The 124,854-nt window shown below is 40.7% G+C and overlaps 15 protein-coding genes, 7 long non-coding RNA genes, 4 other non-coding genes and 1 pseudogene across 46 annotated transcripts; 11 read left to right on the plus strand and 16 right to left on the minus strand.

The window, feature by feature from the left end:
- Positions 1 to 3,426: 3,426 nt before the first annotated feature.
- On the minus strand, positions 3,427 to 5,088 carry LOC135611363 (dof zinc finger protein DOF1.4-like). Its single transcript, XM_065107098.1, has one exon. The coding sequence runs from the start codon at positions 4,954 to 4,956 to the stop codon at positions 3,946 to 3,948; it is 1,011 nt and encodes a 336-aa protein (XP_064963170.1). The 5' UTR covers positions 4,957 to 5,088; the 3' UTR covers positions 3,427 to 3,945.
- A 7,015-nt stretch (positions 5,089 to 12,103) lies between these two features.
- LOC135611364 (uncharacterized) lies at positions 12,104 to 13,354 on the minus strand. The gene has a single exon (XM_065107099.1). The coding sequence runs from the start codon at positions 13,179 to 13,181 to the stop codon at positions 12,297 to 12,299; it is 885 nt and encodes a 294-aa protein (XP_064963171.1). The 5' UTR covers positions 13,182 to 13,354; the 3' UTR covers positions 12,104 to 12,296.
- A 1,713-nt stretch (positions 13,355 to 15,067) lies between these two features.
- Positions 15,068 to 17,417, minus strand: LOC135611367 (uncharacterized). Of its 7 annotated transcripts, none has more exons than XR_010486547.1 (5): positions 17,310 to 17,417; positions 17,148 to 17,207; positions 16,868 to 17,046; positions 15,635 to 16,198; positions 15,068 to 15,527 (listed from the first exon to the last, which is right to left on the minus strand). It is a non-coding gene; the product is annotated as an uncharacterized LOC135611367 (long non-coding RNA). The 7 variants fall into 7 exon arrangements; XR_010486549.1 differs by lacking the exon at positions 17,310 to 17,417 and adding an exon at positions 17,280 to 17,298; XR_010486548.1 differs by lacking the exon at positions 17,310 to 17,417 and having other exon boundaries at positions 15,635 to 15,922; positions 17,148 to 17,287.
- Positions 17,418 to 18,302: 885 nt separating this feature from the next.
- On the plus strand, positions 18,303 to 22,189 carry LOC103982099 (glucan endo-1,3-beta-glucosidase 1-like). 4 transcript variants are annotated; one of them, XR_010486542.1, is made up of 5 exons: positions 18,461 to 18,692; positions 18,803 to 21,104; positions 21,204 to 21,300; positions 21,484 to 21,511; positions 21,842 to 21,929. XR_010486542.1 is itself a non-coding variant. In XM_065107100.1 (4 exons), exons 1-4 carry the CDS (start codon positions 18,433 to 18,435, stop codon positions 21,999 to 22,001), a joined length of 1,497 nt encoding a protein of 498 aa, XP_064963172.1. In that variant the 5' UTR covers positions 18,303 to 18,432; the 3' UTR covers positions 22,002 to 22,189. The 4 variants fall into 4 exon arrangements, 2 of the variants coding, with proteins under 2 accessions (XP_064963172.1, XP_009397186.3); XM_065107100.1 differs by lacking the exons at positions 18,461 to 18,692; positions 21,204 to 21,300 and adding an exon at positions 18,303 to 18,442 and having other exon boundaries at positions 18,803 to 20,101; positions 21,842 to 22,189; XM_009398911.3 differs by lacking the exon at positions 21,204 to 21,300 and having other exon boundaries at positions 18,460 to 18,692; positions 18,803 to 20,101; positions 21,842 to 22,189.
- Positions 22,190 to 22,500: 311 nt separating this feature from the next.
- On the minus strand, positions 22,501 to 26,879 carry LOC135611366 (uncharacterized). The gene is made up of 4 exons (XM_065107101.1): positions 26,244 to 26,879; positions 24,414 to 24,559; positions 24,228 to 24,338; positions 22,501 to 23,427 (listed from the first exon to the last, which is right to left on the minus strand). Exons 1-4 carry the CDS (start codon positions 26,740 to 26,742, stop codon positions 22,843 to 22,845), a joined length of 1,341 nt encoding a protein of 446 aa, XP_064963173.1. The 5' UTR covers positions 26,743 to 26,879; the 3' UTR covers positions 22,501 to 22,842.
- Positions 26,880 to 28,473: 1,594 nt separating this feature from the next.
- LOC135611368 (uncharacterized) lies at positions 28,474 to 38,186 on the plus strand. The gene is made up of 13 exons (XM_065107103.1): positions 28,474 to 28,788; positions 28,900 to 28,988; positions 30,299 to 30,402; positions 31,212 to 31,378; positions 31,498 to 31,676; positions 32,945 to 33,268; positions 33,366 to 33,430; positions 35,403 to 35,455; positions 35,576 to 35,725; positions 36,450 to 36,534; positions 36,613 to 36,682; positions 37,334 to 37,474; positions 37,618 to 38,186. Exons 1-13 carry the CDS (start codon positions 28,656 to 28,658, stop codon positions 37,933 to 37,935), a joined length of 1,878 nt encoding a protein of 625 aa, XP_064963175.1. The 5' UTR covers positions 28,474 to 28,655; the 3' UTR covers positions 37,936 to 38,186.
- Positions 38,187 to 38,770: 584 nt separating this feature from the next.
- LOC108952702 (uncharacterized) lies at positions 38,771 to 40,450 on the plus strand. Of its 3 annotated transcripts, none has more exons than XR_010486552.1 (4): positions 38,771 to 38,819; positions 38,923 to 39,000; positions 39,344 to 39,536; positions 39,644 to 39,835. It is a non-coding gene; the product is annotated as an uncharacterized LOC108952702 (long non-coding RNA). The 3 variants fall into 3 exon arrangements; XR_010486551.1 differs by lacking the exon at positions 38,771 to 38,819 and adding an exon at positions 40,063 to 40,450 and having other exon boundaries at positions 38,826 to 39,000; positions 39,644 to 39,764; XR_010486550.1 differs by lacking the exon at positions 38,771 to 38,819 and having other exon boundaries at positions 38,826 to 39,000.
- A 78-nt stretch (positions 40,451 to 40,528) lies between these two features.
- LOC135611369 (uncharacterized) lies at positions 40,529 to 41,888 on the minus strand. Its single transcript, XR_010486553.1, has 2 exons — positions 41,491 to 41,888; positions 40,529 to 40,945 (listed from the first exon to the last, which is right to left on the minus strand). It is a non-coding gene; the product is annotated as an uncharacterized LOC135611369 (long non-coding RNA).
- Positions 41,889 to 45,829: 3,941 nt separating this feature from the next.
- Positions 45,830 to 46,983, minus strand: LOC108952704 (uncharacterized). The gene is made up of 2 exons (XR_001977807.2): positions 46,833 to 46,983; positions 45,830 to 46,517 (listed from the first exon to the last, which is right to left on the minus strand). It is a non-coding gene; the product is annotated as an uncharacterized LOC108952704 (long non-coding RNA).
- An 866-nt stretch (positions 46,984 to 47,849) lies between these two features.
- LOC135611370 (probable beta-1,3-galactosyltransferase 2) lies at positions 47,850 to 53,815 on the plus strand. 3 transcript variants are annotated; one of them, XM_065107104.1, is made up of 12 exons: positions 47,850 to 47,986; positions 48,276 to 48,458; positions 49,340 to 49,492; positions 49,675 to 49,739; positions 49,874 to 50,085; positions 50,181 to 50,244; positions 51,047 to 51,119; positions 51,297 to 51,417; positions 52,672 to 52,759; positions 52,855 to 52,980; positions 53,155 to 53,264; positions 53,526 to 53,815. In XM_065107104.1, exons 2-12 carry the CDS (start codon positions 48,402 to 48,404, stop codon positions 53,672 to 53,674), a joined length of 1,218 nt encoding a protein of 405 aa, XP_064963176.1. In that variant the 5' UTR covers positions 47,850 to 47,986; positions 48,276 to 48,401; the 3' UTR covers positions 53,675 to 53,815. The 3 variants fall into 3 exon arrangements, with proteins under 3 accessions (XP_064963176.1, XP_064963178.1, XP_064963177.1); XM_065107106.1 differs by having other exon boundaries at positions 49,399 to 49,492; XM_065107105.1 differs by lacking the exon at positions 47,850 to 47,986 and having other exon boundaries at positions 48,200 to 48,458; positions 49,399 to 49,492.
- A 2,452-nt stretch (positions 53,816 to 56,267) lies between these two features.
- LOC135611372 (CASP-like protein 2D1) lies at positions 56,268 to 57,399 on the plus strand. The gene is made up of 3 exons (XM_065107107.1): positions 56,268 to 56,673; positions 56,734 to 56,842; positions 56,913 to 57,399. Exons 1-3 carry the CDS (start codon positions 56,489 to 56,491, stop codon positions 57,171 to 57,173), a joined length of 555 nt encoding a protein of 184 aa, XP_064963179.1. The 5' UTR covers positions 56,268 to 56,488; the 3' UTR covers positions 57,174 to 57,399.
- A 234-nt stretch (positions 57,400 to 57,633) lies between these two features.
- Positions 57,634 to 58,791, minus strand: LOC103982094 (uncharacterized). Its single transcript, XR_010486554.1, has 4 exons — positions 58,683 to 58,791; positions 58,504 to 58,559; positions 57,908 to 58,041; positions 57,634 to 57,825 (listed from the first exon to the last, which is right to left on the minus strand). It is a non-coding gene; the product is annotated as an uncharacterized LOC103982094 (long non-coding RNA).
- Positions 58,792 to 59,898: 1,107 nt separating this feature from the next.
- LOC103982093 (protein S40-5-like) lies at positions 59,899 to 61,947 on the plus strand. The gene has a single exon (XM_009398904.3). The coding sequence runs from the start codon at positions 60,839 to 60,841 to the stop codon at positions 61,340 to 61,342; it is 504 nt and encodes a 167-aa protein (XP_009397179.2). The 5' UTR covers positions 59,899 to 60,838; the 3' UTR covers positions 61,343 to 61,947.
- A 9-nt stretch (positions 61,948 to 61,956) lies between these two features.
- On the minus strand, positions 61,957 to 65,643 carry LOC135611373 (uncharacterized). Its single transcript, XR_010486555.1, has 6 exons — positions 65,417 to 65,643; positions 63,287 to 65,317; positions 63,069 to 63,183; positions 62,770 to 62,972; positions 62,283 to 62,641; positions 61,957 to 62,135 (listed from the first exon to the last, which is right to left on the minus strand). It is a non-coding gene; the product is annotated as an uncharacterized LOC135611373 (long non-coding RNA).
- Positions 65,644 to 66,062: 419 nt separating this feature from the next.
- LOC103982091 (uncharacterized) lies at positions 66,063 to 69,844 on the plus strand. Of its 4 annotated transcripts, none has more exons than XM_065107109.1 (8): positions 66,063 to 66,347; positions 66,460 to 66,537; positions 67,184 to 67,363; positions 67,449 to 67,634; positions 68,062 to 68,235; positions 68,317 to 68,471; positions 69,006 to 69,132; positions 69,367 to 69,844. In XM_065107109.1, the coding sequence occupies exons 1-8, from the start codon at positions 66,090 to 66,092 to the stop codon at positions 69,376 to 69,378; spliced, it is 1,170 nt and encodes a 389-aa protein (XP_064963181.1). In that variant the 5' UTR covers positions 66,063 to 66,089; the 3' UTR covers positions 69,379 to 69,844. The 4 variants fall into 4 exon arrangements, with proteins under 4 accessions (XP_064963181.1, XP_064963182.1, XP_009397176.2 ...); XM_065107110.1 differs by having other exon boundaries at positions 66,460 to 66,534; XM_009398901.3 differs by having other exon boundaries at positions 66,144 to 66,347; positions 66,447 to 66,537.
- A 469-nt stretch (positions 69,845 to 70,313) lies between these two features.
- Positions 70,314 to 71,387, minus strand: LOC103974165 (protein S40-6-like). Its single transcript, XM_009388926.3, has one exon. It carries the CDS (start codon positions 71,214 to 71,216, stop codon positions 70,668 to 70,670), a length of 549 nt encoding a protein of 182 aa, XP_009387201.2. The 5' UTR covers positions 71,217 to 71,387; the 3' UTR covers positions 70,314 to 70,667.
- A 3,939-nt stretch (positions 71,388 to 75,326) lies between these two features.
- On the plus strand, positions 75,327 to 79,063 carry LOC135611374 (uncharacterized). 2 transcript variants are annotated; one of them, XM_065107111.1, is made up of 8 exons: positions 75,327 to 75,529; positions 75,629 to 75,719; positions 76,366 to 76,545; positions 76,631 to 76,816; positions 77,244 to 77,417; positions 77,499 to 77,653; positions 78,188 to 78,314; positions 78,549 to 79,063. In XM_065107111.1, exons 1-8 carry the CDS (start codon positions 75,468 to 75,470, stop codon positions 78,558 to 78,560), a joined length of 987 nt encoding a protein of 328 aa, XP_064963183.1. In that variant the 5' UTR covers positions 75,327 to 75,467; the 3' UTR covers positions 78,561 to 79,063. The 2 variants fall into 2 exon arrangements, with proteins under 2 accessions (XP_064963183.1, XP_064963184.1); XM_065107112.1 differs by having other exon boundaries at positions 75,629 to 75,716; positions 78,549 to 78,792.
- Positions 79,064 to 84,284: 5,221 nt separating this feature from the next.
- Positions 84,285 to 92,721, plus strand: LOC135611375 (uncharacterized GPI-anchored protein At1g61900-like). 4 transcript variants are annotated; one of them, XM_065107115.1, is made up of 8 exons: positions 84,285 to 84,479; positions 85,494 to 85,688; positions 85,783 to 86,391; positions 88,430 to 88,675; positions 88,884 to 88,898; positions 90,677 to 90,820; positions 91,238 to 91,282; positions 92,372 to 92,721. In XM_065107115.1, exons 1-8 carry the CDS (start codon positions 84,416 to 84,418, stop codon positions 92,440 to 92,442), a joined length of 1,389 nt encoding a protein of 462 aa, XP_064963187.1. In that variant the 5' UTR covers positions 84,285 to 84,415; the 3' UTR covers positions 92,443 to 92,721. The 4 variants fall into 4 exon arrangements, with proteins under 4 accessions (XP_064963187.1, XP_064963188.1, XP_064963185.1 ...); XM_065107116.1 differs by having other exon boundaries at positions 88,887 to 88,898; XM_065107113.1 differs by lacking the exon at positions 92,372 to 92,721 and having other exon boundaries at positions 91,238 to 91,519.
- Positions 92,722 to 96,505: 3,784 nt separating this feature from the next.
- TRNAP-UGG (transfer RNA proline (anticodon UGG)) lies at positions 96,506 to 96,577 on the minus strand. The gene has a single exon. It is a non-coding gene; the product is annotated as a tRNA-Pro (tRNA).
- A 219-nt stretch (positions 96,578 to 96,796) lies between these two features.
- Positions 96,797 to 96,868, minus strand: TRNAP-UGG (transfer RNA proline (anticodon UGG)). The gene has a single exon. It is a non-coding gene; the product is annotated as a tRNA-Pro (tRNA).
- A 72-nt stretch (positions 96,869 to 96,940) lies between these two features.
- On the minus strand, positions 96,941 to 97,012 carry TRNAP-UGG (transfer RNA proline (anticodon UGG)). Its single transcript has one exon. It is a non-coding gene; the product is annotated as a tRNA-Pro (tRNA).
- A 72-nt stretch (positions 97,013 to 97,084) lies between these two features.
- On the minus strand, positions 97,085 to 97,156 carry TRNAP-UGG (transfer RNA proline (anticodon UGG)). The gene has a single exon. It is a non-coding gene; the product is annotated as a tRNA-Pro (tRNA).
- A 160-nt stretch (positions 97,157 to 97,316) lies between these two features.
- LOC103982087 (uncharacterized) lies at positions 97,317 to 100,372 on the plus strand. The gene is made up of 2 exons (XM_009398894.3): positions 97,317 to 97,810; positions 99,952 to 100,372. Exons 1-2 carry the CDS (start codon positions 97,487 to 97,489, stop codon positions 100,129 to 100,131), a joined length of 504 nt encoding a protein of 167 aa, XP_009397169.2. The 5' UTR covers positions 97,317 to 97,486; the 3' UTR covers positions 100,132 to 100,372.
- Positions 100,373 to 107,738: 7,366 nt separating this feature from the next.
- On the minus strand, positions 107,739 to 110,761 carry LOC135581566 (glucose-6-phosphate/phosphate translocator 2, chloroplastic-like). Its single transcript, XM_065107119.1, has 5 exons — positions 109,991 to 110,761; positions 109,660 to 109,885; positions 109,273 to 109,495; positions 108,730 to 108,943; positions 107,739 to 108,150 (listed from the first exon to the last, which is right to left on the minus strand). The coding sequence occupies exons 1-5, from the start codon at positions 110,495 to 110,497 to the stop codon at positions 108,139 to 108,141; spliced, it is 1,182 nt and encodes a 393-aa protein (XP_064963191.1). The 5' UTR covers positions 110,498 to 110,761; the 3' UTR covers positions 107,739 to 108,138.
- A 2,512-nt stretch (positions 110,762 to 113,273) lies between these two features.
- On the plus strand, positions 113,274 to 113,989 carry LOC108952645 (uncharacterized). Its single transcript, XR_010486556.1, has 3 exons — positions 113,274 to 113,557; positions 113,643 to 113,708; positions 113,814 to 113,989. It is a non-coding gene; the product is annotated as an uncharacterized LOC108952645 (long non-coding RNA).
- Positions 113,990 to 114,669: 680 nt separating this feature from the next.
- Positions 114,670 to 117,232, minus strand: LOC135611377 (COBRA-like protein 10). The gene is made up of 2 exons (XM_065107117.1): positions 116,500 to 117,232; positions 114,670 to 116,321 (listed from the first exon to the last, which is right to left on the minus strand). The coding sequence occupies exons 1-2, from the start codon at positions 117,071 to 117,073 to the stop codon at positions 114,898 to 114,900; spliced, it is 1,998 nt and encodes a 665-aa protein (XP_064963189.1). The 5' UTR covers positions 117,074 to 117,232; the 3' UTR covers positions 114,670 to 114,897.
- A 925-nt stretch (positions 117,233 to 118,157) lies between these two features.
- LOC135611378 (pectinesterase-like) lies at positions 118,158 to 120,632 on the minus strand (annotated as a pseudogene).
- Between the last annotated feature and the right edge of the window lie 4,222 nt (positions 120,633 to 124,854).

The following is a 124,854-nucleotide window of genomic DNA, read 5'->3' on the forward strand; positions in this document are numbered from 1 at the left end:
CACTGCTTCTCGTTTGCTTCGTGTCGTCGAAACTAAGGTTTTTATTTTTGGGGAGGGGTAATAAAAAAGTAAAATTTACTATTAAAATATTTATCAGCTAACTAACTTAGCTGACGTATTCGATTTCAGCTTCTTTTATGTAATGAAAACTAAATGATGTCATGTACAGCATATGGCTGAAAACATTAAGAGATGATTATTATGTTTTAGTGGCCAACCTTATAAGTTGCACACGTAATGCCTTTTTACAGCTCAGTTGCAGAAGATAGAGTTCCATTTCTCAGCGATCCCTTCAATTCTCAAATGCTTATATCTTTATGAAACACACGTATGCTATATATTATAGCTACAACATTTTATTTGGCAAAAGAAAAATTCCATTTTTGGGCACCGTCGATCTTCGTGGATGATTTTAGATCAAGTATAGAACTGATGTGACCATTGTTTGTGATCAATCGGGACCCAAACAGGTGAAGTCCAATCAAGAACTATTGGACATGCCGCACCAACTTCTTTCGATGACAAAGGGCCTACATGATGATAAGGTTGCCTTCTTGCGTTTGGCGATGCGGGTTCAACCTGATCCAACTGCATGATCAAATGTACGGACAATCACACTACGCTTCATGGTTCATGTACGGACATGATTGTTCGTAACACGATCCTTTCGAAACTCAAGTTAATTTTAAGTGACAACTCGATAAATAAATAAAAAATATATCTAATTTTTTTTGGATAAATTAATAGTATTTTCAAGATAGTAATAGTATCTCTATTTTCAAGGTAGTAATAGTATCTCTATTTGCTACAACATCGAGTTAGTTGCAATGTATCCGTCCATTGCATCTTTTCAAGATTATCACGACATCTCTGTTCGCTGCAACATCTTAGCCTGCCATAATTTCAACTTGTGATGACGTCTCCATTCATCGTCTCTTTGATGTGGTCATGACATTTCAAGTCCATATACAACCATGATATTTTGAGTCCGCTACCTCTTTGAGAAGGCCGCGGTATTCCAAATCCATCACATGTCCAAGATAGCTACAATATTTCAACTCTGCTCTGCCTTTGCAATGACTATAGCATTTCTTCATGTCACTTCATTACAATCGCAACACTTTCTTCTTAGCATCACATATGCCCTCGTTTGTCTCCTACATCCGACATTTCTTATATAGGTAGTTTGAGTCGACAAACCCCAAAGTTCTTATATGTCTCCTACGTCCCGTGCTCCTTACATGGGTATTCAAGCCGACATGCTCCAACTCTCTTGCACATCTCATACGTACTGTGCCCCTTACGTGGGTAGTTCAATTTGATGCACTCTAACGCTCTTGTGCATCTCCTACATTCGTCATTTCTAGTATAAGTAGTTCTAGTTATCATACCTCATTCGTACATCTCCATTTAACACTCTCTTTGCGTGTAGTTTAGAACAACACACTCTCCTACGTTCGACACTCCCTTCGCAGACAATTCAAATTGGCACGCTCGACACCCTCACACATCTCCTACATTCAATACTCGGATGATTCAAGGTGGCATGCTCTAGTTCTCTTGTGACTCTCCTTGTGCAATCAACTCAAATCAACATGCTCGACGTTTTTGAACATTTTCACACCCCACATCGACGCCGTTGGTATAGGATGTTACTTCAACTAATTTTAGTATAGGTAATGATTGTCGTGTTAGACATTATGATATGACACAAACGCTAAATTGTAGATGAAACTAAATTTAAATTGTCACAGTAAATTAAAATAAAAAGAAAAAATTGGCGGAAGATTCATGTTTTTAGCCCGAACCTACCAAGGTAGGTTATTCAGTCCATTTCACAGCTTACTCCTTAATAAGAGTATTTGCCAAGTTATTTACCTGATAGGTCTTAATTCTGTACACGTTGATCTCCTGCCACGAAGCCTCCTAATTTCCTTCTCATCCTCCCCAGCCAGACCTCGTCAACATGCATGTAGATAGAGGACTATCAATCACTACGATTCAGAATACATGCATGTCAATGCCTAAAAACTTGGAATCTACTCATATTCGGTTCATGTCTACCTCAATTGTGCAATCACTGAATGCAAGGCAAGCATTTGAAGCTTTCAGTTCATGTCATAATTTCCTATCGAAGAATCTTTTTCCCTTCTAAAAAGTCTCAACTCCACCGGTATAAAAGGATCCGATCTACATTTGCGGTCATCGCAACAAACATCTCATCCCAGCAAGTAGCTCGTCACAATGGAGGTGAAGAAGTCCGTCTCATGCTCTCTGCTACTAATGATCATGCTTCTTTTGGCTTCAGGTGACCAATCCAATCTTGCATAAAAAACACACAAAACTCTCTGTGCCAACAAGTTTTTTCCTTCATTGGCTCGTGCAATTTCATGACCTTTTTTTTCCATCGGAAACTACAAACTAGATTCTTTCATGCATGTTTGAATATTCGACCACTTTTCTCGCCAAACAAAAAACAAGTAGTTGATGGCTCATACGATCGATCGTATGAAGTGATGTCTGAATTTTCTTTACTCTTTCATGATATTAAAAACAAAGAAAGAAAGAAAGAAAGAAATCGGTGTTTTTTTGTTTCTGCAGAAGTGGATCAAGTGGTTTCGAGGGCTTCTCTCGATCGAACGTGCGTCAGCCGGAATAAGAAATTTCATGGCGCTTGCTTCAGCGACCACAAGTGCCACGAATCATGCTCAGCTCAGGGTTACGACGATGGATATTGCTACATCTTATTTCTTTTCTGCGTCTGCTCCGGACCATGCTAACAGCCCACGGTGTTCTGCATCTTATTGTCGAGTCTTTCCAAGTCAGTCCGATCGAAGTCTCTCGGACATAGTTTGTCTAAACCTCCAACATGGTAGTGGTGTTGGGATTTGAAACGTTGACGACGTAATAGTTGAATTTATATTAGTGAACATGGTTATGAATCTCTTTCTTGGAGTTGATTGCTTGATATCCATTCGTGTGTGGATTTGGATGGTAAATTACCTGTGTTGTTATAATTTAATGATCCCACTTAACCTTTGTCGTACATTGTCTTGTAGAGGGAGAAGCTCTAAGAGAGAGAGAGAGAGAGAGAGAGAGAGAGAGAGAGAGAGAGAGAGAGAGAGAGTCTCTTTTTATTTTACGTCCTCCAAACACATCTTTTTTTATTTTTTAATAAATAAATAAATAAATAATCCATCCCATCAGATAGAATGTAAATATTATGCATATCAAGTAATTTGCATAGATAAATAACCCACAGCTGACATCAAAGGAAGGAAGGAAGGAAAGAAGGAGAAGAAGAAGAAGAAGAAGAAGAAGAAGAAGAAGTACAGGTGCAAAGCAAGTTCAAGAGTTAATTAATCCTCGTGATTGAAATGAGATCTCACCCTCAACAATAGTAACTCCTCTTGAAACCAATCAAAGGAAATCAAATGCAGGCTTGTGCACTATTAATTAAGCTCAGAACAACATATCAAGAACAAATCCCTCTGTGCCTATCACCACTAACTAGAAACCCTATACATGCATACACGCATCAAAATCCAACTTAATTACTCCTCCAACTCCGCTGTTCTTCCCTTTCTCTTCTCAGTTCAGATCAGACCAGACCAGACATGTTGTTCTAAGTGTTCCGGGAGCCGGAGCTAGCCGAATGGATCCGAGGTTCCTCTCGGAGCAAATGCTCTTCGTGATGCCATATTCAGTGAGAAAACGAACCGCTTCAGAAGCTTAATGCAAACCGACATGATCACTCCGATCCACTCCTCCGGCAACAGCGACGCCACCTCGATGAGATGAATACGTCTAGTTCACTATATATATCCTCACCATCACTACCACTACCACTAGTGCACATCAGTAAGATATATGCTCCAATAGATTTAAGATACCTAGCTAGCTAGCAAGACGAAAGCGAAGAAAGGAATGGTACTGGATTTCGGGCTAAATCAGATGTGCAGCTGACGACCAGCCGCTGACGGCGTCCGCCCAACCAGTGGCTTCTCTCGAGTACAGAAACGAGGTATCGGTTGGTGAGACCTTGGTGGCAGCCGAGCCAAAAGCTCCCAAAGAATTCCCTGTGGAGAATTGCCAACCTATGTGGCTGTTGTTGATCCTACCATTCGTCTCACCTTGTTGGTTGTTCGCTTCCTTGATCGTTCCAAAGTTGCCGAATTCTCGCAGGTCCTCCTGGGCCAACAAGGCTTGACTGCCTTCATTTCTCCCCGGCTGCTGAAGGCTGGAAACCAGAAGCGATGCCGCGGAGGCCGACGACAACGACGATCCAAACAGTGGGTACTCATTCGTAAGCGGCAGTTGCTCAAACAATTGGCGGAGATGGTACTCGTCGTCGTCGCCTCGGTTAGGGGGAAGTCCGGCTCCAAGTGCACTGACCTGGGGCTGGGGATCGAAGGCAGCGGTGCAAGCAGGGATATGGATGGTGTTTGGTAAAGTTGGCGATGAACGGAATATGGATGTATCGATGTGTTTGGAAGTACAACGGGGCGGCGACAGCGACTCGAGAGTGTTAGGCAGCACAATCGGGCGAGGCAGAGGCGGACAGTGAGGCGATACTTTGGCGGTCATCGTCGTCGGCTTCTTGACGCGCTTGTTCTTCCGGCATCCACCACCTACGGGCACGTTCCTGAGGGTGCCGCCTCGCGTCCAGTAGCGTTTGCAGGCCCTGCAGAAATGCCGAGGCTGCGACATACTGTAGTTGTTGAAGTAGCAGAACTTGGTGTTGGTGGAATCACAACGCGGGCACTGGAGGGCCGCTTGATGTTCTTGTGAAGATGGTCGGTCCGCGATCCGAGCAGCAGCGAGGGCAGTGGTTGTGCTGGTCATGTTGCTTCTGCCGGAGTCTATACGATCAGCGGTAATGCCGTACTTTCTGTAGTTGATGCGGCGGGTAGCCCTGGTGCTACTGTGTCCAGAAATAAGGAACCTATCTCTCATCCTCTGCAAGAAAGAGATGGAGCGAACAAGAAATGGTTGAGATATGAGAGGAATGGACCAGAGCTGCCGAATGATAGACTTGAGAGGAAGGTTCCCCGACAAGAGCTAACCAACAAAACAGAGCTTAATGCAGTCTTATTGACTGAAGGTGATAGAGATAAAGATAGGTACGACATGAGAACTTGCGCAAGGCACCTGTGGCCATTATTGCCTCAGGGTATGATGCCTAGCTGAGCTGCTCTTCGTATCCGTTACAGAGGATCCCTTCCCCTTCCCAAATGGTACAATGTGGAAGAGGAGACTTTGATGGGGTCCGCAGAAGACCGACTTCTGGAGGCCAGGAATTAAGCGTAGTGGAGTCGCGGCGGATGGTGGTGTAGGGGGAGGAGGAGGAGGTCAATCGGATGGGGGTGATCTTAATTGCGAAGAGGGTAGAGGGGAATCCCAAGAGACTGTGCGAGCAAAACGAGGCAATCCTTTCTTCCCACTGGAGAGGCATTATCTCCGATAATTCGGTCGCGTCGCACTGTGGTTTTGAGACGTAGGAAGGAAGGAAATTGGCGTGGGAAGGCGACAAGAGATGGCGTGTATGGGAACGAAAACAGGTTAATGTCGTCCGTGCGACGGTGGGAATGCGTGCCACTGCTTTCAAGAGGGCAGAAGACCGGCTCACGGAGTGTGGGCAGCCCGTGCAGTGCCTGAGTCTGCGTATTTCCTGCACGTCAAAGAAGGGAAAATAATATACACGCAGTTACTCCAGAATCCGACCGAGGACAGATGAGAAAAGACTAGAAAACCCTTGAGTATTTATTTAATCGAATAAATACTCCATGGATCCCTGTTTCATCCGTGGTGGTGGGTGATCCAATTTGGTACTTGAATTGTTATCTCCCTCTCCTTCTCCATCTTAATCGATGAAACTACCATTTCCTCTGCCCTCTCCTCCCTCTTCGAGAATTAAGTGTCATCGTCTCTGTCCTGTTGGTGACTGCATTCAATATAGTGTGTGCAGCACAAGGCGTAGACAAGTGAAATTGAGGATCCCGTGAGAACAGGGATGGATCTGCAGGAGACACGAGGTCATGGTGGGGGGGGGGGGGGGGGGGGGGGATATTCCGCGAAGATAAGAAGCGTCCATCCTCGTCCACCAAACGTTGACTGGCAAAGTCAACGGCACAAACAAGCCAAGAGTATCTCAGTCTCAATGTTCCCTTCCCCAAACACGATTCCACACCGTCTCCTGCAAAGTAAGCAGTAGGACAAACACTACATTCCCACGGAGGACGCGCAAACGATGCATTACATCGGGTGTGACATGAGAAACAAGTCTTTGTGGGGTGGGTTGACCTCCACATGTGGCTGTTTCTTGGCGAGTGAAAATACAAGATATACATCGTGATAGGGTCTCGTCACCATAGAGGGAGATTTGACGGTGTCAAACTTTGACTGGGTAACTGGGCATTTCACACATTAGCAGAGGAGCGGACTTTGTTCTGCGATTTCTTTTTGTTGTTGGATGTCAGAAATAAAAGAAATGAAAATGGTGATCAACAAGCATGGCATCAAATAAGAGTGTTTTGACGAAAGACGAGTGTCGTTTTTCACGATTTCCGAAAGATGTTTTAGCAAAGGAATTCTGTGTAACTTTAAACAAAAAAAGAATAAGAAGGGGAGTGAGTGCCATGCCGGAGTCGTTTGCTTCCGGCCAATGGGGACGATCGAAGCTGCAGCAAATTGATGAGAGTCCCCTCTCCGAACGTAGACCGGAGGAAATTAAGAATAGCCTCTGTGCAAAACTCGCAAGGATCCAAACTAGCTGTTGCCGAACACACTTTCTTGTTCACACTTCCATCCGGTTCAGAATCCCGAAAGGCACTCGGCTGGGGAAATTTCTAGTTTATTTTCCTTGTTTTCTTCTTCAGCTATCAATGGATGAGGCCTTTAATCGAGAACAGGAGCAGGAGTTAATCGGTGGTTCCTCATCGATCACCAACGAATCGAACAAGCCATCGTCTTTAAGATAATGTTGGCACCGTCCTAAGACTACATCATTCATCAGGTGTTTTGCATCATCCTCTTCGGAAATCTCAAACATTTTTCCAAATAAAAAAGGAACAGTGTTGCCATTTACAAATAGATGCAGCGATCATGATTAGATTAAATTCTAAAGATTGGAAGATTCATCAAGTGGAAGTGTTTTCGTATGTGACGTTGCGGGGGTATCTTGTCCTTCCTTGTACCGAAGCAAAACACGTATCTATCTTAAACCTCGGTATCGGTTTCCTCTGGATAAAGACTTCGCAGCAGGGCACAACATACTTAAAATGATCCATCACGTAGAATCGCATCGCATGCATGTGTCCTCATAATAATGGAGTTGCACCTCGGGACAGCTTGTCATGGTCCAGTTCGAATAAACGTCTCCAACTTGTGGGACTTCATAATATGGTGAAGTTAGACCATTATTTTCAATCATTCTCTTCCTCTCCACCATTGATCATGTCGTTGACCACAAAATCTACTCACGACATGCCACCGCATGCTCATCACAGCCCTCTCGATCAATCATGTAAATCCATGGCCATATAATGTGCCTTGAGTACTTGCAATCTGTTGCGTGCTTGCTATCTTATAGCTAGCCATTGCATCAATCAACTACCTACCCCACTAGTCTTGGTCTGCTGGTCACTTTCCATCTACTAATGCCCGGCAGCTTGCTCGGTGGAATCCAAGACACAAGTATTGTTGCCTTCTGAGGCCAGCCAGTCCTCTCCCTTGCCGCATTCCAGACTCTTAGACTGGTCCACGTTCCATGCACTGTCTCGTATATGATCGGGAGGGATATGCTATGCTGATTGATTTGGGAAGTTAGCCAGCAAAAATACCATCTTCCGAACACCCTACTAATATACTTTATGCCTACCTATAATATTTCCATTCGATATGCTTCTTCTTGTGTTAAACTTTGTTGTTTTGTTTCAGTGCCAGAAAAGAAAATGTATATATCTCTCTCTATCTTTCTGTATTTCAGCTGACCTTTTCATCATATATAGCTTCTTTTTTTCTTTTGAGGGTTGAAACTCGAGAAAAGTTGCTGATTTGGATCTCATATGAGAACAGAGATTCCCTAAAAAGTTAATAGGCAAAGAGACGAATGAGTCATTCCATCATTTGATGGTGTGAGAACCATGCACAGAGCATCAAGTTTTTCATCGGGTGCCTCTCGACCGCTCACATAGCTCGATAACAGTAATACACACGGAGCACTTGTATCAGTTCCCAGAGTGTACAGAATGTGAGTAGGTGCAGTATGTGATTGTTCATGTTCAGTAAATTACTTTTGGATAATGGTAGTCCGATGTCAAGTCATTCTTCATGAAGAACAAGTATCACCGCTAATGGTGGGTGGACTCGTGGTATGCAATCTAAGGTGCTGCTTCATCCCTGTGGTTTGATGTGGATGGTCAAACGTTTACCATGAGAACATTCCTAATCTATCTCAATTGTTCTACCAGGAAGCTGCAAGGAAGCAGAGCTACAGTGGTTCAACCACAATCACACATGTTCCTAGCAGATTTTTCTCCACACAACTGATTGAAACGAGTCTCTCCTCGTGGCCGAGGTTCCACCCGGGTATACGTGCTATCAGCAGATTTGACTCTCCTTGTGGTCAATCCATCTGGTCATATATACCCTCATAATCACCATCCCACCCAGTGATTCATCTTCGATGTTGTTGATCATGAGTTAAACATGCTGAATTGTGAAAAGAATGGCCCAAGTCAGAGCATTCTTCCCTGTCTTAACTCGGATCCAATTCAGCATCCACAAACCAGACTTTCATCCTCCACATGAACACCCTCCCCTCCTGTGTCTTGGATGAAAGAAACAAGCACACAGTCTTCCGGTCTTCATCATTTTTGTCAGCTTGCTTTATAGTAGACAACAATCTAATCCACAATTTCATATCATCCATTGTCGATAAATCTACCCCCCAACACATTGCAGCTACTATTGTGCCTCGAATATGAACTCTGATAAAAACTCAGGTGGGACCGGTTCAGCCATCTCGAATGCCAACCAAGAATTGAGTTGCAGGTGCTTCCACAAAAAGGCTTCGGGAAAACATAATTTTTCTAGTGTTGCAAGTAACTCTGGGATGAAAATTCTATGGGGACCTAAGAGCACCTTACGAGAGAGACTGGTTATCTGCCCTGTTCTTAAAAGCAGGGATGCCACAATCTTTTAACAGCCTACGTGATGATGCGAAGAGGAAGTCAATGAGCATCATCTTCTTATCTCTCTGCTCTAAAACCATAGGGGAATACTCGTCGGTACTCTCTTTTTCCCTTGCCACTAGATTTTTTTTTTTTTTTTCTCTGTCAGGAGCTCCTTGTGAAATTTTAATCCAACACAATAATGGCTTCAAACATTTGCAAGTTCCTCAGACAGATAGTAAACATCCTGATACCATATGGCTATCCTCCAGCCTTTCTGAAAGAGAAGGTTACCAAACCACCATTTCACCATTTAAGTAAGAAAGGAAGAAATAAAAACACACAAAAATTAATCTATAATTATTTTTTAATAACATAAAATATAGTATATAAATGGCTCTTGCCAATGTAGGCTAATAGATCAATTACTCAACCTTTACCTATGGTCATTACCCTATAAAATTCTTCTTCTTCTGGCAATATTTAACTTGTATCCAATATTTTCCTTCTGCTGGCAATCTCTCCCAGCTAATTCACTCAACAATTCTACAACGATGTTGCCAGAAGCCAAAATATGAATCTTGGACATTAGCAGGTAAGGAATACTTGTGTATACCGGACAGGTTTAGGCTTTTATATATCCAACCAGAAATGAGACTGACAATATTTAACTTCTTTCGGATAACAAAACACCAAGGTTAACCATACTCTTGCATCCATCAGGAGGTGAGATTATAAATATTACAAGGACAACAAAATAATCTTCTAAGAGCCTTCTGGAATTCCTCGGACAAGAAGTTGTTGGACTCCAATATCTGATGGAAAAAGAGTTGGGCTGAGACGGAATGGATTTGTTAGACTTTCTATCCAATTCTCAAATTATGAGATAGATGGTGAGGATCTGAGTAAAATTCAGAAAACTAACTAGCTATTCATGGAAAAAGAGGTTCATCAGCACTTGCTATAATAACACTCCAGAAGAAATCTAGTACGAAGACAAAAGAATCAGATTATGCAAACGATGCTCCAGCCAACCATATATCTTAAGATAGTCAAAAGTAATATGAGGCCTAGTATCACTAATATCATGTTGTTCCTCTATACACTGTGGTACATAGCTCCCATTGATGTTTGCCATATCATACAGAGAAAGTACAGCATCAGTTAATTTTAATTCGGAGGGAAAAATGGAAGGATGAGTAATGATTCCAATGATTATTACTTTCCAGAAAAGGCAGCAAATTTTGGATTTACAGACAGGATTTACAAATACAAGGATATTTTCAAGAAATGCTAAGTGTGCTTCTCTCCATATGTTATTTACTGAATAATTTCTTGATATTTACATACTCAAGCAGCTTTTGCATAAATACCTAGTTCACAGGGTTGCCAGTTTCAGAGCTCTGGGTTCCTCTAATGCGTCTTTAGTTTGTTGCCACTCATTCATCTCACTCTTTGCTCAAACCACTTATTTGTTACTGGAACATCTATGTTACGGAAAACCCAACAATTCAGTAAGACTCCTAGTTCTTTGGTCTCCCATTTTTCATTCTCTTGTCCGTTGTTCACTTCAAGCTTTTGCTTTCTGTATGGAGCACCTAAGATATATTGCTCGTAATGCATCCAGGTCCGGTGTCCATTTTCTAATGACAGTGTTGGTCGGTTTCATTAGAATGGCATGCTCCCAATTCTGAGTATTATAGATCTAGCCAATCTGGTTGATATCCAAACAGAAAATATGGATATCCTTCGAGCTAACACAAGAATGATATTAGAAAATTAACTCAAGGAGCTGAATAGCTTGGACTACTTCGTAGTGCATCCTTATTGTCTTCACAGATAGAAATTAGAGAAGTGCTTGTGTGAAATTTGATATAAAAAAAAAAGGAATTTAAAGGAACATCAGATCCTAGTTCTTTTGCCCTGAATCTTTTGTTACAAAAGCACGAAAAGTTTACTATTGCTGCACCTGAAATGTTCTAATTTCCTTCTAAAGCTTGTCACATAATAAATGAGTAGTCTATCACTTGCAGTGAGAGCTCTTTCAGTCTTTTGTTTGTTTTAAAGCAATTATCGTTCCTAGAGTAATTTGTGTTGTTGCAATTTGCATCATCAAACATATTATGGAGTATGACTGATTGATGATGTGCAAATTAAAAATCATGCCATGGCATTTATTGGCAAATCTCTTTATTTCACTTCAAGAATCAGAAAATGTGAAAATGTAATCCACCTGATAACTAAGGTTTTGAATTAGGTGGTACTCCACATATAGATATGAGCCATTTTACTAGCAAATAAATTAGGTTCAGTGCCCACCTCAGCTATGTCAGATTTCCTCCCTGAAAATAGTACGCCGAGGTCCAACCACAAGTATCAGAACTATACTTCTTATTAGCAGGCCGGCAGGCTTCAACACTACAAAGTGCTGCAGTGAGAATAACGAAGGATGCCTGCCATAACACAGATGAAGTGGACGAACCTCATTCTTTATCGGCTGACTAACGAAACTCCTAGGGAGCATGAGAAGTTGAGAATTTGGAATATGAGGCAATCAATGGTGGAAGAGATCCCCCAAGAATTTGCACAAAATCCATTCTACGTTATCTGACTGACAAAACTTCTAAGGTCCATGAGTTAAGCTGAGAATTTGTGGTATGAAGTGTTCCAGTTGGTTCTAACCATAAAAATGTATGTAGGAGTACCTATGACGGAATGAGAACCTTAAGATACTCAGTGTTTGAGTTCAGGCAACACAATTACTAGTTAGCTCGTCCATCAATCGAAAGAGCACTTTAGAAATCATAATTATACACCATAATCTTCGTGGGATAGAAACAAAGATAAGAAGTGCACAAAAGATGACCAAGAACCCTAGTATGCACAGATTGTTGGAGTCCAGGCAACACATTTTCTAGTTAGAACATTGATAAACAAAAAAAAAAGAAGAGTACTTTAGAACTCATCGTTATTACAAATCTATACAAAAGACGGAAGTAAAGGGCGCAAGGATAAAGGAAAACGAGGACAAGGAAAGAAAGAGCGAAAGAAACATATCTTGCGTACAACCTGTTTGTCTATTTGTCTCTCCGAGTCTTCCACCGCAGAATGTATACATGCTTGTTAGGAAGAGTTGGACGGTGAGAAGGCGTCCTTGACGGCAGAGGCCGCGGTGAGGTAGTTGAGGGTGTTCCGGAGCGTGTCGCGTTCCCTGCGGAGCCTGGCGCTTGTGTCCTCCAGCTCCAGCAGCGCCTGCTGTTCCCTGGGCGCCCCTTCGAAGGTGCTCCCGACAAAGAAAGAGAAGGGGGTCGGGAAGAGGTTGCGGCGTAGGTCCATGACGCCCTCCTTCTCGGGCTTGCCGTTGAGCCGGTTGGAGATGCGGATGACGTCGCGCATATAGTTTTCGACCTCGGCGGCGAGGGCCTCAAGGTCGTCGCCCTCTGCCGGACGCGGCGGAGGGCGGTCCTCGAGCCAGGAGACCTCAGCGACGAGGTAGGGTTTGGAGCGGAGGACGCGGGAGACGCGGAACCGCTCCTGGCCCTTGCAAATGAGAAAGAAGCGGTCGTCGACGAGGCGCTCGTGCTTGACGACCTCGCCGACGCAGCCGACGTCGGCGACGGAGCCTCCGTCAGAGAAGACGACGCCGAACCGAAGGTCGGTCTGCAGCAGGGTGTGCATCATGATGCGGTAGCGGAACTCGAAGATCTGGAGCGGGAGGACGGCGCCCGGGAAGAGGACGAGCGGCAGCGGAAAGAGGGGCAGCTCGACGAGGTCATTGGCGACGGGTCGCTCGGGCGGCGGAGATGAGGGGGAGGAAGAGGAGCAGCGAGCGGCGAAAGATTGGGTTTTGGGGCGGTAAAAGTGCTTGGAGGAGGTGGAGGAAGGTTTGGAAAGGGTAAAATAGGGGTTTTTGATGAGCTGGGAATTGAGATGGGAAGAAGGAGACTGGGGATGGTGGTGGTGAACGGTGGTGGGTGAGTGAAGGAAGTGATGAGGGAGGAGAGCCATGGAGGGGGAGGGGGAGAGAGGGAGAGAGAAGGGGCTGGGCACTGACAAGTATCTGCTAGTTTTGATTGGGTGGGGAACGGGAACTAATAAGAGAGAGACCCTTATTATTCGCGTTGGGTGTTTTCTGCGCTTCAGTAGTGTGATTCTTTCTGTGGTTTTGTGGTTGAGGCGGCGGCGGCCGTGGTGGTGGAGAGGAGAGAGAGAGAGAGAGAGAGAGCGAGGTGGGGGAACGGAGATGGCGTGGAAGCAGGCGAGTGGAGGGAGGAAGTGGGTCCCGCGAAAACGTTGTAATGGTCCTTGGCATGCCACCCGGTGCGGCTTATCTTCATCACAAGCAAAAGAGGATTTTTTTTTTCTTTTTTCTTTTCTCTGTTTTTTTTTTTAATTTACTTTGAAGAAGTATTTTTGTATTTATCTCTATAATAACGCAGAAGTGAAATCCCTATATTTCAGTATTAGAAGAATTTAATAGAGAATATTTCAATACCAATCATATTTCGTCAGTTGACAACCATAGAGAAATTGACGTAGAAGATAATAGGACATCTACTTAACCTAACGCGAGAGATGATAAGATCGATCGGTGATACCCCTTCAATCGTCTTCTACTAACGTCACACCGTGAGGGGTCATATGGCTCGACGCCACACCATAAGAGATCGTATAAGTCGACCCGCGTCGTAAGGGAGCTATACGAGTTGATTATCTACATGAATGCATCACAGAATGACGTATGAGATAGTTCCTATCGATCGTGATCCCTTCCCACCGGCTTCGTAAGTATAAAATCCGATCCTTGATACCCGAACAGGAACATGACTCTAAACCTCAAAAGAAAAATAATCTTTACTTAAATTAATCTGAGTGTTAGAAGGATCAAAAATCCTCTCCCTTCCTTCGGACACCAACCTATTCTGCAAGGTCCCTGAGGGGATCGAGCTCATTCCAACCTTACCTTAGGACTATCCCAAAAGCTCGGAGGCCACATCAGAGCCACCCTCACAAGCTCCTATTCAACTTCAGCCTTCTCGTCCCTCCTTCATGAGGATATTCTTGGACGATCTCATGTCTTCGAGATAAAATCAAGTTGTATCGACTCTTAGATCCATGACATCAAAGTGTTAACATGATTCATGCCCACTATACGTAGGAGTTTGAATAAGTAATAACGAAGTTAACGAAGGGGATTGGGTGTGCCAACGACGAATGCCTTTGCTTTAGTATACAACCTATCCACAGTGCCCCTAATTAATTAATTTATCGTTGAAGAAATTTGTGGTAGAATCATGAATGAAATTGGAGCGAAGGAAGCGTATGTGTCAAAGTTCATGTGGCGTAAAATTCTCTGATAGGATTAAAGAAGATGTGACAGATTCTTGTGCTTTTGGAAGATACAACGTGTGCGTACCATCCTCGATCATTATCTTTTACTTCTCCACACGTACTAGTAGTATCTTAACGGAGGGAGGGAGGGAGGGAGGACTTCCCACCGCAAAAGGTTAAACACGAACTGACCCAACTCCCATCCGAGAACTGATTGAAACAACTCATCATGTCCGGCCTGATCGAAACAAGGCAAAGACAAAATCCCAGCAGTAAATTGCAACATTTCCTGATGAGCTCTGACGCACGCGCTTCGATTGACAACGGAAGCACATCATCGACTGGTGCAAGAGGATCCGTTCAATTGTTGAAGAACAGCTCTAGTAATTGCAGCAGAGCCTGGGGAATGATTTAACAACGTCGTCGTCGTCGTCGTCTTCGTTTCTTATTCGATTCGTTCCTTGCTCCGATCCAACTAAACTTCACCACAAGTCGGCATTGTGATCCATATGAATCGAGGGCAGTGGTCTCTTGCCAAGGCTCCAACGAGATAGAGAAAATGATTCAGGAAGCCAAAATTAAGATCACTCTTAAAAATATGGTGGTGGGCGATCGCCACAATTTCGATAACAGACATCGGTTTGATTCACTATACAGTAGAATATATGCTTCTCCATGTATGACCTCCAAAAGCCATTCGAAGGAAACCGAGAGAAGTGAAGTAGAAAGGGGGAACTCAGTAGCAGAAGCTAACCAAGCCACAGGGTTTGATGATACGATGTATCATCCGACATCCAGATGATCATGGTCTAACATCATCGAAGAGCATCGACAAATGGCAGTAGGCGAATAGACATCCCACCTTTCAGAGGTGTTGAGATGTGTTCTTGTGGAAGAAGACGAGTTCTTTCTACGCAAATGGCTACCGCAACATGAGCGCAGAGCTTCCCCAACTCGTTGGCCAACCGATTCCCCATATACGAGGCTTCCATCGCCTGTGACGTCTCCAAAAACATAATCAACCTGCACACATAAAATGATGCGTTGAATAAATCGAACCACACACACATATATTGGACTAGGAAACACTCGCTAGTGCTTCTTTAGTTTCACAAATAGGAGATGGATACCTGAATAACAATCGCTGGGAACAAGAGATTGATCCTTCTTCCTCTGTTTGGTGATCCAAGCATGAACAGGTACCTTTCAGCATCCTTCCTGGCTCTGCACGACTCCTGGTGCCCATCTTTGTTGAACGAGGATGGCCTGCACCTCTGCGGCATCCGGGAACATGTGCTCAATGTGGATGCTGTAATGTTTCTCCACCGCATCATGGATTCTGTATGTCTCGGCTGAGCATGCTAAATGGTCGACCCGTTAGCATCTCATACTCTATCACTGCGACATCCTCTGCTCCGCTGTTCCATAAAGCTTCATGTCAGATTACGGTGACTAGAGTTGGAATGTTTCGCTAATAGACAACACATCAAGCTTCATAACATCATTAAAGTGCTGCTCCGCTTCGAGATCTCAGTAAAATTCAGGCCACATTAGGACGATTTGCCAAGTGAAATGTGAAAGACCACAATGTATTTTGCTCCATCGGACTGCCGCAGTCCTCATCAAGCTTCATAACAACATATCATTAATTATGAGCACAGGTCCTCTATTCCAAGATCTCAGTAAATATCAGACTGCAGCAGGATGACATGCCAAGTAAAATGTCAGAAATACTCAAAGACTCCATTTGCTTTCCTAAGGTGAAAGGAACATATGACTCTAGCAAGACCACAAATGGACAAAACTTGTGTACGGGCAATCACAAAACCAAATTCACAACAAAAAATATCAACACGAATTCTCTATTTTAAGATCTCATCAAACTTCACTCCTTTAAAAACGAGGATTTGCCAAGTGCAGTGTTAAATATCAGCTTTATTACCCCATTTGCTTAATCATAGAGAAATTTAGCACATAGCTAATGAAACCAGACTAATAACATGATCGATTATGAACACATAAAGTAGAGGTTCCAAGCTAGTTAAAGATGGGAAAGAAAGAAATAGTCAAACAAACACCTCCAAGACTAGGAACCATATTAGATCGCCACCTACAGGCCAACGAGGTCTCAGGATTATGTGGTACTGCTCGTGCGCAGGAACATCGCATTCCTTGAATCACCAACTTAAAAATTGTTATAAATTAACATCATCGCCGGAGGACTCCAAATCTCGGAACATTCCAAGAAAAATCCAGTTTTTCTAAATCAGCAATCCAAAACCAAACCGAAGATTGAAACGATGACGCAATAATATAAAATTTAATAGAGAGAAAAAAAAAAAAGACTCCTTTTGTTACCCAACTTTTCTCCATAACCCTATCCATGATCTGCGGCGGCGAGGCCTTGCCGCTGTCACCGACGCTTCCTTCTCTCCCACAGCGGCACTGGCTCCCTCCTCCTGGCGGACTGCATAGCGCAGCAGCACGGCGGCACCATCATCCGCCGCTCACCGCGGGCGGCACGATCGGGGGCTCCGCATTCCTGACCGCAGAAAGAATCAAAGTTTCAGAAAAAAAAGAAAGAAAAAAAACCACAATAACATGCGAGCTAACGCAGAGGACACCAAGAACAGAGAGCCAAACCTTCAGAATCCACACAAGTGAGGGAATGGGAGCAGATGGAGCTACGTTGATGAATGAAACCTACACAAAACACAGGAATCTAATTCTCGACCACGATTGCTGCTGCTCTCGACAGAATAAATAATAACTGACGAGGAGGGGGACGGTGTCGGTGCGATGAACCTGGACGCGGTCTCGGGGAGTAGCGGGAGGGACACGCCCACCGCCGAAGCACTTCCACGACATGGCAATATAGGAAGGCCGGGTCATCAAGAACAGGGACCGGTCTGCGTTGGGCTGAGTGCAGGAATTAGGACAAAATTATATATACATATGGGACATGTACGTACACCATCAAATCAATTGAGTTCCCTCATATTTACTCATCAAAATCTAGCATATATATATATATAATTATTGTGGTAAATCCCTATTCAATATTTATTTATGTACTTTGTCCCATATGGATCATACTTTTTTTATTCTCATGTTAACGTTAAAGAGGCTTACGTGGCTGCTTTGCATTCTAAACTTCACTTTAATGGTAAAATAGAATATGACGTCACCTTTTAGAAACTCGATACATATGGCCTCCACGTATCAGGTTTTGATTGGAGAGTAGGCAGAAATATTTGGGTTCTCATGTCGTGGGAACAACAGCCGGCAGACTCTCATCAGTGTCCGAGTTTAATTAATGTTTGATGACTAGGCTTCAAATTAATGTTACCTACTTAGCTCTCTTCTTTTCCTTTTTCTTAACGAGAAATGATTACTTGATAAACCACCAACCACTATATATAAAATAAGAAAAAAAAATATATCTTTTTTGGTCACAAGTGAAAATAGATGAAGCTTTTGACGCACAAAACATGAAGATCGATCGAGATCTAATGGGGTTAGGAAGATCCACCACATCTTCTAGCTGTGGTTGAGCAATAACATCAAGTCTCACTAACTTGTGAACTCCATCCAAACATTCATATGGTTGCTGCATCTCAATCAATTTCCCCAACACTAGACGAAGCCAGAGGAATCTATTGCGCCGCTAAAATCACCAGAATGTCTCACTTCAACTTCAATTCTTCCCAAGAGTGCAAAAGCAGACGGGGAAAAGAGAAGGTAAAATGCAACTCCCGATGAAGAAACATTTGCCCCCGCTCGAAAGCAAACCCCCAGTAGTGTTTGTCCTCACCTTGTCGTCATCTCTCTCTCTCTCTCTCTCTCTCTCTCTCTCTCTGTGTCTCTACCATCCTCCAGCATCCTCTTCTTCCGGTCTATTTCTGCTTCTGCTCACAGGCCAAACAGGATGGACAAAGGTAGCGAGTAAAAGAAAATAAGAAAAAAACATAGCTTCGACATGTAAAAAAAAGAACAATTCGACACCAACTCCTACCAACAAGAACAACCAACTTCTTCCAAGAAAAATAATGCAGCCAACATGTCTTCCGAACACCAACAATTCCAAGCCCAATCCAACCTCCAAACTCAAGAAAAATCCCATGGGAGCAAATCCCTTCACTTTCCTCGCTCTCCTCCACCTCCTACTCTTCCATTCTGTCATTGCTGGTATTTGATTGAGCTGATCAGTATCACCTTCATGCAACACTTCAATTCTTTAGCTGGAATTCTCATCGTGTTCTGATTCAGGTTGCCTTTTGCGTGATGCGCTTTTGTAGTCATACCAGCGGCGGCGGCGGCGGCGAATATTGGAACGGCGGAGCCGTTCATCGGCGTTAACATCGGCACCGACCTGACGGACCTGCTCCCGCCGGCGGACCTCGCGACCTTCCTCAAGGCGCAGCAGATCAAGCACGTCCGCCTCTACGACGCCGACCCGGGCATCCTCTCCGCCCTCGCTGGCGCTGGCGTCTCCGTGGCCGTCGGCGTGCCCAACAACCAGCTCCTCGCCCTGGGCTCGTCCCCGGCCACCGCCGACGCCTGGGTCGCCCGCCACGTCCTCCCCTTCCACCCGGCCACCCCCATCTCGGCGGTGGCCGTGGGCGACGAGGTCCCTGCGGCGCTGCCGTCCGCCCTCCCGCTCCTCCTCCCGGCCCTCCGCTCGCTCTCCGCCGCCCTCGCTGCCGCCAACCTCTCCTCCATCCCTGTCTCCACCCCGCTGCCCTTCTCAGTCGTCCTCGACCCGTTTCCACCCTCGCAGGCTTACTTCAACCAGACCCTGGCCAACTCCTTCTTCCTCCCCCTCCTCCGGTTCCTCGCCGACACGGCCTCTCCTCTCATGCTCAACCTCTACCCTTACTACGCCTTCGTGCAGAGCCGCGGCGCCGTGCCCCTGGACAACGCCCTGTTCAAGCCGCTTTCCCCGTCCCTCGAGGAGATCGATCCCAACACGCTCCTCCACTACACCAACGTGCTCGACGCCATGGTCGACGCTGCGTACGTCTCCATGCGCAACCTCAACTTCACCGGCGTACCCGTGCTCATCACCGAGACCGGGTGGCCCCATAACGGCTCCCGCCGCGACGAGCCCTACGCCACCGCCAATTACGCCAGCACCTACACCTCCAACTTCATCCGCCACATGCTCGACCGCCGCGGCACGCCGCTGCGCCCGGAGGCCACCCCCAGCGTCTACATCTACGAGCTGTTCGACGAGGACCTGCGCCCGGGACCGTTGTCGGAGGCCCACTGGGGACTCTTCTACGGGAACGGGACGCCGGCGTACCTGCTCAACGTGGCCGGGGCGGGGGGATTCCTGGCCAACGACACCACGAACCGGACGTACTGCGTGGCGGCGGAGGAAGCGGACCGACGGTCGCTGCAGGCGGCGCTGGACTGGGCATGCGGACCGGGTCGGGCCAACTGCTCGGAGATACAGCCCGGGGAGAGCTGCTACCAGCCAAACGACGTGAGGAGCCACGCCTCGTACGCCTTCGACAGCTATTACCAGATGCAGGGCAAGGCCGCCGGTTCCTGCTTCTTCCAGGGCGTCGCCATGATCACCACCACCGACCCAAGTGAGCCAGTCAATTAGCTCCTCTTTGTCATTTTCCTTCCCGAAACCTTCATCATTACAGTCTTTCTATGCTTTTTACCTTACCAGTAGCTTGTGATTAGCATGAACCAATTAGCATTAATGCCGTATCCAAGTACAGCAGTCAAAAGTTCAGCGGGGTGCCGAAGGGAGAATGAGGCGAGCATGAGAGAGAGTGGGCGGGTCATGGGACAGTGAAGTCAGAGCAGAGTAGTCTGCTGTAAATTTTGTCTGTTACCCCTTGCATCGGAAGGCAAATCCGAAGAAGGAATCATTTAGACTGCAGAATGAAGGAAGCTGCTCAGATCGGACTAGTTCTGAAGGCATCGCAAACTTTCCAGTGTCACCATTCCATTATTCTAGACATGGTTTAGTATGGTTCACGTGAATCCTAGTGGCTTCTCGTCCATAGACTTCTTCTTCGTGGAATTGACTTCATATTAGATTACACTGCTGCCGGTGAAGGTAGCGCGTCAGAAGAGTTCGCTTGCAGAGGCATCTTCCACCTGACTCGGTGTGGTCCACGATCGATCCTTCAACAGCCTAAATTAGATTTCAGGAGAGACAATTGCTTCTCGGTAAGGGGTTGTCCTGGTCCTACCATTGCTTAATATATTGATTGCAACCTACCTGGAGAAGTTTCTTCTGGAAGCTCTGTTCCTATGACTCGGTCCGAGAGTCCCACCCAGGTGGTGTTGCCGTGCCACTGCACAGCGGCACCATTGATGCATTTTTATGGTTAAGCGGCGAAACACGGAAGCGAGCACCGAATGATTTGGTGCCGCAGAAGCTCATCATTTAGCAACGCGTTTCCTCGTAACAGGATGTTACTGTTTCACCGTATATAGGAGGAGGCGATGGTTGAGAAGACTCATCATCATGTATGTCTGGAGGAGAGGAGAGGAGATAGAGGCAGCGATGTTGTGACCTTTTTACTATCATTTGCAAACAACGATCTAATCCCCATCCCTTGTCACAGTTGTGAGGTGAAGAACCATCGTATTTGACCATATGATATATCGAACAAACTATTCTGAGATAGAATCCATCTTTTTTGCCTTTTTTTTTTTTTCTTTCTGATTTAGGGTTCTGATGAGATCTTTTTCTCCGATAACTGAGACATGCGGGCGATACCGCTCCGTGGTAGTCCTATGCATCTCGTGTTACCGGATGTCTCGAATGGTAAATGATTGCGACTCCTTCTCATGCATGCTTTTTAGATGTAGTCTGTAGTTGCTTTTGCTTTGTCACCACATGGCTTCCTTCTTATTGCTACAAAGAAATTAGTTTATCGATCTGTCTTTTTTGCTATAAAGATTGTGTTGCCCTGTGGATCGCTGAGAACGCAAGCATGTTGTTTTGCAGGCCATGGGAAATGCATCTTTCCTGGAAGGTGAGGAACCTTAGCGACCTTTTTTTTTTATCTTTAGCCAACGATTTAGTAGTGGCTTCAACGATTCCTTTCTCTTGGCATTTCTTCCTGCAACTTCATGTCGAAGCATGTAAGAGACCATGCAGTCACACACACCAACATGGTTTGAAAAAGAAGAAAAATCTTGAAAGTCCGTCCCCAAGGAAGAACAAGAGACAGAGAGAAGCGAAAAACGACTCTAAATAAATTTCTCAACACAAAAAAATCTTATGGCTGACTTGTTAGATGGCCAAATTCTAATGTTCTATGGTCATTGAATATGGACTTTTGTTGTTGTTGTGTGCTGTGCAGCAAACAGAGGAGTGCCACAGGAGCAGGAACGAACAAGGCCGAATCCAGTAAGGCTGTGGTGGTGTCCCCGACATCGAGACTAGGAAAAGGAAGATTGTATGAACACATTGTTCCTATGATCTTAAACTCGATACTGGTAGTAGTTTGTGTCTCGATATGAAATTTTCGGACTTGATGACCGTCAAGAAAGAAGAGAATCTTCGACAAACTTGCAAGCGAGTTCTTGTGCGGCGATAACAACCCATCTCTCTCTGGCGATTTTGTAAAGCCCTTCAAATCGATTTTCCTCGCACCTTCTGTAATATTTGTTCTTTCGGTAATAAGACGTCGTCAGTCTTCTCTTTTCGAGTCGTTTAGTTTGGAAAAATAACTCTTCCAAAGTGCATTCCAAGCCAGCAAAGAAAGCGGCAGTCTAAAACTACGCCGAAGGTGCCAATTAGATCTGAATCAAGCAAAATATGGCACAATCCAGCTGGCCGTAAATCGTATGATATTGGCACTTGGAGTTACTAGTGTCATGATTGAAGCAATCTATGGTACCCATCACGAAGAAAACAAAGCTGCATATTTGTTTTTTCAGATTCCAGGAATCATAACTCTCAAGAGTAGTACTATCAACTGGTAGCAGTGATTGTGGAAACAAACAATACAAGGTACCATTGATGAACAGAGCATCAACCTGGTTTTCCACATTTCATGATCAAACAATCTAGATTTACACCATGATCTTTTGGGCAAAAAATCTCTAAATGCATCCGATTTCCATTTTCTAATCCTCTTTGCGAGAGCATAGATTTGATTATGTGACCAGACTCCGTAGAAGGATGCAGTATACATCAAGCTATGGAGCAATGCACATATCCAAAATTGGATGACTAACCATTCGTCCATGTTACTTTATCAAAGCACCAAAAAGAGGAGGAGATGGGAGAGAATCCTACAAAATGCTGCATCTTATGAGCAGGCTTGTTCCTCTAGTTCTGAGTTTGCATTCTATAAGATCACAGGCTAGAGATGGTTAAGAGCAACCCATAATGATCACTAGGCAATACCGGAAGGACCAGCTTCTTGAACACCTTTCTCACTTTCTTCTCCTTGCAGTAGGATAGACCTGGTATAGCCTCCACCCCTATCATTTCGATGCCATCAACCTTGAAATCATGCAAGTTACACATGAATCTATCCAGCCTCTTCTGCAAAGTCCGGTTGCCTGACAACATCTGGTTGGCCTTGGTATCATAAGTCCAACCATTTTCCCCAGGTCTTAGCTCCGGCCAAGCATCAATCCACCCATCAGGTAGAGGAAATGCACCATCCAACTTGTCATCCCAGTTCATGTCGCCCGCAAATATTGCATTTGGTGAATCTTTGAGAAGGTTGATGGCCTCCTTTGCTTGAGCTACACGTTCTTTACTGTACATTTGGTCCCATCGTGGAGGTGCAGGACAGGGGCTTTCAAGGTGACTAGTGGCAACGATGAGCTTTTTGCTCCCTCCAACATCAATATCAGCTAAGCATAGCTCTCTTCCCATCACTGAATTGGTGAATGGAATGCAGCTAAATCCCTTCATGGGCAGCTTACTCATCTGTGACAAATACAACAAGGTTAAAACTTCTGTAAAATTTAAGCACATCCAAGTTTGACAACAAGAGAAAAGCAAAGAACACAAGGCATAGAACACGCCATCAGAAAGAAAGAAACAGAACAAGGCATTAGCAATGATACTTATATGGAAATCTATTTATAACAATACATGAACTAGCACTGTAGCTGAATCACCAAATAAATAGGAACAAAAGAAACTGCAAACACATAATGAAAATGTCATAACAGGTAATGCATGTGTTGAGATAAAAATGCATTCATGAAAGTGAATATTAGCTGATTATGATAATGAACACATGAAGATAATTATCTACAGTGAAAAAACAGTCATGAGCTATGATTATTAAATTTAGACAAATTTTCTGATCAAACAAATGAAGTCAGAGGTGGTAAAGTTAACATTTCAAATATTATCAGTTCATAAATTGAATCCGATATATTTATGTGTGCATGGGCATCAAACTGTTAACCTGTAACTTCAAATTTGAACTCTAGATATCACTGCAAGTCTTGCAATATAAAGAAACTGCATAACTTATTTTCAGAAAAGAAAACAATTAACAGTAATTTCCATCAAATCTGCGTATTAATAGCTACTATAATCAGAAAAGCTAAAAACATATAAATGAATTAATAGTTTATCACTTCATTGCTCGTAGTCAGAGTATTAGACCTAGTTGCTCCAGAAATATAAGACAACTTGAAGACAAAAACAAAAAGGTGGCCTAAAATTTACTTAACAGCACAAAAGAATATATGGTGCAAACCATGAAATCAAACCTGCATGCAGAAATATGGTCTCTCAGCAGCCAGGTGCTGTGGCACTGAACATTTGTAATGTTTCAACCAGTTTGATTCTCGGAAGATCTCATAAATACTTGGTGTGACCTCCTGCATGGTAAAAGTCATAACTAGCATTGCTGCTAAAGATCAGAGTTGTTAATGATCTAAGAGAAGTAATCAGACCTGCAGACATATGAAATCTGGTGAGTTTTGCTCAATAAGATCACCAAGAGCTTGCATTCGCCTACATAGTTCCAGGTCCTCACGGAACCAGACATTATAGCTCAAAATTTTTATGATGCACCTCTTTGGATTCTCGCCTACATTTCCTGTGAAAAACAGCATTAAAAGCGTCAGCTTCTGATAGCCTCAACAGAAAGAAAAATAGAATCTCCAATTTTTTTATAGTCGAGAAATAATTGAGTGACTTGTTTGGCAATTTATATGCCGGAGAAATTTCATAATCTCAGAGTACATCTTCAACCATCCATCAGAACATTTCTTGACGACAGAACATTGCACAGCCTAACATGAAATATGTATTGCTTACCGGTTATACATCATGAAAAAAAAATGCTAAGGATAGATTTGATCAGGATTGTACATGATGATATTTCTTTAACCCTGTAAGAAATATAACTGTAAAACCTTTCCAGAGAAACCTATGCATACAGGACGTGGTTGGCTAGCACAATTGTCAGGTATTATGTATTTGCCAAAAAAGGAAATCTCAATGACTAACTTGCAACTCATCTTCTTGCTCCAACTATATATCCACCACAGCCGCTCAGAATCTAACCACTCATATTATTAGATTTTAGTTTAGCTTTGATAGTGGAAGGACAAAAATATTCTCCATAATAACTTCTAGTTAAAATAATCATTCACGATATGTCTTTATAGGCACAGACCAAGTCAAGAAGCATTAGCACCTCATTACAACATTAACCATCCAGTAATCTGGACATGCAGACCATGGCCATGTATCACACTTGGGCTTCCATGATAGTACTTCTGTTTCGTATTTATCGATTAAAATACTTGACTAAAGTTTAAGCTCTGCCACTTACAGACATGGATCTCCTCATTGAGAAGAATATCTTGTCCTGCCCAAATGCACTATATAAGTGCCACATACGTATCGTGTGTTAATTATATGAACTTTGCTTACGAACCCTGGAAACAGAATTCCTGGCCATTCAGAATACTCATTTTGACTTCCGGTCTAAATTTAGTTAATATCAACCTTTTCCAGCAACATCTAGAGTAGATTATTCATTTTTGGAAATGTTCAGCAATGATATACACATGTTTTGCATCTCATCTGAGTATGCTTTTGGATGAGGCAAAACTTCTGAATATTAGCACAAAAGAAGCTATTCGAAGCCTGAAAAAGAAAAAGGTTAATGAGTCTCACATTTCTTCTAATCAATTATATGTTTATCAAATGATGAGTTATGCAAGTGTTAATATCATATAAGTAGCATACTAAACCTAACTAAGATGAAATTCGGCAAAAAATATCTTCTTGGATGACACCAGGGTTTAATATACCTTTAGAGAGCTATGCCATGATTGTGAAACCCACATCTACATTAGCTTACCAGACCTGTTTAGATAACCTTATCCAGTGTAAATCACATCCTGCTTTCATTAAATCTTTCTATCACATTACTGGCATCCAACATAAAGAATCGCAACCGAGTCCATCCATCATAAAAAACTCCACTCTTTCCTCAACGCCACCGAGTCCTCAACTTGTCTTTTTAACCCCTCTATTCAGTTCTCCAAGCAGCAGTAGCAGATATAAACAAGTGACCAACAGATTTCTATCTTTTCTCATCCACGTTATATTAAAACATCAAACATAAGCCGCATCGATATGTTTTGGTCACAATCTTACACCTAATATGTGTCCATAGAACCCTAAGGACGAGCAACACAAGGCCGTCAAGCAAAACAAAAGGATGGTAAGAAACAAGAACGATCAACAAAGAAGGAAAGAAAGCCAACCCAAGGCAGGTGAAGGGGCATTCACGGCCACTTGCTGCTTCTGCTGCTCCTCGTGGGCCCTGGGAAGCTTGTGGGACGTGGCGGCGCGACGCAGCTTTGTTTCGGGGCTGGTGCTGGGGGGAGGGCGCTTGCCGCCGCAACGCAGGAGGGGGAGAAAGACGCGGCCAATGTCGGGGTGGGCGAGCTCGTGGGGCTCGGGTTCCAAGTCCGACAGCAGGGAGGCCAAGCGGGAGGCGGAGGAAGGCGAGGGCAAGGCGGCTGTTGTGCCGCAGACCTCGCAAGCGGCAGCGGCGGCCGGGTTGGAGAAGGTACAGGCACGGCACGACCATCGGAAGACTTCACTAGTAACAGAAGACGACGAAGAAGAAGGCAAAGAAGAAGGGATGGGGATGGGGGAGAGGCAGATTTGGCAGGAAGATTTCTGGGAGGGAGGGTTAACGAAGGTGCACCTGTTGCAGGTCCAAGAACAAGAAGAGGAGAAAGAGGAGGAGGAGGCCATTTTATTTTCTACTTGACGAAGAAGAAGAAGAAGAAGATGATGATTAGGGGAAAAATTAGGTTTTTGGAATGCAAAGACGCTTCTTGGAGGAAGCCGGAAAGGAACTCCGAGGAGAGGAAGAGGAAGGCCGACGGATGAGAGGGTCATTTCGGGAGAAGTTGGGGCAGAGCCTGTTAAGAAGCCCACTTATTATTCGTAAAGTCGAAGCTTAGGCCCAATATAGTGAGTGGGGGCCCATTTGAACACGAGCCATCCACTTTAATTCCGTGACGAGTCAACTCACGACCGCAGGACGCCCATAAAAAACGTTTATCGCATACTCCGTTTGGGAGCGGCGGCCGCACCGCACGCCTATTTCCTTTGCGATCGCAACAGTGGCTGTGTTCACGTGGGAGCCCCACCGTGAGACCATTACGAGCCGGCACGTGCGTCGGTGACGATGGACGGGTTGGGATAATAATAATAATAATAATAATAATAATAATAATAATATAGATGAATTTAAAAAAAAAACTCATAACCTACACTCTTTTTTTTTTTTACAGTGTTTCAACTTTGAAAATTATCCGAACGAAATATTTTGACGAGTCATTTTATCATTTATTCTTAGACAGCCAAGTCATTTGATTTTTCGTTCAAAACAATTTGACTTTTTGGATCATCGATTCAGTAAAACTTTGCTAATAAATTTGGGTTGAGATGGTTCACTACTGGTTTAATAAGGAGACCTACAAAAGTGATAAGATGCTGTCATCGTATAAGTCTTGATCTCAATGGGAAAGCAAACAAAATTTTCTTCATGTCCATCTTCTTCTTTTTCTATTTTATTCCATATGAGGATTGCTGGTGTTCTTCTTATTTTTCATCTTTTCTTATATTAATATCTTTGAAAAACTATCTATTTCGTACTGTATTTTATGGAAGAGAATATGTTATAACTCATTTTACTATTATATTAGTTCATTAGATTTCGAAAAATAATTTTTTTAATTCTAGTGAACTCATAGTAAGAAGGATCCTAATCTCGATGTAGTATTTACAGTTTTTTATGATATTGTATATGTCAAACAACATTACAATATATACAATAAATAAAAATTTAAAAAATATCAAATAAATAATAATGAGTAAAAAAATATGTATCATTTGACTTACAAGACACCTATGATTAGTATAATTGAATCTAATTAAAGTCTTTCCTTAAATTTTTAGATCTATTACATCGATCATTCTTTGTGATGTACTAATTTTTTTATTTTAGACAAAAACAATGTATCATATATTAGAAAATATTTTCTCTAACATAAAATTTTATTAGGCATTTTGGACCAATTTAGAAACTCGAATGTCAAAAAAATATTACATGGATCTATGATTTTTTATAATACAATATGAGAATTGATCATTTCTACCGTCTTGAAGATTTTACTTCATTTGACAACTTAAAAGCACGAGCAGTTTGGAATTCTCTTTGGATCTTCCTATTCTCTCTTTTACTATTGAAATTTTCCCAGAAATAAATAAAAATACTGTTTAATATATACTTTTTTGAAAATTCGCAAGTAATAACATAAAGTTTTCTTAAAGAGATTTTAGAAATAATATTTTTTTAGAAATAATAATAATAATAATAATAATAATTATAATTATTATTATTATTATTTTTATTTTTGGCCCAAGGTGTATGTACGACCGATGAAAACATTACCCACCCCATCGTTTCCAATCAAATATTGCTTCGCAGTACTGCCTCCCTCGATCGCCACCGAACGTTACCATTTCTTCTCTCTTATTCCATCCTCTTTTCTTTGATGATGATTCCTCTTGCCTTGCCTCGTCTTGGTTGATGGCTAACTCCTCCTAGTATTTGATCCGTCTTTGACCCTTTTCTTGCTTCGTTTTCGATCGATCCAATGGAACTTCCCCCTCCTCCGCCTCCGTCGTCTCTTTCCCTCGTCTCCAGGGCCAAAACGGCTCTCCACTCCGCGGCGGCCAAGGCCGAGAAGGTTCTCACTGACATCAAAGCCGACCTCAAGATCGATCGAGGTCGTGTCGCCCTTCCCCGCTCTTGTATTCGGAATTTCAATTCGATTCATGCTGATTGATGGTTTTCTTTTTTTTGCTTTTTCCCTTCGAATCTGATTTAACCTGGCGTAGAGAGCGATGGGCAGTCCCAGAAGGGGCCGAAGAAATTTACGGATCAAGAAGTTGATGCAAACGACGCTTCCAACAGATCCCAGCAGGAGGTAAGTCGTGACTGGCGTAAAAATACTCGGTTTCTTGAAGGATCTTCGTATACGATTTCTTCAGATTTTGTTTCTTTGGATGGGTTTATGAGTTTAAAAGTTCGAGGTTATGATCTTGACATGGTCCAGTGAGTCGTCTTGATTGACCTACACAATGGATCCGATGCTAATCTTTAGGATTCATACTGGTAAAATTGATGGAAGATGTCTCTTACATCTGACCTTGCTTGTGGGCTGTTGCTTATACCGTGCACATTGATTCTATTTTTGGAGGTTGTACTTCTTTATCGTTTCTATCGATTTGATGCCTTTGTTACTTGATTGTCCTTATTCAAGAAATATAAGGGGGCTTGTTTTGTAGAAAAATTAGCTTCGGAAATGAGAGTTGTGACGTGCTCGATTGGAGAAGCCATAGCTAAAGCAAGCTGGCCCTTCATCTTATTGTTCATCGGATAACCTTCCTTCTGTGGGCTGTTAAACATTGCATAGTTGTGCTGCATGATGCCTACTATCAGTGGAATAGCGTCCATGCTACTAACTATATGTCTGATTCTGTTTATATGTTCCTACTCTTCTCGATAGCTGTTTATGCATCAAGTTTGTGCACTCTTCTGAAAGGTCACCTCTTCTTCAGTTACCACAAAGTAATTCACGGAAGAGAGTATGCAGTGTTCCAGAATGTAGCATGCTAGTAACATAAATCTTGGAGATTTCTAGCATCCCACAATACAAGGACATTGGGGATATCCAAGTATTCTTTAGGAGCCACTGTTGGTTTCAGAGATAACATTGAAATGTAGTAGTTAATAGCAACAGATTTTGGAAGTGATAGAAATAAACAAAATGAAGTTGTTATTCTGTTGAGGTATCTATGGAATTAGTAGGCATGGTATTCTAAAAAGAATCAAGGACAATATGTAACATGAACTTTACCAGCATGTTTTCAGTTCAAACAATTATATTCAATTACCAATTGAAACACATTAGAAAAGATTCATAAGAATTTTTATGCATGCAGGATTTCCAACATGCATGCAGAACATAGAAAACTAGGAATTGGAATTATTTATTTGAATTTATATTTCTTCCAGACAAAGTTGTCATCCGTTTGGATATAATTTTCTAGTTGCTTGGTCATCCTTGCCAAAATCTGGAAGGGTGTAAACATTGGGAATGACAATCTTGAGCCTACAGTAGTTCTTCCTGCAGTAGTGTAAGCTATCGATGGTATTTATCTCTAATTGCTACCCTTTTGGAATTGACAAATGGTAAGTGACAGCTACTTACAAAGTTGATCCCTGCACTTTTAGGTGATAGAAAGAAGCTCTTCCAAGAATGAAGGCAGCTCAAGTGGTCTGAAGAAGTTGGGAATTCCTCCATCTTCTGTAATAAAACAACTAGCTATGGCTATCGAGTAAGTCATTTTGGAAAAATGTGTTTCGTGCTTAAATTATCATGGATAAGAAGATTATTTATGCCTAAAAGAACATGTTAAATGATCAAATGGAGCTTTTACAGATATGTTAATGAAAATATCCACAAGATTTTGTTGGAGGCATGTGTCGTCATTAGAGGGCACAACTCTCAGCATACACTGATTGAGATGAAATCATTAAATTTAAAGCAATATATTTTTAAGTATGCTAATGATCCATGCAATGTCATGTGATTTACATATTGAAAACAATGTAGATGCTTAATGGGCATAAACACATATAGTAATTGAACATAATAATTATATGACCAATTGATGTGTTCTGACTGAACGGTTTGACTAGTATGCCATAGAAACTAGGGGATTTTGATTTGTATGTCTGAACATCCATATTCAATCTGGGATTCCGTGTAGCATAGTATATTCTGGTTGCAAATTGGTATGCAACAGTATGGCTATCCTTTACTCAAAATGTGAAAACATAAATAAAACAGGTGGCCTAGCTATTAGCATAGCCAGGCGTATGAAGGCTTGAGGAAAGATGGAGGGGAACATTTATTTCTACTTTTTTTAGTAGTTTTTGATCCATCTTTATTAATGAAGGAAACAGTAAAGAATAATACTTATCCAATTGTTTTATCATCTTTTTTTGTAAAAATGGGAATTTATTAATAACTCTCTCTTTAGATATGGATATCGTGCATCTGTTTCTTCTATATTCTCTTTGACGATGTGAAATTTGTTTCACTTCTGCAATTATCATGCCTTAATATACTCCACTTCTATAGGAGTGTGAAGAATCATAAATCCATAAATGATCTTTTGGCGTCTTCTGTGGATCCCTCATCTAACAAGGAAAAGACTGGCTTGAGCTTCTCAGTCATGAAATCTCTAGTACTTCGCGAAAAGGAAGATAAGGAAATCAATTCTTCAATGTGCCTCCTATTTAAATCAGGTAAAGTTATTTAACTTAGGTTCTCTGATAAAAACATTATTTTAATGTCAACTCTGAAACTTGTGAATTTACCTAACGATTTTTTACTTTGATTGTAATTATCAACAAGATACTTCCAGAGGAACAATATTTGCCTTGGAAAAGTGCATCTGGAACAGAAGGCAGTCCTATGATGACATTGCTGAAGGATCTTCATGGTGCACCACCAGAAAGTTTTGTTGTTCAACTCTCTTTGATTATTGGAGACTTTAAATCACTACAGAAGATGGCTTTGCTTTGGCGTAGCATCATTATTGAAGTAATTAATTAGCTTTTACTTGTTATGGAGTAGGATGGTTTTTTATTGTAGTTTTATAATATTTAGGAGTTGAAAAACTTAAGCATGTCTTCTTATGTTTTTATAATTAATCCTTTCAAGTATCCTATTAACTTCGTCTTAAAATACAGTTCATTTTTTTTTATTGACATACATCATTATGGGTTCACATCAGTTTTGAACTATGATTCCCATACATATAAAACAAGCAATTTTGACATCTCATTTTGTAATAACCTTGGTAAAATAAGTTGATAGGCAGTTGCTTATTTTTACTTCAAAAAGCTAGTATGTTTTCACACAGATGCACAATAACAACATAACTAGCTATCTTTTCCGACTATTCAGAATAAGCTACTTGGATCATTTTAGCTTTGGATGCAATGTCACAATATAGTTCAAGAGTCAAAATGCCCTATCTCATTATATATATCGAAGTTTTAATTACTTTTCCTATCAATGAGGAGTGTATGGTCTTCTTTGAACATGATCATAACTGAACCTGAAGGCCTTGTTTCTGCACTTTTTGATATGTCATTTCACAATGTTGTTATGATAATGTACCCAACTTTTTTTTTTTTGACCCACAAAACATAGCTAGAATTATGAATAGTTGTAGATCTTTCTTCTAAAAGGCACTTGGCAATCATACCAGGGTTTCATATGCCCTACATTTCAACCATCCTACATAAGTCTTGCATGTAATGTTGCCATAAAAGAAATTAGTCACCAAAATTCCTATCGTTTTTTTATTCCAACAGCTAAACTTTCACTATTGTATTTTCATATATAAGTTATTAGTCTCCATAGTTCCTTTTGTTTATTCCTGGAGTTTTAAGTTAGACTGTATGCTTGCTCCTCTTATTTCTCAAAACATAACCAAATGATGTGCATTATGGAATTTCCTTACGATGTCTAGCAGTGTCAACCATGAGCGAAAATAAGTAGACTTATCCTACAGTCTTATTATTAATAATAAGTCAGATACTATGTATCTAGACGATCCCATTTTAGCACCATAAAGATCTTTTGAGGTATTTTCATAAACTTTTACACTTTCAGTTCTTTTAAGTTGTGATTTTTCTCACCTACAACTGAGGATATTTCGGTCGAATATTACCATTTTTATTTTTATTAAAAGTTCCTTAGTGGAGGTTTTAAAAACAGATTAAATGTTCAAAATTATAAATGTCTCTTGAATGCTTTATAAATTAATCTTAATTGTTTGTTATTTCTCTTTATTTCTGCAGCTGAGGAAATTATGGTCTGAAGGCCAACCAATACCTCGAATGCCATTAGATGCAGATCCTGACTTGAATTCTTGTCTCCTGCATCAGCAGTTACAAGTTATTAACTGTTCTATTGCCAGGAAACAACGCCGATGTATTGCTGAAGAATCACTGGATTCTATATTGAAAGAGGCTAGTTGTGATAGTAAAGGATCCTCTTCAGATTGTAAAGTTTATGCGAGGACCAGCACTGGAGATTATGTTCTCAGACTTGGAGCTGTACATCCATCTGAAAACTTAACCATGTTAGAAACTGGTGAACCTATATTTTCTCCAAAAACACAGGTATTTATGTATGTTCTAGTGATGCTAAAATAAATCTAATAGCTGTTAGTCTCATATTTGATTGTAATTTGATCTTTTACCTGTGTTTATTATCCAGGAAGGTCCAGTTTTAACAGAAGAACTTATCAAAGAAACAGAGGAGTTTGTGTTGCGAACTGGGAGGTCTGTGGTAGTAATTTAATTGTTTATGAACACTAATCCACAATTTTATGTCAGCAGTTGTTTTATCATATTCCATTTTTTTTCCTTTTTTTGCTTTTTCAAAAATACCCTAAATTTGTCATCTTTAGATTTCTGATATAGTTTTATTTACTGATTTGACTTATTTTTATGCTTCTGAAATGTTTCTGCAAGTTCTGGTCCTTGTGTGATTTGCTCATGTGCATCACTGTGCGATTTTTTTTAGTCCTTTCCATGGCTGATGCTTCATAATTTTGTTTCTTATACTTATCTTTGAAGAAGTTTGAGGAGAGAAAAGATTCTGGATGACATTACAATAGTCTAAACTCCAAAAATCTCTTACCATGCGTATGTGATCAAGGTCAGCAAACATTCTGCAATTATGTAAAACGAAAATCACATGACTTTTGAACTCGCAAGTGTAAATGCTTAGAGAACCCATGGAGCAATCGAGGATAAGTTTAATGATATCCTTAAAGCTGTTGCAAGCCTGGTTTTCGAAGAGAGATATACAAAAAAGAATCCCACGAACCCCCATGGAACGAGATGTGCTATATAGAAATTTATTTATTTATGCAGAACCCAGATATATCTTATCCACCGATCGACTGTATATAGATAAATAAATAAATAAATAAATAAATATAAATATATATATATAGATAATTGGATTGGTCAATCTCCTTTTGTGGGGAATTCTTTCTATTTGATCTGAATTAGAGGAGTAAAGAGATCCTTTGGATCTGAAGTATCAATAAAATCCGCAACTTGATTGAAGTCAAAGTTGTTTCTTTTTCTTTCCCCATGTTTATCTCGATTTTCTCTGCTTCTTTCATTGATCTAGACTTTGTTTTCTATCCACACTAATTTTTTGCTTTAGTTGGTCTTGAGGACCTCGAGCGACTAGGTTATAAAGGGCCTAAAGCCTATGGTTTTCACCATGCTATTTATTCATTTTAGAGAAAAGGGTAAAAATGAACTAAGATGGTTTCATTTTATATTTCTTGAAACACTTATGAGTGAGGCTATCTAACATTCTATCTTGGGACTTTGATTTGTAATACAAAGATACAGGCATCTTTATGTACATGTATATTTAGCACAATTATATATACTTAAACTGTTAAACATGCCTATACGTAATCTAATGAAGTAAAAAATGCATAAAGAGCTCTTAGAACAAAGGAAGTGTTTTGTTTCTAGGATTTGATACTTGTAGAATAGAGACCAGAAGAAATTAGTTGATATGAAAGACAAAATCTAAGTATAGATACCAGATCTACTCTGCCTCATGGATTGATTCCCAAAATTGAAAATTTCATACCTCCGGATGTCTTGCATGCCTCCTACCACCTACACATATTGGGGAGAAACTTTCTTGTAGACATGAAATCTTCTATCAAGATTTGTGATCTAAAACCAAAATCAAATTTTGGTTTTTTCAATTTTTCCCTCATTTGCTTACTTCTTGTTTTCTTCTCGAGTAATTTAGGAAATTAAATTAGATATGTTGAATATGCTGTCAAGTGGCATCTTATGACATTTGTAAAATACCTCCCAAATGAGAAATAAATTATAATATTCCTGCACTATTATTATTTTGAGCCTCAATTACTGATCAAACTTTCTTAAAATCATAGTAAAATAATATGATTTGTCATTTAAATACAAAAAAACATCCTTTCCTAGGTTCACTTTGTGGAATACCTTAGTTTGACTTTTAGTTAATCCCCACTTGATATGAATCATATGATACTGATTCAATGAATGTGCTTATTGGTAGAAGCTTGCTATATCAAAAGTTCTATATTAATTTTTTTTGAAGATGGTGTTCGAAGTTCTTATGAATATATATTATTGTCTATAGCATGAATACTTGCAGGCTTGAGCTTTCATTCTACTTAACTATAATAACATATTTTTATTCATATACTATCTTGCTTTTGGTGCTCAGTGTAGGGCCAGGTTGTTCCCAACTCCTCTCTGACATGCAAGCTTTCAAGGCAAGTTTGAAGTCCCTTTCAGCAGTTTAAATGTTGATCAATATTTTTCCTCTAGCATGAGATATATACCAGTATGCGTTTATAAAGTTGTGTGACATCACCAGAGATACAATTTAGCAGGCAGCAAACCCTGGGTGTATCCTAGAAGACTTTGTAAGATGGCATTCTCCACCAGACTGGATGGACACGGACTCAAACAGTCAGAATGACTTTTCAATTGATGAAGAAGGGTCATCTCGACGAGGTCGACTAAGTCGAAGAATGCAGGAGGAAGGTACTCATCTGTCAAAATCTACATGTTATAACATGCATGTATCAAGCTGTCCTTTATCCGTTGCTTTAGATTAACAAGACTAGAAGAATCACACATTGTTCAATGTTGCAAGCAGGATCTCATTAATAGTAAGAGTCAAGACAAATAAACTTGCGTTCCATGCTAATATTCTGTTAGTACAGGACATCAAATTTTACTGTGTCTGCTCTACATGGATTGGATTAGAAGAATTATTTAGAATGGATAACATGACAAAGCTAACTATTTTAGGAAATTTTTTGTACTCCATATGCTGACCTTTGTTGCTCAATTTTTTGTTATTTTAAATATTCTTTCAATCATTATTTTCAGTGAACTTAGCATCTTCATTCAGAATATTTTTTCCAAAAAGTAGAGGCATGTTTTCATTCTCCCCCTGATTAAATAAACTGAAAAGCAGAGAGTTTTGCAGATCTCCTGCCTGACATCTGAACTTCTAGGTTTTAGGCTTTGGGTCATAGTTCATGTTGCTTTGACTCCATGTCGGCACTAGTGTTTCAAGGGTTGATGTCAATTAGCTATCAAGTATATCACAATTTCCTTTGTCAACCCTCCTCAAGTTAATTTTGCTCTATAGTCCAATTTACTGAGGATAATGCAGACGTAGTCCATGCATTCCTGTTAAGGTAATTATAGATGATCTGCATAATGCATTCTTGGGAAATATATTTTTGGCCATCTCTAGGTAATTTGTGGCATGAATTGTGGGAAGCTGCCAAAGCATTGCCTGCTGTAAAACAAACACCGCTGTTTGATGAGGATTTAGCAGTGTAAGTAGAGAAACTTGTCTGAATGATCTTTGACTTGATACTGTTCATGACAACTGATTAAGGCATTTGATTTTGAAGTGAAGGCATCTTAACTGCCTTGGACGACATTCAACCATCTGAGCTCTTTGAGCAGCTTTTTGTCTCTGTGGTAAGTTCTATATTATAGTATCCTTTCTTTTTAATTTTTCTACCACCACACAGAATACAACTTTTCCAAACTATGATTTTGCAAAATTTCATTTTTTTTTAGTGTAGTTTTTAACATGTGATCAACTTTTTATCAATTGTTTGCATTCAAGTGAAGATTATCTTGATTAGTTGGCAAAATAGAATTCTTACTGGCGACATATGGGCTGCATTAGGCTTCACGATAGTCTTGCAGGATGGATTTTGTGATAGCAGATGGTAGGGCAACCATTCTTTACTGGTGAACATAAAAGAGACAGGTTATGTCTTCCACTAGTAGATTATTGCGTGTGTAGATTTTGTGCTAGTGACCACTAACCTATTAGTTCGCAATAGGTAAATGTTACTGGCAATGCCTAAATTGTATTAGGCTTGGATTGCAACAGTGGAAAATAACCATTGTGATAGCACATGGTAAAGAAATTGTTATCTTATAATTAACATTGTTATATGCCTTTGAACAATCATCTAATAATGTGGTTTTGTTCCTACAAAATGTATTGGCTTAATGTACCTCTGGAACCAAACTTGATTCTAGATCCACTTGTAGTCCAAGTCACGTCTTTCAGTTAAAAGGCAAGCTCTGATGTGCTCTTGTATGGAGATTTTTCAGATTTGTGCTGGCCTTCTGATAGCAGAAGTGGTCCTTCCTGTGGATAGCAACCTGAGCAAATTATACACCGAGTGCAAAGACTATATCGTCTTTACTTGCCAAAATGGCCTTTTGAATGAGAAGTTGGATGATATATGCAAGGTAAGATTTTAGTTAAAATTCGGAAGTATTAGAATCTTCGAGGGGCAAAAAGTCGAACTGATCATCTCTGACACATTGCTGACTGAAGAAATAATCAGTTTCATCTTTCTGAGCCATTGTCACTGATTAAATGCTTCCTATAGGTTTATGGAACCATAGAGGCAATAGTCCTCAAACCGGAAGAGGTTATCAAGGCCATGGAACAACCTGACGAAACATCATCTGGAGAATCAAAGAAGCGCTTCAAGATACCAAGTCTAAATTTCGTTGGCAAAGACAAACAACCATTGTGGAAACGAGCACCCAAGGATGATAAGAAATCAGAGGAGAAAAATGGTCATGCACTCTCCAACTTTTTCGACAAAAGAACGTCTTTATTTTCTAAAAAGCCATCAAAATCAAATGCACAGCAATCTTCTACTGCGTCTACTTTGGATGATGGTGGGTGGATGATAGTGTGAGAAAAAGTTTCATATTTGTTATTATAAAAAAAAGGGGGGTGGGGGGGTTTGTATTTGTTTAATATCGAAAGAAGGTACATTGTTGATTACATGTGCATGGTCTGATTTATTATGTTTGACATCCATCACAAGAAAAGAAAGACGGGTGCCCTCAGATTGGTTCAAAATCTTTTTGGATGTTTTCGCAGTAATATATCAGTGAAAGCTCAGATGTAACTTTTGAAGGCATCTGAGGCGATTCTTGTTCCGAATGCTAGTAGCAACTGTTTCTTTCTTGAGAAGCGAAGCTTTGTTGCGATTACTATGTACTTATGTGCCACAAACAACAAGACACACACACACACCTCTTGTCCGATTGCTACCTATCACAGGCAGGGTAGGGTAAGCTCAAACCTTGCACTGTGATCTTTCCTCGCTTTTGTCAAGACAAAGAAGTTATGCTCAAAATAATATTTTTTTTACTTGGCATCTTGAAACTGGGTCTAATATGTATTAGTAGTGTAAACCTGCCAAGGAGAGGCTCCCTCATACAGTAGTTATAATTTTAAAGAGGAATATGTCTCTCTCCCTCAATTCACATCCCAGTGAGTTGTACTCATGAAAAGGGCCCTGTTTGGAACTGTCTGTCATAAACAAGCTTAATTAACCAAAAAAAAAATCTGTGCCCCTAATTAGAAGGATTTATTAACGACGAGACATTATCTTCCGGTGAACTCGAGGATGTGAAATTTGAAGTCGTGGCTCCCGTCGGGCCGGGCCGGGAGCCGAACGCACACCATACCGAAGGATCCATTTGGGCCGTTGAGTCCGCCCGATAAGGCGATTGAAATCGGCATCACCCAAACCCTCCGTCCGCTTTTGTGCTCCAAATCGTTGCGAAGATGGTGAGTTGTTTGATTTCGAGTTCTCGGTTGCGCGGGTTCTACTTCATCCCTGCCAATCCACTTTTCGGCTGAAGATCTGATATGTTTTTGGGTTTCGTTTCAGATAACCCCTCAATTCCCTTTCCTTTCCTTTCCATCCGATGGTTAATTATCCCCTGAATCATGTTTGCAGCCTTGATCGGTAATTCAGTTGTTTTTTTCTTATGGCGGTCTTGGGAATTCCTGTTTCTTGTTCGTATGTTATCATGACTGGTGTTTAGGGTTGCCCTTTATGTTTTAGACAACTTTGGGTGATGGATCTCTTGCTTGCAAACAAATTCCGTAATGACTTGACTGCCTTTTATTTCGTGTTTTATTTTTTTCCTCTTATTATTGTCAAACTCTCTTACTGAGATATGGGAAGAAGCCGTTAGGATCACGGAATTCCCATTCACAAAATTTTTTATAGACACCAATCCTAGATGCTCTAATATACTGTTATCTATTGTTTTCGCACAAATTTAGACCGAACCTGGTGGTTGCAGGCAGAGAATCTAGATGCTACGATAGATTCTCTATTGAATCTGGAGAAGCAAATCAGGCTTGCTGGTGATGTGGCAAGAACGAAGAAAGCTGTTCTTGACATAGTGGATACGTGCTACAAAGCACGCGCATGGAAGACTCTGAATGATCAAATTGTTCTCCTGTCAAAGAGGAGAGAGAGGACTGCTTAAGTAGGTAAAATTCTCAAGATCGTAACTCTCCGTTGAAGTTTTCACTGTTTCAGTTTGCAGCGGATTCAACTCTAATAAATGCTTCCGATCCGATGATGCTGCTGACAACAGATGGTTTCCTTTGTGAGATAATTCTCTTTTGATTCGTTTGGGAGGAAGATCAGCTGTTGGGGCGTGTATCTGTTACATCGTCGTCAAAGTGTGAAGACTTGTTGTTTCATCTTTTTATGAGGTAATTCTCTTTGATTCTGCCAAAGCTGATGGCTGCTTGAATCGATTCAATCTTGGGAAAATTGGTAGGCATCGATGACTTGCACTCTCTGATTTAGATGTAAATTTTAGGAGCAAGTGGTGGTATTTTTCTTTCTCAACCAAAAATGTTAAATAATTAGTGTATTATAGTGTTTGATAGGAGCCTTTTGGGACCATGGTAGTATGTGGTCCCTTAATTTCTTAAATCCAAGTCAAATGGTATCCAGCTCTTTTAGCCCTAAGAGACTTGCCATAATCCTCCTCCACGACAACAGCAGTGCAGGGAGAGGAGGTGAGGTGAGGGAACCAAATCTCGGCAAGGCACCTCGAACATCGCCGGCATCCTACTACTACTTCCGTCTTTGACGACTAGCTTTTCGTTTATGCAATGCACCACACGAGTAGCTACAGGAATCCATCCATCCATCGCTGCTGCAACAAGTCCAACATGCGTAGGCTACAGGAATCCTCAACCTTCGTCACTACGACAAGTCTCACACCAGCGGTCTCCGATAAGCGGATGACACCATGTTTACTTTCCGACAAGTACTTGAAGAGAGCCAATTGTTGAAGCGGCCGGTCTTTTTGGCAGAAATCAGGCGGTGCACGTACTTTTTTGCATGGAGAAGTGAGATCTCTCTGGTCATGCGATACTGTATGCACCCTACACTGCCACTAAGAATGCGGTGATCTTTTAGACGAGTGAGCATTTTTAATCTCAGAACCAATCAGAGACAGTGAGGAGACATTCGAACGAATACGTACTGTTATTACTATATATATTTGGTTTTCTTATGCCTCTAACATAGAAAGACTAGTAACAACATACTCGTGTCTCACATCCCTCGCAAATGATTCATGATAGGAATCACAAAGCTAACGAGGTTCCTTACCAGTGCTTTAGGACCACCTAAGATCATATCAAACAAACATAATGCTTCCTCAGAGCAAGCCATCCTCACTATTTGCTACCTTCTCGCCATGCCAATCCACCTGGCAGCAAAGTTATCTTACGTCTGACATGGCAGAAGCATCTAGCGCTGTAAAAAGGACCGGCAACTTTGTCTGGGCAAAATGCTTCCAAGCTGCTGAACAACTTTGCCCCAATCATTTAGATGAAAAAGTCTCGCCACCATTTAGCTTGCACACCCTACTCAACACCTGTTTAGGTAACCTACTCAGATAAATATATTATATTTATTTTTGGTTGGCTATTAGAATCAAGTGTCGTAAATGAAGCAGAAATTATATGTATCCTCTCCAAAGAGAGAGAGAGAGAGATGTATTGTGTAGCAGTATTTTTGCAACCAGGAACCAACTAGTACAAGTACTTTAGGTTTGGAAGAGTTGTTCTTCATCACAGGCCATTATGGAAATGCAAAAAGAAGAAAAAGATGTTGTACTCTTTCAACAAACAAGGACTCCCTGGAAATCCCAGCTAGCAGCAAATTATTGGGAATAACCGGGGTGTAGGAATCTGCTTTTGCAGGCTCACATGCCTGAGAACCTAAAGATATGGTATTTTATCAGATAAATATATGTCGAAGAAGCACAGTAATTGGCAATTCCAAGCCTTCTTTTGTTTCTTAGTTTCATCCTATTGCCTTTTACTTGCAGTTTAGAATCCATCCACATCGATCCTCGATAAATGAGAAGTATAGACAGGTTAAAACGGCCGACAAAAGGAAAGAAAAATCCAAGAATACCTGGGAGTCGGATGGCGGATGGAGTGCTTTCAGCCAAGGAGAGATATTGACGCGGCTCAATCCAAGTACATGGCTACTCGAGCATCCGACCATGGCTTCAGATTGAGACACGCCAATACCTCTTACATCCCGAGCACAATCTCTGATACACTCTCAGCCACGTATCTCTGACGGCGAGGATGCTTCCCGATTCAGATGCTAAGGCCACCGGATAGAGAGAAAACACGCTCGCGCGCGTGTGTGGTATCCCGGAGCCAAGAAACAAGGCTTGTGCAAGGAGTGAGAAGGGGAGAGAGAGACCGCGGGAGGTGATGGAATCGAGGAGTGGGTTGCTTATATAGTGGCACGAAACATGGAAGAAGAGTTTACATGAACCTTAATTCTTCGCTTGTATCGAAGTCGACGATCGAGCATCTTCCTTTGTGTTAGCTTGCCGCCTACAGGCAGCCACTTTTGTGGCTGTTCACGCTCTCCGGTTCGATTTTTTTTTTTCCATGGCTCGAGAATGCTGCCTAAAGGGAAACCGCACAAAAAAGGAGAAAAGAGAGAGGAGAAAGGGAAGTGTGATGGGGCCATGGTGACACGTCTCATTACTATCGCCCAATAATCATACCACATATATATATATATATATATATATATATATATATATATATATATGTTTTGTTTTTGTCTATTTTATCTTCATCTTCTGATCTCATTGACTGTCTCTCCTATTTACCGATAATAGACAAAGTCCACAGCTCCACGGCAGGTGTCGATATGCTCATTAATTGTAGCAAGTAGGGAGCTATGTAGACGCGACCATAACGAATGATTGTGGCGAGCGTTCTCGATTTAGAGAACGTGGGATCAATTTACGTTAGATGCCATGCATCGAAGACACTATAACCCCATCGCCTTTCTTTCTGCCTTCAGTTAGTTAGATTCTATTATCGATGACTCGGTCGTCATTTACTTGTGAATTCCTATCATTCCCCTCGAAAAACCCCTCTTTCGCTTCGAGCTGGTGATGCAAATCGCTCCACGAGGATTGAGACTTTTTGTGAGATTTCCAATGTTTGGATATGATTGGAGTAGGATGTCAGTCATATTTATTACTCAACTCACTCACACTGCTACGAGTAGCAACTTGTTCTGCAACTGTTGTACAAAGATGATGAATGGTTGGGATCCGGATTCGATGCCTTGTTGCTCTTTTGTTTATGAACAGAATTTTTCTTCTCATGCTGGATAGCAGCATCAAACTTTGTTCCTTGAAGTGACCAGATACATCCAGGATTTTATACAGTTAACCTACACGGCGCAGAGGAACCCATCGACTGTTTCACCAATCGACACCTGCGATGGCAGGCATTGACCTGCAGGTAACGCGTGGGTTTCTGTGTACGCTTTCGATCGTCCGGAATCTGAAAGGACGCAGTCCCCAGAGGTCTCGGCAGCAGCCGTGGTGGTGGTTGGGTCGCATTGACTTCCCCGGGGCCATCCTTTTCCTCTCGCGCTCACATCACACTGCCCCATATGCTTCCGAGTTTGAGAGCATTCGGTTCTCACAGGCAACTGCTGGTACTGCATCACCGTCATGACCCCAAGCCACCAATTTTTTTTCCAAGGGGTGGGTGGGCTCACTTATGTCAGCTGCACAGCTCCATTAATTATTTTCCAAGGTTTTTTTTTTTTTTTTTTACTTTCACCTCCGTAGAAGCCATGTCCGATGATGATCAGAGGGGGGGGGGGGGGGGGGGGCTCTTAGAGGGAGAGGGAGAGAGAGAGAGAGAGAGTGTGTGTGTGTGTGTGTTCTTGCCAATGTGGCAGCAGCATCGATAGAGAGAGTCGGATCAAAAAAATGCATGCAGGAAAAGAATCGCATGTGTGGTGCATGTGAAGTAGTGGGGAATGACAGAAATATGGCTCATGTCTCACAAGCACGCATGTGTCCCGCATTCCTCACTGGTCCCCGAGACGACCTGGACTGCACTCGCCCATAGGTTCTTCTTCTTGCGTCGTCATGATAGCTCCAAACCAGAGACCATATCCGGTACAAAGATTGATATCGATGGATCTCCCCCATCCATCGATGTGGCATGAACTGGCCGTGATGGATTCTCCCGATCCTCCACAGGACTTGTGGTCGTACACGAGAGAACACGGACTAGATCTCGTTGCAGCTCTGCTCTCATCTGCAGCGCAAACTCAGATTCAAAGCATGGGGGAACCGGAAACAATGCTATCTAGTTGCGGATGGCGAGTCTTATCATCGCCGTGAGGGCTGGAGTTCAAATCACAGTGAGTGATAAACCACACATTGATTTTTTTTTTCTTTCCATAAAGAAGAAAGATGCTACCCTGGTACTTTTGGGATTACCGGGGGTAAGGTAAGCTGACTGAGCTCCCAAGAGAGACAAGGCAGGCCAAAGTTTTGAAGCGTGAGATGGAATCTTGCCCCACTTGTACTTTCGGGACCCTGTGACGGGCGGATACATCCATGCAATGATTGTGGACTGGTACACAAGGGGAGCATTTAATGGCATCACGCGAGGTGTTATCTCCTCCACCCCTGACTCAGCTCTGCTTCGGAGTCTCCGTGCTTCCTTTGGTGGGGTTTACGGTGGTGGTGGTGGTGAGTTGGCTGATTCGGCTGATAGACCTGTTGTCTGCTTCTCTTGTTGCTTTGTCCTCATTTTTGTTGGGAAGATTATGCCTCGGTTGATGCTAATCGGACTGTTGTCAGTGTGATGGAATGACTAATGGGACAATGTTAGATTATGGTGGTGTCATTCTCACAGCCTTCACTCCAAATTTCTCTCTGTCGAGTGGGTTCTTTGCCGAACATGCTACAAACTCAACAAGTTCCATTTGTATAAGACCTCAAGAATCTGTGCGGCGACACTTGGGTTGTTCTTTTCTTATGGGAAAGAAACAACGGTGATGCCTACCGATCCTCGTGTCTCTCTCAAGACAACAAGGCTTAAAAATCTCCTGTGACAGCAGAGTGCACCAGAGATTAGATCCATGAACATCTATCTATCTACATCATGTGAGGCTGATGAGTTGTTGGAACATCATCTACATGCCATGATCGAGGGATTTAATTGCTGATGCAACCTATATTTTGGTTCACAGCCAGAACCTCGAAGAAGTTGACGACTGTAGTCTTTCTTCTGGAGTCTGGAGCCTGGAGCCGGCCTGCCTGCCTGGTAGGTCCACTAGCCCAAGATAAGCAAATCACTGTCACTCAGGCCGATCTCCATGGACAGTGAACGATCAACTTTCAGATTCGTTGATCCATCTTGAAAGTAATCTTCACGGGGACTGAGAGATAACAGTCGAGGTTTTTGTTCTGCCACTCATGTTTCCTGGTTCTTTCCAGCTACAGAATCATAAGATTACTACTCTCTTCCTCTGAGGGAGAGTATACGAACAACAGTAATCCTATAAGAGAATGTGCGACGTGTTGTTTCTCATGTCCAGAAAAGAGTCTAATTCTGCAGACAGCAACTCGTGTTCCTTCCTGCGCATACATCACAAAGCGGAACTCCCGAGGCAGATATCGTGTAGATAACACTTGAGAATCATTTGCAAATTTGAAGGCCAAAACAAAAAAGTAATTGCTGACTTAGGGAATCATCAAACATGAAATACATGCTGAAAGATAGTGAGAGGGAATCTTTTGTATCATATAATTCAGAAAAATCATAACGTTATGGTTTCTTGAACCAGAAACCATCCGATTGATAGAAAACTTGGCCTTATGGTTTTCTGCTTCTGGGGAAGTGCATTCTCAGGACACATTATTATTATTATTATTATTATTATTATTATTATTATTATTATTATTATTATTATTATTATTATTATTATTATTCAGAATCATTATTAATTTCCATCATCTTCTTCACCCAATTTTTTATTTACGGTTTAATCTGGGGATGCTTGTGACGTATGGACGACGACTTTATATATATATATATATATATATATATATATATATATATATATATATATATATATATATATATATATCTTTTCTTTTCTCGGTAGGTGGATTGTACAGTATTTTTAGTGTCGGCACCAAAATTGGTGAACAAGCAAGCATACAAAAAAGTGCCTCTCTCTCTCTCTCTCTCTCTCTCTGGAAAGCTTGTCTTTCTCCGGTAACCTTGAAGTTTCCATGAAAAGTGTTGATCAAAGTGGTGAAAAATGCAGTTCAATATTTATGGTGATGAACACAGATCTAAAATCGGTTGTTTGGTGCACCAATCGAACGACTTTGACCAGAATCATGATAAATAACTTTTGCGAGCTTTTATCTTTTGAGGATGGCATGAAGAACAGACCATAAATTTCTTTCTTTTTGGAAGCTCGCAAGGTCCTTTAAAACTTGTCATAATCCCACATGGGGTTCACGGAGCCCAAGAAGAGACGCCCAAAGTTCACCGAGGACTGCATGCCTCCATTTTACCACGACTAATTTCTCGACCATTTGTCCTAACATTTTATCCAACAGAGATGACCGACCACCAAAAGAAAATACGACTCCCGAGGTGGAAGGATCACCGCAGCCGCCCGATGCTCAAACACCCAAATGTTCTTTGGACTTCACCGGCTTATCGTAGACGAAGCAGCATTTCGTTTTCCCCTGTGCCTCTGCAGAGAACTTTATCACGTGAGAAGAGGGCCCAAGTTTGTACCGCCGGCCGACTTTTATAACGCAGAACGAAGCCTTCCTCTTTTGCTTTGTGAGCCAAGCAAAGAGGCTTTCGTCGTGTTCTTTTTAGTAGTTGGAGTGCTCCGAAGCTAAAACAAGCATTTCCATATTATACGTAGAAAGGCCTTCCTAACACTCGAATCATGAACGCTTCAACTTTAAGATTGGATTTGAGAGTAGATAGACAGGTCCTGCCTTCACTTCTTTTATCAGCTAAAATGGCAACGGATTCTCCAAACGACTTGGATCAACTCCTCATGCCTTCGAAGAAGTCTTCGAGATCAGATCCAATCAGTCTTCAAGTCCGTAGAGGTAGCAGCTAAAGAACAAAGGACATGGAATTAGTCCCAACCATGAACAGGAAGCCTCACCGCACCCACCGGCAAGGCAAGCAGGCAGGCACGCAGGCAGGGCAGGTAGCATCAAACGCATGGCATGTGGTGCCCCTCTTCCCGAGCACGTGGAGTCGCAGGCATTCTGCCTCCTCCTCGGGCCACGCCGAGTGGTTTCCAAGGTAACGCATACGACCAACCTGTGGTATGATACGAGCGTCCTCCCCAGAGCACAAAAGTAAAGAAATCCTCATAGAAAGAGGAGAAGCTCTGCAAGTTCAATATAAGAATGCCCTGCTCACCTCCTTGGGATCCACGTTCTGATAGATACGCTGCATTTTCATCAGATTACATCGATGCCCTTTAGCTCAACCCAACTTTCTGCTCCTTGCGTGGTTGTCACTGCATGACAAGAATGGAAGAAGGCTCGTCTTTCTTATTCTCCTGCCTGCTTTTGAGCTCCGACCACGTGAAGGGGAAGGAAGGAGGTGGTTGGAAGGTTATTATTGAAAGCTTTGTCTGCTCTTCCTGTGAACGACATTATTTGCCCTTCTTCCATCAACGCATTATGGTGAACACCCATTTGGCTAGTCAATAATAATAATAATGTTTGGTACAGTTGCAAGGACGAGTCTGAATTGCACTTTCCTCCTCATTTTGTTAAGTCAATGCGTAAAACCAAGAGCCGCTCTGCGATCTAACTCTTCGAGTTCGAGGACAGATCCGCCACTTCTCTACTCCATGAACATGAAGCGGCGGTGGAGACTTGTTATCTGTGACAATTTACCCGATGGGCTCAGGAAAAGAAATGGTAAAGCCACCCCCACTTGCCTTGCTCATTTATGACTGACTAATCGAGTGTGCTGTATGCGTCGATCATGACACATTAGTGTGTCTCGATCATAGCTGCTGTCGAATAGTAATACCCAGGCCAGGCATCACTGCTGTCATTGTTGACGACGCATCTGGGACTACCGTCAAACAGCTCTTTCGAGTTTACCGCAGATTGGTATTCGATCAGCACTCGGAGATAAATTATTATATAGAGGTTCGATACACTTACTATAATCAATCGAGTAAACTCGGTATAAAAATAAATCTCGTATTTCCTAGATCGCTGCGGCTTATAACCATGTTTACGAAGAACACTGTTAGTATCTGAATCTTCTGCAGATGCTATATAGATAGATAGATAGAACGAAATACTCATGTAAACATCCTACGATTGAGCTTCCTCCATCCGCTCATCCATCCCTATTTCTTTTATCTTTCTATGGCCTTCATTCACCCAAGAACACTCGGGACCCACATGATCTCTTCCTTTCCTCTTGCATCGCCCTGTTGCGTGTCCCACCAATCTGCAAAAGACGTTCCAACTTCGACTCACAGATCAAACACTGTGCACGAGAAAAAAAAGTAAATTTTGTGGAATAGCAACTCTCACGGTCACGTTTGGGTAATCCTTCTTCTTTATAAAGCCTTGTTTTTCTTGCCCTCTTTTAGTTGGTGCGTCTTCGTTCCTTCCTCTACCGTCCACCGCAAAGGTGGAAATAGACTGAGTTGAGAGGGAGAATCCAAAATCTCAAAGTCCTTGCAGCTAAAGATCCCATTTTTATCTCTTGTTTCGATCTTCTTGGTTTCTCTCAAGCAAATTGAATTCCCTCAGTTTGCTGAATTCGACCACTGTTTGACGTGATCCTGCCGGTTTTCTTCTGTTTCATGGATATGTTCTCTTTACTGAGAAGAGATGGCGAATGATGATCCCAAGGGGTTTGTAGCGGTTGAATAAGAGGAGAGGCGAACAAAGGAAGAGAAGCTATGAGCTTCAGGAGAGGAGGAGAGTTGTCGGCAAGGGGATTGGTGTCCAAAAAATGGACTTTTTTGCTCTGCCTTGGAAGCTTTTGTGCTGGTCTACTCTTCACCAACAGGTGCCGATTTCCTCTCTTTAGTTTCTTCACACTTTGAGCCTTCTGCTGCCGCCCTTTTGTTTGCTTGTCGTAAAGAAGGATCTTCTGCTTCTGCTCATGGTTTGTTGAGTTGTATTTTTTGCTAATTTTTTTCTTCTAAATTCTTTATTGGACTAGTTTTTGTCATATCGATCAGTCGATCGCATTTTTTAATTTCGGATTAGTTTTAACTTGTCACTTTTAGCTGCAGATCAGCCGGAATAAACAATTGGCCTGATACAAATAGCAACACTGATTTGTGTGACAATGAAAACTTGGGTTCTGTTTGGAAATTTTAGGAAGCTCAGGTTGTTGGAAGATATGGTGCCACAAATAATTTATTGTTATCATCAGAAACTATACTTTGTTCTCAGTTTGATACAAGGATGAGTTTTGAGAATAGGAAGCCGAGCACTCGTAATTTGGCTTGTTTCTTAAGGCACATGCTAATTGTTACATTTTCACCTTGGTTCATGCCCAAAGCTTGTGCAAAGTTGGTCATATATTTTGGCCAGATAGCTCTGGCTTGGGTCAGGCTGTGTTTTGGTGTACTGGTTTTTCTTTGTTACTTTGCTGATAATGATAACCAGATTGATCTCAAGAGTATATGTCTTTTTATATCAATACAGTAGCTTAGGTATGTGAGTCGTAGCAATTCTGCTTTCTCAGCATCATTCTGTGCTTCAACAAGTTACAATTCTTTTGTTATGCTTTTTAGTTTTCGGTGGGACCGACCGAATTGAAATGCTTATGTAGAAAGATGATCATAGGTGCAAACTTCATTCCTTTGACAAATGATGCTTTAACTGTCTTTAGTTTGAAGCTTCGTTTACTTTTTTATAAAATTCTTTGCTTGAGTGTAGCATCTACTTTTTGGCAAAACTATGACTCATCAGATACTGAGTCTGAACAATGGTGACAGTTGGACGATGCCTGAAGCAAAGGACATTATCAAGACAACAGGAACCGGAGACAATAAGATGAATCTTGTTGCCAACGACTGTAATTTAAGAACAGTGAGTGTGTTAACCTTCATGTCATATTGATGTTTCAATTTAATTACTAATATGAGCATGTGGTTATACATGTTGTGTTGCTGTTGGCTTGTTGCATTCTGTTTCTTCCTTAAGCTACCGATTAACCAGCATCGCCATGTTGATGTCTCATGATCACGCATCGTGTTTTTTATGTATTTCAGAATAATGAAAAACAAGAGCCTAAAGATATACCCAACAAAATTTCAAATGCACAACAAGCGATACAGTAAGTCTTAGTATTCTTTGCGTAATTGTAATTCTTTCAGTATTTAAGTTTTAGTCATAATGGTAGTAGTACATGTGATGACACCTAGGAGATCCAATTAGTTACCATATGCTCAGTAATAGAACTTTGTGCAGGACACTAGATAAAACAATAACGAATTTAGAATTGGAATTAGCCGCTGCCAGAGCTGCACAAGAGTCAATACTCAATGGTGCTCCATTGGCAGAGACTCTAAAGGCTACCGAAACTACTGCTCCAAGGAAATATCTGATGGTTATAGGAATTAATACTGCATTTAGCAGTCGTAGGAGAAGAGACTCAGTTCGTGCTACTTGGATGCCTCAAGGTTCTACTTCTACCTTCATTTTCTTCTTGTTGCATGATAATTTATTGCATCTTATCATCAAATTCTTTCTTTGTTAAAAAAAAAAAATACAATAGGTGAAAAAAGAAAGAAGCTGGAGGAAGAGAAAGGTATTATTATTCGCTTTGTTATTGGTCACAGGTGAGTACCTGAAATTCTACTTTCACCGTGAAACATGTTCTTGTAGATTATTCCTTTCTTTGCTCTGTCCATCTTCATCTCTCTCTCTCTCTCTCTCTCTCTCTCTCTCTCTCTCTCTCTCTCTCTCTCTTTCTCACTCTGCTTAGTTTGCATGTATATATGCAAGTATATGTGTGATATGCAAACAACATGACTTTTGAGACCTACAGAATTTATCAATAAGATTTTAATTTCTTGATTATGTGGCACAGGAAAAAAAATTCTCATACGGGTCAAAATTTTGTCATAAATGTGACAGCATAATCAATGACCCTGGTTAAACCAGCTGAACCCATCAGAATTAGCAGTTTGAGGAGGGATAGAGGGAGACCTAATAGAACTGTTTTAGAAATAATAAAAAAAGCTTTGGCTACTCTTATTTTGGCTAGTTATATAACCCTAAATATATAACAATGGCAGTAAATCCATGTAGCTGACCCCAACTAGCTGGGACATTATGACTTCTTGTTTTATAATGAATGGTCCACAAGTTGCTAATGAGGATGCATATAAACTTGGTTATTTGATGAACTGAAGCCTGCTTTAATTTTTAGGTTATTAGTATTACTACATTTGAACACCATGCCTGTCCATCAACCCTATCCCGGATCGCTACATTTGAACATGTATCTTTAGATCGATTAAAAAACAGAGAGAGAACAACATTGAGAATATTTCTGGCTTTCATTTTACTTGATATGATTTTGTTACTTATGCAGCTCATTTTGATTTTCAATCTCACTGCCTTGAGATACTCTAACAGTGCTACCTCTGGTGGAATTTTGGACAAGGCAATTGAAGCCGAACATAGAAAGCATGGGGACTTCATGAGGCTGGTATGATTTGCTCTTTTTGAGTTTTTCTTAACACAATGCAACTTGTTATTATGACAAATCATACGTTCTCTGGTTAACTCACAATTGTCCAGTCATATTCTTCCATTTGGCAACTAGAAGCGTTTTCGATGTGATCAAGGTATACATTCTTGATCTCATACCATAAAATGTTTGCAGGATCATGTTGAGGGCTACCTTGAGTTATCAGCCAAAACTAAAGTATATTTTGCTACTGCTGTCTCCATGTGGGATGCAGATTTCTACATCAAAGTAGATGATGATGTACATGTAAACATTGGTAGGTAAAACAGAAATTTGCAGTAGTTATGTATATGTTTCTCTCTAGCAACATGAAATTTAGTTTTACAAGCATCTTATATCATCATAGCAAGTAAGTGGATTCGCTACTATAATTTGCTGCCCAATCTGCTTCCCGGTTCTTAATCAGAGCAAGCAACTTTCTCCAATCTAAAGAAAATACCCGGAGCTACATCCTGTTTATATTTAAATACCCTGCTTGCTTCCATTATTTCACTCTAGGTACGCAGGAAGTGCACCTACATAAATTTAAACATTTACATGCACATCCATAGGGAATCATTTGGGACGTGTCAATGATGATCTGCTTTCCCGTTCACCAGAGTCACATGCCTTATATGCTATTCCCCTACCCTTTTTTTTTTCTTCTAACTCTATAACTAGGAAAAGAAATATTATTGATGAAGAATTAGGAAAGGAACTGTCAGAATAACACCCTCCGATTGTGAAAAAAAGATTAGTGCCTAATGGTTCCCAGCTCTTACAATTTTTCTTTCTGTCTGTCTGCATTTTCTGGCCAAAGTCACCCATAGTTTCTCAAAAGAATGTGATAATATGAATTGGATTCTGTTCTCTCTGTGGTGACTGAATGATCCATATGATCGATCTTTCCATTTATTATAGGAGAATCTCGTACGTAAATTTGGAGAATTTTGAAATGGCATGTTACTCCTGTAACACTCGATATTGGCTGTATTCTTCAGAAAAGTATATCTTTCTGTCTAAGTATTAAACCTAGTCTTTTTGATGGATTTAGTAAGTTTTTGAAATTTTGCAAGATGAAGATTGGTGATTTGGACTCTTCAGGGGCACATGCAAAAGCCTTGTAGCATAGAAAATTTGTTTGAAATTCTAGTCTTTGTTGTTGACATTGAAAATTTTGCTTCTAAATTAATCTGATATAGTTCTGGGCTTTGTCTTATGTTAATTATCTTTCTGATACGTTCAATATGTAGGAGTATATGCTATGCAACTATCAACATGGTGTAAGTTTCAAAGTGTCTCATGATGATTTCATAATTTTATCTAGCTTTAGTTGCTAGCATCTCAAAATCAATCTTTATTGTCAACAATAGATTTCAGCTTTCTCTTGAGAAAACTTGATACTCTTGAAAAAGAGCATATGACATTTTAGCCAGTGATTGTGATGGTGCTAATATCATGCTTGTGGTAAATGACTATTGTCTTGTTGTCAAATGTGGTTATGTTGAATCATCAATTTTTTTTATTTTAGCAACTCTTGGAGCAACCCTGGCCAAGCACCGGTCAAAGCCTCGGGTGTATATTGGATGTATGAAATCTGGTCCAGTCCTAGCTCAAAAGTAAGCATGTTTCTTTTTTTTTTTACATGATGATATTTGTGGTTGGCAAGTATGATATAGTATTGGTCTCAACATCAGCTGTTGTTATTCGACAGGGGGGTGAGATATCACGAACCGGAGTACTGGAAGTTTGGAGAGGAGGGAAATAAGTATTTTAGGCATGCCACCGGTCAGCTATATGCCATTTCAAAGGACTTGGCTACTTACATATCCACAAACCAGTAAGTTGCATTTAGCGTGAACTTTTTGCTACATCTTTCCTGTGCTTTGAGTCCATATCTTCTGAGGTGTGCTACTAGTGTGGGAATGCCACATCTATCGTAAGAATTATATTCTGAAATTTGAACTATTTTAAATCAGACCTCTTATGGAACTTGTGATTCTCTTAACATTAGGCATGTGCTTCACAAGTATGCAAACGAGGATGTCTCATTGGGATCATGGTTCATCGGACTGGATGTCGAACATATCGATGACCGGAGACTATGTTGTGGTACTCCACCTGGTAAGTTATCAATACAGGAAGAAGCAACAGCCATGTATTAACCATCTTTTTTGTCCATTCACCAAATGTACTAGTAGACTTTTTTTTTGTTTTGATCCAAGTCCATTATGCTTTCGTTTAACCTTGGATTATAAGTTGTGGCTTTGTGCTACATGCATGTGCCGTTAACGTCGGCTGTGAATGTCGAGAGTTGCATGACTAAAAATTCTGCAGATCAGTGATTGAGCTTGGACTAATGCATTAGTGCTATGCGCTGTGCAGACTGCGAGTGGAAAGCCCAAGCAGGCAACATCTGTGTTGCTTCATTTGATTGGAGCTGCAGCGGCATTTGCAATTCTGCCGAAAGGATTAAGGAGGTTCATCGGCGATGCGGGGAAGGCGAAAAGACTGTCTGGAATGCTGTCTTCTGAAAGAAGTATCCGTTCGTTGTATCTGAACATGTAAGTATCCGACTTGGAAACAGGGTCGCAGTGGATTTCTTCGAGTGAGGGGCTTTTTCATTTTTCTTTTATGAAAGGATTCCCAAAGCAGCAAGAAAGAGAGAGAGAGAGAGAGAGAGAGAGAGAGAGAGAGAGAGTGAGGGAGCAGCAGATCTCCCCCCCTCCCCCACCATCACCATCACCACCACCACCACATTCTTTAGAAATAACTGATGGCCAGTGCATGCTGTATTTTGTAACCCATGTTGAAGTTGTAATAAAGTGCTAATGATCTATTCAATAGATTTTCCTGTTTGTTGCTTAAAGATCACGGAGGTGCTTTCCCTTTTGATTCCTTGGGATGCAGAAGTGACCTGCCTCTTTCTTGGTAGTTGACCTGCAGAAGAAAATACAAGGAACAACAAGTCTCCGATTGATCGTTGTCTATAAACTTTACTTCGAAGGCAACTTGTTTGGACGAGTGCACCGATTCATATAATCAATGTACACTAGGATTGAAAATTGATAAGCTATGCAAGTATAACTAGTGCACATTAGGAGACCATGCCTCAAGAATCCAACTCTCACTCCGTTTAAGATGACCGACCGACCACCTTGGCATTATTAAGTTCTTACTGTTTTATTTTATTTTATTTTATTTTTTACGAAAAGGAAATTATATATATATATATATATATATATATATATATATATATATATATATATAGTACCGGTACGAACTGTGTTGACCTCGTTCATGTATAAAGGCAATGGTACCTTCATAGTTTGGCGTGTTCCTTAGAAAGAAAGAAAGAAAGACCTGCGAAGTCAAAAGTTCCGATGACTACAAAATGATGTCAGAATTTCGACATGGATGATTAAGAATTCCGACATCTCAGTAAAGACGCACGCAAGGCCTCAGTAAAGAAGCACGTACCGGAGTGATCAGGGATGGGTCCTCGACGCACGCAAGGCCTCTCTTGCTTGCCGAAGAAGCATGTACCGAGGTTAATTATATTGTCATCTTTTCTTTTTGGCTGAGGGAGGAACGAGAATAAAAAGAGTTATAATCTATGTTTTTTTTTTATTTTCTCTTGTTTATACAAGTTCATATCAATTTAATATCGTATCCTATTTCTTAAAATAATGAATCTCTACCTAATAATCTCTCATTAGTTCTTATTTGATTTCATGGATAATGTCTAATAATTCAGGAACTTAATAGATATCTAATAAGAGAATGACTCCAATGAATATCTCATATTCAAACATCTATTCCTTATAACGCCTATCATATGTTTGTGATCATTTAGACCCAATATCAAAGTAACCGTGAGTCATATCTGTCAGAATTTCTTCAAATTCAGTAAATTATCATCTCTTATAATAATTCGCTTAACTCATCGACTACGAACATACTAAGCCACTATACCGTAATCGAAATTCATGGCTTCTCGCTACTTCCTGAAGTCTATACTCATAATAGCCTCTTTGTAGGTCTGAGGATCAATATCCTCAACATCCTCTCCTATAATATGTCCCACATATCTTTCAAGAGGATGAGGTACTTTGTTAGACATACGCAAAGTTGTAAGTTGTGTGCTAGGTACATGAATAGACTCAAGTTGTGGAATTGTGCTTGAGTTAGGTTCTTCAATTTCGCTCAACTTTATCAAGCTCCCACTGTCTCCATCAAAAATGTGTTCCTTCTCAAGGAACACTACCTTCTTAGGTACAAAGATCTTTTGGTCCTCGAGGTGATAGAAATAATACCCATAAGTTTTTTTGGGTATCCCACAAACTTATATTGTTTCGTCCTAGATTCTAATTTGTCGGGGTTGTATCTCTTAAAGTAAATAGGATAGCCTCAAATCTTAACAACCTTAAGATTAGATTTTTTCTCTTTCCATATCTCATATGGTGTAGACACGATCGATTTAGTCGGAACTCTATTCAGTAAGCAACGAATATTAGGGTATATCCCTAGAATGAAATGGGTATGTTAACGAAACTCATCATGGATCACACCATATCTAACAGCGTGTGATTTTTCCATTCTAATACACCATTGAGCTGAAGCAATCACACCAGAGGATATGGACCACAACCTAATATGATCAAGCTCAAGCCAACGAGTCCAATCACTCACATCACAATCTATGTGTGTATCATCGTATCTTTATGCATCGTGATCGTCCGTCTCGATCTCGTGGGTCCTATTGTCATCTCTACACTCTTGTTGTGCATCCTCATATAATTACAACAAAATCACAGACACGTAGACATGATAGTAAATGAAAAAAAAATAAAAACTCGTACACTCCAATAATAATAATAATAATAATAATATCTCATATACATACATCACATCACACGATTTATGATCATCCAATCAGATTAAATATTTCACTCTCACAATGATAAAGATATTAATATAAATTTTTAAATTAAAAAAATTAAAATACAAAAAAGATCTGACTAAAAGGACTAATAGGTAATTAGGTCCGAGTGGGCGGTCTTCTTCATGTGGCCCCAGCATCGCGAGTGCCGTCCATAAATTAGCTATTGCAGTCCACTAACAAGGACAAACCAGAATGGAAAAACCTGTCAAAAGATCCAAGATGATCCATGTGAAAGGAAGGCCGCTCGACATGCTATGATTGCTTCCGGTGAACAGGCTCTGTCCACTCAACCACCACGCTTTGGAAGCTGCTTATTGAATGGCCTGCTGCTTTCCTTCCTAGCGCTCTAAGCAGTTACCGGTTTCAGCTCTGCGACTCTGTCCGATCTGCTCGCGCTTGGGAAATGGGTGACCAAGCTGAATCCACTCTCATCTCCTCAAACAATCACCAAGTTTTCAGGGTGGTAGCCCTCTCCCTCAGGCTCGCAGCCATACCCCTGTGTGCTGCCTCCCTATGGGTGATGGCGACCAACAAGCAAGCCAATGAATCGTACGGAAAGGTGGAATTCAGCGACCTTCCCGGACTGAGGTGAGTGCCTAGCGACGATCCCTTCTGTCCCGCTCTCTCGCTTCATGTTTTGCCACACAGGTACATGGTCTGCATCAGCGCCATCTCTCTTGGATACTCCGTCGTTTCGATCCTCTTCGCATGCCTCGGATGCGTCAACAACGACTGGTTCTTCTTCATCTCGGACCAGGTGTTACGATTAACTTGATCGCATCAAACGCCTTCGATGCGTAAGGCTTCTGATTCTTTTCCTTTTGCAGGTTGTGGCCTATTTGATGGTGACATCGGGGTCTGCGGTGGCCGAGGTGCTCTATCTGGCGCGTGAGGGCGACAGGAAGGCGTCATGGAGTGAAGCGTGCAGCTACTACGGGAGGTTCTGCGACAGGACGAAGGTGTCATTGGCGCTGCACTTGGCGGCCCTGCTTTGCTTCATCGCTCTATTTCTGGTGTCATCTTACACGGTGTTCAGCAAGTTCGAAGCCCCTTCGGTTTCGGATTCTTCCAAAGGGGTGGGAGAATAGATTTGGGATGTGGTAGGTACTCCTGTAAACGCTTAGCCGTGTCGTCGAAACAAATCTAGTCCTAACCTAAAGTGCTTGGATATCCCTAGGCTTTCGCTATTATTACTCTGAAACGCTTGGCCTGCTGCTGTTGAGTTGCTTTAGCAGAGAAGGCCAGACGTGGGAGTTAAATTAGTAGCCCAACATGTCGAGATAGATAGATGATGGAAAGAAAATGTTTAGCACATCTTCGCTGCTTGCTTTCTCAAGGTTGAGAACCTCCTGATGAAATCAATTTCCCTGGCTGATGCAGGGCCGGGGAAGGATACATTATGTCGTGTACCCAAAGACTCAAAATTCTCTGTAAACATACGTGATTTAAATGATTTAGAAACAAATTTTGCAAAGCGTAGCACCCACCACCACCACCACCACCACCACCACCACCAAAACAAAGCACAATTTCCCACAGTATATGGTATGGCCATGAACTTCGATAATATTCCCCATGAATTTTATCTACAAGGATGCTAAACTTTCCATGATTTTTATCTACAAGGATGGCTCCTGCATCTTAGGAGGAGCCAAATGTGTTCTCTCGCCGCTGTAGAGGTCATGTAAAGAAAACCATCTTCGTCTTTGTGTTCCTCGTAGATGGCAGACATCAATGCAGCTGCAACAGCGAGTCATACATCAATGCCATGAGCTTATAGCAAAAGGAGAATACAAGCTGAATATGAAGTAGATCATTTCACCTGTAGGTGACAATGTGTTCTTGACAAAAACGAAGATGGCCTTCTCTGTCTGCACCCAGCTTAATCCTCTTCCGAAGGTGTTTGAAAACCACCCCTGCGACCCTATCATCTTCCGAATATATATATCTATCTAACTGCATAACAAAAATGCCCAGCAATTAAATCCAGAAAATCAAACAATGATAAAGAAGAAGGTAGTAAATAAATCATCAGCTACATGTTTGTCCACTTGGAGCAAAACAAACAAGAAAAGAATAATTACCATAATTCTAAACTGATCCCTATCGATGTAGAGAAGGATCATCAATATAAATTTCATGCATTTTTGAAATTCCTGTTGTTTTTTATATTCAATTTCCTCTCCTCCCCAAAAACCAAACAATTGCCATTGAAAAAAATCACAAAAGATTATTCCACAACAGGAGAACCAAACCGAGACCACAGAATCACAAGAAGCAAAAGAGAAAGTAAAACAAAAAAGGAAACCCTAGAAGCAGAGTTGCCACAGAAAACAGAATTCGTTCAGAAACCAAATCCTAATAGGAAAAGGATGACTTGTTGAGAGAGAGGAGAGGAGAGGGATTGGAGGCGCAAACCAAGGGGATGCTCCAACTTGAAAGAATTCTTGGCCATCGTGGGGTTGGAATACCGCCTGCAATTTCCAAAAAAAGCACACGAGCATCGGCACACGAACAGGACAATCCAACTCTGAAATAACCAACCAAAGAAAGCACAAAATAAAACATAACCACGGATCGTTGGAGGAGAGGCGTACCGACTCAGGTGGAATGATCGAGTTTGGACTCCATCGATCCAGGGATCAATCGCAGGGGAGAATTCTTCGTCACGAAATTTTAAGAGAGAGAGAGAGAGGGGGGGGGGGGGGGGGGGGGGGGGGGGGAGAGATAGGACGGTGCGTTGGGCGTGGTTCCGGAAATTGGCTGGGATCGGGAGGCGTGTGCGTGCAAATAATTGATAGGAACAATTTAATGGAATAGCTTTGCTATGATTTGTTATTATATCGTGGTCGATGTCGATGTCGATGTCGATGGACAAACACCTCCTCTCCTTTTTATCTTCCAACGACAGACGGGATTCTTATATCACCACCGCTTACCATCTCATTCGCATTCACTGTTCCTATCAAACTAATCGTCCACCACCGCAGCATGAAAAATTATCGACCGCTCGTCATCGGGCTCGCACGCAATTGTCCATTTTGACACACACACACACACACGTATTCATGATTAATGTATTCATCAATCTTCTGATGGTTATGGAATTGTGCTGAAGTTGTAACAACAGTGCATGTTATCTTTCCTTGGATCAGAGTCCATGATTAAACTGCTGGCCAACTTGAAGATCGTTCGAGTCTTCCTGTATCTGTACCTATACCTGTGTAAGTATGGCTAAGATCATCATTGTCTTGGTTATCTTCCCTGGTATGTACACCTGTACCTGTCTCTTTGGTACGTACTATACGTTTATGTGGTGAATTTGATGATTTTCTTTTTTATAGTAATTCACCAAACCAGCAAGCAACAATATATATATATATATATATATCCAAGTTTGGTTATTTCTCTAATTTGTTCTGCATCATCAGATCGTCTTTCTGCATGATAATTGTTCCCATCAAAGTTTTGAAAAAAGAGACGAGGAGGGACATTAATTATTTCAATGCCACGTATACACCGACAAGTATTAATGCACCCACTTTCTGAAACCACCTACTTACTATATATTCATGAACTTGGCGTAACTCAAGTTGCTTCTTCAGCTCAGCTTGCAAAGTGCACAAGGATCCAGGTTAACTAACTTTTTTATGTTTAAACAAGTCGGAGCAGTATTATTGGAGGTGAATTGTTTAGAAAGAATAATCATTGTGAAGTCCACATCAAAGCAGATGAGATGTTCCATCTCCCAAAAAGGTTCACCTAATTGATCCACCACACCAATGCTTTCCGATGACATTTCAATGCAAAAAGAAAAACCTCATCTTTGTTCCTTGTCAATGCATGGCAGAGATGTGCCCCTAAGCATCATTTGTTGGCACCAAACCTCCTCTTTTGAGGGATTCATTCATGGCCTCGGGGGGACATACTCTCCCATCATTCTGTATAGATTCCAACCCCTTCCTTGCCTGCTCTCACCTTTCAGCAGTGGGAGAGCGCACACAAAGAAAGAGATGGTGATATTTTATGCGGCAATTCCATCTTGGTCATCATGACACACAAAGGGCAAGAGGAACAAAGAAAGCAAAGACTTACAAGAACAAAGCCACTCGGCTGAAAGCTCCCCCCTCTCTCTGCTCCCGTCACCTCAGACGTGAGAGATATAACAAGTAGCTGAAGACTCCACTTGTTGGAGTTCTGAACCAAGTGAACCAATCCCAACTCCCGTCACCTCAATTCCGAGGATAAGGTGACACGCCGACTGTCCAATCCCTCATCTCCTCCCAACTCCAGTGGAATTGCCACCCAAACCAAACAAAAAACTATTTACCATACGAGGAGAAAACAAAAAACAAGCTTTGATACACGTACCCTTTCTGTGGGGTGAAAACGCATATCCATATCCATTCTTCTTCGCTTGCGTCATGTATGCATCAGACTAGATCGATGGTTGCCCCTCGCTCCTCCGGGTCACCCTTGCTTGAGCCTTCCTTCGTTGTCCTCTGGGCATTTGTGTCACTCCGCTACTTCTCCACACTACTTTTTCTTTAATTTATAGGTGATGGTGGGGTGCAATAAAGAAACCCATCCATCTGTTTAGTGCTGCCATCTCAAGAAGCCTATAGACTAGTGATGTCTCCTTTGGTGGACACAAAGCCTGATGAAGCTGGGTAACCAGGAGGGAAGGGGGTGATCGGAAGGAGGTCCTCAACTTCCCCGGCTCGTAATTCTTGTTTAGCTAGCTTTAGTAGATATGGCAGATGGGTGCGAGTATGACGAGGACTTTGAGGAAGAGGAGGTTTGGGCTGTTATGCCGGAGATGAAAGAAGCGAGACCCAAGGATTCATCTTGTGCCTCTTCATCTTCTTCTTCTGCTAGGCGTCTTCTGACTGGTGCAAGAATGATACCCAGGTCCAGTGCTAACTCGGAACCAAGCGGTAGATCCCTCAGACGATCTGCTCCCGTTCGCATCCCTGAGTGGCCCAAGGTTTACAAGCATGGTCAGAGACAAAGCTTTGGAGCTCACGGCTACGAGGATGAGTTCCATCGCCGCGGCGGCAGCCATGAGAATGTTGATGAAGAGGAGGAGGATGATGATGATCGTAGAGCCCCCCCACATGAATGGCTCGCGAAGAAAATGGCTAGGAGCCAGATCTCGTCCTCCTCGGTCTTTGAAGGGGCAGGGAGAACCCTCAAGGGGAGAGATCTCAGCAAGGTGAGGAATGCTGTGCTTATAAAGACTGGTTTCTTAGAGTAGGATGAGATGAAAAATAGGTTGAGTGTGAGGTCATTGTCATGATTTTGCTGTGAAAACGGTACCTCGGTGCTGCAATTGGGCTACCTTTTGTCTTGCTTCCCTTCTCTTTGGCCTGAAAGCCAGCATTGAGATTTTGTTGTGTGTTGCGGGAGGAGGAGATGAGATGTTCTTCTCTTACTCTGTAACACCGGGCATGTATAACCAGTTAACGACCTCCCTCCCTTCGCTGCCATGTACAAGGAATGTTTTTTTTAGTCTTGCACAAACCGGGTTGCTTTCTTCTTCTTCTTCTTCTTCTTCTTCTTTTTCTTCTTTTGTTGCCAGCGACTAGTTTTCCCTACCATGTGCACTCTCTCTCTCTCTCTCTCGTTTTCAGAAGCGGTCGTATTAATCACATAAGCATATAAATATAAATAAATAAATGCATAGTTGCGTGTTCTGCTCGTAATGCTACTGACAATAAAGGACCCACTACTACACTAATCAAGATAATAATGTCCTGAACTGGTTGTACAGTCACCTCCATGCGACAGTTAACCGTATCTTACTGAGAATGGATTGGCTTAGTGGTTGCACAACAGCCAGCCTCTTTTTGCCTCCAATCAGCTGTTTAGTATACATACATGATACAAAAATGTTAGATATGTTTAAACCATTAAATCCCGAACACAGATTGCTGCAGTCATACATGAGTTGCATAGCATGATTTGAAAGCTTGGCTTACATGGCTCGATATCTTAGACAGCAAGTAGGAAGGATAGGAAGGTAGAGACACAAGTAGTCGAGCGTTTCCCTGTATATGAAATAAAGTGAACTGAATCAGCAAGCGGTGATGGAATTCCAGAGACGTTGGACATATTTCTGAGGCTCAAGATGTCGATGCTGTTACTGTTGCACCATTCATTACAAGGTAAGCTTTTCCTATTTGAACTTCAATTACCTTTGGATCTGTCGGTCTACCAAACCGAGTCCATGACATGATATATCATAATAGATAGTCGACGAGCAGTGGCTCCCCTGCTACATACAGTATGTGAAAACTTATCTGCATATGGCCTCATCCATCAAAGTTAAAGAAATAGAACAATACTCGTGCATCACAAAAACATGATCATGAGATACCTAATGACTCAAAAGCCTGCGACCTCCAGTAAGCTACTCACAACAAGTTTGTGACAGCGGTGATGCCTGGTGATGCCGTTGCTACCATACTATTTCTATCATGGCCAGTTTCACAGAGTAGCAGTCGACCATAAATTTATATAAGCCTGACAAATGATGCTCCCCGTCTTACTAATCCTGAGAGGAGAGAACAGACAATGCCAGTCAACTCATGAATATTACCTGACCCTTTATCAATTGATGCACCAGTCTTACTAATCCTGAGAGGAGAGAACAGACAATGCCAGTCAACTCATGAATATTACCTGACCCTTTATCAATTGATGCACCAGCACAGATACGAACTCCCATCTCTCAATCACACCGTCATATTATATGACATGCACAATGGTCGCACTTAGCGAACGATAACTAGTGGAGTCACGCTCGGATGCTCTAACTGTCCAGATAACTGAATGTGAGCGACGAGCTAACCTATAAGGTTGATATGATCTTCATACTCTGTCATCTGGCATGGCCACAAGAAGCAGAAGATGGGGACACAAATCAAATGTATCAGTTCCAACTACATGAAGAAGTATCTGTTGAAACAAAACCAAAATACCTGTGTTCATGAGAAGAATCCCACCTTTCCTTGAAGCTAGCAACTGTAAGACCGATACCTGTGACATCTGATCGATTCCATTGAATGACTGTTCTGTTCGATAGGACAAATTGTTCTGTGACAAGTTGAAACAAACCATCAAAATATAAGTAAGAGCTAGCTCTATTGTTCTAAGAACTTGTATATCCACAAACCCATATAACTTCTCGGGAACCTACTGCAAATGGATAGAGCTCTGCCCCTCCACATCTGCAGACTTCAATGATTAGATCCTCTGATAATGCTGGTCCATTGAATCCCAACTCGCTTAGCATGCCAACCGCGATAGGCTTGTCGTGAAATATCCTCATTTGGTCCACCGTCCACCATAGGAGATGAACTTACAACAAGAAGCCACTTGAGCCACTCTGCTCTATGAAGCACAAATCACATGTATCTAATGCATTAGAGAAGAAATTATATAGAGGACCACTGATGCACCCATTAAAACTTTCAGGAAGTCTGTTATAGTAAGGAGCAAACCAATGAGCGACTCAAAGTAAGATGTAGAAGCCAACAGAAAAATTGCAAAATGCAACTTATTCTTCAAAGAACATGTTCCACTAACGATTGCAAAATCATATTATCAAGATCTTGATATATTATGAATTATCTGGCAATTTTTGTCCTCACAACTTCTTTTGTTGCAGTCTTATGATAGCAAGAAAGATTGCTTAGAAGGCTACAAAACTTAACATGCCTAGTGTAACAAATCAACTGATCAGCGGTTGGTGGTGCCAACAAAGAAAGAATGGCATCAATAATATTTCATTGAAAAGGAACCTATATTCTGAAATCCACAGGTAGGTGAACCATGACAAGGACACAGCCAATTTATCAACCGAAAGAATATGCATAAACACTATCATAATATATAATCCAGCATTATAGTGAATCCACGCACCTCTATTCTTATACGTCAGTCATATCAAATATAATGGTTATTAAGATAATCAGGTAGTTAATTATACACTAGGGACCATCAAATTAACAGTAGTTCCTAGTTTGATTGTTGGTTCATAATTCAATATTTAGTTTGAAGAAAAATCAGTAGAGTAGCAAACGACGGCTAGAGAAAAATATATATATACAATTCTCAGTGGAACCAAAGTGTGTCTTCATGCTGTATCACCCAAGGTTGAGGTTACAGAACTCTAGAAAGATACCATAGAAACCCATTGATAAGCTAGAATTCTCATTAAGGTAAGAACAATATCTACAAAAGTGAATCAAGATCATCGTTGTCAATGGCAGGAACATTAATCATCAAGGTTTACTTCTAATAAACATGATTTTAGGGGTTTGAAGTGATTTGTATTCTTCTTTCTGGGTTTAGGATTGGATCAAGAACCCTATTGTGAATACAGATTGGATTGGAGGAAGTTATTAAGTCATTGGGGATGAATGAATTAGTCAAACTAAGTTTTTTCCTCCATGTGATGTGCGTTGTGGTGGCCGAAGATCTACTTTTTCTCTCTCTATTCTGCTTTTTGTTCTCTCCTGTCTCTCTCATAAGTATGCTGCTGCCGGTTCATGTTTCCCCTTACTCATTAACCTACAACAGACCCTTTTCTTGCCGTTCTTTCTATTCAACAGGTATATATCTGCGATTTGGGATTCAGGAAACCAAATTTCTGCTGATTTGCAATAAAAACCAGAGGAACACCTTTTCAACAATAAATAGACATCAACAATGTCAAATGTTTTGTCTACCGAGACGTCTCCTTCTCGATTAACTTGGCAATGCACGCAGACAGACAGGTAGCGTCGAAAGAAACCACAGAACATCATCAGACCTAGTAGAACTAGTTGATCATCATCCCAATACCCTAATTCCCAGGTAATGGTAACGATCAAGAAGTGGGCGCTCGAGAGTCAAGACAACGAGAGAGAGATGGCGAACGCGACATCGGTCGGGGAGTCGCCCTTACCTGAGCTGGAGATCGTGCTTGGTCGTCTTCGTCTCGACAGTGGCCACCGTCGGGATCTCTCATCCTCGGTGGCCGTCGACAGGAGCGTCGGAAGAGAAGCATCGGGCACTATTTTGTGGGAGTCGGGAAAAACAAAGATCAAGTAAGCACGCGCAGTGTGCGTGCATACATGAATATTACTGTATGCACGCCTTCTATGTGAGGACGTCCAGTTTGCTCCTCACGACATCCAACCCATCCTTCATCTCTTTCAACAAGGCCACGAGCTGAGGAGAGTCCCTAAATCGATTAGGGTCCCAGACCAAATATAAAGAAACCATCAGAAAGGCTAAGAGAGGGGATGAAAACATAGAAGACTGAGTATCCGAGAAGGCACACCTCGTTAGGGGCAGGGCAAGGGATTCCTCGCCGCCGCTTCTCGACTCGTGGTCGCTCATAATCCCACCGAGGGCAAGGCGACGGCCTGTCAGGATGAAGCACCTGGCAGAGGAGGCCGGCGGAGGTAGTCTTTAGACGAGAAGAACGAGGCACCGAAGTACGGCGGCGGGCAGCGACGCGGGCGAGAGTCGAAGGGGTGGGGTTTTGGAGATTTGGGAAGAATCGAAAACCTACTCCACATGAAGCTTCCTTAAAGCAAGGGTCAGCCGGCCCGTTCGTGGCAGTCTGCTCGGCCTGACCCGAACTTGGACCGGACCATAAACAGCCCTGCACGTGTATCTTTATGATGAAATGGCTTGTTAGGCACGCGCAGTGTTGAAACAAGCCATTTCATCGTAAAGATATAATAATATATGTCTGAATGAATATTATAATTAATATTATTATTAAAATTATTTTATTTTTACTATCATATATATATATATATAATAGTTTGATGTATATAATATAATTATCTTAATAATATAAATTATATTGGACTGCATTATCAAGGGTTAATGGCTTGTTTCATAAAGATACACGTGCAGGGCTGCTTATGGTCCGGTCCAAGTTCGGGTCAGGCCGAGCAGACTGCCACGAACGGGCCGGCTGACCCTTGCTTTAAGCAAGCTTCATGTGGAGTAGGTTTTCGATTCTTCCCAAATCTCCAAAACCCCACCCCTTCGACTCTCGCCCGCGTCGCTGCCCGCCGGTGCCTCGTTCTTCTCGTCTAAAGACTCCGGCTTCTGTTTCCTGGAATCCCACCTCCGCCGGCCTCCTCTGCCAGGTGCTTCATCCTGACAGGCCGTCGCCTTGCCCTTGGTGGGATTATGAGCGACCACCACGAGTCGAGAAGCGGCGGCGAGGAATCCCTTGCCCTGCCCCTAACGAGGTGTGCCTTCTCGGATACTCAGTCTTCTATGTTTTCATCCCCTCTCTTAGCCTCTCTGATGGTTTCTTTATATTTGGTCTGGGACCCTAATCGATTTAGGGACTCTCCTCAGCTCGTGGCCTTGTTGAAAGAGATGAAGGATGGGTTGGATGTCGTGAGGAGCAAACTGGACGTCCTCACACAGAAGGTGGTAGGCGTTTGTTGTGCTTCTATATTGTCACTCTTTTATTCCCGTTTCTTGTTTGCTAAATTCTTTGTAAAAAGATTCGTGCTTTTGGCCATAAAGTTGGGAGCAAAAGAAATTCCTGCTTGGGTTAGCTGAATAATATAATCTCTTGCAGTAAATTTTGTATTTTTTACCTCATGTTTCTCAGTTTGAATTCAGGATGAAAGTAAACCAAAATATGATATATGATTATGATAAATTTTAATGATATGAAAGCTCATCGTGATCGAATTGTTAGATTTTTCTCTGGAAAATAATCAAGTGGAAAGACTTTTTTCAGCATTGGTTTATTAATGTTTTAGTTGTAACATCGTTTCTTTTGCTCCATGAAGTTGACATAGGGTTGCTTTTCTTGGCATTGTCCTAATTTGTGAAGCTTTAGGGAGTTTTTTTGGTTTCTACTTTGTTTTTCTGTCTGAGTTTGTGTGGCTTTATTGCATATAAATGTGGCTTACAATTTAAGTATTTAAGCTGCACAATGATAATCTACGAATAGTTAATCGGAATACAGTCTTAATTACTTGATATATGAAAATAAAAAATGAATTTTTTTTTTTTGGTGGTCTCTATGTATGAGCACTGATTGTAGAATCATAATTTTGTCCATTAGGTGAGAGAAAACCAATTTCCAACATCTGAGGGTATGAGTTATCTAGATGCAAAGTATCTATTGCTTCTCAGCTACTGTCAATCTATCGTGTACTATCTGCTTCGCAAGGCAAAAGGATTATCCGTTCAGGACCATCCTGTTGTAAAGAGCCTTGTGGAGATCAGGTTATTCCTGGAGAAGGTCTGTTCCTCGCACCAGTGTTATGTTTCATTTTTCTTCTTAGCATCATTTAATTTGGATATTTCCTGAAAAAAATTCTGTGTAGATTCGTCCAATAGATAAGAAGCTTGAGTACCAGACTCAGAAGCTCATACGGGCTGCCAGCAATTTTGTATCTGAGAAGATATCCACCCCTGACGACAAGGAAAAAAGTTTTCAAGATGAGGAAGATCCCCTGAAGTATCGGCCAAATCCTGGCATGCTTGTTAGCAAATCAGAACCAGGTGCCCAGGTAACCTGCTGACAGTATGGTACTATAGCAGCTTTTTGGTCTATGAATGTTAACTCACCTATGTGTGTATGTAATTGGACATGCTGAATTTTTTTTTCTGTTCAACTTAAATATTTTGTGTATGTTCTTTTTTAATTGTAACCTTCCTTTCAAGGTTCATTTAGTTTCTTTCATTAATGTGGTAAGTCCTACTTCTTGCCATATTGCCTTATCGTTTTTGTTCATATGATCCCTTACCCTTCATGCTAATTAGTATAATGGTTTCTTTAGTCTTAACATTCAATCAAATATCATCTGGAAAATAACATTGTCAAGTTCACAAGTAACAATATATCTTTGTTTTATTCACATGAAATGCGAATGCTTAGAATGCTAATATTTTGTGTTTTTTGAATAAATCAAAAACAAATTTTTTGTTATATTTTAGGATGCTGGAGGTGTCTACCGCCCTCCGAGGTTTGCTCCTACAAGTATGGATGAGGATAAGATATCAAAGCAGGAAAAACAGGCCCTTAGAAGAGAGAAAGCATTATTGCGACAGGCAAAACAAAGTACTTATGTTAAAGAGCTGATGGATGACTTTGAAGATAGACCTGAAGAGGTTGGTGGTTCATTGTTTCTTTTAATCAAAATACAACTTACTACACTTAGTATGCTGACATGTACTGAATCTTATCTGTAGCTAAGAGAAAATATAGGGGCTGAAAGCAGAGAGCTTACAAGATATGTGGCAAAGCGAGAGGAACGTGCCAGGCAGGAAGAAGAGCTTTTCACTCGTGCACCAGTTGCAAAGCGAGATAAGCAAATAGAGAAACACATGAAGAAGTCAAGAAATGGGTATGTTGGGATATCATATAAGTTCCGGTAGTAATTCTTTTATGGCCATAAGTAAACTGTTTGGTTGTTATATCAAAAGATTAAATGTTGGACAAAAAATAGCTGATTAAATACATATGTCCCATATTCAACTAATGCAGCTGAATATTTGCTAGGTAGGAGAACATTTGAAGAAGTTCAATGGAAGTTGTTGCTTCTGTAATGTTCTAGGACTTACCAAATTTGGTAGCTTTGATTTCTGGTTGTTCTAATCCTCATACTCAGCATAGTCAAAATCTTCGAGCAGAAGAGTGTGTTTCTTTATTAGTAATTAGTAGACTGCCAGACTCACATAAGTGGCAACAGAGCTAAAGTTGTATTAACCTCAATGTTGGCATCATTTCAGCAGTTTTCCTGATGGTTTAGTCTATTTATCTGCTGTTCAATCTTTATGTACTTACTATGGTATTCCAGTCATATCATAATATGTTGTAATTTGATCTATTTTTATTATCCTGAATTTGTTTCTGATGTTTAATACATGGTATTTGACAGATTATTTGGATTGACTGGCGGCTTCTATGACGAGATCAGAATGCTTCCAATGGAAGAGAAGGAAAATTATGAGACCTCTAGTCACATGAATAATGACAAACAAGGGAAGAAATTTAAAAGGCGCAAGGTATATCAAGATAAGAAACAACTCGATCTTTTATGTTGTCTTCTATTTTTGAAACCTTATGTTAATCATTATGTGGTAGCTAACTAGCAAAATATGTCGGATTACTGACTGTTGTTACAAAACTGCTTAGCTGCAAAAACTTGACCAGTCAAGGCTATCACAAATGCATGAGAAAATGTTATTTAGCTTTGGATGTTTAGATGACTTTGAACTGATCGTTGCTACCATCTGCAGAGAAAGCATTGACAAGTAGGGTGGAAGCTGGGAGCTATTTTTCTGTTGCCTAATGCTTGCACTGCTGAAGTTGTTCTGGAGTTCAATGATTTGCTACTTGGAGTTGCTTGACAAAGTAACTTTGATCTGCCCACTTCATACACTTTGGTACAGACTATGGAGCTTTGAGAGATCACCTCTTGGTTACTTTTTGCTACTTGGAGTTCAGTTTCGCATTAATATTTACCGAGCATAATTTAATTTAGTTGGTTATGTGAGTGGATGCTGTGTCAAATGATAATTGGTGCTGCAGGAAACATACAGGCTTTCAATATTCCTTTGTGATTTTGTTCATAAATGCACCGGTTGATAACGGGGACCTCTGCCTGTGAAACCCGGTTGTTGTCATCAGATGGTCGTTTTAGAGGGATAACGCCAGTGTATTTATACCCGAATTATGGTTCCTAGCTGGAAATTTTGACGTCTTTTTTCGACTCAACCTGAAGCCTTGGTTTTTCTAGATGTTCAATGCTAGTGCATTTTTTTTATCACTTTAAATATATTGGTTATTCATATAATAAATGCTGTTCATATCGAACCGGGAATCAAGCAAGTTTCATCTGTCATATATATGTATAGTGTGTGTGTGTGTGATATACATTTTTTTAGATAAAATCAATATTTCTTCCCTAATAATTAATTCAACTCGTTCGATCGGTAAAATGACAGGGTTCAGAGGGGTGGAGTAATTTTTCTTGATGTCAAGTAGATTACGCCTCCTTTGGGCGAGTAAAAGTTTAGATCAATCGGTATCAGTGGGTGTGATATCACAATAAAGGAATTTGTGTGCTTGGGGTCGTGGATGAAGAAGAGAAGAAGTAATTTGTGTCCCACACAGCTTTAAGAAGAGAAGAAGAAGAAGAAGAAGAAGAAGAGCATAGACGACCGCCATCAAATGCATGAGCATCTGGTAGCTTGCAAGGCATATCGCCTCGCCCAAACACCATTAGGTTCCTTCACTGAGAAGAGGAAGTGACATCCAGCCGTGGTGGTGTTATCGCTTCCCCGTACGGAGGTGGGAATCAACGCAAGTAATTTGGCAAAGACGAGTCTGAATCAGGATCTCGCTTAATCCTTCTTTACCACCTAAACTAGCTGCGGCCGATATTCGTTTCTTCAACGTCAGCCTCATAGCTAAGCAATCTATTAGGTCGCAAAAATTCCATTCCACTCCACGAGGCCAAACCACCGCTTCACAAAACTCATCAAGGATGCAAAGAAACGATCGGAGGTGGGCTGTGATTGCCTGCTTCGGTCCCGCTTCAACCAAAGTAGCCGGTCTGGCTCCAGACCGCGTCCCGGACCCGGCTCATGTCCCGTCCCTTTAGCGTTCTCCCCGCGCCTTCCAACACCGACGTCCCCATGGTCTTCCCCTGCACCCGCGCCAGGTATTCGTGCGGCGGCAGCCACTCGCCGCCCGTTTCTTCCTCCTCCTCCTCCGCCTCCTCCTCCGGCGGCGGAACGCCCGAGCTGGACCGAAGCGACCTTGACCAGGTTGGCACGTTCACTGGCGCTGAAGCTGCCACCCGGCGCCGCTCGCGCGGCAGCGACCGGGCCGCCACCGCCGCCGTCCCATGGTACGAGTCCTCGAAGGCCAGGGAGAGACCGCCCACGTGCTCGTCGACCCATACGCGTGAACGGGCGCGGCTCGTCCGCCGGTCCTGGCCGCCGGCTTCGTCGTTGTCGCCTTCGAAGGCGGCCCAGATGTCGTCCTCGGCGAGGTTGGGGAGGTCGGCGGGGCCACTTCTGCCTGCGGAATGGGCGGGAGCCTTGAGGAGCCGCTCCGCCCCGTGCCTCCGCCCCTTGGCCATGTACGCCTCGCCCGTGGCGAACGCGGAGTGGGTGTGCCGGGATATGAGCGGAGAGCCACACGGTCGCGGGAGAGGGTGGCGCCACTATTTATCGTCCCAGACTTTCATGTCCTTAGAAGACGGGATCCCGGCTACGCGTGTGGTGCGTATTAGATGCTGGGCCCCGCCGCATTCCCACCGTACCAGAACAAAGAGGCCCGCACCCACGTGGGTACGTGCCGAGGGTGGGGTTGACTGTCGGTCACGCTGGGCTTTATCCATTCGCGTGCAAGCGAGGGTTTACACTGCGCACCAACAAAGTTGTGACTCTAACTCAGACCCATTAACGCCCAAGTATTTACTTGCCACCAATTTTGTTTGTACCGAGGGAGACCCCACCACGACCAAGACATCAAGTAAATTCCATGCCACGATCTGGTGGACGTAATCTCATTTTGACTCGAGAACAGTATCGATGATAACGATAGACGACCCGTCAATTGCCGCATATTTTTAGACGACAGCCAGCCATCTTACTATATAACATCCAATTAAAGACCATCATCAAATGAGTTGGGAGCATTAAATCCTTGCGTATGTCGCCGTGGCCCTATTATTATAAATTGTAATGGGAGATGGGCAATGAGTAATGGGATTAGGGGATGTGTTTACCACGGGTAATGGAGCACATCGGATGGCTGCCCCCGGGGGGGTGGGGTGGTGGTTGAGTGGCCGCGAACCCACTCGGCTTTGTCCTCTGCGAACTAAACAAGAGACCACAACTGCCGCACCACGCAAAGCTCTTGCTATCTTGTCCTCTTTCTCTGCTCGATGTTCCACTGAATGAAGCACGGATCGAGCTGCCCAACATGTGAAGAAGACCGGAGGAGCTCCGAGTGGTGCAACCCACAAAACATCAGCGGCAGGAACGGGAATGGAAAATAAGTTGCATTCTCTGCGGAGCATCCCTCCGTTTCTCTCGGAAGAAAAGCCCTCTCGACATCCGGTGAATCAGATGCATAACGTACATGATAATGCTGTCATTTGCAGCTAGACAACAACAAGCTTTACCGAATATAGAAAGCGGAAACAGTGATGTGTATGTCCAACTACTCGTTGGAGATCCCACAGATCGATAGCCAGAAAGTTGCAACATCTGCATGCTGCAAAGAAACGAAAGAGATGTGGTCATATGTTTCACCGGAGGCTGGAGAAACAGTGTGTCTCTCTCTCGGTACCAGTGCCGAGAGGTAGTATAACCAAATCTCTTTTTGGTGATGGTGACGACTCAGAGACCGTAGCCCTCCACCGGAGGACACTCAGCGGCTCTGCTGGTCCCCCGCAAGTACATCTTCTTCTTGCCATCATAATCGAGCCGGCAATCCTATAGCCTGTGGGGGGTCACGTTGCCTTGCAGCACTGGAAACCACCACCCACCGAGGGAGGCAGATGCACAGGTTTTGTTCGTGTATTTTATTTTCATTTGGTTGTTCTGTGGAATCAGAATCCAGCCTGAATAATTTGAGCTGCTCAAAGCTCAGATCCTTGGAAGCATTTCTCAGGCTTTGTCTCCTCTCAAAGGCTTTAATTTTTTTTTTTTTTTTTTTTTTATCAATCAGACCTTATAATTTTCTATTCTTTGAAGTAAGAAGTGGGGAAGCTTAGAAGATTATTATAGTCGTGAATGTGTGACCGTGTTTTGCATCATACTGCTCCAAATGAACATGATTTGCAGGGGAGAGGAGAAAAACCTACTTAGTGCATGATAAGCTGATAGAGATGTGGCCATTTGGTAGGTCGTGTTTGTTTGCCAAGATTATTATTAATCAAACCATGTCATTTATTGGGCTTCCGGTTTGGGTCATGTCATCTCTGTCTCACAGAGACCTTTTCATGTCTCGGCCCATAAATACTCCGAGACATGGGTGTCAACCCAGATCTCGTCGATCATGTACACCTTGCTGTGCTCCAAGAAAAACAAACCACGATCCGGAGAGGTTAACGGGTGCCCAACCCAAGCGTTAACTTCAACGTGAACAGGTACCCAACCCACCACGAGTGAGAGCGAGAGAGATGACTGTCGACTGACCTCCCGGCAGATAAGTAACTAACCGGCAACGGCGAAACGGACCATAAACCCAATTTATGATCCAGCGGTGCAAATCGACATTGATTTGCGGAGTTGATCACCGCCAATGGCCATGAGGAGCATCGTCGTACTTGTGAGCGCCATCCGCCGGCCCTCATAGCGTCTCCACCGCAGTCCCCATTCCCAGCTGTATATAGGTCCGTGCAATGAATCACCAGTTGACTTCGGTTCCAAATTCATCGCCGTCAAACGATGGCTGAATCATCGAAGACTAATCGGCTACCATTAGGCCCTAGGCAAAGATTTGGATGCCGGTCGAGGTTCCCGAGATGTTCCGAGAAAATCCGGGTCATGTTGAGCATGGACACCACCACGGCGGGGGCGGCGGCGTGGAAGACCAGCAGCGTCATGATATGAAACTATGACACGATGGAACCATTCAATAAGATTGCAATATCCATCCGATATATATATATATATATATATATATATATATATATATATATATATATATATATATATGAAGCTATAAATATATAAAAAAATATAATCACTTTACTATGAAAATTTTTAATGTCAAATCAAATAACGATAAATAAGAATTATGATTATATACTTTCGATACTATTTAGAAAATATCAACCGCACCGACGTCGAATTTAAAAGGAAGAAATATGGAAAAGAACTTGACTCATATATTTTTTTTTTCTATCTAGGACTAATAAAATTAAAATATGAAATAAAAAAAATTATAATATCTCTGTATAATAAAAAAAAAAGTTTATAATGTCTCGATATCATGTTACGAAGCAATACAGTGTTATATTACTATGCTTATAAAGGAAGTGCATCTTATTTGATTGACTTTCAAAAACTCAAATGGTATACAAAATACAAGCATGATGATCTCTCACCCAAAGATATAAACTCATAGATTTCAAAATACAAACATCTTATAGATTAAACTCAAGCTCCCACCCAAAGATATAAGTACGAAGCACATCACGCACTCGTTGAGTATGGACATACATAATCTTGATTAAGGTTGAAGAAGGCTTTTTTTAGTCAATAATATTCAAACTCTGAAAAGATTACCATGGATATATGTAAACCAAGAAATAATATGATAATCTCATCATATTCTTTGAATCAATTCAACTAATGAGTTTTTTCTTTCACACCTCAAAACATACTGAGTCCTAGAAAGTTCTCGAGATCAAATGATCTAAGATAAGTAATTAGGAGAGTCTATCACATCCAGATATCTCTTAAAAAATCTTATCATAATCGAGCTTTATTTCTATTAGTTGATAATTATAATAAGAATATAATCAAATCTATAATATATTTTATTTAATTAAACAGATTATATAATCTAATATTCTCCCACTTTATCCATTGATGAGTAAGATATGAAAGAATTTAAAATTAAAATAAAAAAAAATAAAAGTTATCTAAAAATAATCTTACTTAATTGGATTCTAAAATTTAAAAAGTTATTTTATATGTGCGTATGAATTTTATAAAATATATAAATAAGTTCAATAAATATAATAATACTATGTTAAGTCTGATGGCAGCGTAAATTAAACTGATTGTATATTATCAATATCATATTTACTTCTATATATACCACAACACTATTAACCCTTGATAATGCAGTCCAATATAATTTATATTATTAAGATAATTATATTATATACATCAAACTATTATATATATATATATATATATATATATATATATATATATATATATATATATGATAGTAAAAATAAAATAATTTTAATAATAATATTAATTATAATATTCATTCAGACATATATTATTATATCTTTACGATGAAATGGCTTGTTTCAACACTGCGCGTGCCTAACAAGCCATTTCATCATAAAGATACACGTGCGGTCCAAGTTCGGGTCAGGCCGAGCAGACTGCCACGAACGGGCCGGCTGACCCTTGCTTTAAGGAAGCTTCATGTGGAGTAGGTTTTCGATTCTTCCCAAATCTCCAAAACCCCACCCCTTCGACTCTCGCCCGCGTCGCTGCCCGCCGCCGTACTTCGGTGCCTCGTTCTTCTCGTCTAAAGACTCCGGCTTCTGTTTCCTGGAATCCCACCTCCGCCGGCCTCCTCTGCCAGGTGCTTCATCCTGACAGGCCGTCGCCTTGCCCTCGGTGGGATTATGAGCGACCACCACGAGTCGAGAAGCGGCGGCGAGGAATCCCTTGCCCTGCCCCTAACGAGGTGTGCCTTCTCGGATACTCAGTCTTCTATGTTTTCATCCCCTCTCTTAGCCTTTCTGATGGTTTCTTTATATTTGGTCTGGGACCCTAATCGATTTAGGGACTCTCCTCAGCTCGTGGCCTTGTTGAAAGAGATGAAGGATGGGTTGGATGTCGTGAGGAGAAAACTGGACGTCCTCACACAGAAGGTGGTAGGCGTTTGTTGTGCTTCTATATTGTCACTCTTTTATTCCCGTTTCTTGTTTGCTAAATTCTTTGTAAAAAGATTCGTGCTTTTGGCCATAAAGTTGGGAGCAAAAGAAATTCCTGCTTGGGTTAGCTGAATAATATAATCTCTTGCAGTAAATTTTGTATTTTTTACCTCATGTTTCTCAGTTTGAATTCAGGATGAAAGTAAACCAAAATATGATATATGATTATGATAAATTTTAATGATATGAAAGCTCATCGTGATCGAATTGTTAGATTTTTCTCTGGAAAATAATCAAGTGGAAAGACTTTTTTCAGCATTGGTTTATTAATGTTTTAGTTGTAACATCGTTTCTTTTGCTCCATGAAGTTGACATAGGGTTGCTTTTCTTGGCATTGTCCTAATTTGTGAAGCTTTAGGGAGTTTTTTTGGTTTCTACTTTGTTTTTCTGTCTGAGTTTGTGTGGCTTTATTGCATATAAATGTGGCTTACAATTTAAGTATTTAAGCTGCACAATGATAATCTACGAATAGTTAATCGGAATACAGTCTTAATTACTTGATATATGAAAATAAAAAATGAATTTTTTTTTTTTGGTGGTCTCTATGTATGAGCACTGATTGTAGAATCATAATTTTGTCCATTAGGTGAGAGAAAACCAATTTCCAACATCTGAGGGTATGAGTTATCTAGATGCAAAGTATCTATTGCTTCTCAGCTACTGTCAATCTATCGTGTACTATCTGCTTCGCAAGGCAAAAGGATTATCCGTTCAGGACCATCCTGTTGTAAAGAGCCTTGTGGAGATCAGGTTATTCCTGGAGAAGGTCTGTTCCTCGCACCAGTGTTATGTTTCATTTTTCTTCTTAGCATCATTTAATTTGGATATTTCCTGAAAAAAATTCTGTGTAGATTCGTCCAATAGATAAGAAGCTTGAGTACCAGACTCAGAAGCTCATACGGGCTGCCAGCAATTTTGTATCTGAGAAGATATCCACCCCTGACGACAAGGAAAAAAGTTTTCAAGATGAGGAAGATCCCCTGAAGTATCGGCCAAATCCTGGCATGCTTGTTAGCAAATCAGAACCAGGTGCCCAGGTAACCTGCTGACAGTATGGTACTATAGCAGCTTTTTGGTCTATGAATGTTAACTCACCTATGTGTGTATGTAATTGGACATGCTGAATTTTTTTTTCTGTTCAACTTAAATATTTTGTGTATGTTCTTTTTTAATTGTAACCTTCCTTTCAAGGTTCATTTAGTTTCTTTCATTAATGTGGTAAGTCCTACTTCTTGCCATATTGCCTTATCGTTTTTGTTCATATGATCCCTTACCCTTCATGCTAATTAGTATAATGGTTTCTTTAGTCTTAACATTCAATCAAATATCATCTGGAAAATAACATTGTCAAGTTCACAAGTAACAATATATCTTTGTTTTATTCACATGAAATGCGAATGCTTAGAATGCTAATATTTTGTGTTTTTTGAATAAATCAAAAACAAATTTTTTGTTATATTTTAGGATGCTGGAGGTGTCTACCGCCCTCCGAGGTTTGCTCCTACAAGTATGGATGAGGATAAGATATCAAAGCAGGAAAAACAGGCCCTTAGAAGAGAGAAAGCATTATTGCGACAGGCAAAACAAAGTACTTATGTTAAAGAGCTGATGGATGACTTTGAAGATAGACCTGAAGAGGTTGGTGGTTCATTGTTTCTTTTAATCAAAATACAACTTACTACACTTAGTATGCTGACATGTACTGAATCTTATCTGTAGCTAAGAGAAAATATAGGGGCTGAAAGCAGAGAGCTTACAAGATATGTGGCAAAGCGAGAGGAACGTGCCAGGCAGGAAGAAGAGCTTTTCACTCGTGCACCAGTTGCAAAGCGAGATAAGCAAATAGAGAAACACATGAAGAAGTCAAGAAATGGGTATGTTGGGATATCATATAAGTTCCGGTAGTAATTCTTTTATGGCCATAAGTAAACTGTTTGGTTGTTATATCAAAAGATTAAATGTTGGACAAAAAATAGCTGATTAAATACATATGTCCCATATTCAACTAATGCAGCTGAATATTTGCTAGGTAGGAGAACATTTGAAGAAGTTCAATGGAAGTTGTTGCTTCTGTAATGTTCTAGGACTTACCAAATTTGGTAGCTTTGATTTCTGGTTGTTCTAATCCTCATACTCAGCATAGTCAAAATCTTCGAGCAGAAGAGTGTGTTTCTTTATTAGTAATTAGTAGACTGCCAGACTCACATAAGTGGCAACAGAGCTAAAGTTGTATTAACCTCAATGTTGGCATCATTTCAGCAGTTTTCCTGATGGTTTAGTCTATTTATCTGCTGTTCAATCTTTATGTGCTTACTATGGTATTCCAGTCATATCATAATATGTTGTAATTTGATCTATTTTTATTATCCTGAATTTGTTTCTGATGTTTAATACATGGTATTTAACAGATTGCTTGGATTGACTGACGGCTTCTATGACGAGATCAGAATGCTTCCAATGGAAGAGAAGGAAAATTATGAGACCTCTAGTCACATGAATAATGACAAACAAGGGAAGAAATTTAAAAGGCGCAAGGTATATCAAGATAAGAAACAACTCGATCTTTTATGTTGTCTTCTATTTTTGAAACCTTATGTTAATCATTATGTGGTAGCTAACTAGCAAAATATGTCGGATTACTGACTGTTGTTACAAAACTGCTTAGCTGCAAAAACCTGACCAGTCAAGGCTATCACAAATGCATGAGAAAATGTTATTTAGCTTTGGATGTTTAGATGACTTTGAACTGATCGTTGCTACCATCTGCAGAGAAAGCATTGACAAGTAGGGTGGAAGCTGGGAGCTATTTTTCTGTTGCCTAATGCTTGCACTGCTGAAGTTGTTCTGGAGTTCAATGATTTGCTACTTGGAGTTGCTTGACAAAGTAACTTTGATCTGCCCACTTCATACACTTTGGTACAGACTATGGAGCTTTGAGAGATCACCTCTTGGTTACTTTTTGCTACTTGGAGTTCAGTTTCGCATTAATATTTACCGAGCATAATTTAATTTAGTTGGTTATGTGAGTGGATGCTGTGTCCAATGATAATTGGTGCTGCAGGAAACATACAGGCTTTCATTATTCCTTTGTGATTTTGTTCGTAAATGCACTGGTTGATGACGGAGACCTCTGCCTTTGAAACCCGGTTGTTGTCATCAGATGGTCGTTTTAGAGGGATATCTCCAGTGTATTTATACCCGAATTATGGTTCCTAGCTGGAAATTTGGACATCACTTTAAATGTATTGGTTATTCATATAATAAATGCTGTTCATATCGAACCAGGAATCAAGCATGTTTCATCTGTTATATATGTATAGAGTGTGTGTGTGTGTGTGTGTGTGTGATATATATATATATATTTAGATAAAATCAATATTTCTTCCCTAATAATTAATTCAACTCGTTCGATCGGTAAAATGACAGCTTCAGAGGGGTGGAGTAATTTTCCTTGATGTTTAGTATATTACGCCTCCTTTTGGCGCGTAAAAGTTTAGATCAATCGGTATCAGTGGGTGTGATATCACAATAAAGGAATTTGTGTGCTTGGGGTCGTGGATGAAGAAGAGAAGAAGTAATTTGTGTCCCACACAGCTTTAAGAAGAAGAAGAAGAGCATAGACGACCGCCATCAAATGCATGAGCATCTGGTAGGTAGCTTGCAAGGCATATCGCCTCACCCAAAAATCATTTAAGTTCCTTCACTGAGTAGAGGAAGTGACATCCAGCCGTGGTGGTGTTATCGCTTCCCCGTACGGAGGTGGGAATCAACGCAAGTAATTTGGCAAAGACGAGTCTGAGTCAGGATCTCGCTTAATCCTTCTTTACCACCTAAACTAGCTGTGGCCGATGTTGGTTTCTTCAACGTCAGCCTCATAGCTAAGCAATCTATTAGGTCGCAAAAATTCCATTCCACTCCACGAGGCCAAACGACCGCTTCACAAAACTCATCAAGGATGCAAAGAAACGATCGGAGGTGCGCTGTGATTGCCTGCTTCGGTCCGCTTCAACCAAAGTAGCCGGTCTGGCTCCAGACCGCGTCCCGGACCCGGCCCATGTCCCGTCCCTTTAGCGTTCTCCCCGCGCCTTCCAACACCGACGTCCCCATGGTCTTCCCCTGCACCCGCGCCAGGTATTCGTGCGGCGGCAGCCACTCGCCGCCCGTTTCTTCCTCCTCCTCCGGCGGCGGAACGCCCGAGCTGGACCGAAGCGACCTTGACCAGGCTGGCACGTTCACTGGCGCTGAAGCTGCCACCCGGCGCCGCTCGCGCGGCAGCGACTTTCATAATTAGGAGAGTCTTTCACATCATGATTATCTCGCAAGAAATCTTATCATAATTGAGTTTTATTTCTATTAGTTGATAATTATAATAAGAATATAATCAAATTTATAATATATTTTATTTAATTAAACAGATCATATAATCTAACATTCTCTCACTTTATCCATTGATTAGTAAGATATGAAAGAATTTAAAATTAAAATAAAAAATAAAAGTTCTCTAAAAATAATCTTACTTAATTGGATTCTAAAATTTAAAAAGTTATTTTATATGTGCCTATGAATTTTATAAAATATATTAATAAGTTTAATAAATATAATAATATTATGTTAAGTGCAACTTAAGTTAAATTGATTGTATGTTATTAATATAATATTTACTTCTATATGTATCACAACACTATTATTAAGATAATTATATTATATACATTCAACTATAATATATATATATATATATATATGAATAGGATAGTAAAAATAAATAATTTTAATAATAATATTAATTATAATATTCATTCATATGTATATTATTATATCTTTTATGAGTTACTCATAAATCTAATAAATATATTCTTTCAAATACTTTATACTATATAAGACATTAATCTAAAGTTCTTAATTTATATTAATTATTTTTGAACTATTTTTTCTAACCAACAAATATTTTATACCATGATGCATAGAATTACTAGAGTACTTGTTATTCTTAGAGAAAAAAACAATTATGATATGTTACAAATATCTTCATCAACTTAGCAATTAAATATGACAATACCAAGTCTTAAGATAAAATTTCACAGTCATAAGATTTGATTAGGGACCTCAAAACATGCTATAAAATCAAGTTTTCTTATTAATTATATAAGAGATTCTCATCTTAAATTATCTAAATCTCCTAATTATGTATGTTATTATGAATATTATTTTTTTAATATCATTTAGGGCTAATTTCTTAATAAATTTTATAAGTTATTAGTCTAGACTACTTTGATGGCTTAAGACTAATATAATAATATAAAATATAATTTAAAATATCTTATAAATAATAAAATACTTATTATAATTCATATTTGATAAGTCTATCATCTTAAGCTATTTTTGTAGCTATTAGTTGAATAAAACATAGATATGTAAGTTACAAATGATATTCATCAAGTTTTTTAATTTGATTTACATTGAAACTATTCAAGATTAGTAAAATAATAATTATAATAATTATTAAATATTAATTATAAAATATTAATTAGAAAAAAAAGGTCAAATGATAAATGTAATCATGGTACATGAATAATGCCTTTTATGTGAAAAATAATTATCATTTCATAATTTTTCTTTCATTTTCATGTATTTAATAACCACATAAATATCTAAGATAATAATTAAAATATCTAAATAACATAAGTAGTTAAATTTAACAATAATAAATTATATCACATGAATAAAAATAAAATATCTATAACTTATTTTCTATTTAATTTTGATAAAAATATTCATCAATTTTTGTGATAATTTATTATTATCAAATTATGGTAGCGAATCTAATATTATCAAATCAAAAAGGAAAATTATAAACAAAGGATATTATAAAAAAATAATAAATTTCATGAAGGCATAATAGTAATTTTATAGTTAGGAGCATAAGTTAGAAATAATTAATTTTTAAAGAGTAAAAATAAAAATGAACTAAAGACATAAATTAGAATTATTGATTCCGAAGGATAAAAATATCCTTGTGGTTAATAAAAAAAAGAACTCTAAGGTCGTCATTATTGCGTTCCACGATGCCTACGCGAGTCCCCATCGACGGTGTAGCGATCATCCATTACTTACACGTTGCCCATAGTTGTGCAATGAACGATCATCCAATATCGTGTTTTGGACTGTATTAGGAAGGTCTAACAGTACTATGATATATAAAAGAAAGCATGATATTAATAATATAAACAATCATGATTTGTATTGATAGTTAGATTTAATATAGTATTATTATATTTATTAATTTTTTTATAAATTTCATATGCATGTGTAAAATATTTTTTAAAAGTTTAAATAAGATTATTTTTTAAATAACTTTTATTTTATTTATTTATAAGTTACCAAATAAATAGTACCACCTAATCAAACAACAACCGTTCGAAAAGTTCATTATTATTCTTCTTCGCTTATTTTTGTTCTATTATCAACTGATGTTAGTATGTGATTGGTTTGCGAGAGTTACGAGAGACACTTTGAGAGGTAGCTTTAGTTGAGGAAAAGTTGGTGGCCCCTAAATTATCGCCGTCGGAGACGGGTGAGTAGTGAACATACATAAATACATCTGGAGGCTTACTTTTGCATGTTAATTTATCCTTCCTCGACGGTAATATTAAGTCCTTCCTAAAAAGAGTATAATCTCCTAACAATTGCACTAAATTTCAATGTTTAACGTCCTAACAATTTATCATTAGATTCACTTGTATTATGTTGTTGATGTAGAAATCTAGCTATATAATAAATAGCAATAGGAGTCAGTTGTCGATCCATATGATCATTATATACAGTGGATAGAAAGAACAGCATAGTGTACAAGGCTAGCTCTTACCGTGGTACCAAACTGGTATAAATAAAGAGAAAAAAAATAATAATATTTTGCTAGCGTTGTGTGCGTTCATGTACTATTAATTCTATATTTTAGATTATTTTGTGTTTGAAATCTTGAGTTTTGGCCCGATTAGGAAATTGAGCACGATAACAATTCTGAATACCTTTGAGAGATTGAAACGTACCTTCATGAATGCCTTTGATATATATAGTGAATGAGAGATTGAATTTTACCGATAAAAATTACCTTCGATATAGTGGATGAGAGATTAAATCGTACGTTGGTGAAGTCGAAAGTTTTGTCCATTTAATCTGTCACGGATAAATCCCCTTATAAGAGAGACCATTTGATCAATCGATCATTAGTATGGCTTATAGGTTCATGAGAAATTATCCACTTTGGACGATGGGCGTATCCAATACAGTTTTGTCTTTTGGAAGCATGCGAGCTTCAAAAAGCACATTTGAGGGTAAAGGAGATCCGACGGACTTATGAGCCCTTGATTCCCATACTCAACCAACGTATGACTAAATGATCTTATTAATGCTCCTTATGGTAGGGGAGCCAATGACTTATAAACAAAGTGCACGGTTCAGGAGCAAGTTTGCTCGATCGAGGTGCAGGTCTCGGTCCTTTCTTTTAGTATCAATATGATAAGAGATAATTTGGTCCATCGGCCATTGGTGTGGCCTGTAGGCTCATGAGAAATTATCTGCTTTAGGTGATGGATGTACCCGCATGGTTTTATCCTTTCGGAGCATGTGAGCTCCAAAAGGCATCTATAAGGACAAGGGAGACCCGACGAACTTATAAGTCCTTGGTTCCCATACTCCTCAACTAATATGAGACTAAATAATCTTATCACACTTCAATCTTCACAAAAATATATAATATGATTCATAAACAGGTGATCGTGAAGATCAACCAGAAAAAGTTCAATTTTTTCCCCAAGTTTTAAGCTATATCTTTGAAAATAACCTTATCCCCGATGCTATATCTCTACTAAGATTAGTACTAAAATTTTGACAATCCAGTTTCTCTGAATCTTTTTTTTTTAGTATTTTAGACTAAAGGAGATGAAATTTCTATTTTTTTCCGAATGAAATAAATTAAGTATTTATTTGATAAGATAGGATGATTGATTACTTATTATAATATCCTTCATTTCAAAATTATTTATGATATGATGTTTTTTTTTTTTATTTTAATATAATAATTTATTCAATAAAATTTTATATTAAAATAATTAAAAACTATCATATTGTAAACAATTCAAAAATACTTAAATAATTAAAAATAAAGAATATTACACTTGTCATCAGTACAGAAGCTTAAATTATTAAGACATACATCAGTGCTATATATCATGCTCACTTAAATTATTTATGATATGATGATTTTTTTTTAAATTATTATTTTAATATAATAATTTATTTAATATATAATTAAAAATTTTATCATATCATAAATAATTTAAAAATAAAGAATATTACACTTTGTCGTCATGTTAACTTAATATAAATCTTTTAGCTTCCGCGAAAAAAAAAAAAAATAATGCTGTCTACCTTTAAATCGCACGCGATATTTGCACGCTAAGTCGGAATGTCGTCCAAACTGTTCATGTCGCGTGGCGGCGGCGTCCAACAAGCAGTTGCTCGACGGCGTCATCTTCTGCCACGGACGCCACTTCATCATCGTTAATAAATGAAAGCCTTCGCCACAACCGCCCTCCCCCCACTCTTTCTCCTCTCTTCTCAAGCGTAGGGGAGGCAAAATGGGAGGCTCCCAGCTGCTCTCTCCCCCTCCGAAGCTCCTCGGCTTCATTCTCTTCCTTCTATGTGAGTCCCTCTTTGATCCACGGGTCCTTTCTTTGGCCGTTCACAGATCGCGGATTTTCGCCCTATTTTGCTTAAATTTGTGTTTTTGAGCTGGGTTTTTGACTCAATTGCGAGGGTTTTGCTTGTTTGGTGCCCGTATCTTGCTGATTCTTGATGTTATTGAAGATGTTTCTTCTTGGTTTGCTTATACAAAGGAGTTGTTGGGATTATTTCTTCAAGAAGAGCGGGGATTCTAGGATTACATCGCCCTTGTACGAACTTAGTTCTTCGGTCTTAACGTGGTCGGTCTTCGTTTGGATCCCGAGGGTTTTGATGGGGTTGCGAGGGTGCTGACGGTTTGGTGCCGGTATCTTGTGGATTCTTGATGTCATTAAAGGTGGATTTTGTCGAGGAAGGAGTTCTCGGGAGCGAGGATCCTAGCGTTACATCGCCTCTGCACTAATTTTAGTTCTTGGATCTTGATATATTCGCTCTTCGCTCGAGTTTTGAGGGTTTTGATGGTATTGCGAGGGGGTTGCTGGTTTGGTGCCGGTATCTAGTGGATGCTATTAAAGATGTCTCTTTTTGGTTTACTTTTGTCAAGAAAGGAGTTCTTGGGATTAATTCTTCGATAGAAGCAGGGATTCTAGCATTACGTCGCCCTTGTACTAGTTTTAGTTCTTGGGGTTTGGCGTGATCGCTCTCATCTAGGACTGGATGCCATTGCGAGGGTTTACTTGTTTGGTATCCTATATAATGTGCTACTTCCTTGCTTTAACTTGATCGCCAAAATGCTAAAGAATAAATCACTGAATGCCTTCTTTCTATTCTAGTGTTATATAATTATCTAGCATGAGTTGGTCACATAAAAAGTAATTTTTTTGCAGTCATTTGCATATTCCGCTTCCACTAAAATTTTCAAGACTATTTTAATGCACTCTATTGTAGCAGTGTTTTTTCTTGTTCATGCTAGGCATTTCATCATTAGCAGAAACAGCATCTTATTATAACTTATGGCTAACCTTTATGAGTCAGGGCTGCAAGAATTCTACAAATTGGAGAACGTACTTCTTCATAGCTTTGCGCTGGTGAATCAGCAAATTGAGGAAAAGGAGAACACTTTTATGCTTGCTGCTTCTCCAAATAGTGCGCCACAACCTTTCCTTCCTCTTCTCGCACCTTCCCCAATGGGGACACCATTTTTCCACAACAGTACTCCAAAGTTATCAGGTTTTGACAGCTTCATTTAAATTGGCTACAATAAAGTTAGCAAGTAATTGTTAGGGTCACATGAGTTGCACTTAGTCTTACTTCCTCTTTGCAGGGCGGTGCACATTAAACTTCACTTCAGTTGACAGTTTAATGAGTACAACTGCTGTTGATTGCTGGACCTCTTTTGCTCCTTTCTTGGCCAATGTAATTTGCTGTCCTCAGTTTCAAGCCACTCTTACTATTCTAATAGGGCAATCAAGTAAAGAAACAGGGATGCTTGCTTTGGGTTCTACCCATTCAAAATATTGCCTATCAGATATTCAACAGATACTTGGAAGTCAGGGAGCTAGTAGTGATCTTCAAGAAATTTGTTCAATCCACTCATCTAACCTTACCAGAGGATCCTGCCCTGTATATGATATCAATGGGTTTGAGAGTGTTGTCGACTCTTCTAAACTCCTGTCTGCGTGCAGGAAAGTCGATCCTGTTACTGAATGTTGCAGTCAAATCTGCCAGAATGCAGTACTAGAAGCGGCAAATAAGCTTGCCTTGAGAAATGGTGAATTGATGGCAAGCTTCTCTATCAGTAATAGTTTAATTGAGCATTCATCTAAAATTGATAGTTGCAGAAGCATCGTCCTTAGGTGGTTATCTAGTAGACTCAATACAGCATCTGCCAAACAATTTCTGAGACGGCTATCCAACTGCAATGTCAATAGAGGTAATTTCAAAGGACCGTCTCTCTCCATTTTCTTCTCTAAAAATACTGCTCCAAATCATTGATTAATGAACAACTGCATTTTCCTTTCTTCCTGAGTTTCTTCTTGATGGTCACACAGTATTTCACTAGCTTAAGTTCAATTTCTTTAAGATTTTATGAATTTTCTTGGAAAACTTAGTTGGCTTGACCCTAGTTGATTAATAAAACAACAAAACTAATGCTAGAGCAAAGTTCTCCATGTGATAATAAAACACTAACCAGAGAACAAACACCATTAATACATCACATCTTGCTCATCAACATTTTGAACTAGATAACAAGGACAATTAGTGCCTGATATTATTCTGACAAACTAAGATCAACTGTATAAATAATTGCTTCAAACACTTGGTCCAATCTGACTGTGTACCTTGAAATCATCCGTTTTCCTTGGTTGTGCCCATATGCCTTTTCAGGCATCCTCTAGTATGCACTTGAAAAAAATTGATTCCTTGAACCCTTTGCAGTCACCTGATCCTTGACGTAAAAAAAGCACTTCCATTTATATGATCTCATATCGCCAAGGTTGTCAATTCACTTCCTATCTACGATCTTAAGAAGATCCATATACTCAGATTCTAGGATTGTAAATCCTGCAATGTTTGAGAAATCATTGATGGCTAGAGGTAATTGATGCATGGCAACTTAGCTAAGCATAGAAATCCTTGACAGCTTTCCGTTTTTTGTTTTGAATTATTGGACATTAATCCTTGACAGCTTTCCATAATTAACAACATAAAAATCCTGGACTGTAATCTCATCAAGGATTTAAATATCAGTTTTATACTGGTTTCAGTAACTTATATGACCAGTATGATGTTAGGATACCGGATTATATACTAGCCCGTCTCACCTGAAATTATCAAATAAAATAATAAATAAGATAAAATCAAACTAATGTGTACTAGTATAAGCTATATATTTTGGTATCATGCAGCCTGGGATATCATGTTCGGGTCACAGTCTATATTCAGAGGTGTACATTGATTCTCAGTATTGGCAGGTGCATCGTGGGTACACCCTTTTGTCAGTAAGTTGGCTAACCAATATATAACAATGAATGTGTACAAGACTTGACCCATATTTAAAACCTTGAATGTCATAATTAAAGAAAAAAACTCATCAATAAGAAACTCCTGACCCAGATTTTTTTGCAGAACTCAGTGTTTTGTCAAGGTTAGCTTTCTATTATCTAAGGAGATATTGCAACTACTTGAACCTCCTGATCACTCTATGAATCCTTAGTTGGTAGACATACAGGTAACAAATATTTTTAGACTTCATTGAGGCTTCCACACAGTAAATCAAACTAAAAAAGCGCTCAAAGCCCATGGAAAGCATGAAAAAGCCATTAATTCCATAGCCACCATCGCCTAGTAGCAACAAAGGGAGGCCGCAACAGCCTATGGACAAAGGGGAGGAAGGAAGAGAAAAAGGATAAAGGAGAGGAAGACATCAACCAAAAAGAGAGAAGTGGAGGGGAGGAGACGGGCCACAGGGACGGGAGAGACGATTGCCCATAGATAGAGGGGGAGGAGAGAGGATAGAGAAGAAGGGAAGGGAAGGCAGCTTATACAAAGTGAGGAAAGTAGAAGGGGGGAGGAAGTAGAGAGGTGTCTGGCCATTAACGGAAGGCAGGAGATAAGGGAGAGAAGAGGGAGAAAAGAGGAGAGGGTATAAAAGACTGGAGGAGTGAGGTAGTTGGATGGGGCAGCGGTTCATAGTCACATAGGATAGAAGGGAAAGAGGGGAGAAGAGACAGGAAGAAGAGGAAGGAGAGGAGAGGAAGATGTGACTAGCAAACATATTGATAAGAGGTAGTAAACCTTTGCTCAGTGGATGTGGCTGGGCAACAACCATCCGCTCGAGAGATCTTGGCAATGATACCCAGATTGGATTGCTAGAATGGTTTACCTTTAAGCAATGATATCTTTTGCTATTTCCTAAATGATTGTTCTGTTGGTTTCCTGTTCTGCTCAATGTGCTTCTATTCGTGCAGTTTGTCCACTGGATTTTCCAGATACCAAGGCTGTTGCAGAAAATTGTGGCAATATGATTAAAAACAATACTACCTGCTGCCATTCTATGGAAAATTATGTGTCCCATTTACAGAAGCAAAGTTTTATAACCAATTTGCAGGCTTTGAGTTGTGCCACCTTGCTTGGTCTGAAATTGCAAGAAATGAATGTTAGCACAAATATTTATAGTTTGTGTCAAATAACTCTCAAAGATTTTTCACTCCAAGGTTAGTGCCATCAAGGTTTTTGGTATAATTGTAGAATCTACTTTTTCTTCACATTTCTACTTGGGATGAAAGGTGGCTGGTAGTGGAAACTTCTATAGAATTTCACTTCTAATAAACTAATTTTCTTTTTTGAATTGTTAGAAAGTCATACTGATACCATTTTATTTTCCTTTTCTTTGGATTGTGCTCGGTTCTTGGAATGGCAAAGCAGTTGGAACTCAAGGTAAAATATACTGTTCAGTCCTCCTGTCATAATTTTCTTGTTTGCTTGCTGATTTCTTTTTTTGTTATAATTTGTTTATGAATGAATTTAGGAGCTAAAAATGTGGTTCTGTTTATTATTAATCTCTGTAGCTTTGGCAGAGCAAACTGTCTTGAGATGCTTCAACTTTCCTGCATAAAATGATGCCCTATTAAAGTTGAGCAAGCTGTAACATAGACATGTGCTAGCTACTTATGAGCAGTTTCCTTTGTATAATTTGTAAGGTCTAATTTCTGTGTTACACTGGTTAATCTGAATTGTCTGGAAGACATTACAAAGGAATCAATGATTTAAAGTTGTAATGGTCTTTTATTAATGCTTAGAACTAGCATGTGTAACTGATGCCTAAAGTCTATCACTATGGCTTTGTGAATGATAGCTGATTTTACTAATTCATTTAATTGGTCAGATACTTATAATGAGCTTTCCTATAACTTTGGCAGTTGGTTTTCACAATGATGAATTAATGTTCAAGCTTTTTAGTCATGTTAATGGTCTAATATCTTGTACGACATATGTTTAGGGAATTATGTTGTATGAGTTAAGATTAGTGACTTAATTCAGAATGAGAAAGTTGATAGATGCGTAACTGATTGATATGAGTACTAAAAGGAAAAGAGATCTAAAAGCATCCCTGTTCGTGAATGTAATTCCATGATAAAATGTCTTGGTTGCCTTTCTTTGCTTTAGATGCTTTATTTTCAGAATATATGAGAAACAGCACCTCTCTGTTAAATCCATATTCATATTTGCATTCTCCTAATTAGTGCAAATGTACATCAATACCATTGCAATACAGAAGTTGCTATTAATATATTATGCTGAAAAAATGATTGACATAAAAGAATACAAAATGAGTGAACACAGTTGAGAGTTCAAACTCGTTTTTGATAAGATTCTTAGAGGAACATACCCAAGAGTCTATCAAGTAGAAATTAACCTTTGTATAGACTTTAAAAAGTCCCACGCCCAAACTGGGAGTACATGACTACATAAGATCCAATTTTAAGGGATATATGATCTTTTGAATTTTAATGCCTGATGACTATGGTGACTTCATCGGCAACTGAAGTAGCATTCATGAGCAAGAAAATGCTTTAAATTGGACCCTTGTTTGACACTCTGAATTACCCTCTTAAAATGAAGATGAAAATAAATCAAAAATTTCAAAGTACTAAAATGTACATATTTAGAACTTGAAAAAAGTTGGACAAGTCTAAAATCGAAAGTTGAGTATATCATGAAAGGTCTGATCATCTGGGCATGATAATGGAGCCATTTCTTCTTCTTTTTTTTTCCTTTTTGAAGATGTTGAGCTACTTTCTACTAAGGCACATGTGCCACAGAAGAGTGACTTGGTAATCGTTTATTAGGCTAGCTAATGGTCAGTGATTTCCACCTTGTTGTTCAGTGTAATGCTACTAGTTAGGCATAAAGGCAGCAATGGACATCAACGCTACTAGTTTGGACTTGGGAACTATGTTAATTGTTGAAGACAAAGGTGACCCAAATTACCAGATTGAGATGAAACAATTCCTGAGAACCACATCTAAAATCAGACAATCCTCAATTTTAACCACCCCTTTTAAGCCTTAAATAATTGCAATTACACATGATACTAAGCTTACTCTTTTTGATAATTGTGGGTACTCTTCTTTCTTTCTTGGCTGTGTACACAGAGAAATGAACTCTTGTTCAGTAAAATGATTTAATTTGCTGATATTTGATATATTTTGTAGAGTCTGGATGCCTTCTTCCAAGCTTGCCGTCAGATGTAACTTTTGACCCATCTTCAGGGATCAGTTTCACTTGTGACCTGAATGACAACATTGCAGCACCATGGCCCTCTGCATCTCAAATATCATCATCTTCATGCAACAAGTGTATGCAAATCAATTTGTCATCTAACTTTCATGGCATCATTTGTTTATGATCTTGTTTTGATTTGCTAGACAATGGTAGGTACTTTGTCTACAATTGTATGCTCAAGAGGTTTACCCTTAACGGTCAAAGGTTCATTGCATCTATTTGGAAGAGTTTTCAGTGATAAACACATGCTGACTTGCAGTGTCATAGACTGGTCCGAAAGTCTTCTATTGTTGTTATAAAGATGTTTCTGTTGTTAACCAAACATCTCCTGTTCATTAAGGAAACTTTAAAGAGTTCAGTTTACACAATTATGGTTCTTTTTTTCCTTGATTTTCATCAATTCAAGCCTTTCTACCCCCTCTTTTCTCCCTTCTATTACATGACTTCCCTTTTAGGAATAAACCTTTGACATGCTCTTTTGATTTTGGCAGCTGTTAATTTTCCAGCACTTCCAGCTGCGACATCTTCACAGTTTGGTAAGATCATAACTTTACTGTCGATGCTTATTTGTCAACCATTTGTGCCTAAAGTGATTCTCATGTTTAGCATACTATATCACTTAACACATCTTTATACTTTGTTAGAAACATCTTTTTAACTTTTTTGCAGATTAATCCTCAGCTAAGGTTTCTTAATATTGATTGGCAGTTATGGTAGTGGATGCTCGGTTCCTCCATAAAAAGTTTTGATGGCTGTAGTTGTTGATGCTTGATGGTGTATTTAGTGTTTAATTTAGTTTTTTTACCTACTATGGTATTAGCTGTGAAGTCCACAGCATTGAATGCCATATTCAAATGAAGGGTTCAGGAAGAGGTCTTAGTTCTTGGGTTTATGAATCTAGTTTCGTCTTGGAGTCTTCTTAAGCTGAGTATAGTTAGGTTCTCTCTGATACATTTTACAGGTCAAGTTAGTCTAAGACAATGGTTAATTGTGGACTTTGAAAATGAATGTGGCTAGTTGCATGGTAATCCCTTGCACTGAGCTTTATCTTAGTTGCAAAACAGCAACTGGAGGACTCAAAACAGGCTCGGGTGACTGAAGTCCCTTCTCAACTTGTCAATCCTATCCCCTCACCATGGTACAAGGAAGGGACACTAGAGACGGGATACCGATCAGAACTAATTGGTTAAAACAATATTGTCATCCAAAAACAAATTTATCCATTCCAGCACTCCAACTTTTCCAAATTGCTGATGACTGGTTTCCGTCACTTTTAAATAAATTGCCATGCTTCAGGCGCAGTCCTGGTATTTAAGAAGCAATTTCTCAATTTGACAGAGCAGCAGTCTAGCTACAAACATGTCTTCTTTCATCTGAGAATTCCAGATATACAACTAAATTCTTAGCTGAAGTTTAAATCATTATTTCACAGGTCAAACTGTTTTTTTGGTTGGATTCGCTCATCTTTGTCCAACTTGTCATTCAGGCTGTTTCTTAGGATTCATCTTTCAGAATAGTTCTCTGATTGCGTTTACAAACTTAAACACTTGCTTGTCTCAGGTAGTTGGGACATTTTTACCTTGTTGTTTTGTGGAATGCTTCTTACATATTGATTTCTTTGTCAGGTCTAATTGCAGCAGATATGATGCTTAGAGTGGTATTTTCTTTATTATTGTTACTTGTGATACTGCTGTGATATGCTTGTGCTCCAAGAATGGTAATTTATAATGATGCCTCCAGACATGTTCATGCTGGTCTTCATATCGAACAGAGGTTAGCCTTTGATGGTGGGACTTCCCATCATCTTCAACAACATGCTGCATCTGTTAGAAATTTTTACATCCATATTTTTGGTTCCCTGATTGTTGCGATGAGCATAATATATCTTTGTAAGATAGAAAAGAAAAAAGTTTCATGAAAAGGAGTGTCCATGTAATTAATTACAAGTTTTTTTTAATCTCATTGAAATTTCTTCTATGCTTATCCTGAATCCTAGATCAGATGTAATCTACATAACTGAGAATGGTCATCTCATATGTTAGAATTTATGGTAGCTTTCTTGCATAGACCGCATGAAGAAGCTAAACTCGGCCAGTCTAGGTGAGTAACTTGTATAAATTTCTTCTCTATGCAATTAGATCTTCAATGTAAATGACCATGTAATACTGTCAAATAAATTGTCATTTTCTGAGTAGTTGAATTTATGTATGTGTTATTTTGTTGAAAGTCCAAAAAATGTTATCTTGTTTGCTGCTTATTGGTTTCATGTATCATTGGATAAAGTTTTGCACAAAATGGGGATAATAAAGTTTTTTGTTTTTTCTGTGGTAAAAAAATTAAAGAGTAAGATTTTCCACACCGTCATCATTTATATGTACTGATGATTAGAACCAATGTATAAAAGGTGGGTGAATGATATTGAAATTTGTAGTTCATCTGGCAACTAATGGAAAATGCTGTAGGAAGTGTGGTAGTGTGTGTCACATGAAAATATGAAAGATTTCTGCACAGCATACTAGTGCAAGAATTCTTTACTTGTTTGGAATTTTTAGGTTAGCAATTTTTTGTTGTATTGGTAGTTACAGTGGAGAAGATTCAATTAGTATCATCATCCAAAGTATTTTGGCATTAGAGAATTGTTATGACATAATGAAGTGGAGATGAAGGCGACCATTCCAAGAAAGTCATGGGTTTGTCACAGGTATGTTAAAATATCAACAGTGTCACTTCCGATACGGCGGTTGACACTGTCCCCCCTTTCTACCGGGTTCACATCACCTTGACCTATATGATTAATATACACAAACCCACACCCTCTCTCTCTCTCTCTCTCTCTCTCTCTCTGTGTGTGTGTGTGTGTGTGTGTGTGGGAGGAATGGGAATAAAAAGGATTGCACCAACATCTAAAAGTAACGCACACCTAAACAAGTCATCATCATCATCATCGTCGTCGTTGATATGTCGGAAACTAGGGGGTTCTACTCAATTCCGATACCTCCTCGAGTATACTCTGCAGGTTGGGTCTCCAGCACCGGTCCCTGTTCTCGGTGCAAACCCCACCTATCGTTGCGATATCCGCAAGAATCTTCTTGAGCGGCAATCCCTTTTCGTCCGCTTGATGTAGCAGCTCTTCCAGTTGCTTCTTGCTGATCCTGATCTTGATCTCCGTGGAGGCCACCCCTTCTTTCCGACATATGGAATTCTTCCAGTGCAAGAATTCTTCCAGTTCCTTCTTCGCCGGCGGGTTCGCGGATGCTGCAGCAACTCTCTCGGTCTTTTCTTCTTTTCGACAATGTGCGGGACTCGGGAGCTCCGCCGCCTCCCATTCCTCCTCGTCCACCCACGAGATTGGCTTCTGTAGATCGATGCAGTTCCCCATCTCTCTCTCTCTCTCTTCTTTCGAAGGCGAACCGAATTGAGTCACTTAATTTTCTTCGTGGTACCGAAGCTTTCCGTAAGCGGGAGACAAAAGAGCCCAAGATTCGGAAGAGGCACCGAGAGGATAGCAGCTCCAGGCTTGCAGATGGAGATCCAGACATAGGATAAAAATGGGGGAGTGCGTGACCCACTGTGCTGTCCACGTGGCATACTGTGGTTGGTTTATAATCGAGCCTGCCTGCAGCTCCACTAAAGTTGACCTCTCCCAACCAATAAGAATAGTTTCTATCCCAACTTTATTGGGTTTTAGTTTTACCTACCCGTCTTGTGATTGGAGGTTGCGTCACGTCGACTCTGAGTTCCCTTCACTGGCGGTAGCGCACACCGGAGTCAGGTGTGAACGGGAGCTTGGTAGGAATGATTCTCACCACGTGCCGCGCACGTTGTCCTTCTCGACCGCCCTCACGTCGACTCGACAGCTCGCTCCATCTCCCTGTCACGGAAAGTGGGGTTGCTGCCGGGGGGACCATCTTTCTCAATCTTAAAGCATTAGCCGAGAGATAGCGTCCTGCGATTACCCGCAGGAACTCGGGGCTCTCCCTGGTCAAGGGCACCGATCTCAGCGACATACATCGAGCTCTTGGTGTGCACGGCAAGGGGATCACAACCCCTCGTGGAGAGGAGGAGGGCTCATGCCTGTCGTAGCCCAAAGTAAAGCGAGTAGATCCCATCGTGCGTCAAAGTCAAACATCATGTTCTTGTTGCCTTCAAAGCATCATTCTTTTTATTCATGGATTAAGATTATCGCCTTCTGATGTGTTATGGTACCTAATTGTTTGATGTTAGAGGTTAAAGAAGACCTGTAGATATCTTATGATATCTAGATTTGTTTGTTTGAGAAAGAAAACAAGGAGAAGGAAGAAGGCAATGATCCAGTTCGATTATGATGTCAGGTTGGAGGCACTCGTAAAGACGTACTTTGATATCTTATTTCTCAAACTCCTCACAAATTAGTGTCAATCAAATTAATGTGGTTGCCAATGGCAACGGAGGTCCAAATCAAACCGGCACGATTGCCAGAAGGGAATGCATGCATCGAAGCCATCACCAAAAATTTCATCTCACTCGCAAAGAAAACAGCAAACAGGGCCTGCCCGTTCACTGTTCAGTCTACTGTGGTGCCTGTTCCAAAGTAAACTTTCTCGAAATGGAGAAAGCCACCAAGAATATATCTGCCAGCACCAGCACCAGCACCAGCACCAGCAGCAGCAGCAGCAGCAGCAGCAGCAACAATTGGTTTCTTCATAAAGCCAGATTAAACCCCCTGTACATTCCTACACACTGACAAGCTGGAAAAGAACCCCATGTATGATGACAGTAGGATTCAAAATGTTGTTTTGATGCCTTCTAGTCTTCAAAAAGCTTCTTTGCATCCTTTCTCAGCTTCCGGTACCCGTTTCCGGGAATCTTCTCTCCCTTACTCGTATCTGAAACGTCCACTGCGGAACAGATGCTCGAAAGGAATCCTCCACCGCCTGCCACCCTCTTGTTATTTTTCTTCTTCTTCTCCTTCTTTCCACTTGAGCCGCCGCCCGACTTGTTGCCGCAGCTTCCGCTGGTCGATGCTGTATCTGCGGTCACTTTGTTGTGTTTCTGTTGGGAGAAATCATTGTGGACCAAGTTGAGCCTGCTGCGGAAGTAGTCAATCTCTTGCGACATCAATGAGGCTATGGTCCCTCGAGCACCGACCTCGACCTGAGACGGCGTTGACATGGCCTCGAGGTTGCAGGAACTGCTCCTAGTGTTTGCTTTAATGGCAGCATACGGAGGGAGGGTGATGGTAGAGTAGCGTAGAATGGTGTTGCGGTTTGGTGGGAATTGGTTTCTTTGGTGCTTTGAGGTGGTTGGTGGAGGGGCAGTCTCCGCGTGCGTGCCTTCCACATGAAGCATCCAATCGCTCGTGTATGCAACGAACGAATCGAACTCGGAAACGACAAAGAGTTCACGTTGATTCCATTAAACACGATGTTGGGAGGACTCGCGGGGTGTCGAAAGCTTTTCGCATGAGATGAGTGAGATGTTTCTTGTTCGCAAGAGCGTACCTAATCCTGGAATTTCTATCCAAATAAATGTATAGGTTTCAATGCATCCATCTTCCATTTTTTGAACTCTTTTTTATGTTCGAAGTGAATTAAAATAGGATCTTAAATTAAAATGGGGATGTTATGATGCATCCATCTGCCATTTTGAACTTTTTTTTTTTTTAATGTTCGTAACGAATTAAAATAGGATGCTCTGAAAAGGAGGAAAGGGTGGCTCTTCTTCTTCTTCTTCATCTTGATGAACCAGAAAACAAACAAGTAAAACTTTCAAAAAAGGAAGGGGCATTCCGAGAATCGAACTCGGGACCTCTCGCACCCAAAGCGAGAATCATACCACTAGACCAAATGCCCTTATTTTTATATTCTTTTTAATCCATAATAAATTAAAATAGATATCTAATAGAATAACGAAAAAATAAAATCGGGGCAATCCGAGAATCGAACTCGAGACCTGTCGCACCCAAAGCGAGATTCATACCACTAGACCAAATGCCCCGAGCGCCATTTCGAATCATTTCGGATTCATAATCAATTAAAATTAATAACTAAGACAAAACAAAATAAAAAATTGGGGCATTCCGAGAATCGAACTCGGGACCTCTCGCACCCAAAGCGAGAATCATACCACTAGACCAAATGCCCTTATTTTGTATTATTTTTAATATATAATAAATTAAAATAGATATCTAAGTGAATTAACGACAAAATAAAATCGGGGCATTCCGAGAATCGAACTCGGGACCTCTCGCACCCAAAGCGAGAATCATACCACTAGACCAAATGCCCTTATTTTGTATTATTTTTAATATATAATAAATTAAAATAGATATCTAAGTGAATTAACGACAAAATAAAATCGGGGCATTCCGAGAATCGAACTCGGGACCTCTCGCACCCAAAGCGAGAATCATACCACTAGACCAAATGCCCGGTTCGTGAATAGCCTTCTTTCAAATCCTTCTCTTTCGGGTGTTCTTGTTACCCGTCACCCTGCTTGGCCCCAAAGTAGATAACACTTTGCAACTGAGCCTGGAGGCCCAAATCGGTTCGAAGGTGAATCGTACCAAATTAGATAACGACGAACGGCTTGGTTGTTCACAACCATGTCGAGGTGACATTGTCAACGTGGCAGTTAACTCGCTCGCTCGCACGCATTTAGCCATGCCTCTTTGCATGGTCGCTTAGTCCGTGTTACAGATTGTATTCCCTTGTTTTCTTCTAGATCTGAGAGAGAGAGAGAGAGGAGAGAGAGAGAGAGACATGGGACTCGTCTCGGGGCTTGTTGACGCAGCCGTGGTGCTCTTCTCCGGCGTGTTGACAGTAGCGGTGCCGCTGATCGATGCCCAGGTGTGCCTCCCCGAGTGGCTGTACCCGGCGCCGCTGTTGGAGTTGAAGCGGTGGTACGGCGAGACATATGGCGACTACCTGATGGCCGAGAAGCCCCACTTCTTCACCGGCCTCGTCTGGGTCGAGATCGCCTTCCTCTGGCCACTTTCCCTCGCCAATTTCTACGGCATCCTCGCCCGCCGCCCTTGGGCCGCCACCACCTCCCTCATGGCCGGCGTCTCCATCGCCACCTCTATGGTATCTCCCTCTTTCTTCAACTAAAGATCTCATCTCTTTCCGATCTTTTTGTTCTTTTCTTTTCTTTTTCTTGAAAAGATTCCTCTTTTTATTTAGGGTCTGTCACTTCTTTTTGTTCGCTCTTTTGTGTCTGTGTGTGTGTGTGTAGTAATTGTCACTTTAGGGTTGGATCATGGATCATAGTATTAGGTCGTTTTTTGTAAGATTTTAGATGTGAGATTAGCCTGTGGTTTGTTGCTAGATTTATGTTGTGGCATTTTCAGTGACGATGATTTCAAGAAAAAGAAAATAAAAAAAGGGCAAGAACAGCTTGTTCTGTTCTTGATTAAATGAACGGCAGGTAAAGTGGTCGACGGCGGTAATTAATATACTGAATTGAAGCTAGGGTCGTGAGAGTGACTTATTGAACAACTGTCTTGTTTAAATTCGATAGAAGAAAGATCTAACTCCTAAATGAAAGTTTATGAAGAGGCTGTCTGAATTCGTGGCTTGCTAAGTTGGATTTCTGATGTTCTTTCTTTATTCTTATATTCATATTAAAGTCGATACAACAACCACATACACAACACTTTCTAGCTGAATAAAATTTAATTTACGATTGGATAAAGCAATCGAAAGATCTCTTGACTGGAAAAAGCATGATAAGGAGCACTGTTTATCGATGCTTCTACAAATAGTTCATATATGTCTGTGTTTTTGCCAAAAACACACGTTTGATGTAATATTTAAGCAGGAATGGATTTTATCTTTTCAAATGACTTAATGTGTATTGATTGTAAGTAATTTTTTTATATTTTCCAGTTGTTGACAAGTGTCATAATTGTATTTTTTTTTCTTAAAATATGAAGTTTTATCTGCTGCAACAAGTCAGCCAATGTTTGGTCACATATGCATGATATGTCCTCATTTGTTTTCCGATTTTTTGTTATTGAACTTTTCAACAATGCGAGGTTCTTTATGATTTCTTTCAAAAACAAAAGCTGCGAACATGATATTTGTGATGAAGTATTTGATTGTGCTTCTTTTTAGCTATCTTTTTTTGTTACCTAGACTTTTATTTCTTCTTTATTTAAGTGTGCTACTTTTATCCCACTGAAAACATATATATATATATATATATATATATATATATATATATATATATATATATATTAACGTGACAGCTTCAATATCAGAGTTTTGAATGGACGCATATGGCACCGACATGTGCTCATGAGTTGATTTATGTTTGTAAACAGAAAAAGAAGTGGTTATATTGATGTTGGATTTTGAGAGAGCTTATAAACTTTGTGAATTCAGGTTTTAGTCACTGTTGAAACTAAAAAAACTAATATTCTTTCTAATGTTGAAAGATGTCAGTAAGTTAGGTGAGCGAGGGACTAATGTAGAGCTGAGAGACACTTTTTCTTCTCTTCTTCTTGATCCATGTAGAAGATGGTTTGGATAAAGAAGTCAAACTGGCTTCTCCAGATGGCTGGTTGTAGAGACTGGGCAATGATCTAGTGAGTCGTGCACAAAAAATTTTGAATCTGCAATTTGTTGATTTCACTTGTTTAGTTTACATGGATAATAGGCCTCCAAGTATCCAATTCATTAAATTGCACTATATTGGCTGTGATGTTCAATGCTCAAGTAGATTTTGGGGGCTGGTGCTGGCGGTAGCTTCAGGCTACCTACATTGGCTGCTCATAAGCGGTAAATTGTTGTAGCTGTTGATGTTAGTTTCTACCATCACTTTATAATTTTTTCTATATTAAGAGTGAACATTCTTCATGACTTTTGAAAAGGGCACCACTTTTTAGTTGTCATCCTACTATGTCGAAACAAGAGAAGTGCAACAACTTGAAGTCTCAAGGGATCATTCGATATTCTAAGCAGGAATATAAAAATGCTTTAATTATCTTATCTTGAATTACAGCGATTGCCCATTGTGTTGCTTTCCTCCTGCATGAACTGATTGCGCTTGAATTAATCTGCTCAACACTAGCCATCCCCAGCAGCTGTAATGATGTTTATGTTAAAGTAGGTCGTTGTTGATGTTTGTATGTAGTAATTCTGTAATTCTATCTCCTTGAAATGTTTTTGACCTGTTCTGTAATTCTATCTTGTTCACATAAAAATGCTGAAATTAATCATTTCAGGCTGCTATAATGGCGGAGTTGCTAGGTTCTGGCAGAGCATCTGACCAGCTGCTTCGAATGTATGTTCCTTTTGGGGTTTTTGCGCTTCTAGCTATTTTGCGGGGACTCTTCTCTCGTGCTAAACCGCGACGCCCCACGGCTACATCTCATGTCCCTACAGCCAGGAAGAAGAGGGCATAATTAACCTGCTGGTGTGTTTCTCGTATGGATGAGAATCCTGTTGGATATCTTCATGCCTGATCCTCTTTTGCAGTTGTTTTCCTTCTCATGATGCAACAACTTTTGCTGTTAGGTACTACCTTGAAATCAGCTTTTGACTCCAAAGTTTTTCTACTATTCATTGTGTTTGCTCTGACTCGCACGTTGATGATTGATTGAGTTGCAATAGTTTGTTGAGGGCATCAATGAGTTTAATATCTAATTTCTCCTGTCCAGCAATGTTGTCTGCCTGATAATAAAAGTGCAATTGCATCAATGGTTACCAACATAAATGTAGGATGGTCTTGAGGAATCTACGGAGGGATGAATCAAATTCTGTGTAAGTAAATGTTTATGAGCTTTGAAAATGGAGTGGGTTGTGATCATCATCGCCATTTGTTAGTTATTTCAGCAATCTCGAACAACATATGGATGTTGTTTAATGCTCCAACATTTGATACACAGTGGGCTCCATTGACATAATTTTTTAATTCATATGATTGTGACTTGATCCCGTGAAAGTAGAGTTCCGTACAGAAACGGTTTCGATAATTTCATCAAACCTGTAAATAATCGTTACAGAAAATCTCTTATGATTCTTTAAATAGTCGTTATAAATATAGATTTCGTAAACTCCGAATGATTATACGACAAAGGATCCAATACGATCCGTCGATAATTAAAAATCTTGATAAGTGCTTACGTGCTTATCCAGTCATGTATTACTCGGGTATCTCTTAATGATTATGCGACAAAAATCCAATATGGTCCGTCGATAATTAAAAATCTCCATAAGTGCTCACATGACACTGATGTGGAATAAGAGAGTGAATTAATCTTAGACACTGTTCTAATGACTTATTCAGTCATGTACTACTCGGGTAGCTCTTAGGATCTATATTGGTTGACATTCTGCATTATTCTACGAAGCTAGAAGGTCCCCAAAATGATTGCCTAGATGGCTTATTTTTGGGCAGTTTTACCTCTACATGATGACTATAAACAACGAGCATAGAACGACCATAAAAGACAATCAAAATGAGGCTACAAAGTCTACTGTAAACCCTCTAAATGCTATGCAAAACATTAACACAACCGAAAGACACACACATACATAAGCATTACATTGAACACCTTGTTTACAGTTTTATTTGTGATATTCTCTCCCACTTATTCCTTCGATGTTCTTGTCGAAACCTTTGCGTATGTTGTATCTCCTCACGTTTGTTGAATTTTCAATCTTTTGCTCCAGTTGTAACATATCTCTTGGCTCTCAATTACTCTCCATCACTATTATTGAGTAGTCGAACTTTGATCCGTCATGCTGCTTCAACTTGCCAATGATTGACTTTTATGTGGGGTTGGCCAAGTTGTGATAATCTTTCTTGGTTCCTACGGATCCTTCATAGGAAGGAAAATACCTTATTTGTTATACGTTAGTCTATTAAATGTCTCGCGCCGCTTGAACTAGGTGGGTGTTTGTTGGAGTCTTAAAAAGTACCTTGTAAACTTTAAAATTTTTGAGGTCTTTCCTTCATATTATCCATCGATTTCTTCTCTACTTAGTTATCACCTCAAAGTAGGTTTGCATCGCTTCCACTTTCGTTTGACATTCTGTTGGGAAATAAAACAAACAACTACTCTTGATAGAATTGATCACCGTTAGTGAGGAGTTGACAACTGTTGTCTTCCACTAAGTTTCTTCAAATGGTCTTTAAACATATGCAGAGCTCTACTATTAGATAAATAAGAGAACTGAGATATTCGATTTTACCAATTCTCTTAAGAGTTGAGAAATCAAAGGTTACTCGACTTTACCTACATCCTCGAGGGTTATGCTTTATATATTGAGCTGGTTATTAGCCATCGGTTGCTCTTTACTCACACTTCTAAGCATTTGAAGTGTTTGCACTCCATGCATTAAGTTAGCTACTATGATTCACATTCTCATTGTCATTGAACTTTTGGAATACAAGAAATTTTGCCCGAAAAGAGTAAAATTTCACCTCACTTAGAGCAAGTCTCCAATAGATTTGGTCACCTATGGGATTATACCGTCTTCTCTATCATTTCTGTTCCCTACTTCTTTGAGAAGAAAATGTACAACACTACATACTGTCTACTTCATTTCTTGGTCGAGTACTCTTATATCAACCTAAAGTCCCTCATTTTCGACTATTTTGATAAGAAACCCATTAATACTAGTATTACGAAGTTCCCTAGTCTTTGTCCTTCGGTCTTGTCTCGATACTTGGAGTTTTCCTCTATATTATCTACCTCCTCAATCCTTTTCATGATCAAGCGCTCTCCTTTTATGAGAGCAAGGGATCAATGACTCCACGAAAGTCTCGCCTCTGTGGTACCATGGTATTGTCATGCCCATGACCCTACTATCCGTCATCTAGCATCTACATCCTTTTTTTCGTGATCGGTAGATCCGCTTCTATGGTACTATAACACTCCTCCGAGTCTACCTACATTCTAATTGGCTTTATGTAGATAAGTCTCTCTGGATGCATTATCATTTTCTCACCCCTTTTGACCACTTACTTCAATACCTCAATGTTCTTTGAGCAATTCTCCTTGGTCGATGGAAAAACAGATTATAATTCTCATGCATGGCCTCCATAATCATGTTGTAGGAAGCTCATCGATTCTATTCTTCTTTGTGTCCTTAGTAACAATGTTTGCATATTCAGCATTATCCTCTAACTTGCTAGGCTCCCTTAAGAAAATATGAGTTTTGGAGCAGTCCAACCCTTCAACCGTTCCGATCATACCTTTGTATGATCAAGTCCTCTCCATGGGACTCACTAATATTTGTACTCAAAGTTATCCCTCAATAATACATAACCCCCATATGCTGATGATCAAGACTTTTATCTTATGCAAAATTCAATGCATGCATGGAAAACCTATCTTTGCAATACCATGTCATTCACTCTTTGAATATATAGCTCTTCTTGTTGTTATATTGTTCACCGAAGAGTAGCTCCTAGTAGCTCATGATCATACCTTTGTATGATCAAGTCCATCGTGTGACTTGACCTGTGTGTGTCGCATTGCCTTGAATCGTTCCATCATGATTCACTGTACCATGTTGCGTCCTGGTGATATCTCCATTGTATTTTGACCTTTGTGGAATAAACTCGAACTGTGATATCTCCATGTGTGGCCTTTGCTAACACATTGCAAAGCTTCCACTACCTCTGATTATGTTTATTCCTTTGACAATTGATATTCATCCACTCGCTCTTAGGTCATATCTAAACAAAGCGTAGTTTTATGATAGTACATTGCCTATTAGCTCTCGAAGTCCACTAACTTCTTTGAAATCAGTGTGCTATTATTTGGATCATGGGCTTCTGCACCCTTTACAATCTCCACTGCACATTGCTCCCTTTGCAACAACTCGAATGGCAGCACTATGACATATTCTTCAAGAGTACCCACATTCTTATTATTTTGCCCTGTGCTAATGCCTTTTGACCTCAACTTCACCTTCATAAGTTAAGTCAACTTAGTTCTTCCGTCAGATGCTTCATCGAGATATAATGCATATGCCTCGAAGCTCCCTTCAACTTTGGCACTATGTATGATGAATCTACTCTATCAAAACAAGGGACCCATAAAACGACATAATTTCACTTTTGCCTCTACAAGGGTTTATGTTATTGACCTTTATCCAATGAAAGTTTTATACCTCCGCTCTATGTTCCGTCTTTTATGTCGACTTCATTCATGCAGTTTGGGTACTTCATCAAGTTTCACCTAAGTTGTTTAGCTCCTCGATTTGCATTGAGTTAATGGTAACCCTCGCACCCACCATTTTATGGGTTAGCCCTCTATTGAGTTTAATCTCTATATTGACTCTAAATGTGTGTTCATTTGGTGTTGTCTTGGGTCGTTCCCTCATTTGATCTCATATTATGTCTACCAATGTATTACCTTATGCGAGATCATGCAATGACTCCTCGTCGCTCACTCGGTTCGTTGAGCTTTGTAGAGCTATTTTCTTGAGGTACTCCTTAACATGTGCGATTCATTACACATGATTTCCCTTTGGAGAATCGAAACTTATCCCTCATGGATATCTGTCTCGTTGGAGTAACTTTTCTCTTTGCATCCTTTCCTCTAGAGGTTTTAGAAACCACTATCCCCTTGGACTATCCTATCTTTTTGAATAAACTGTGTATTGTTTCATCCCTATGAGCGCACTTGCTAGATTGTGACTTTTCGCTAATACGGACCCCCGCTACACCCCTCAAGGCCTAGCAAACAAGTTGAACTTGCTTCACACTTCAGCCTCCTATGTACGGACGTATCCTTCCCATGCTAAAGAAAAAAAATTCAATGCTCCATGGCGTCAAGTTTCGATTGTCTAGGGATAGTCATGGATAGTCCATCGTCCGCATAAAACCCTTGCATGAGTACCAAATTATTCGAGTTAGTAATTCCCCTCACCTCTATGAGTTTTGCACAACTGTTTTAATTGCCTAGCAACTCATCCATTGTCTTATCATTTGCTAAGCGTCCCACCTGCCGTACTATCAAGTTTGGTTGCTAAAGTCGAGTCATAGCTTAAACTCAACCAACTCTTTCAAAATACAATCATGATAGTCTGATCAAAATATTTGATTAAAATAAATTAAATTAATTAATTTTATAATTAAGGACATAAGCTAAAAAAAATTAATTTCTGAAAGGTAAAACTATACTTTTACTTAGGATATATAATGAAAATATTTAATTTATGAAGGGTATAATTGAAAAGATAAATTTAAGGACACATTAAAATTATCTAATTTTTGAGTGAGAAAAATATCATTTTAGTTAAAATGAAAAAAAATCCTAAACCCTCTCTCATTAGTCGCTTCTGCATTCTACTACACCCACACATGTAGGTTTGCTAGCGGTGCACTAGTCATCCACTGCCTATGGGCCATCCACAGTGGCGTGGTTGTTCTTAGGTGGCTAATCGATGATTTCACTGTTATCATGTTGTGCCGTTGAGCCGACGCTCAGCTACGCTCACTAGTGACCATAATGTCAAAGCTCATCCTCCATGATAATGACAGTGCTATCCTCATCGTCAACTACATCAACATGCTCCATAGAGTTTCCATCGCTGACCACTATCGCACCACATCATGCCACCACGTGCACATCACAGGTGGTAGCGTCACTATTCTCATGAGTTCTTTACGCAATCACTAGGTATCATAACCTTCAGCATCCAGTCAACGTCGGTCGTGGTTAGCAAATGTCGTAATGGTGTTGCTACAGCTGTCACATGCAACGACACTGTTGCAATCGTCGTAGAAAGTAGCACTGCTACAACCGTTGTAGGTTGCAACAATATTACAACCAAATATGACCAAGGTCGGTCGACCACTGCAAGGTTGTTGCACACAAGCAACCATGCATGTGGCCATCGTCGGCTATTGTAATTTACGGTGCTTTCATTGTGTACACAATCACTGTCCGCGATTAGGTTGGTGACCACTAGAGGTTATCACCATCAATAATACTATCACCAATAGTAAGCCGTTGATAATATTTCGTCGATCAAACATCTGCGATTAGGTTGGTGACCACTAGAGGCTGTCGCCATCAACAATGCTATCACTAATAGTAAGTCGTTGACAATAGTCCATCGATCAAACATGGGGAACCTTGTAACGCCCGTAAGCAAGCTATAAGACGGACTAAATAGAAAAATAGATTGACAATATACACAAATCGTTTAAACATTATAAATAAAAATTAAATAACACCTTTTTGCAAGTGAATGATACTAATAAACAGAGCTAAATACAAAATATATATGAAATATTTTTACGATCTAAAGTATTTGATTTCAAAATATGGCTCAAAACTGTGATTATGCTATTGTTATGTGGAAAGCTATAGCAATGTTGATTTGTAAGGGGAACTAAACTTATCTTCTCCTCTCGTCTTACCCTTCACAAGACCACTATGAGTAATGAATTAGGGATAAAAGAGAGATAAGACAAGATATATAATCTCTCACTAACTAATTATTTTGTCCCCAAGAGTTATTATTATTTTATACGTGAGAGCAGAGCGTCTATGATGGTAATTAGGAGAGTCTCTCTCATCAAGGTCATCTTATAAGGAATCATATTATAATTAAATTTTCTTTTTATTGATTAATAATTATAATCATAATCTAATAATATCTATAATATATTTTATCTAATTAAATAGAGTCACATAATCTAACACTTTACTCATCGATCGAACAAACTAAATGCTAAAATTTAGATATTATTGGGATAAGAATCTTTTCTATAATTTTAACATTACTAACGTCTTCACCATTGGTTTTCATTTGGTTTGTGACAACCAAATAATCTGATATAGATTCAGTTTGATTCGTTTTTAAACTTTAAAACTTTGGTCTCTTAGACGCATATTTTCTTTACCGTAGTCATGCCTCAATAAATTTCTAAAGGTAGATCAAGCATCATATGAAGTTTGAGTTGTGGAGATCTTCTCAAAAGATACTGGGTTCTAATGCTTGATAAATATGCATAAGAGTCTTTTGATTATTCTTCTGTGATCTCTCAACTCGGCATTTTGATTTGTGATGTAAAAATCTTCTACTTCGCTCCGTAAAATCTTTGTTAATAATATTTCAAATATCTTGATATTTAAAAAATATCTTAATATGGAAACTCTGGTGATCATAGTTCTTATCGATGAATCAAGGAATTTGAGATTGAACTATATTACTGAAGGAAGCCATGCCAATAATCTTCTTGTCAATATTATGAGCGCCGCTTCAAATAAATTTCTCTATAATTTTTTTCCTCGAATTTTCTCTCTCTTAGGCTGAATTATATTACTAAACAGCACAATTTCTCTCTCTAAAAGAGTGCTTAAAGCACCTCACTCTCTTGTCCACTTCTCTCTAAAAGAGTGCTTAAGGCACAATCTATTTATAGATCTAAACCTAATGAAATAAGAACTTCATTTTTAACTTAAACTTTTAATTTAATTTTAATGAAATTTAAAAATTAAATTATAATATCTAACAACAAAGATATGCTTAGATGCTTCCAATTAAGAGGCTCCCCTATGAAGAAGTAGAAGCCAAAGGTGGTTCATGATCGTATGACACTTGGACGACATTACGCGGGAGCAGGATTGGCGTTGGCGTTGGCGTTGGCGTTGGCGTTGGCGTTGTTGCTGAACACGAACGAGGTGGGCCGACGACCGCTAAGCAGCAGCCACCGTCGAACAAAAAACAGTCATGCAAGATTGATGCTCCGGACAGTCGATGCTTGTTGGATGCACCAACCAGCAGCAGATGCCAATGAAGATAAGGAAGCAGGTTGTCATACAGTTTCAAAGATGTGGACAAGGAGAGCTCGCGAAGGTTTTAATTTCCATGCTCGGGCAGCACCATCTTTCTTTCTCGATCGATCGATCTGATCAACGACAGTGCCCAACAATCATACACCGAGGGGGGCCAACTCTCAAGGCAGTCGACGGTCCTCAAATCCCACTGGAAAAATGACAACGAGAGAGAGAGAGAGAGAGAAAGGTCATTCATGCAACAGTATCTAAAAGACGTAGCACAAGGAAGACCGTCCATTCCATTGTACTAGGCTTCTAATTTCATTGAAAACAAACGCATAATACATTCACACACAAATACATATATTCGCTAGTGCGCTCTTCAGAATTCCTAATAAGCCATATCTCCGACAATAATATCATACTAGCTGCCATCGCAGGTACTCCCATCCAAACATCATTTCGTTCCGCTACTGGTTGCAACTCTCGAAGACGAGTCTTCTTCTATCCACGACCGAGTGTCGATGATGCAGTGCGTGCACCTCTCCTTCCAAGCCTAGCTTAAGTTTCATCTCCCCTCCGTTGCACTAAACAACAAGCTACATCGCAACTACTTGAAATACTGATACGGGTGGAGGATTCTGATATTGAGGATTCTGCTACTCACTGCTTAGCCTGCAACACGTTGACGAACAGGATGCTTATAATCTCTGTCAGACTAGAAATGCATGGTTCACAAGCGACATACAGAATGAGAATTGCACGTTGTATTAATCATAAATCCGAAGCAAATTCGATCCCTTATTGGTTTATATGATGATTGCACCCGCAAACCACTAATATACAACAAAGACAGTTTCTCGGTTCACTAGAATCTCATAATAGTTAGTATCTAATGCATGCCACGGTAATCAGGACTGCAATGGTTGGAAAAGGTCTCCAAAAGGGCCACTTGTGTTTTTTCAGCTTATCAAGAAAAAGCTAGCCTGTCAATTTTCGAAAAAGGATTTTATTTGATGGAGAGCTCATTTTCACTGTAAACTTGTTCCTAGTTTCTGTGTTAATCAGAGAATATCAGAAAGACCTCAGTGAACATAACATGTTCAACCATCAATATATCCATCATCATCATCATCATCTTCTTCTATCGTTTCAGAGGGAATGAATACGAAAAAGCAACTCTACTTTTCTTGATAATTGTCCAAGATGTTATCTTTCCAGCAGTATATAAAACAAATAAGGGAGAAAGGTTACCTGGGAGTATAGAAAAGTTCCAAGAATGGCAATGGCTGCACCGAGGGCGTTGATGGGCTGGACGGGTGTGTGGAAGACTATGATGGAGGAGACGATAACAGATATCCTCTTCATGGTGTTTCCAATGCTAAATGTCAACGGCGAGATTTCGTCCAGCGACATATAGGAAACTTGATTGTACAAGTGGTAGAACACACTTTGGGCTGCCACCCACCTAATCAAATTAAATTCACATACACCGACTGCATTAGCTACAACAGTCAGTCTCTTTATAATGTGGTGTAACCAATAAAATAAAATAAAATAACAAATAAATCTCGCGAAAGGCTAAAACAGATTCTCCAAGTTTTAGCTTTGGACAGATCAGATTGAGAAATTTTTGTAGAAGAAATCAAATTATCTCTGAGAATTTTTGCATCCATACATGCTACACACATATTAGGTCAATAGAAATTATATAGATTTGTGGAAAGAAGGTAGAGAAATCAAATTAATTTACTGTTGATTGACAAGGAATATATATACAAGCGCTGCTACGATTACCAGACAAAATGGGGACCGATGTGTGAGATAGCCTCGTGCCAACCAGCTGCCCATAACTGGGGACCTTCCACCCCGATCGCAAAAGGCAAAAGTATCAGCAGAGACAGCATAGACAGGCAGGCGTAGTAGTTCATCCCGCTCACGGATGTCACCTTCATCCCTCTTTTTGAGAAAATATTCCGAAAGACGAATGCAAGGTTTGATATCATTGCACCCATAAAACCTGTAACCAAAGCAGGTAAGGGAGAGGAAGAGGGCCTTTCAAGATCCGTAACGCAAAGCATCATATTCCCAGAAAGGTTTTCATTTAACAAACTAGGATCATCGAATGAATGAATGAATGAATGAATGAATGCGTCAAGTTTCCACAGGTAGGTAAGTAGCTACCGGTCATATCGAAGTTGAGTTCCGTCAGAGCTGCCAAAGCGCAACCACCGATGATGGGCACCAGCGAGAGATAAACGGGCACTGGGAACCTCTCTCCCAGCACAAACCTCGACACCAACACGCTGAACGCCGGCTCCCCGCTCTTGATTATGTGGGTGAACGACACCGCCACCTTCGACATGCTAACTGTTGCCGCGACATGTCCGATGGTATGCGCCACCGCCACCTGATCGTAGTCCGTACAGCGTAAAGATGATTGAGATGAAAAAGGCGGAGGAAAACCAAAGCTTTGAATCCTAATAAAATCCTCCGAGAACCCTGATTTCCTCACCGGAGCAAGAGCCTTCCAGAACTCCAAGTCGGTCTTGGGCGCCGCGGTGACCCTCGCGGCCCAGGAGAGGAGCATTATGAGGGAGCCAGCCGCCAAGGAGAGAGTGGAGGTCAGCCAAGGATAGGGAAAAGCATTGAGGACCTTCTTGTTGTAGATGTTGAACACCACATTCAGCGCCCACCACGTCGCGAAGTAGATGCCGATCTTGAGCTTCTGCGCCGCGGCCGCCCGCGCCTCGTGGTCCGGGAACGCGACGCTCTCGGACCGGTCCGCCTCGTAGGCCTTGGCCTTCAGCGACATGCCTCGAGGCTTCGCGGAGCCGAAGCTTTCGAGAGGGGTCAGATACAGGGGCTTAATAGAAGAAAGGGAGGAACTCGGGGTCTTCGGTGAAAAGGAGTTGCAACGGAGAGTGGCGAAGCATAGTGTCGGAGTCATCCGCGATTTCGGCGGCAAGAGATCCGTGGTGGCGGCGAAGGCCGAGGACGACGACTTCAACGAGCAGATCATCTTGGCGATAAGGATTGACCGGAATGGGGATCAAGATGGGATCGTTAGGGCGTTGAGCGCAAACAACAGGGGATCGAGTGGTTTCCACTTGCTTAATTCCTGCGCTTCAAAGTTCAAACCCTCAGAAGAAACGTGGCTTTAGGGGAGGAATGAATGGTGGGGAAAGGAATAGTCTTTACGAGTCATTCGGTGATAAAAAAAAGTTGATTGCGTAAAGGAAGGAATCCCTAAACTCACCGCTACTCGTGCGCTTGCTTGGGGAGAAGGGAGGTCGGTTGTGTATTTATAAGCCGGGAAGGGAAGACGGAGGAATATTTGGTGCCCGATGCATCCATCCCGTACAGTACTGTGCCTTTCTTCATAGAAATGTCGTTGTTTCCTGAAATTAATGGCGCTACTATCTGCAGATCTCCTCCGATTTAAGCACACATTTTATTACTACAAAATCTAAAGCTGAACACCCCCCCTATTCCTAAAAAATATCGGAATAATTTCTGAATCTTTTGCCAGTCAGTCATATAATTGTTTTCTTATAGGCAGCATGATCTTCTACTCGTGGGGGAGTAGATTTGAGGAACATCCCTTGGATCTAACGTCACCTTCCTTCTTTCCTTCCTCTTAGCTTCTGTGTTTACTTACCCATGAGAAAATAAAGCCAAGGATGGATGGGTCAGAACAGTGGCACTTGAGTAACTTTCAGATGCGAGATCAATTAAACATGCCTACCTTCTTTGATCCTAAGTTGTGTCATATCCTTGCACAGTAACAGAAATAGCATCACGATGTGGGGCGAGAAAGCAAGCAAAACAACACAGACTCGGATTTGGAAGCACGCGAGTCTCCACCGTTGAAAGAGGAGGAGAGAAGGAGAAGCGAGGTGGGGGAAAGCAGTCGTGTGTGGGGGCGCGGGGCACGCTACGTGTTCAGTCTTCATCGGTTCTGTGTGGGGGGTAAAGACAACAGCATCTCATTGCACCAACAGTTGTTTGTTGGCTATCGCGGTGAACCCACATCCATCCCCCAACGCTCCCGTGGCTGCGCCGCGCCTTCTTCCGCCTTTACACCAAGTCCAATGGGGAATTCACGTGACTAACGCCACTGTAGCGGCCGGGTTTGTTTCGTATATATATATATATATATATATATTGGAAGATCGTATGAGAGTATATAAGACCAACAGGCGTTCAACACCTTCAAGTTTAACAAAGAACGCTAAACATATAGGTGGTGGAGTCATCGACGTTCAATAATTTATTAACAATAATTGGTGAAACAGTATTGGAAGATATAATTTGATTAGATTGATGTGAAAAGAAATGCACCAAGCCAAAAGAGTATGTGTTTGATGAGACATTAGACAAAACGCATGAATACAATAGTTTTTATGATAAACTTCACCAGGGTGCAAAGAAAACATAGACGATGAAAAGCGCATCAACAACATGTATTTATACACGGAAGCAAAAGCTCAAAAGAGAAAAATAATAAATCATAGTGCCACTAGATCATCCTATTAGATTAGATTAGATTAGATTAGATGATGAAGATCCTCGAAGGACATCAGGATCACGTCACGCCCGTCTAGAAAAAGGATTTTATTTATGGCTTGCTCGCATATTGGCAAAAAAGAAATAAATAAATAAATAAATCACTATGACTTGGTCAAATCCAGGTTTCCTAATCTCTGTATTTATATTTAAAAAAGAAACAAGGAATAAAACATCATCCGTTCCGTTTAAGGTAGATCATTATCTCTCTAAATTTCCAGGTTAACGTCCCTCATGTCACTAATTCTCTCGCTCTCTCTCTCTCTCTCTCTCTCTCTCTCTCTCTCTCTCTCTCTCTCTCTCTCTCTCTCTCTCTAACTCTCGACTATTACCCTTATCATTCTTCGATCTTGACAAATGATGATGCATTCATCTATTACAGAGTGGGAAGAATGAAGCCTCCATCATCTCCATACGTATGGCTGCCTATTGAATAATGCTTCACGTTCCGTAGGTTATGTAGTCTTAAATTTTGCTGAGGACTTTTTATCAGATCGGTAGTGCTGCACTTAAACAAACAGGAGATCTGAGGCTCTTAAAGCCGGGGACGTGGGAGCGAGATCCTGCCGTCATGTCAACCTTTCCGAATGCCATCTTTTACGTTAGAAGAATCCATTTCATTATGGTTTTCGATTCAACGGAGTCGAGAGAAGTGGTGCCCAAATGCTTGGTCATGGTGAGGAGGTGTGCACCTCCTCTCTCTCTCTCTCTCTCTCTCTCTCTCTCTTTGACATACACAATATGATCCAGATGATGGATGAATGCCACCCCCCATGTCTCGACACCATGCTGCCCAATTATTATTATTTTTTTAAAGGAAGGTTTCTTCTGCCCACAAAAACATCTGCAAGTCGTGGAGCCAACACCATTTTTGTTTTTTAACTGATATGAAAGGTGTTCCAACAACTGCCGGAGGACCGACCAAAGTCATAGATGAGTGGAAGTCTCAGTCCTGGAAAAGAGGTTTTTACCTTATATATGTATATATATCCTCCGTTCCGATCAAATTAAGGCCTCCTTCCAACCCAGCCTTCTTCCTGCACGTTCCCTCATCCGTCCGTCTGGTTACGAGCACTGTTTTGATTTCTAACTGCTCCCTCTGGCCGACACCACCAATAAGATACTCCCTATCTATTCTTTAATGCGTCGGTTGTGTCTCTTTCTTTTCTCATATAAATAGCTCCCTCAAGGGCTCCTCTTTGATATGCATTCCAACTATCTCCTATTCCTTGAGATGGAAGATCAAATCTCCTCATCTCCGAACAGTGGTTTCTGCTCGATCGATGGCTCAGCTTGGTCTGAGGAGAGCGGTTGGACCATGTACTTTGAAGACTTCATGGCATCATGCAGTGGGTCTTCTCTGATCTCTGATGCTACTTCGTATGTTGCATGGAAGCCATCGGAGAGCGACGGATGCAGGAAGCTGCGTTTGAAGAAGAGGAAGCAGAGGAACTTCGTGGATGATGACGACCCTTTGGGAGATACTGCTACCTCTCCTTTTGATAGTTTCAAGGTTACAATAACTTTATCCATGTACTACTTTTTCTTTATGATCTCGATCATTGTTCACTTTGCTGAACTCTTTATGCTTAAATTAGGATTGTGAATTAAGGGACGTATCTACGAACAGAAGGAAGAAAGATGATCCCAGCATATCTTCGCAGGTGACACAATATGCAGCTTTTCTTGCCCTTCATTTCTTTTTGGGGATATATATAGATTATTCATATAAAGAACTAACTTTGGTTTCTTTACCTTCGATACTACAGGAGGAGGATACTGGTTGCAGAAATGAATGGGAATCGGAAAACGAAAATGTATTTGAATTCATAGAGAGATCGAATAGATGTACAGATCTGAACAAAAGGGGGCTTTGCTTGGTTCCATTTTCCCTCTTAGGATGCTATCTTCGATAAATATCATTTCGTTGCCAAGAGAAAAAAATACAAATACTTGTGTATCTATCCTCTCTCTCTCTCTTTCTCTCTGTCTCTCTATACATATATATATATATATATATATATATATATATATATATATATATATATATATATATATATATATATATATATATATAAGACGGAGATTATAAGATGTATGCATGATAGAAAATAGTTGAACTTTCAACGACGACTTAATAGTTGATTGGAATGCTTAATTAAATGAAGCATTGAAACTTTCTGTCCGAGAAACCGAGTAAGACATGTTTACATGTCTTCCTCTCTACGTGGACACATTGCGCTGATGATAATAATGCTTAAACATGTCTTCCTCTCTACGTTGACACATTGCGCTGATGATAATAATGCTTCATGACTTCCTTTTGATCTTTAATTTGAGATAGCGCCGAGGATGCTAATCGAGAACGAGAATCTCCTGGATCAAAATCTTGGACACCAAGTCCAACAAAGTTTACGTCAAGCAGAACACAGCACATCATCGTAGCACTGCTCATTTCATCAGGCTATGTATATGTCTTAAAGCGATTGGAATTCCATTAGGTCAAACCTAATTTTATATATAGCGTACGCATAAGTTTACAGTGGTTGCATCATTCAAATAATAGCCTCGAGGTAGTTTACCGTGTTTGTCTCGTGAGCAAGCAAAATACAGCTGAATGAAGCACTCACCGCGTGGTGCCTGCATCAAAAATTTTGTTCGAGTCATAAGGTTACACTGTCTCCATCTCGTCCCACCCCACCTGAACAGCTTGAAGGTTTTATGGTGGGACGAGATTTATTCGGAGGCCATCCTCCTCCAACCAAGGTCGAATATGATGACGGTACTATAGCTACACAGACAACTCTCGTGTTGTGAAGGAACAAAGCAATGAATGATCTCACCGACTACTCTTCAAAAGTAATCCACCGTGGAAAGAAGCGCCACGACTGTAAATAGAACTACTGCTAGTTGGCTAACGCTATGCCGCGGTCCGGATGCTGTGGGTATGTCATCCGGAAGCTCGCACTCCTGTCCGTTGAAGTACAGCCTGGTAGGAAAACCATCCCCCTTCACGATGTTGATACCGGGAGTTTCCTTCTTGGTGAATGAAATCACCGATTGTTGCTTCCCAGGTACTCTCGGATCCACGCTTGGGTCCTTTCCATCTGTTTCCGCTATCAGATAGTTGAGACCCTCCAGTCCCTGAAGAAAGATGGTCTTGTTGAGTCTTCCGGGGCCTTGTAGCTTTGTGCCATTGAAGGAATACACTTTCTCGTAGCCCCGATAGAATTTATCCATCTCCAACGCCACGAACCAGTTCTTGAAGGTGTAGTCAGCCCAGTTGAACAAGGTGATCCTCGCAGTCCATCCTTTTCTGTAGTTGGACACTATATGCCAGTTGATGCTGACGCCACAGTTGTCCCAACAAGGTAACGGATTGGGGACGTGGCGATGATTGATGCTGGCCCACGCTTTGGCCTTGGCCGTCCGGTTCTCGGAGGGGACCAGAAGAGCTTCCGGCGGGAGAAGCAATGCAGTTGCGTCGGGGTTGCACGCCGCGTCCTCCGAGCAGCCGCACGCACAGGTGTTGCAGGGGACGACCGACTCGTTGTAGAAAGCGGAGTAGGTGACGCAGCATCGAGAATGCTTGCTCTTGGGCCTGGTGATGTTGCAGACTATTTGCCAACTGGCAATAGCTTCGGTTTCCGACATGAGACCGTTCGGATCTGGAAACTCCATGGGACTCACTCTGATAGGAGGGCCACACACGTAATTCGGATTGATGAAGCCATTGATCTTCCAATTCTGAGGAGGATAGAAGACGGTACGGTTAAGGTCCGGCGGGAGCTTGTAAACCTGAAGCTGGAAAATCGCCTTGGACTGGGTTATATTCATGGTAGGGGGGAGGAGGGTCCCATTCTTGCAACAATAGGGAATGTTCCCAAGTGCATCGTCTTTTTCTTTCTCGGGAGGGAGATCCACAATGATGGGCTTCTTTTCGCAGTTCATGACGGTGGAGAAGTCCAAGCTCTGGTAGTAGTTGCCGGCTTCACCGTAGATGCAGTCTGAGATGTCTTTCCTCAGGGTGTAGGCTCCTTTCATGGTGTTGATGAACTCTCCCCGCTTCCACTCCCAAGTGAGGTTCCAATTGTCGAGGCGGCCTAGAGGGTGGTTATTGTCGATGGTGATTTGAGCCATATAGTTGCTGTCATAGGACCGGAGTACATCGTAGGCGATGGTGAGGTCGCCGTACCGGCGCGGAAGGAATCGGGTTTCCTCCGTTTTTTTAGCCTTGAATTTGGGGTCTTTCACGCAGCAAACATACATCTGGCTCCCTGAAATGAAACACCAGCACAGCCAATAAACACAGCCTATACCTTGTTTGTAATTTTTGGTGGGAAGAGCAGTGGAACGAATCCCCTCCCCCTCCCCTGATTCATTTAATCGTCAAGTTCTCTGTACATGCAGATCAACTTTCCAATGTTCACTGTTCAGCAGTAAAACAAGTTTTACCTTTTTTGGTGGGTGCAGGACACTTATATCCATCGTTAAGCAACTTGATCGTCCTTGGCATCGGGGTCCCGGGTGGCTTCACCCCGAACTGCGTCCCCGTGAAATGCATCTCTACCCGAATCTGGGACAAGTCCCCCGCGGTATCGATGGCATTCATGAGATCAGTCTGCGGGAATCCCGACAAGGACGTGCCATTCTCGACATTAACCGGGAAATCGGTCCCGTCGGTTATCACCGCCCCGGACGCCGACACCAAAATCTCATGGTGCTGAAACCCGATGAACATATTCCATGCCGGGAGGTCCGTGGTCATGGTGTTCAGTACGGCGGCCGTGGACTTGAACGCGTACGACTGGGCCGACGCGTTCTTCACGTGCGGATACTCCTTGGTGCGCGAGATGAAGGTGTAGGTGAGGAAGACGCCAATGCATCTGTCCTGGGCCGCCGGCGGCGGGTTGACCTTCTCGTCGTAGTCGTAGTCCTCCTGCGCGCGTACGGCTGCGGAGATGGCTAAGGTGATGAAGGAGACCGCAAGGAGGAGGACAGCTCTTGGCGGTCGCCGAGGCGATGACATTGGCGCTTGTTCTTGTTTCAAGAGAGGTCTGAGTTTATCAGGAACAGAATGGATTGTGAGGCATCAGCTGCAACCTTGAACTGAGCCTGAGCTATTGCATTGGATGGGAATATGTCTTCTGATGTGTGGAAGATGGTAAGAGAAGTGGATTCCGGAGAGGGAGAGATTAAGGGGAGGGAGGGGAGGGGAGGGGAGGGGGTGAGGGGTGAGAGGACGACGGAGTCAAGCTCAAATATTTGGACCGTTGGGCGTGTGCACGCAATTGGCGGGACCAGTTTAACGGCCGGTCACCAAATACATATGGAACCAAAATTAAAATTAAAATTAAAATCGAAATAAGAAGAAAAAAACCAAATAAGAAGTTTTAGCCGCCCGCAGAGGACACCGTAGCACGAGATCGATGCATCAAAATTTTCACGTGCGTAATTGGCCGATAGGATCATGCGGGTTTCGTTTTGGGTTGCTGTTGTGCGTGTAAAGCGGGAACCACACAGGTGTGGGGAGGATAAACTCATTTATCCACCGTCGGAGATCGACTCTCTGTGTTCCTTAAGCTTAGTCCGTTCCTTCCTTCCTCTTTTCTTCTAGCCGCTGCATATCTTTGTTGGTATGCCGGGGGGAGGGGGGTACGTGATCGAAGCTAACTCGAAACAATAAAATGAAAATATACAATGTCATGGACGTTTCTTCTTGGAATCCAATAGAGGTAGCGTCGGGCGGGTGACAGATTGATCGGTTGGATAATTTTAAGAGAAAAAGATGGTTCCCGAATCCTTCTTCTGACTCTTTAGCCGGTTCTGCTTCGACAAGCTATATTTGCACACATCTTGTTCTCCTTGGGCGTGAAAGCAGGTGGTAGCTTCAGTGGAGTTGAGGTTGAAGATGTCTGCTGTAAAATCTCTCAGACTACTTGGTTTCAGCTGCGAATGAATGATATGAAGCTCACAGAATAGGTGGTATAGGCCTTCTTGATGCGAGGAGGCTATATCATCAACATTTTCTGACTTTTGTTGATCTCCTGAATCATGTCAGCATATATCTATAGTATTTGTACATCCCTTCCAAATATCGTCTGGAATGGATGGATTTGAACGATCCAGAGGTCTATCATAGATGGAAACATCTCAAACGACAGCTTTCCCTCGACATTATTACATCATAGCTGCTCTGCGTCAGAACAGAGAGCGAGGATCAAGTGAAGGCCCCAGAGAAGCTCCCCCCTAGGAAGTACCCTGGCAGCAGCTCATAACCCTTCGGCGAAGGCCACTCCAGTTTCCTTCAACCAGGATCCGCCTTGTATGAGCGACGCCACCGTGAAGGCCTTGGCCGTGTTGGCGTCGGTGATAACGTGGTACCCCGGCCACTTCACCCGCCCGCCCGTCCCGGCGCCCGGACCCCTGTTCTGATACTCCCCATAAAACAGAGTCTTGAGAGCAAACTCCCCGTCCCACTCCAGCCAGCCCTTGGAATTGATGTGGCTGTCGATGTAGGATTGCATGACCACCGTCCTCGAGTACGCCTTCCACGGTCGGCCAAGATACGACGGGATGGACCCCTTGACGGGGATGAGGTCGTCAGCGGGCACGACGTTGCAGTTCTGGATTGACGTTCCTGTGTTCTGGTTCGGGTCCTCGCGGCCTTGGGCGGTGACGAGGTTCTGCTGGTTGTCCATGGGCCGGCGGGCGGTGAGGTTGCAGTTCTGGAACACGACGGCGGCGTTGCCGAAGACGAAGTCGACAGTGCCGGAGATGAAGCTGTCGCGGTAGAACTGGCGGAGGGTGTGCGCGTAGAGGGTATCCTGGTAGGCGTCGAGGCGGCAGCGGTTGATGACAGAGCGGTCGGCCCCGACGCGGAGGGCGACAGCCTGGTGCTTCTGCGGGCCGGCGGTGTTCTCGATCTTGAGGTCTTGCAGGATTAACCCATCGCCGACAGCAGCTGCGTGCATTGAATTGCCACGGAGGAATGAGAATGTTTTTGTTTGTTTGTCGGAGATTAAAGTACAGTGCTTGAAAAATTAGAAGACAAGGCTAAAAACATTTCTGTACAACTTTTGTTAAACTTGGGACTCGTAATGTCTCCAGACATATTCTTCTTCATGGTCCTTATTTGGAGTTCCAAGTTGTGGTCTGAAGCTTCCATTTGGACTTGCTCTTCCTCAGAAGGTCGAAAATTTTACGGCCAAGAGAAGAACACAGATGCAAAATTCAAGGTATCGATGATCCCTCTTGCAATCTCTATGTTAATATCTTATGTTGACGGAGATCTATGTTAATATTCTAACTTATGCCACACCAAACTCCGAAATGTGTATCCGTTTCCCAAGGAGGCAGATAAGGTTGATTCCTCTTTTTCTGTCTCATATCGTTTCATATATAGTCCACCAGTCCTGCTTTTTACTTGGATCTACTGATAGATATTTTTTATTTTTATTATTTTGTGTCGTCATGTATATAAATATGTACTAATAAATTGCATAAACCTAATTTTAATACATAGATAGTAGTGGATAGATTAAGTTGGTAAATACTCAGTATGCTAGAGAAAAACATTACCTAAGGTGGCGGAGTTGAAGGTGGTGGATCCGTCCACCACATTGAGGCTGCCGGTGATGACGGTGGCGTCCATGCCATCACCAACAATCATCACGTTAGTCGTCGTCTTCCCCAAGCTCACGTTCTCTTTGTACACACCCTTCTTCACGTAGATCACGTACCGGTTCTTGTTGCCATTTGGCACCGAATCCACGGCCGCCTGTACCGTCTTAAACGTGCCGCTTCCATCCTTCGCCACCACGGCGTTGGCCTGGACGGCGTTGGGTGAGGTCATCTGTAGAAGCTTACGATCTCGGTGCGACAGCCACGACGGGAAAGTTGCGACGGGTTTTACGATGTCATCATCATTGTCGTGCTCCGAAGAGGGGACCGCGTGGAGCACGGCGAGAGACGCGCTGGCAGAACCCTTGAGGGATTCGAGATGAGCCTGCATGGCTGACTTCGCTGCGCCGTGGAGGCCGTCGAGGCACGTGGCGTGGTTAGTGAGCACAGCACTCATCCACGTCCTAGCGTCGGTGCGGGCAGCGTCGCCGCTGCTGACGATGCGGTCGCGCGAGAGTTGCAGCAGTTGCATGCAGTCGGCGAGGGCCGCCTGCTGCTTGGGCTCCTTGATTAATCTGAGGTGGATATCGGCGGCGGAGGCCGCAGCGGCGTCGAGTTAGACTAAAGAATTGTGGAGAAGGGAGCGGAAGATTTGGACAGGGGTTGGGTGGTGATTCTCAGCACTGGTGAGCATGACTTGAGAGACGATGGCATGGCAGGAGGTGGGATTGGGGGATTTGGCGCAGAGATCAGAGGGCTGGAGTGGGGGATTCAGGGTGGTGGTGGTGGTGGTGGTCATTAATTGGATAGTCATGAAGGCAGTGAGACAGACGACCGTGGCCAAGGACAGGGTAAGCAGCAAAGCTTTGCAGGGCAGGCGGGTGGTGTGGGTAGCGGGAGAAGAAAGGAGAGGCTCAGTGGTGGGTGCCGCCATGGCAGTGGGAAGTGATGGGTTATGGGAATGCGCCTCTTGTGTTTGTGGTTCATTTATAGATGGAGAGAGATAAGATGTGAGAGAAGATAAGATTTTGCTGGCAGCACGATGAAAGATACGAAGAGGATGGATGAGTTTTATTAAAGTGAATAATTAATTATTTATACAGAAAGGTGGATGATGGTATAAATGGGTCTTATTAATTGTTTCTTATATTCAGTCAGACATGTGGCCAATGCGGTTGGATAATCAAACCGATGGCTGCCCGTCCGGATTACTTTTTTGTACTGTTAAAACGTGACGGCCAGATTTTTTGTTTGTGTCCAACACATGGACGTGACATGTGCAGTGCTGTGTGATCTGACAGTGTCCCACGTGGTTGGCGTTATCGAGGTATTGCGTTACCCCTCTTATTATACTGGAGGGCAGCTCCGTGCAGAGAACCCACCCGACTGGAAGCTCAAAGGTGAAAGTGGGGCAGGCACGGGAGACGACCGTCGTCGGCGTTAGATTCGGCTTTCCTAGCTTCGCTGTACATATATTAAATATATTGCGGAATGAGGGTGCGATGCCGATGGAAGACACCGGAACTTGGGGTGCATGTGCATGGATGGATGGATGGATGGATGAGAGTAGGAATCAAGGGCTACAAGGAGTATGAGAAGGGGAACGCGTGCGTGTTTCAATGGTCTTATTGTGGTGTCCTTACAAAATTAAAATTCTGAATCCTAAATTCTAAATCTATTCTCATCCAAAATATTAAAGGAATATTATTATTAAAATTTGTTAGAAAAATGGCACTCACTCAGACAGACAAACTTAAAAATCACAGGAGACACTCGAGTACACATTCTGGTGGATAAGCTCCAACAATATTATTGGTGGGGACCATCAGACATATGATCCTAAATCATAGGAAATCAGGGCCACGCTTTTATCAAGTACTCATGGTTCCAAATTCAGGGTGTGCGAAAGCTTTAGCCCATCTACATGTTGCTCATGTGCAAGTACATGATGATGATGATGATGATGATGATGATGATGATGTCTCTACTTCTTTTTCGTGACTGGGAAATGAGGAGGAACGGCGCAATTAAGTACACCCACAATGTGTTTAGAACTCCGTGAAAGCATGTTTCAACCAATTTATTTTTTAATAGGTGATCGATCAATAATGGCTGATCGCCTTTTTAGCTTTGGGCAAAGAATATGAACGATGAAAGAAATTAGAAATTTTAACTTAAAACATAAGATATATATATATATATATATGTATAAATACATATATGTATACACATATGTATATATACATATATATATATATATACATATATACTACATGGTTTGCAAACGTTCGAGGACAATCAATTGCAACATACTGTGTATGTGTCAAACCTTCGTTACAGAAGCGATAGAGTTTCCGATGTGTTTATAATATACAGACAGAGTGGAGGACATTATGCACCATACGACTCGACTCATGCAACAAAACGTTTGCTTAATTTATAGCAAAAATATATGATGACAATCAAAGTAATATCAATATTGTATGTGTATACGATAAAAAAATCAAAATAGAAATAAATATAAAATAATATTTTTATATTTTTTATATTCTAATCTTTAATCTATTTATAATTTAAAAATCAATCATATTTTTTAATACAAAATACAAAATATAATCTATTTCATAATAAAATTTTTAAATTCTTTAAGTATCATAGCCTTCTTTCTTACTTCAAGTAATACTCTTTCTTTCTCACCCTTCCTACTTAATAATTTTTTTTATTTTTACTTCTCGCTTTTTTTAAATTTTATTGGTCATTACAGTAAATTATAATTATGAGATCGAATAGATGAACATGAAAATTACGCTACTTAATAACAATCTTGAGACAAAGATATATATGATACAATTTAAGAGATTCATGTCTAAGGAAAGTCCAAATAAGATATGCATATTGTTTAAGTCTAAGCAAGCTTTTCAAAGTTGGAACATAAGATTTGATGAGACGATCAGATCTTATGACTTCATTAAGAACAAAGATGAACCTCATGCGTATATGAAGGTAAGTGAAAGCACTATCATAGTCTTAATGCTATATGTGGATGACATCCTAATCATTGAGAATAAAGTAGGAATACTCTCCATAGTTAAAACTTGGTTACCTAAATACTTCTCCATGAAGAACTTAGGGGAAGCATTCTATACTTTGAGGATTCAGATCTATAGAGATAGATCTAATATGATGCTTGGTTTGTCCCAATCCAAGTGCATAGATACCATTGTCAAAAGATTTGACATGAAAATTTTCAAGAGATATATTATACCAATGAGATATAGAATATCACTTTCCAAGAGTATGTGCCCAAAGACTCCTGTAAAAAGGGTAGACATGGATATGATACCCTATGCCTCTACGATAGGATCTATCATATATGTTATGCTATATACCAAGCCTGATATAGTACATACTCTAAGTGTTACGAGCAGGTATCAGATGGATCTAGGTTTGGAACACTAGAATATAGTAAAACGTATCCTTAAGTACTTGAGAAGAACTAAATATCTTTTACTAATATTCGAATGAGGTATCCTCAAATTTAAGAGTTACACAAACTCGAGTTTCTAGTTTGATATTGATGATAGCAAGTCCAGCTCAAGGTATGTGTTCACCCTGAACAGAGGAGCAATAAGTTGTAAGAGTTCCAAGCAAGATACTATTACTAACTCGACCACTAATGCAGAGTATATTATTATTGCAGAAGCAACAAAGGTGGCAGTTTAGATAAAAAAGTTCATCGCAGATCTCAGAGTCATGCCGAACAGCAAAGAATCTATTCCCTGATATTGTGACAACAATGGGATGATTGCTCAAGTGAAGGAACATAGGTCTTATTAGAAGTCTACCACGTCATGAGGAGGTTCCACTTGATTAGAGAGATCGTAGCTCGTGGTGATGTAGCAATAGAAAAAAATTTCATCCAAAGATAGCATTATAGATTGACTAACAAAGTCATTATCTTAGATTGTGTTTGAGCATCACCGGGACTTAATGAGGATCAAACATATGGGTGATTGGCTTTATGTCAAATGAGAATATGCTAGTTACAGATGCCCTATAAGCCAATCATATAAGTGATGACACGTGTGATACACTGCACGATCTCTTTTGGTTAATATTTATTATGATATTTTTCACTTTATATTATGTGATGAATATATATTGTAATGTCATTGGATCTATGAAATGAGAATTAGATCATGATGAGATCATGATAATGAAACTAATTCATCAATAAACACATATCGCTAAATATTCCTGGTCATAGATTACTTGAAAGGGACATCGAGTTAACTGGAGAAACCGGTGTTCTATATACATGTCCATATGATGGAAGTAGCTGGTTTCTTCTATATACATGTTCATATGATGGAAACAGCTGGTTTCATGATTGATGAAATAGAAGTTATTGTCTCATGGTAGCACATTGATGTCTCAAGGTATGAGATGTCTCATAGTGCTATGAATCGATGTGTAATGAATCTATGGTGCCATCATTGTCAAATATTGAATTGCCAGCTTATCACTGGTGCTTCAATCATGCACAATCGAGCATGATACCTGAAGGATGTTCAAGTTGTCTATAATCAAGGGTCAACTATATGTCAGAGACTTGAGAATACTTGTGAATTATAATGAATCCTAAAAGAGCTGATACCAATAAGAGAAAAGGATAAGGTATCAATTGTGGAGGGACTTAGTAGGCCCTGATACTAATAAGAATATGTTTGATCTTATACTACAAAAAAAAAAGTTTTTTTTTTTTTGTAGCATCTCACATCTTCATTAATTTCTCAAAAGTTTTGCTTCACAATTTGCAGATCGTCTCTACTCATATTTTCATGGGTTTATGGTCAGGAAGTAAATATTATTTTAATAGAAATTGTGGATTGGAAACTATGTATAGCAGTTCCATCTACCTTTGACAAATTAAGTGTTGCAAGTAAAAAAAAAGAAAAGAAAAGAAAAGAAACTACTGCACAGTACAAATTCATTCTAAGAAGAATATGCAAATATCTGAGATCTTCAGGAATTCTCCATTTGAACCAGTTATAAGTGATCTTGAATTTAATCTGACCACAACATCAAGGTCTTCCAAAATAGAATAACAGCAAGAAACATCAAAATTAATCATTATGTGCCAAATAGTATAAGTTTCTACTGTTTTTTATGAAAGATTTAGAACCA

Source organism: Musa acuminata, chromosome BXJ2-4, assembly GCF_036884655.1.
Source record: "Musa acuminata AAA Group cultivar baxijiao chromosome BXJ2-4, Cavendish_Baxijiao_AAA, whole genome shotgun sequence".
Classification (NCBI taxonomy): domain Eukaryota; kingdom Viridiplantae; phylum Streptophyta; class Magnoliopsida; order Zingiberales; family Musaceae; genus Musa; species Musa acuminata.

Bases quoted from the DNA above. Each gene is read 5' to 3' on its own strand.
- LOC135611363 (XM_065107098.1), bottom strand. From the start codon at position 4,956: ATGAGAGATAGGTTCCTTATTTCTGGACACAGTAGCACCAGGGCTACC.
- LOC135611364 (XM_065107099.1), bottom strand. From the start codon at position 13,181: ATGGCTCTCCTCCCTCATCACTTCCTTCACTCACCCACCACCGTTCAC.
- LOC103982099 (XM_009398911.3), top strand. From the start codon at position 18,554: ATGCAGCCAACATGTCTTCCGAACACCAACAATTCCAAGCCCAATCCA. The intron at 18,693-18,802 runs GTATTTGATTGA...GCGCTTTTGTAG, and splicing joins CTTCCATTCTGTCATTGCTG to TCATACCAGCGGCGGCGGCG. The intron at 20,102-21,483 runs GTGAGCCAGTCA...GTTGTTTTGCAG, and splicing joins GATCACCACCACCGACCCAA to GCCATGGGAAATGCATCTTT.
- LOC135611366 (XM_065107101.1), bottom strand. From the start codon at position 26,742: ATGGCCTCCTCCTCCTCTTTCTCCTCTTCTTGTTCTTGGACCTGCAAC. The intron at 24,560-26,243 runs GTTGGCTTTCTT...TGTTTTTCACAG, and splicing joins TGCCCCTTCACCTGCCTTGG to GAAATGTAGGCGAGAATCCA. The intron at 24,339-24,413 runs GTCTGATTACTT...TTTACCATGCAG, and splicing joins CAGATTTCATATGTCTGCAG to GAGGTCACACCAAGTATTTA.
- LOC135611368 (XM_065107103.1), top strand. From the start codon at position 28,656: ATGGAACTTCCCCCTCCTCCGCCTCCGTCGTCTCTTTCCCTCGTCTCC. The intron at 31,677-32,944 runs GTAATTAATTAG...TTATTTCTGCAG, and splicing joins GGCGTAGCATCATTATTGAA to CTGAGGAAATTATGGTCTGA. The intron at 35,726-36,449 runs GTACTCATCTGT...GGCCATCTCTAG, and splicing joins TCGAAGAATGCAGGAGGAAG to GTAATTTGTGGCATGAATTG.
- LOC135611370 (XM_065107104.1), top strand. From the start codon at position 48,402: ATGGACTTTTTTGCTCTGCCTTGGAAGCTTTTGTGCTGGTCTACTCTT. The intron at 48,459-49,339 runs GTGCCGATTTCC...GCTTGAGTGTAG, and splicing joins GGTCTACTCTTCACCAACAG to CATCTACTTTTTGGCAAAAC. The intron at 53,265-53,525 runs GTAAGTTATCAA...TGCGCTGTGCAG, and splicing joins ATGTTGTGGTACTCCACCTG to ACTGCGAGTGGAAAGCCCAA.
- LOC135611372 (XM_065107107.1), top strand. From the start codon at position 56,489: ATGGGTGACCAAGCTGAATCCACTCTCATCTCCTCAAACAATCACCAA. The intron at 56,674-56,733 runs GTGAGTGCCTAG...TTTGCCACACAG, and splicing joins AGCGACCTTCCCGGACTGAG to GTACATGGTCTGCATCAGCG. The intron at 56,843-56,912 runs GTGTTACGATTA...TTCCTTTTGCAG, and splicing joins TCTTCTTCATCTCGGACCAG to GTTGTGGCCTATTTGATGGT.
- LOC103982093 (XM_009398904.3), top strand. From the start codon at position 60,839: ATGGCAGATGGGTGCGAGTATGACGAGGACTTTGAGGAAGAGGAGGTT.
- LOC103982091 (XM_065107109.1), top strand. From the start codon at position 66,090: ATGTGGAGTAGGTTTTCGATTCTTCCCAAATCTCCAAAACCCCACCCC. The intron at 66,348-66,459 runs GTGTGCCTTCTC...GACTCTCCTCAG, and splicing joins CTTGCCCTGCCCCTAACGAG to CTCGTGGCCTTGTTGAAAGA. The intron at 66,538-67,183 runs GTAGGCGTTTGT...TTTGTCCATTAG, and splicing joins ACGTCCTCACACAGAAGGTG to GTGAGAGAAAACCAATTTCC.
- LOC103974165 (XM_009388926.3), bottom strand. From the start codon at position 71,216: ATGGCCAAGGGGCGGAGGCACGGGGCGGAGCGGCTCCTCAAGGCTCCC.
- LOC135611374 (XM_065107111.1), top strand. From the start codon at position 75,468: ATGAGCGACCACCACGAGTCGAGAAGCGGCGGCGAGGAATCCCTTGCC. The intron at 75,720-76,365 runs GTAGGCGTTTGT...TTTGTCCATTAG, and splicing joins ACGTCCTCACACAGAAGGTG to GTGAGAGAAAACCAATTTCC. The intron at 76,817-77,243 runs GTAACCTGCTGA...GTTATATTTTAG, and splicing joins AATCAGAACCAGGTGCCCAG to GATGCTGGAGGTGTCTACCG.
- LOC135611375 (XM_065107113.1), top strand. From the start codon at position 84,416: ATGGGAGGCTCCCAGCTGCTCTCTCCCCCTCCGAAGCTCCTCGGCTTC. The intron at 86,392-88,429 runs GTAATTTCAAAG...CTATTCGTGCAG, and splicing joins CAACTGCAATGTCAATAGAG to TTTGTCCACTGGATTTTCCA. The intron at 90,821-91,237 runs GTATGCAAATCA...TGATTTTGGCAG, and splicing joins ATCATCTTCATGCAACAAGT to CTGTTAATTTTCCAGCACTT.
- LOC103982087 (XM_009398894.3), top strand. From the start codon at position 97,487: ATGGGACTCGTCTCGGGGCTTGTTGACGCAGCCGTGGTGCTCTTCTCC. The intron at 97,811-99,951 runs GTATCTCCCTCT...TAATCATTTCAG, and splicing joins TCTCCATCGCCACCTCTATG to GCTGCTATAATGGCGGAGTT.
- LOC135581566 (XM_065107119.1), bottom strand. From the start codon at position 110,497: ATGATCTGCTCGTTGAAGTCGTCGTCCTCGGCCTTCGCCGCCACCACG. The intron at 109,496-109,659 runs GTAGCTACTTAC...CTTTGGTTACAG, and splicing joins ACTCAACTTCGATATGACCG to GTTTTATGGGTGCAATGATA. The intron at 108,944-109,272 runs GTAATCGTAGCA...TAATTTGATTAG, and splicing joins ATCGGTCCCCATTTTGTCTG to GTGGGTGGCAGCCCAAAGTG.
- LOC135611377 (XM_065107117.1), bottom strand. From the start codon at position 117,073: ATGTCATCGCCTCGGCGACCGCCAAGAGCTGTCCTCCTCCTTGCGGTC. The intron at 116,322-116,499 runs GTAAAACTTGTT...GTTTCATTTCAG, and splicing joins TCCTGCACCCACCAAAAAAG to GGAGCCAGATGTATGTTTGC.